General features: G+C 41.1%; 13 protein-coding genes across 34 annotated transcripts; 6 read left to right on the top strand and 7 right to left on the bottom strand.

Moving 5' to 3' along the window:
• The first annotated feature begins 20,003 nt into the window (after positions 1-20,003).
• LOC103700891 (leucoanthocyanidin reductase-like) lies at positions 20,004-25,765 on the top strand. The gene is made up of 5 exons (XM_008782795.4): positions 20,004-20,306; positions 20,398-20,538; positions 20,802-21,039; positions 23,319-23,522; positions 25,008-25,765. Exons 1-5 carry the CDS (start codon positions 20,106-20,108, stop codon positions 25,250-25,252), a joined length of 1,029 nt encoding a protein of 342 aa, XP_008781017.1. The 5' UTR covers positions 20,004-20,105; the 3' UTR covers positions 25,253-25,765.
• Positions 25,766-27,987: 2,222 nt separating this feature from the next.
• Positions 27,988-41,473, top strand: LOC103700933 (ERAD-associated E3 ubiquitin-protein ligase component HRD3). The gene is made up of 6 exons (XM_008782831.4): positions 27,988-28,593; positions 28,695-29,186; positions 33,185-33,400; positions 38,153-38,476; positions 39,813-40,055; positions 40,823-41,473. Exons 1-6 carry the CDS (start codon positions 28,051-28,053, stop codon positions 41,012-41,014), a joined length of 2,010 nt encoding a protein of 669 aa, XP_008781053.1. The 5' UTR covers positions 27,988-28,050; the 3' UTR covers positions 41,015-41,473.
• A 441-nt stretch (positions 41,474-41,914) lies between these two features.
• On the bottom strand, positions 41,915-43,058 carry LOC103700922 (microsomal glutathione S-transferase 3-like). The gene is made up of 4 exons (XM_008782824.4): positions 42,798-43,058; positions 42,610-42,685; positions 42,340-42,512; positions 41,915-42,224 (listed from the first exon to the last, which is right to left on the bottom strand). Exons 1-4 carry the CDS (start codon positions 42,908-42,910, stop codon positions 42,140-42,142), a joined length of 447 nt encoding a protein of 148 aa, XP_008781046.1. The 5' UTR covers positions 42,911-43,058; the 3' UTR covers positions 41,915-42,139.
• Positions 43,059-45,422: 2,364 nt separating this feature from the next.
• On the top strand, positions 45,423-46,519 carry LOC103700911 (microsomal glutathione S-transferase 3-like). The gene is made up of 4 exons (XM_008782813.4): positions 45,423-45,576; positions 45,662-45,737; positions 45,817-45,989; positions 46,094-46,519. Exons 1-4 carry the CDS (start codon positions 45,476-45,478, stop codon positions 46,188-46,190), a joined length of 447 nt encoding a protein of 148 aa, XP_008781035.1. The 5' UTR covers positions 45,423-45,475; the 3' UTR covers positions 46,191-46,519.
• Positions 46,520-48,864: 2,345 nt separating this feature from the next.
• On the bottom strand, positions 48,865-50,092 carry LOC103700900 (basic blue protein-like). The gene is made up of 2 exons (XM_008782803.3): positions 49,621-50,092; positions 48,865-49,196 (listed from the first exon to the last, which is right to left on the bottom strand). Exons 1-2 carry the CDS (start codon positions 49,790-49,792, stop codon positions 48,997-48,999), a joined length of 372 nt encoding a protein of 123 aa, XP_008781025.1. The 5' UTR covers positions 49,793-50,092; the 3' UTR covers positions 48,865-48,996.
• A 2,533-nt stretch (positions 50,093-52,625) lies between these two features.
• Positions 52,626-60,407, bottom strand: LOC103700940 (uncharacterized protein DDB_G0275933). 2 transcript variants are annotated; one of them, XM_008782857.4, is made up of 4 exons: positions 60,258-60,407; positions 56,803-56,950; positions 53,029-53,138; positions 52,626-52,912 (listed from the first exon to the last, which is right to left on the bottom strand). In XM_008782857.4, the coding sequence occupies exons 1-3, from the start codon at positions 60,310-60,312 to the stop codon at positions 53,060-53,062; spliced, it is 282 nt and encodes a 93-aa protein (XP_008781079.1). In that variant the 5' UTR covers positions 60,313-60,407; the 3' UTR covers positions 52,626-52,912; positions 53,029-53,059. The 2 variants fall into 2 exon arrangements, with proteins under 2 accessions (XP_008781079.1, XP_026657995.1); XM_026802194.2 differs by having other exon boundaries at positions 52,666-53,138.
• An 8,188-nt stretch (positions 60,408-68,595) lies between these two features.
• LOC103700966 lies at positions 68,596-70,795 on the top strand. Its single transcript, XM_008782877.4, has 5 exons — positions 68,596-68,897; positions 69,009-69,112; positions 69,220-69,391; positions 69,487-69,609; positions 69,677-70,795. The coding sequence occupies exons 1-5, from the start codon at positions 68,709-68,711 to the stop codon at positions 70,526-70,528; spliced, it is 1,440 nt and encodes a 479-aa protein (XP_008781099.1). The 5' UTR covers positions 68,596-68,708; the 3' UTR covers positions 70,529-70,795.
• A 369-nt stretch (positions 70,796-71,164) lies between these two features.
• LOC103701006 (homologous-pairing protein 2 homolog) lies at positions 71,165-76,150 on the bottom strand. Its single transcript, XM_008782935.4, has 6 exons — positions 75,803-76,150; positions 75,640-75,665; positions 72,161-72,428; positions 71,802-71,872; positions 71,521-71,709; positions 71,165-71,442 (listed from the first exon to the last, which is right to left on the bottom strand). Exons 1-6 carry the CDS (start codon positions 75,828-75,830, stop codon positions 71,347-71,349), a joined length of 678 nt encoding a protein of 225 aa, XP_008781157.1. The 5' UTR covers positions 75,831-76,150; the 3' UTR covers positions 71,165-71,346.
• A 313-nt stretch (positions 76,151-76,463) lies between these two features.
• LOC103700973 (serine/threonine-protein kinase prpf4B) lies at positions 76,464-101,077 on the bottom strand. 21 transcript variants are annotated; one of them, XR_005513361.1, is made up of 17 exons: positions 100,596-101,077; positions 98,903-100,233; positions 98,610-98,788; positions 98,261-98,478; positions 98,011-98,079; positions 96,254-96,326; positions 95,931-96,087; positions 95,528-95,819; positions 95,159-95,273; positions 94,756-94,919; positions 94,355-94,429; positions 93,803-94,217; positions 93,238-93,294; positions 92,700-92,754; positions 92,535-92,562; positions 79,777-79,844; positions 78,248-78,824 (listed from the first exon to the last, which is right to left on the bottom strand). XR_005513361.1 is itself a non-coding variant. In XM_039130172.1 (12 exons), exons 1-12 carry the CDS (start codon positions 100,989-100,991, stop codon positions 94,029-94,031), a joined length of 3,258 nt encoding a protein of 1,085 aa, XP_038986100.1. In that variant the 5' UTR covers positions 100,992-101,077; the 3' UTR covers positions 93,627-94,028. The 21 variants fall into 21 exon arrangements, 1 of the variants encoding a protein (XP_038986100.1); XR_005513367.1 differs by having other exon boundaries at positions 78,248-78,799; XR_005513368.1 differs by lacking the exons at positions 78,248-78,824; positions 79,777-79,844; positions 92,535-92,562 and adding exons at positions 76,464-77,635; positions 77,776-78,173.
• Positions 101,078-104,428: 3,351 nt separating this feature from the next.
• LOC103701892 (luminal-binding protein 3-like) lies at positions 104,429-104,860 on the top strand. The gene has a single exon (XM_008784113.1). It carries the CDS (start codon positions 104,429-104,431, stop codon positions 104,858-104,860), a length of 432 nt encoding a protein of 143 aa, XP_008782335.1.
• Positions 104,861-107,440: 2,580 nt separating this feature from the next.
• LOC120111919 lies at positions 107,441-111,197 on the bottom strand. Its single transcript, XM_039130171.1, has 2 exons — positions 110,652-111,197; positions 107,441-107,901 (listed from the first exon to the last, which is right to left on the bottom strand). Exons 1-2 carry the CDS (start codon positions 111,105-111,107, stop codon positions 107,728-107,730), a joined length of 630 nt encoding a protein of 209 aa, XP_038986099.1. The 5' UTR covers positions 111,108-111,197; the 3' UTR covers positions 107,441-107,727.
• Positions 111,198-113,193: 1,996 nt separating this feature from the next.
• Positions 113,194-118,771, bottom strand: LOC103701016 (ACD11 homolog protein-like). Its single transcript, XM_008782947.3, has 4 exons — positions 118,284-118,771; positions 117,328-117,500; positions 113,711-113,856; positions 113,194-113,591 (listed from the first exon to the last, which is right to left on the bottom strand). The coding sequence occupies exons 1-4, from the start codon at positions 118,548-118,550 to the stop codon at positions 113,437-113,439; spliced, it is 741 nt and encodes a 246-aa protein (XP_008781169.1). The 5' UTR covers positions 118,551-118,771; the 3' UTR covers positions 113,194-113,436.
• A 9,203-nt stretch (positions 118,772-127,974) lies between these two features.
• On the top strand, positions 127,975-129,248 carry LOC103701903 (flavonol sulfotransferase-like). Its single transcript, XM_008784124.4, has one exon. The coding sequence runs from the start codon at positions 128,039-128,041 to the stop codon at positions 129,029-129,031; it is 993 nt and encodes a 330-aa protein (XP_008782346.2). The 5' UTR covers positions 127,975-128,038; the 3' UTR covers positions 129,032-129,248.
• The last annotated feature ends 9,443 nt before the right edge of the window (positions 129,249-138,691 follow it).

Raw genomic sequence — 138,691 nt, 5'->3', positions numbered from 1 at the left:
TAGCATAATATATTCATGCACCAAATCTCCACTAAGATTCACAATCCCCTGGTTGCTGCCATGTGAGTTTGATTATAACTTCAAATCTACTGGCGGCAACGACGAAAGCAAAAACTACTGCTCAACGAACTCAGTCCCACACACCAACCATATTCCATGCAATCGAGCACAAATCTCACAGGATCCGAGACAAGAAATACACAATTCACTTAGATTGCTAAACCGTAACAATGAGTTTCGCACCTGAGTTAGATTGCTTCACTTGTTCTCTTCGATTTCAAGCATGCCTCAGTAAGTTGTTTGTACATGGTAGCTCAACCCTCCTTGCAAGAACGGCCCGATGCCTGAGATGACAAATCCTGCAGTCCCTCTCAATTTAGTCATTCTTCGCCTTAATCTCTAAATTCACAAACACACTCTCACTGAACAGGGAAACATCTGCAGGGCCTGGAATTCCTTCTACAAATATAGTATTTAAGCTCATGGAACTCTTTTCAAATAATTAATCACCATAGATTGGCAGAGCTCATTCATCAGCCAAATAATGTTTTTAAAGGAAAAAGATCTTCTAATGCCACTAGTCACCACCAGGCATTGCATGTCTCGTGATTGGCATGATGGCCATGGTTGAATAGGATCCACCATGGTACATGTGCTATATGCGGAAGACTGGCTCACTTTAATTCATGGGGCTGGAGAGGATGCGAATCTAAAAGCAAAAGAGTTCAGCACACATTCACACAGAGGATAAATAAAACTACAAGATTATATATTTATTCCTTAATAAATCAATAATTAGCTTTTGAGATAGCTAAATCAATCATTAGCTCTTGAGACTATCATGGTTCATTATTCATTGTAAGAATAAGTAGAAGAGAGACAACTAAGATTAATAAAATTTGAAAAAAAAAATTATCAAGAATTAGATCAATCTAAAAGACATACAGTGATGTAACCATTACCCAAAAGTCGATGAAGATGATTTTTTAAAAGAAATACTAGACTATAAGTGCCTTATCTATCTATAAATTATTTTTTTTAAAAAAAAATCACTGTTATTATTATTATCATCATCATCATCATTATTGTTATTATCATCATCATCAATATTATGACTATTATTAGTATTATTACTATCAGTAGTATTATTACTATTAGTACTAGTATTACCATTACTAGTAATATTACTATTATTAGTATCATTGCCATTATCAGCTTTATTACTATTATTAGCACTATTATTAGTGTTACGGGGGAAATAAGCCGCCATGCCCCACGTGACCGGCACGCGCGCCCAGGAAGACTATGGCTGCCCTTTGATCCAGCAATCCGACCCCGAGTCGGATATCCTCGGCTCCGCAGCCCGACCCCGAGTCGGCTGCCCTTTGATCCAGCAATCCGACCCCGAGTCGGATATCCTCGGCTCCGCAGCCCGACCCCGAGTCGGCTGCCCCTTGATCCAGCGCTCCGACCCCGAGTCGGAGATCTCTTGATAACGACAGGCTATTCCCCAGAGGCACGCCGCGGCCTCCTGCTCCACTACTCCCTGCAACGGCTGTATCTGATGCTGCTCCACGATCTCCTGCATCAGCCGTACAAAGCGGAGCCCCACTATGCCCTGACGTGGCCGTACCCGGTGCTGCTCCACGACGCCCTGTAACGGCCATGTCAGTGGCCACACCATCGTGCCCCACGATAACGAACCCCCCTGAGAGACCCCCCAGCCAGGTATATATGCGGCTGGGGGGAGAAAGGGGGGAGGTGAGCAATATCTCCCAGAGCACTCTCTTACTTGCGATTATCACCTCTCCTCCTCCTCCAATCTCCTCTGACTTGACCGTCGGAGGGCCATCACCACCCTGGTGGTGGTGCAAGGCTTGTTTGCAGGTTTCTTGGCGGAAGGTGGAGCGCAGCCAACACCAACCAAGACAACTCAGACGGAACCCCGTTCACACCGCAGTGCCAATCGTTCACGGTTTGGACCACCAGCAACAGTTGGCGCTAGAAGGAGGGCCCGAATCTTAGAACGATCGTAATGGCACGGCGAGGTGGTCGTGGAGCTTCCAATGCTTCCGGTCGCGGAGCCTCTCGCGCCTCCGGCCGAGGGGCTGCTGCGTCCCCAACGCACTCTCAGCAGCACTCCACCGCCCCTTCTCCCATTCAGACGGTCGAAGCTGCTAAGTTCGACCAGCTAGCCCAGCAGGTTCGCACCCTCGCGGAGGCAGTGCAGAATCTGCAGGGTGTGATCTCTCGGGTGCCGCAACGGGCTCAGGAGCCGCTGCCCCCCGAGCACTCGCCTCTTCCTCACAACCCGCGCTCCTTCCTCTCCCACGGAGAGGAGCGCCGGCGCGAGGAGGATTCTCGAATGCGGTCCATTCTGCCAGGACCTTCTCATCGGAGCTGTGCGGGGTACGAGAGGCGGACCCGGGCGCGTTCTCAGACACCCCAGTCCTCGAGGGGCCCGCACTCCAGTCGGTCCCCCTCGCGCCGCTCCTTGTCCCCCACCCACCGGTCGCGCTCCCTGGACCGGCGGGTGGACGATCTCCACAGACAACTCCAGGTCCTGAAGGGCCACTCCAAAGATCCCTTCGCTGACTTGGAGATCTCCTCCCAGCCGGCGCTTGCCTCGAGGATCCTGCGGACCCCGAACCCGCCGGGGTTCAAAATGCCGGCGATCGAACCCTACGACGGGGCGGCGGACCCGCGGGACCACGTGGAGAGTTTCAGGACTCTTATGCTCCTCCATGGAGCATCGGATCCGCTCCTCTGCAAGGCCTTCCCGGCGACCCTCCGTGGCCCGGCAAGGGCATGGTTCGCCGGCCTGGAGGCTAACTCCATCCAGTCCTTCGACCAGTTCACCCGCTTCTTCATCAGCCATTTCGCCGTTAGTAGTAGGCGGCGATTGGTCTCCGACTCCCTCTTTGATGTCCGGCAAAACGAGGGAGAAAGCCTGCGGGATTATCTCACCCGCTTCAACAAGGCTACACTGGAGGTCCGGAACCTGAGCCAGGAAGTGGCTCTCTCAGCCCTGAAGCGCGGCTTCCGGAAGGGCAGACTCACCTTCTCCCTGGACAAACGCCTGCCGCGGAGCTTCCCGGAGCTGTTATCTCGGGCAAACCAGTATGCAGACGCCGAGGAGGCAGCATCCCACCGGAACGAGGAGGCCGCCGAGGCCCCTCTAAAGCCCGGGAAGAAAAGGCGAAAAGAGGCACCCCAGAGGAGGAGCCCGACGCCTCAACGCCGGCGCAGAAGCCCGTCACCAGCAAGGAACCACGGCGCCACACGCCCTCGTTCTCCGCACCGACGCTTCAACCGGTACACCCCACTCCTGGCCCCCCGGGCCCAGATCCTCATGGAGGTCAAGGGGCGGGAGGACCTCCCGGTCCCGAGGCAGATGAAGAAGATCCCTGGGAGGAGGCCTTCTCGGGCGTACTGTGAGTACCACCGAGACCACGGCCACGATACCGAAGACTGCTTCCAGCTTCGGGACGAGATCGAGGCTCTCATTCGCCGAGGGCGTCTCGGTCGATATGTAAACGACCGACGTCCCCCGGCAGGCCCGCGTCCGGTCGACCCGACCCCTCAGGAGCCTCGGGAGCAGAATCGACCCGTTGCGGGAGTGATCCACACCATCACTGGGGGCTGCTCTCGGCCCGTGAGGAACGCAGGGGGCTCGGCGGAAGCATCAGGAGTGGCCGTCGCGAAGAGGCAGCGGGTCGGAAATGTAATCACTTTTTGCGATGAAGATGTAAAGGGGGTTCAGACTCCCCACGATGACGCCATGGTGATCTCTCTCACTATGGCGAACTATGATGTAAGGCGTGTTCTTGTGGATAGTGGAAGCTCAGCTGATATTTTGTATTACGAGGCCTTCCAAAAGATGAGCTTGTCCCGACAATCGTTGCACAAAAAATCCACCCCCCTCATAGGATTCACTGGAGACGCTATCTCGGCCGAAGGTGTCATTGAGCTGCCTGTGACTGCGGGCGTTGCACCCGCAGAAGCCACGGTGCGACTCGGGTTCTTGGTCGTCCGTGTCCCCTCGGCCTACAACGCTATCCTCGGACGACCCGGACTGAACGCCCTTCGCGCGGTGGTTTCTACCTACCATTTGCTCATGCGGTTTCCCACGGCGGCCGGGATTGGAGAGGTCCGAGGTGACCAACCAACCGCACGGCAGTGTTTCCTAGCAACTCTCAAAGGGAAGAAGCCCATGGAGGCCCTAAGCGTCGAGTCCCTTGACGCCAGAGATGAAGTGGCCTTGCGGCACGGGGAGCCGGCCGAGGGCGTAATTGGAGTTCCCCTCGAAGAAGGCCGCCCGGACCGCACGGTCCGGGTCGGTGCCAACCTCGACTTGGAAGCTCGGCTCCGGTTAGTGGAATTCCTCCGAGCCAATGCTGATGTGTTTGCCTGGTCGGCGGCCGATGTACCTGGGATCGACCCGGAGGTCATTTCTCACGCCCTCAACGTCGACCCGACCCACCGACCAGTAAAGCAAAAGAAGAGACACTGTGCCCCGGATCGGATCCGGGTGGTCGACCAGGAGGTAGACAAACTCTTGGAGGCAGGTTTCATAAGGGAAGTGAGCTACCCCGAGTGGCTGGCAAACGTCGTACTTGTCCGGAAGGCGAGCGGAAAGTGGAGGATGTGCGTCGACTACACCGACCTGAACAAGGCGTGCCCCAAGGATAGCTTTCCGCTTCCGCGAATAGACCAACTGGTCGACGCGACTTCCGGATATCAGCTGCTGTCTTTCATGGACGCCTTCTCCGGCTACAACCAAATAATGATGGCTCCACAGGACGAGGAGAAAACGGCCTTCATAACAGACAGGGGGCTGTACTGTTACAAGGTAATGCCCTTCGGTCTGAAGAACGCTGGCGCTACTTACCAGCGCCTCGTCAATAAAATCTTCAAGGAACAGATCGGCCGGAACATGGAGGTGTACGTGGACGATATGCTGGTAAAGAGCCGCCATGCGGATCAGCACATTGCGGATCTGGAGGAGACCTTCGCCACCTTGCGGAAGTTTCGTATGAAGCTAAACCCAGCGAAGTGCGCCTTTGGTGCTTCGGCCGGGAGGTTCCTCGGCTTCATTGTCAACCAGCGGGGGATCGAGGCCAACCCGGACAAAATCAAGGCCATCCAAGATATGTCCCCTCCGACCAAAGTGAAGGAGGTTCAGGAGCTCGCTGGGAGGGTCGCCGCGCTCGGACGATTTGTGGCAAAATCGGCCGAACGCTGCCAACCGTTCTTCAAGGTGTTGAAGCGCCCGAAAGACTTCCTCTGGACGGCTGAATGTCAAGTGGCGTTCGACCAGCTCAAGGAGTACATGGCGTCTCCTCCCCTGCTGTCCAAGCCGCAAGAGGGGGAGATGCTCTACCTTTACCTGGCGGTCTCCCCAACCGCAGTCAGCGCAGTACTGGTTCGGGAAGAGGCAAAACTTCAGAAGCCCGTGTACTACACCAGCCGAGTCCTCCGGGATGCCGAGACGCGGTACACGAAGGCTGAAAAGATCGCCTTCGCGCTGCTGACTGCGACCAGGAGGCTTCGCCCCTATTTCCAGGCTCATTCTGTCACCCTTTTGACCGATCAACCACTGCGGCAGATCCTCAGCAATCCTGAGAATGCGGGACGGCTGGTGAAGTGGGCAGTAGAACTTGGTGAGTTCGACATCCGCTACCAGCCCCGGCCCGCCATCAAGGCCCAGGTGCTCGCGGACTTTCTCGCTGAGTGCACTGTGCAGGAGACGGAACCTAGGCCGCCGGAAACACCCAGCCTCGATCTCCCGATCTGGACGCTCCACATTGACGGGTCGTCGAACCCTGAAGGTGGAGGGGCTGGGCTGGTCCTTACCAATCCCGATGGAGTGATAGCCGAGTATGCCTTGAGGTTCGGATTTCCAGTGACCAACAATGAGGTGGAGTACGAGGCCCTAGTCACGGGACTCAAACTCGCCAAGGAGCTCGGCATCCGGCGTCTGAAGGTCTTCACCGACTCCCAGCTGGTGGTCGGGCAGGTTCGAGGGGAGTTCGAGGCAAGGAGCCCGACCATGCAGAGCTACGTCCGGAAGGTGCAAGCACTCATTCCCGACCTCGGCAGTATTGACATTCAGCAGGTCCCAAGGAGCGAAAATGCTAGGGCCGACAGGTTGTCCCGCTTGGTGGGCGCTGAGGCACACAACTTGTCAAGGGCGATATACCTGAAGACCCTAGATGCCCCGAGCATCGGCGAGGCTGAAGCGGTAATGGCAATTGATCCGGAACCATCTTGGATGGACCCGCTTGTAGCTTACCTCGCCGAAGGGATCCTCCCCGAAGATGAAGATCAAGCTCGGCGACTTGTTATGAAGTCCGCCCACTACGTACTCTACGAAGGGAGGCTGTATCGGACCTCGTTCACCGCCCCCCTCTTAAGGTGCCTCCGCCCTTCGGAAGCGGCTTACGCCCTCAGCGAAGTCCACGAAGGCATCTGCGGATCGCACCTGGGGGCTAGGTCCCTGGCACATAAGATCATGAGGCAAGGCTACTATTGGCCGACCTTATTGGAAGACTCAAAGGATCACGTACGGAAATGCGACGCCTGCCAGCGCCACGCCAACATCCAGAGAGTCCCCTCTGTTCCCTTGGCGCCAATCACCGCCCCCTGGCCCTTTGCACAGTGGGGAATGGATATCCTCGGACCATTCCCCATCGCTTCGGCCCAGCGGAAATTTTTGATTGTCGCCATCGACTACTTCACCAAGTGGGTGGAGGCAGAGCCACTGGCCACCATCACGGAGGCGCAAGTCCGGAAGTTCGTAAAGAAGAACATCATTGTCCGATTTGGGGTACCTCGGGTCCTCATCTCGGATAACGGTCGACAGTTTGATAACAAGCATTTCCGAGACTTCTGCGAGGAGTTCGGGATCGAACATCGGTTCACGTCCGTGTCGCATCCCCAAACCAACGGCGAGGCCGAGGTCACAAATCGGACAATCCTCCAAGGTATCAAAGCGCGGATCGGACGGACGGGGCAAGCTTGGGTCGAGGAACTCGAGAATGTCCTTTGGGCGTATCGGACCACGCATCGGACTCCTACCGGGGAGACGCCTTTCAGCCTAACCTATGGCACGGAAGCCGTTGTCCCCGTAGAGCTCGGACTTCCCTCACCTCGGGTAGCCGCACACCGACCCGAGGCCAACTCGAAGCAACTCCGAGGGAACCTGGATCTCTTGGAAGAAGCAAGGGAAATGGCGCAGGTTCGGATGGCAATGTATCAGCGGAGGGTGGCCCGATATTACAACTCCAAAGTCCGACCGAAGCTTTTCAGAATTGGAGATCTGGTGCTGAGGCGAGCTAAGGCATCTCAACCTACGGAAGGTGGGAAGCTAGCGCCGAATTGGGAAGGCCCGTATAAAGTTCGTTGGGTAAACCGACCTGGCTCCTACCAGTTGGAAGCCCTAGATGGCCGAAAAATTCCAAGGGGCTGGAATTCCGCTAACCTGCGGATGTATTACCAGTAGAACAACAAGGCCAGAAAGACAATTTGAAAAGGACAATCCGGGTGTCATGTACCCCTAGGTCCACATATCTCCGCTCGCGCCCAGGCCGTATCCTCCTCGAAGAACCCGCGTATCGCGGCCGCTCAACTAACACTCCTCGCAAGCAGCAGCTGGTGATCCGATTTCCCAGGTAACGCATTAATTAGCGTTTAATGCCCTTCTCGTGTTCCCCCAGGCAACGCTTAGAGAAAAGGAGAAACATGATCGCGGCTGGCCACGGAGAAACCCCGTCGGGCAGCGAGCGACAAGCGCACGACCAGCGAGCGGAATTTCCCGAGGCTCGGCCCTCGGATGCCTGGCTAGCCCGATGATCATCCCGGGAGCAGACTAGCCGGAAGCCCCGACCGGTCGCCTCGGCTTGCGCCAGCCTTGGCCGACCAACGAGCGGAATTTTCCGAGGCTCGGCCCTCGGATGCCTGGCTAGCCCGATGATCATCCCGGGAGCAGACTAGCCGGAAGCCCCGACCGGTCGCCTCGGCTTGCGCCAGCCTTGGCCGACCAACGAGCGGAATTTCCCGAGGCTCGGCCCTCGGATGCCTGGCTAGCCCGATGATCATCCCGGGAGCAGACTAGCCGGAAGCCCCGACCGGTCGCCTCGGCTTGCGCCAGCCTTGGCCGACCAACGAGCGGAATTTTCCGAGGCTTGACAACCCTCGGATGCCAGGCTAACCCGACGGTCATCCCGGGAGCAGACTAGCCTGAAGCCCCGACCGGTCGCCTCGGCTTGCGCCAGCCTTGGCCGACCAACGAGCGGAATGTCCTGAGGCTCGGCCCTCGGATGCCAGGCTAACCCGATGATCATCCCGGGAGCAGACTAGCCTGAAGCCCCGACCGGTCGCCTCGGCTTGCGCCAGCCTTGGCCGACCAACGAGCGGAATTTCCTGAGGCTTGACAACCCTCGGATGCCAGGCTAACCCGACGGTCATCCCGGGAGCAGACTAGCCTGAAGCCCCGACCGGTCGCCTCGGCTTGCGCCAGCCTTGGCCGACCAACGAGCGGAATTTCCTGAGGCTTGACGGCCCTCGGATGCCTGGCTAGCCCGATGATCATCCCGGGAGCAGACTAGCCGGAAGCCCCGACCGGTCGCCTCGGCTTGCGCCAGCCTTGGCCGACCAACGAGTGGAAGGTCCCGAGGCTCGGCCCTCGGATGCCAGGCTAACCCGATGACCATCCCGGGAGCAGACTAGCCTGAAGCCCCGACCAGTTGCCTCGGCATGCGCCTGCCTTGGTCGACCAACGAGTGGAATTTCCTGAGGCCTAACCCTCGGATGCCTGGCTTGGCGCCGGAAGGATTTCCTGAGGCCTAACCCTCGGATGCCTGGCTTAGCGCCGGAAGAATTTCCTGAGGCCTAACCCTCGGATGCCTGGCTTGGCGCCGGAAGGATTTCCTGAGGCCTAACCCTCGGATGCCTGGCTTAGCGCCGGAAGAATTTCCTGAGGCCTAACCCTCGGATGCCTGGCTTAGCGCCGGAAGAGTTTCCTGAGGCCTAACCCTCGGATGCCTGGCTTAGCGCCGGAAGAATTTCCTGAGGCCTAACCCTCGGATGCCTGGCTTAGCGCCGGAAGAATTTCCTGAGGCCTAACCCTCGGATGCCTGGCTTAGCGCCGGAAGAGTTTCCTGAGGCCTAACCCTCGGATGCCTGGCTTAGCGCCGGAAGAATTTCCCGAGGCCTAACCCTCGGATGCCTGGCTTAGCGCCGGAAGAATTTCCCGAGGCCTAACCCTCGGATGCCTGGCTTAGCGCCGGAAGAGTTTCCTGAGGCCTAACCCTCGGATGCCTGGCTTAGCGCCGGAAGAATTTCCCGAGGCCTAACCCTCGGATGCCTGGCTTAGCGCCGGAAGAATTTCCCGAGGCCCAACCCTCGGATGCCTGGCTTAGCGCCGGAAGAGTTTCCTGAGGCCTAACCCTCGGATGCCTGGCCTAGCGCCGGAAGAATTTCGGGAGCCAGGAGTCAGCAAGACGCTACCGAGAGTTAAAAGAAAAAGAAGGACGAAGGCGAGATGAAGAAACATTCAACTTGCATTAATTTTCATTGTTTCAAGGCCGAGGCCCATACAATTTGGCAAAACCCCGGTATACAAAAAAAAAAAAAGAGAAGACAACGAAAGGTACAAGAGGTCAGCTTGGAGGAACTCCCGAGTCGGGAACGTCGGGCCCGTCCGCAGGAGGTAGGGAAGCAGCAGGAGAACCAGCAGGCAACGGCGCCGGAGAGGAGTCGAGAAGGGAAATCTCGCTCAGGTCAACTTCGGGGTACTTAGCCGACACCCTTGCCAGGCCCTCCTCGAAGCCTAAGATAAAGGCTTCGGCCCCCGCGTCCGACGCGTCACGGACAAACTCGTCGGACTGACGATAGGTCTGTACTGCCTCCGACATATCATGAGCGAACTCGGCGGACTGGCGATAAGCCTCTACCGCCTGACGCCCGATTTCCGCACTCCTCTCGGCCAGTGCCGCCTCTGCCCGCTCCATAATCTGGGCTTTCGCCTCCAAGACCTTCGCCACAATCCGGCCTTCCGCCTCGGTGGAGACCCTCAGCAGCTCAGCCCGAGCCTCCTTGTGCTTCGCTTCGGCAGCAATGCGAGCAGCCTCAGCCTCCGTCAGGCGCGAATGAAGCTCCTAATCGCTCGCACGGGACTTCTCCAAGGCCGACTCCAATTCACCCAGCTTAGCTTCAAGAGACCGAATTCGGTCGCGGGCGTTGTCGGCTGACCGCTGGGCCTTCTCCCACCTCTCCCGGTAGTCGGCAGCCTTCCGGGACTGCTTCTCGGCCCGCTCATCCGCCTTCTTGACCTCGCCCTCGAGACCCGAGGCAAGCTCCTGAGCCTCCAACAGCTGCCTCTCGAGGGCAGCAAAGCCGAGTGCCCGCTCTTCGGCCTCCCGGAGCCTCGCCTCGAAGTCCCCGGTTGTCCTGACTGCCACAGCCTGGCCTCCCTTTTCCACTGCTTTCAGCCGGTCCTCGGCCTTCGCCAGAAGCCCCGCCTGTTCCTTGTAGCACTCCTCCAGACGGATCATGTACTGGGCGAGCTAAGAAATAGGAAAAATAAGGGAGTCAGGCGGAGAACAACAGAGCCAATAAATGGTGAAAAGCGGCCAGAAGAACACTCACCGACATAAGACAGACACAGCTGGCAGCCCCAACGTCAGAGACCTCCAACTCCCGGACCCGCCGACGGTCCTTCTCCAGCAGCACTGTTTCGATGAGATTTCGGGCGCCATCGGTAGTGAAGGCAGACCCCGATTTCTCCCCAGAGCCGGACGGTGGTTCTGCAGCCTTACCCCTATCCATCGCCTGGGGAAGAGTCCGGCCGATCGCGCTCGGGGCGGGGGTCACCCCAGGAATTGATAGGGTCCCGCTCGGTCGGGGCCTCGGCGCGTCCCTCCTCGAGTCATCAGGAGCCGACCGAGTCGAAGGCCGGGTCGGGGACCGATCACGTCCGACCCGTCCGTCTCGGGCAGGCTCGGATGATACCTCCGGAGTAGCGGCAATCTTACCACCGGAGGGCTGATACAGCGTCAGCTGCCGGTCCGTGCCCACGACGTCTCCCTGATCGGTGGGCCCGGACTCGTCGGTCGGCGTCGGAGGCACCTCCTTACGGGACTTCTTCGCCGGTGGGGCCCCGCTCGGAAGAGCTCGTTTCCTCCTCTGGGCTGCTTCCAGCAGGGACGCCCTACCAACAACCTTTGTCTTCACCGACCGCATGACGTCGTCGATCTCTGCAAAAAAGACGGGATAGTCGGAGACGGAGAAACCAAAGGAAAGAACGGGACGAAAGAAGGGAAAAAGTCAAGAAAGAATCGGTGGCGGACTCACGGTCGGTGGGGACCGAGCTCAGACCGACATTCACCAAAGTATCCTCGGAAATAAGGCGGGCCACCGGGGGGAGCTGGCCCTCGGCAACCAACCCCTTCAAGGCGGCCAAGCCATCGGACTCCTCCCTTGACAGTCTCGATAGGCCGATCGGAGACTTCATCGGGGTCTCCCAGGTCGCCCTGATTTCCCAAGAGGGATCTGCATCAACAAAAAAGAAGCGCTCCTTCCATTTGTGAATGGAGGTAGGAGCCTCCTTGACAAGGCCGCATCCTCGCCGCGCTGCAAAGCACCACCACCCTTTGTCCTGGGGGTGGCCGCTCAGGCTGTAGAACTCCCAAAAAACATTCAGGGTGGCGGGGATCTCGTGCATACGGCAGAGAACCTGGAAGACCGTCAGGGCCCGCCACGAGTTCGGCACCAGTTGCGTCGGTGCCACTCTTAAACCCCGTAGCACCTGCATGACCAAGTCCGAAGGGGGAAGCGGAACCCGGCCTGGAGAATGCCCTCATTGATGGCGATCTTCCCTGGAGGAGGATGGGACATCCTCTCCTCAGGCCCCGGGAGCGTGGCGTTGCAGGCCTCGGGAAGGTGGTACCGAGCCACGAGTCTGTCTAAGTCTGTGGCGACCAGCTCCGACTTAATTTGGTCTGCCCTCACTTCGCCCATTCCTAATGGCCAATAAACCTACGGTCAGGACGGGGACAGGAAGGGGGGAAAGACCGGAGCGACTGGAGTACACTAGTATAAGAGGGGAAAGTATGGAGAGCCCTAAGCTGAAGAATGGGGAAAACTCACCGGAAAAGAGGTAAGAGCGGCTCCGAGAGCGCCAGAGGAGAAACGAGCGAACAGTCCGACGGCAGCAACAGCGGCGCAAAGGGGAAACTTGAAAATATCTGTAAAGAAGAAGACGGACGGGGAAAGGCCCCCGATTAAATAGGCGGAAAGGCAAGTGACGCCTCAATGACGCCAGAGGACGCCTGGCTGCCAAAGGGTCGCTCGCGCCCCAAAGGCGAATCGACACCATTAAGGAAGGATGTCCGCCGAAATCCTCAGACTGCCGGGTCAGCAATAACCGCCATACGCCATAAAAAGGGCGGGGAGCTCGAAGCGCGCGCGCCTCTCCGAGGAACGGCGGCAATCCCGAAACATCACTCCCTTCACCTGTTCCCCTTCTGGTTCCAGGCTCGGAAGTGGGGGGCTACTGTTACGGGGGAAATAAGCCGCCATGCCCCACGTGACCGGCACGCGCGCCCAGGAAGACTATGGCTGCCCTTTGATCCAGCAATCCGACCCCGAGTCGGATATCCTCGGCTCCGCAGCCCGACCCCGAGTCGGCTGCCCTTTGATCCAGCAATCCGACCCCGAGTCGGATATCCTCGGCTCCGCAGCCCGACCCCGAGTCGGCTGCCCTTTGATCCAGCTATCCGACCCCGAGTCGGATATCCTCGGCTCCGCAGCCCGACCCCGAGTCGGCTGCCCTTTGATCCAGCAATCCGACCCCGAGTCAGATATCCTCGGCTCCGCAGCCCGACCCCGAGTCGGCTGCCCCTTGATCCAGCGCTCCGACCCCGAGTCGGAGATCTCTTGATAACGACAGGCTATTCCCCAGAGGCACGCCGCGGCCTCCTGCTCCACTACTCCCTGCAACGGCTGTATCTGATGCTGCTCCACGATCTCCTGCATCAGCCGTACAAAGCGGAGCCCCACTATGCCCTGACGTGGCCGTACCCGGTGCTGCTCCACGACGCCCTGTAACGGCCATGTCAGTGGCCACACCATCGTGCCCCACGATAACGAACCCCCCTGAGAGACCCCCCAGCCAGGTATATATGCGGCTGGGGGGAGAAAGGGGGGAGGTGAGCAATATCTCCCAGAGCACTCTCTTACTTGCGATTATCACCTCTCCTCCTCCTCCAATCTCCTCTGACTTGACCGTCGGAGGGCCATCACCACCCTGGTGGTGGTGCAAGGCTTGTTTGCAGGTTTCTTGGCGGAAGGTGGAGCGCAGCCAACACCAACCAAGACAACTCAGACGGAACCCCGTTCACACCGCAGTGCCAATCGTTCACGGTTTGGACCACCAGCAACAATTAGCATTATTATTATTAGAAGCATTGCTATTATTAGCATTATTACTATTATTAGAAGTATTACTATGATTGGCAGTATTACTATAATTAGCATGTTTACTATTATTAATATTATTAGTATTATTACTATAATTAGCAGTATTTGTATTATTAGTATTATTGCTATAATTAGTATTATTATTATTATTGGCATTATTACTATTATTAATATTATTATTATCATTACTATTATTACTATAATTAGTACTTTCCTATAATAGCATTATTACTATAATTAGCTTTATGACTATAATTAGCCGTTTTACTATTAATATTATTATTACTACTACTACTACTATTATTATCATCATCATGAGAATGGATTCTAAAAGCCTTATGCCTTTTTCCAACCATTCCGTGTTTCTTAAGAGTTTGAGGAATTCCAATTAATAAGAGTTTGAAGGCCTGAATGTCTAGATGCGTCTAGAGTTTGAAGACTTTTCACGTTATAAATAAAATATGCCTAGACAAACCAGTTCGGTGAGGATGGTAGTGAGAATATTGAACTTGGCTAAATTTTGGCTGCTGATATGGTGCCTTTTTTGCTTGGTATCTAGGGATGGGAAAATTGCTGTAGACCGGTTAGCTAAATATGCCTAAAGAAACCAGTTTGGCGAGGATGGTAGTAAGAATATTAGACTCAGCTGAATTTTGGCTACTGATGTAGTGAATTTTCTGTTGGATTCTTTCTTTAAGAGCCCAAAAAATCAAATATCCAAAAAAGCAAAACCTGTTTGATTCTGTTTATAGCAGATTATGAATGGATACATTATGTTACTATCCACAACTGTGAAAAGGAATTTTGGAACAGAATTTGTATTTCTCTAAATTGAAATCATGGCATTGGAAAAGGAAATCCAGGATTTGGAGTGGTCTGCCACCTCATAAAAGCAAATATTTTAGAACTGGGCAGAAAATTTACCGAATGGCTCTTACTTTAAACAGGAAGTGAAGCTGTGAGAATATGGCTGAGGGCTTCAGCCAACTTATCCAAAATCTTTAATTGTTGCCAGCGAATTCAATATTAAAGTGTCCTTCTTCAGAAAATAGGCAAGTCTTTTATTTCTTTGTGATTCAATGGACTTTAAGCCGTGTATTAAAATTCTATTTTTATGGGTCTTTTGAGCAATTTGGTAGTTCTTCTACAGCAAAGAAGAAACCTGGAAGGCTTAAGAGGAGACTAGTTAGCAGTGTTTGGAGATTGTTTATCTAAGATTTTTCCTTTAATATAACCATCTTGTCTGAGTGATTTAAACTTAATGATCATTTCTTCAAAAGTTGATTCGGTGGCTAAGTCCTTTGAATTTTTCAGTGCCTGGACTGAGGTCATGAACTTTGTTGATCTATATTGGAATTTGATAGTGTCAGAAAGTTATACCCATGGTATAAAATTGTTCCAAAACTGAAGGTGTGAAGGGGAAACTAAAAGAAAGGAGCAGAAAGAATTTTCAAATCTGTATTGTTAATGTGGAAAAGACTTAAATTTAGATTGAACAGTATATGAATTCTCCAACTGGCTTCTCATGATCAGAAAATGCTGTCAAGAAAAACAAATCTTGATAAATAAGTATATGAGGATATCTAGTTTGAAGAATGATACTTTTTTCACCACAAACAAAGAATGATACTCTGGCTAAATTCAAGGATATCATGGCTGTTTATTGGTGGTTAAAAATTCAGCTTCTATGATCCTGCAAATCTTGTTGGTTGATATAAGTCATGTCTAGGTTTTAAGAATTAAGTGAATTGTTATTTTTGAATATTTGTCCAGCGATACTTGTCTATTTTTCTGGATTATGGTGTGTGTGCATTGAAACCGAAGCTTTCTTACCAAGAACAAGAAGGGTTTTAAGTGATGAGTGAAACCTTTGCATCACCAGAAGACATAGTTTTTTCCGTGCCATATTTTCTGACCTCTTTGAGTTCAACATGTTGTGTAGGCTCAGCATATAATATAAATTGTATCATCTAATTACCTGGTCAAAATCATTGCACAGAAATAGGATTTCTGGAGCTCAGTAGATAGTGCACTGAAAAAGATTTAAGAATCGTTTTGCATGTCCGACTAAGTTTTCTTCATAATTGTTTGTTTAACCGGCATTCCAGTTCTATTTAAGCAATGTCAGCTATTTTTTGAGATAATATAATGCTGCAATTTGTTACTGTAACCAGGCTAACCTTGAAACAATATGCTCGCACTAGTTTTTTGTTTTTTTTCGTTTTTTCCAGTCACAGCAGTCTGGAAGTCGAAGTGCAGACTCAGCAATGGCATGCCAGAAACTGAAGGGAAACCTTCAGATGGTGTTCCATGTCCTTCCCAAGGACATGCAACAGCTCCTGCTCTTCAATCCTAAAAGAGCGGCACTTCTTCAAGGTAGCCCAGAACCCAACAAGGTTCCAGGACATCCTTTTGTACAGGGTAACTTGGTTTCTGAAACAAAGTCATCTTTTTTGCCACTGTGAAATTAGCAGCCTTTCTTAGCATTGAATGGCCCCTAGCAATTCCTTCTCATTTTCAATTGTATATTTTTTGTGTGCTATAATTTCCTTAGGTTCATTACTGAAGCAGTTGAGGTGCAAACTGATTGCTTCAACAATGGCAGGTCACTGCATATTTACCTACATATTTTTATTTAAATGATTTTGTTTGGAGCAGAGGAGAATGCAGGGTTTCCGTTACAGTACATTGAACTTCCTGTGTTAGCTAGCATTCTGTCATTTTTATTATTGACCGCAAGATGATAGCTTTTTCAGCTATATTTTAGGTTAGATTTACTTGTTTATTTATTTTAATAATTTTTATTATTATTATTGTTATTATTATTATTATTATTAGGAGATAAAGATCCTCTGCCCAAGTTACTCTTTTTTATGGTTAAAAGTGGAGGAATATAAGATGCTCTTTTCAGCATCAATTATCCTAAGAAATTTGCTTACATTGGTTTTTTTTTTGGTACATCGGTAGCTCATACACAATAGGTATGAGTACAGCCCACAGAGTCAGACATTAAAAGAAAATGCAAGGAAGACAAAACAGAGACATGGTTCTTCCAGATAAAATCTACAGAATGATGAACTGCACAGGATGCCACCCAATCCGCAACGTTGTTAGCCTCTCTGTAGACATGGGTAGCCCGAAAGACGACACATTCATCTAAAAATTGTCGATTGTCGAAGAGCAACCGCATCCCCCTGACAGTATTTCCAGGACCCATTCATCTAGTAAACCTTGAACTATCTAGGAGTCCCTTAATTTTACAAATCAAAACAGATTTTGCATAAAAAATCTGGCTATGTATAATCTTTACTTTCTTTATAAAAGAAATGTAATGATATAATGGATAAGCTTCTCAAGCTGTAGTATTTGACATGTGTATATGTAGATTTATACTCTTAAGCTTCTATTTTCACTCCGACTTTTGAAGTTTTTAACGAATTACAAACTTATATCCATGCCAAAAATAATAAATAAATAAATAAAATTTGATGGATTAACTCGCTTTTTCTTAGCCCATTATCAGAACAATCCCTTTGAAAAAAGACAGCTATGACCATGAGTATTTTTATAAATGGGAGAGTGCCTGACAACTCTCTCTCTCTCTAGTCTCTCTCTCTCTCTCTCTCTCTCTCTCTCTCTCTCTCTCTCAATATTTTCAGTTAAATGATAAATGGATTTTTTTTTTGTAACAACACATACTCCTTTGGTGATCCATGTTTTCACTTTCCTTACTTAGGGTTATGATAATAGCATACACCAAGATTAATCATTGTTTAATTTTAAAGGCCCAGTAAACTGGTCATTAACTAGGCAATAGGGAGCATTTTGTTTCTATGTACAAAATGGTATATCCTAATTGTGTTTTTGCAAAAAAGGACTGTTGGGATTGGGCTGAAAGATGAGGATTAAGATGTCAAGATCCCCCTATACTAGGAGGAGCTTTTCTTATTTCCTGGAGTAAAACTGTAAAACTTATATTAATAATGGATCTCATGATATTTATTTTTATATCTGTATCCAAAGAATCGTAATATATCTCCACCTGTTTTTCTTTCAGAAGTAGCTTGCGAGCAAATTTTGTTACAAAACTTTCACATTTTAATTCTTATTTTCTAATGAGGTACACCTCAAGTTTTACCATATACGACCAAGATCTAGGTTCAGTCTTGCACTTCTTGCTGGTTAAAGGACATTGGTGGAGGTATACATTCAAACTAATATTTAGATGTTGTTCTTTTACCGGCTTTGGATTTGGATCTGAATCTTCTTTTTTCTTTGTTTTCAAATCTTCCATGTTTTTTTTCTAAAAACCGCTCCATGAAGTGCACGAACATTAAGAGAATATAATAGCAAAAGTGAGGGTATATTTATCAAATAGCTATTATGTTTCTTCTCATATGCACATCTTGATAACATAAATAATAGTTTAAGTAGAAAAATATTTTTCTCTTAATTCAAAACTAAGGTTTGCCGCATTGATTGATTCTCTAACCATCATAACATTATAATTCCATAATATAATTTTTTTTCTAAAGACTGTTAAAACTTTTTTTTTTTTTGGCTAAAACGGAAAGAACCATATAATGTGTATGCATGAATGCTGCCAATAAAATCAAAAAATAAAACATTACGGAGGGCACTAAGTAACTCCGCCTCTCTATAAAGTGGAGTTAATATCCTCCTTCACTATAAAGCGTACATTGTTTTTGCATTATGGCCATTTTACTGTGTGACATGATGAATATCTCATAGCAAAGCTTTTTAAGTTTCTAAATTAAATGAGAAGTTTGATCATGAAATATGTTATATTTGATCCAAGGGTATTGAACGCATTTCGCTGGCTGGAAGTGGCAAAACACGGGTTGGTTAGGTCTGATTTTCTCAAACTGATTTCTGAACTACCTACTATATACCAAATCCTTATTAACCAATTAAAAAAGCATATTCATAATTTCTTAAGGAGACATAACGTAGTTGAATTTAGTTAGGCTACGACTAATGTCAGTTAAGTCAAGCTCAGATGGATTGATTTGGGTCAAGTTGTGCTATAATTGCGTTTTGGGTAGGGGCCGGTTTGAGTTGGCAATAACAAGGGCCAAATTTGGGTTCGATTGGATTGAGAGAACAATATGCTGCTCAAGCCTTCAACTCAACTTGGTCCAACACTCCAACTTTAACTCAAACTGATATTTACCGATCTAAACTCAAAGCTGTGATCGGTATATTGGCCAAAATAATCCAATTTATGGGCTTGGATTAACCCAGTCCAATATGCAACTGCAAAGGAACAAAATCAGGCATTTTGACCATGGCCAAGAGACATTTGCCGCGGGCCCAACCTGGAGACTAGTCTACAATACAAGACTGTATAAAACACTCTTTAATTTCATGTTTTTTCCCTGCATCAACCACCTGGGTATCTTTTTCGCTTAGGTGTTACGGCTGTCGGGAGTAGAAAGGATGGTGTTGGGTGCCAAATGCGGCACGTCGCTGCTGCTGTCGTCCTCTTTCCTTTTCTGTGAAGAGTGCTTGGTCCTCATTCACTAGTTTTCACTGCCGTATGTGGTGGTCTTTTTATTGACTCGTTTGGTTGGTAAAAAATAATTTTTTTTTCTAAAAATATAATTCTTGAGAAGTAGACTTTTCAAAAAAAAATATCTAAAAAAATATTTTTGATATTTTTGGTTAATAATAAAAAAATGACAGATTTACAGAGTGCTTATATTTGGTTGACTATCCACTTTTCTGAGAAAGTTATATGTAATTCTTATTATACTCTTAATAAAAATTAGGTTTTTAATGCCTCTTTAATGCTGAAGGGCTTTTTTAGAAAAAATAAAAATGGAGTGATTTCTGACTCATGAAAAAGTAACTTTCCCATATTTCTTATAGAAAATTTTTTTCATAAAATGTAGGAATCATATTTCCATAGGAATCCAACTTTTTTGTCTCTCTCATTTGAAAACTCTAGCCAAACAAAAGGCATCTCATTACTTTTTCGTTGACTACACTTTTTCTTCTTTTTTTTCTGCGAACCAAATGATCCCTATATCTCTACCGGTCTCACTGTAGCTTTGCATATAAAACCCCCTCATATGACTATAACAATGTAAGAAAATCTTCTCACACTTTTGCTAAAATAATACTGTAAATCAAGAAATAGCTTGCATGCAAGAGTTGAAGTTTCGAATTATTTGGATTCTAAGCAGTATAACTCTCAAAATATTTTGACAGCATTTATTTTTGGGAAAAAAATTGGGTGCACCAACCTGGCCGAGCATCATGTCAGGCAGGTCATCTTATTTTTTCAGGTCAATCATTGAAATGAGCGCATAATGAATAAAATCCAAAGAAATGAGAGAATCTAATTCGCATAGCACATAACTACGTGGTGCATGATATAATTTTTCCACAAAATCTAGAAGCAGCCAGGACTTACAACTCTCATTTCCCAATAAATAAATAAATAAACATTAAAAATTAGATCCCATCGCATCCAGCGGTGGTCCAAAAGCTCCTCCACCCTTCTGGATACCCAAGAGGTGACGCACCTCGTTTCATTGGACAAACCATTTTGGTCCTTCCCTTGAAGACAAACATATCACCTCCGCCTCCCTCCAAAGATGACCGCCACCGCTGAGCTCGGCTGCAGCAGGGGCCCGGCCCTTGTCATCGGCGCCACCGGCTATATCGGCCGCTTCGTGGCGGAGGCATGCCTTGAGAGCGGGTGCGCCACCTACATCCTCGTCCGCCCCGGCTCGGCGTGCCCTGCACGGGCTGCCACCGTCGATGCTCTCCGAGCGAAAGGTGCCATCGTCCTCGAGGTGAAACCCTGCATGCTGTTTTCTTCCAGTTATAACCATGTTACATAGGATATCAGAGACCACACTTGAGCTGATGATACGAAGCTTTCAGGGATCCGCAAATGATAACGACTTCATGGAGAGGAAGCTGAGAGAGGAAGCCATCGAGGTGGTTATTTCAGCGATGGGCGGTCCTCAAATTCTCGACCAGCTCAACCTGCTCGAGGCCATTAAAGCCGTCGGCTCCATCAAGGTAGCATGACCGCATGTCTCCTTGTCTCAGCTACTTATATGTGCCTTCAAATATAACTTCTTTTAAACCAATCCTTATTTGTACCAAAATTAATAACCTGCTATATTTTTATAGTCTTAGAGCTGATGATTCTCCTGTAGTTCTATATTTTTTTTTTCTTTTCACAATTTCCATCTGTATAACATGCGATCTTGTAGCATTCTATTCAAGACGAATTTAGCCTACCTTAATATGTTATAAAAAGCGTGTTTCTTTCCTTCCAGAGGTTTTTGCCTTCAGAGTTTGGTCACGACATCGAGAAGGCTAACCCCGTGGAGCCTGGCCTGAGTTTCTACAGGGAGAAGAGGAAAGTCCGTCGTGCCATTGAGGCTGCAGGGATCCCTTACACCTACATCTGCTGCAACTCCATTGCCGGCTGGCCTTACCACAACAACACCCACCCGTCGGAGATTACTCCACCACTGGACCGGTTCCAGATCTACGGTGACGGCAACGTTAAAGGTATAACTTCTCCTGGGTACTATATCTTTTGCTACGAGGACAAAGAAAAAAAAAAAAATCTTGCGACGTGTTGCTTATCGGTTGCTGCTGTCTCTTTTCTAGTTTTCTAATCATTGCTCATGGTTGGATTTGCAAGTTCATGTATTTAATACTAATGTTATCTGTAAGAATATTCGCGTATCAAAAGCTTCATCTAATTAAAAAAAACAAAGTGATCGTAGGTCTCACGCGTCATTTCATGCATTATTTAGAGGAGAGGACTAGTCCCATCCAAATATTCCGTGCAAGCAAAAAATAATTATTTTACTCTAATAAGAAAAGGGATTCCAGATTTGGTATAATGGAAAACTGATCTTGTATTTTTCACAATTAATTTCTATATTGGAAAACTACCAAATTTGTAATCATAGAAGTATAAAATATACAAGTCTACAAAATTAAAAAAAAATAAATAAGAGATGATCTTGCATGGTTGGAAGTTCGTTGAATAAGACCTTGCATCGTGGAAGTGTGCTGAAGAAAAAAGAATCTTGTGCCTAGGTTTGGTAGGTATCTATCATACTCAAACTCTCATGCTTATAGAGGATGATTTTTTTTTTTTTTTGAGCCAATCTTGGGGTTTAGAAAAAAATCAAAAAATTTTAAAAGATGACTATATATGAGTTGTCACTCTGATAAGAAAAAATCTCAAAAGAAAAATTCTATTATATGCTGCAATTCAGATCACACTACATGTAATTATCTTTTTCTACATATTTATTATATTATTAAAATGTAATTCATTTTTTGGTATTTATTATACTATTAGTGAAAGGCCAAGCTAACTTTTAAAAACATTGTTATTTTATACTATGATTATAATGTCTATCAGAAGGAAATTAGGAGTAACGATACAGTGGATTGAGTGGAGTTTCCGCTATACAAAACTAATTTTTTTAAAAAAATATGTGAAGGTAATTATAAAAAAATAAATATTAGAGAAAATATAAAAATAAATATAGCAAAAGTAATTATTCGTACTTGTGACGGTTCTTTCTCGCCCACCTCCACTTGGAGCCAAGCAACTGAGAGGGACATGGCTCGGAAAGCCATCACAGCTCACGACGTAGTACTTCCGTCTTCGGCCGAATTTTAAAAAAAAGAATTACATAAATATCTTTTAAATATCAAATTATGTATGAATATTTTTTAAAATTAATATTTATATATATATTCTCATAAAATACTGATTTTTTATTCTATTTTTTATCTTTATTTTTGCATATATATCCACGTCACCTAATATTGTTAAAAATTTGATAGTTTCAAATTAAAATTACTAAAATATTTTTAATAGGTACACATGCAAAAAAAATATATTTATAAGACGATCACGATAGAAAACAAAAAAAAATAATTTCAAAATTTTATTTTTTAATAAAAATAAATATAGTTTTTATTAATGGTACTAGAAGAATCATTATATTAGAAATATTTGTGCAAAAACTGTATTTTATGATGGTACAGAAATAAATAAAATTTTAAAAAAGTATTCATACAAATTTAAATTTTTAGAAGAATATTTATAAAAAAATTGAAAAATATATTTACAAATATATTTATAATAAAGTGATATAATAATTCTAAATTTATCAAAAAAATAAAAAATATATATATTATATACCAGAAAAATTTTATGGCCCCGCACCCAACGCCCATCGCCTTCACGAAAGCTAGGCGAGCGGCCATAAAATAATATCATGAGCTCAGCCATTAAGACCAGCCCATGGCTATGAGAGTTCTAATGGCGTTATTAATTTCAACATGCAAACGCTAGCAAATCAGGGGCGTGATGATGCCCAAATCTTGTATCAGGTCTGCCCGCGTTAAAATTAGGCTGTCAAGTGTACGAAAAACAGTCCATACTTTTTATAAAAAAATACTTTTATTTACAAGTGCTTGACTTTATGAGCTTGCATAATTTATTTATCTATTTATTTATTTTGATTGGTTCCACTAGGAAGATTACATCTGGCTTGCACTACTGCAAGGCCACTAAGATAGGGTCTTCTAGCTGTTGGCTTCGGTGGCAATCTCGCATACCTTTCATTCTTCTTCTCAAGGAAAGTAAAAAATATTATTTTGTGGAGAAAATTATTAAAAATTTTCTTACAAATCCATAATATGGACTTACGTAGCCATAATATGAGTTATCATTATAGTTTTAGCTGTGATCGACTTGATATAAGTACAAAAATAAAGCCATTCACCAAACTCCTTTCGTTTTGTTTGTCCTGCAGCTTTCTTTGTTGCTGGGTGTGATATTGGGAAATTCACAATCAAAGCAGCATATGACTCTCGTACTCTCAACAAAACCGTTCATTTCCGCCCAGCTTGCAATCTCCTTAGCTTGAATGAAATGGCTTCGATGTGGGAGAGTAAGATCGGACGGACCCTGCCGAGAGTTTCCTTGACTGAGAAGGACTTGCTTGCCGTGGCAAAAGGTTGGAAACATCTTGGTCTTTTCCATATACTAGATATCCAAAAATTCATAATATTTTTAGGCTTTTGCAGCATGAAGTTAATTTGTTGTAAACTGGTGTCGGTGGACCAAGCACGCCCAATTAGTAATTTATGATTCAACCTGCAACCAACCAGCTTTAAGTAGGTTCATGATTAGCAGAAATAGATTCGAATCACAAATGGATCAACCTGCCTAGATTCTTTAATCTGTCTAGCCGAGTTTTGTTTAATAATTAGATCAAGTCAATAACCCGACATGTTTAAGCGGTTTTAACTCATTTAAAACTTATTTAACTAGTTTTTGTCCAATTTAACATGACCCATTTAACTAGTTTAACCTGTTTAAACTCATGTGACCTATTAAAAATCCACTTAACCACCTATTTAACCCATTTAATCTGAATGGATCTATTTAACAGATGGGCTACATGGCCTAGTTAGGTTACTTATTTAATAAATGGGATGAATTTAGATTTGAATTTTTGACATGTTTAATAAATAGATTGATTCTAGATTGATAATTTTCTTTTATATAACCTACATCTAACCCAACTCATATCAAACTTGACCTAACCCAATTACCACCCCCTAGTTAGCTCGAATAGATCTCTTCGGAAAGATCTAGACTTGGACTACAAAATTAGAACCATACACATTCTGAATTTTCGTTAATGCTGGCTTCCTCAAATAACTATTCCCCTCCAAAAACCACTATTATCAATTACAATATAAATAGAGGCTGCTTCTAATCCCTGTTATTAACTAGGTTTATTTAGAAATGCAATAGTAACATACTCTTATTAATGACAATCACCGACCATTATAATATGAAATAATGGATAGTAACAAATAAATAATAGTGTTATTTAATTATGGCATTTTTCAATGAATAAAATCTTTTCTAACTGGCAGAGTGATTTGGATGTTTTTTAAAAAATATTTTTAAAAAAATTAAAAAGATATTTTCAGTGCAGACAGGCAAGCAAAAATGACAAATACTGACCATTATTCTCCTTATCTGCAATAACAAGAAAGCTAACTAAAACTCCTTATTTAAAATCTTATTATAGAACATAACAGAGGCCTTCATAACAATTATAAAGCCGAGTCTTGGGCACTGAGTCAGGCCACCATCATTCCAAACCCAGCCAGGTCTGTTCTTGGAGAACCAGCTGTTTCCGTTGGTCAAGTTTGGGCATCGATCAGTACAGGCCAAGTCCAGGTCTGGTGGTTTTGTCTTGGCCATTTAGCTAAGCTAGAATCATGTTGCAGACTGTGAGACAACAGAGACAACATCGAGTGAAAGCACTGAAATGGATACTGAATTGTGGAGGCTAACAATTTTCTCAGCAACATGTCTCATATGATAACATCTATAGAATCTCAAGACTAACCAAATCACATTTTGTTTGCATGTTTGACAATGGTGATTCCTTTCTCCTTTTCTTTGTTGGGTTGGTCGACAGAGAATTGCATTCCAGCAAGCATAGTTGCTGCTTTGACACATGACATATTCATCAATGGCTGCCAAATCAATTTCTCAATTGATGGATGCAAGGATGTTGAGATTACCTGCCTCTACCCTGACATCTCATTTCGAACCATCGACGAATGCTTCAATGACTATGCAGCAGAGCTCAAGCAAGGCAATAAGATCACCTCCCCAACTTCTATGGTGTATATGGCGTCCTTTCCACCAACACATGCTTGAAAGCATCTCAGATGATGATCTCTCTTTTCTCTACCTATTATAAGAGCATCAGAGTTCCTTTCTTTTGATAGAATTTTTGCTTGATACTCTTCCATTGTGTTGATTTCGACATGACCGGCGGACCTATTTTGCTGGTGTATCCATGAAGTTTGTAGCATGTCAACGAGTCAATCTATATTGTGTAAGGTTGTTAGGTTCTAAGTTCATGCAGCTGTATTGAATATGCTGGAGTTCATGTTTTTTGTGGTGGTGGACCGCCTGTTATGTGGGGCCATGATCATCGCAGAAGGATGGTCTAGCCACTTTCTTTGTGGCTGGATTGATTTTGTGTTATTTTATTTTGTTTTATTTTATGTTGATTAGGCTTGTTTTCATATTGTTATTTTAGGGCCTTTATGAGAATGTTTTCTTTGTAAGGGTCCTTTTGTTATTTCTTGACCCTATATATATGGGTCCATATACTTGTTTAGTATTATTAAATGATTGAATGAAAATAGCATCATTTTCTCTAAACCCTAGTGTGAAGCCACGGCTAGAGCCAGGTGAGAAGCCTTGTTCTTCTTCTTCCCCCTCCTCTTCTCTTCTTCTTCCTCCTTCCCTCTCCTCCCTGCAGTTGTCCTGCATCAATAGATGTGGCAATTTACTTCATTTCATCGGCACTCAACCAGTCCTGATCTGCAATAGATCCGAGGTGGATACAGATAATGGTAAAACTGATCTCGAATCCAATATATATACATATATATAATTTTTCACAAATCTCTTCTCCAAGATAAAAAAATTGTAGCTTTATCCGGTTTGAACCATCCAACCTGCTCCGTGTAACTCTATTTGCCCTACTCCGCTCATTCCCGACCCATTGCCATCCCCACATGCGGGGTATTTCCCTAGATGCAGCTATCTTAGGATCTAGTTTTGGAACCTGCATCTTCGTGAACAAACCTTTTTCTTTTTATCGTACGCTAGGTCGGGGCCAACTGTTGGAAAAATCTAATTTACATGTTATTAATTGGAGATATCAAGAACATCCTAGCTATAGATCGATGTTGTCTACCAGCTCGATCATCCTCCATCGTGCTCTTGAGGTCCGCTCCTTCCACCTCCACCATTAGTTTAGAAACCAAGAAATTGCCGAGATCACTTGCTTCCTCTTCTCTCATAGGTGGTCTCAAGTATCTCCTCGTCTCCAACCTCAGCAAGAAGAAGATCCCTCTCTATCCCCCTTGCTTTGATGCCTCAAAAATGTTAGAGCTCGGCACTGCTCGCTGACACAACAAATCAAATCAGGGGCTTCCGTTGCCTCGAGACCCTAAACCTGATCTAAAGTTGACATCAACAAAAGTAGTTTAGAAGTACAAGAACCTTCAACTGCCATCCTCGACCTCTTGTTATCCATTCTTCAAGCCCTTGCGATACCACACACGGCTAAAGCTTTGATCAATCCTTAACCCACGCAAGCCTACCTTGTGATCAGCACACCTCTCACCTATCTCAATTAGCAACCATTGTTTAGCCATTAGTCGAACCAAACTATTACCATTAATCAAGCCCAACCTAAAGCTCAAATTAGGCTCATCATGCTCCATCTTATGTCAATCAAGTTTCTGAAAATTAAACTGACCGAACCATTGATGATAGGGGCGGCAATTTATGACCCAAACCACCAATTCAGCTTACATTTATTCGATTATCAGGTTTGGTATAAATGGATTGAGTTTAGGTTTCGAGTTTTGGCCCGTTAAAATAATTTTGATGCATTTAGTAGTTAGGTTCGGTTATAATTAAACCTGTAGAGTCTAACCAATTTATAGCTTGCTTAACCTGAGTAAAATCTGTTTAACTTGTTTAACATAATTCCACCTATTTATTAAATAGGTCATGTGGATGGCTTCGGGGTACATATTTAATAAAAGAAGGCAGGCTTTAGGTTTGAATTTTTGATATGTTTACTAACTGGATCATTTAAGTTGACATAGTTTTGTCTAGAATCATAACCGACCTGTCCCAACCCAATTGCCACCCGATTGGTCATATTTAACCCACCTCATCCAAGCTATTATTCAAATTTTATTTTTTGACCATTTTATATTTTCAAAATAATCATTTTAATTTCAAGTCTAAACTAGCTCCCTGTGTTTAGTAGGTTAAAACTATTCAAGAGCTGGACAGTCAATTGGCCGGAGTTCAATTTTTATATATAATTGATAGATATGTAAGTCTCACACCTATAAAGAAAACATCTACAGTCTACTACACTTTTTCATATAATTTATTTAAGAAGAGGCATCTGCATCAACTCCACTGCTTTAACTCAAAATTTCCATGTACTTTCCTAATTATGACAACTAAAAAGAATTGGGTCAACAGCTGACGGTCAGGGACCATTTGATGGCTCATGATGGTGTCCGCCACAAATCACACATCAAGATGCATGAGCATGCAAATCTTGAAATCTATTTTAATGTGCATCATGCAATGTTGCATGTATGATGTGTGATGAAGGATGGACAATACATTTAACCATCAAATGAGTGAAGGATTTGTATATATATATATGAAGTTTTCCGTACCAGTTCATCCGAGTTAACTCCAGCTGTCCGGGTTTGATTGGCCTCCAAATGGTCTACACGCGGCACTCCCAGTTCTAAGCTGCCACGTCACAGCTAGACAAAATCTGTCTCCTCCAGTTCCATCAAGAAATACGTGTAGGGCCGAAACTCCCCCTCCTCCTCGATTGTTCTTCTTGTCCTGGATTCGTTTCTGCCCACCGACCACCGGTCCTTCTCCAAGAATCCGCGATGCCGCGGCGTCGTACAGTCTCCGCCCTCTCTCTTTTCCTCGTTCTCCTCGTCTGCCTCCCCATCGCCTCCGCCCTCCGTCCCTTGGTCCTCGTCATCACGAGCAACGACCTCAAGGACTCCCCCGACTCCGATCCCCCCGATGATTCCCCGGAATGGGACGAGTTCGGAGACCCCGGCCCCGCCTCCGCCTCCGACGACGACCACGACCCGGGCTCTTGGCGCCCAGCCCTCGATCCTTCCACTTCGTCCAACTCCTCCTCCGATGACCCCCACGAGGACCTCTACCTCTCTGGCATCCGCGCCATGATCTCCGCCGCCTCCTCCGGCGACCCCGCCGCTATGGACTCCGCCGCCTCCGACATCGAGGCCTCCGCCTCCGCCGGCCACCCCAATGCCCAGTCTGCCCTCGCCTTCCTCTTCGGCACCGGCCTCGCCCGCCCACAGAGCCGCCCCAAGTCCTACCTCTACCACCACTTCGCCACCGAGGCCGGAAACATGCAGTCCAAGATGGTCCTGGCCTACAGCTACTTCCGCCAGGACGTGAGCGCCCCGAAAACCTTGTAAAATTCCAATCTTTTTTCTGAATTCCAAACAAAAGCCTAATCTTTACTTCAATGTTGTCCAATCTTGCATGTGTGCAGCTGTACGACAAGGCGGTCGAGCTCTACGCGGAGCTGGCGGAAGCGGCGATGGCGAGCTTCTTGATCTCGAAGGATCCGCCGGTGATGGAGCCCGTTCGGATCCACAGCGGAACCGAGGAGAACAAGGAGGCCCTGAGGAAGTCCCGAGGGGAGGACGATGAGGACTTCCATATCACGGAGTACCAGGCGCACAAGGGTAACGCCGCCGCGATGTTTCGGATGGGGCTGCTATATTACTATGGGCTGAGAGGGGTGAGGCGGGACTATGCCAAGGCTGTTTATTGGTTCTCGAAGGCTGTGGAGAAGGGGGACCCGAGGGTGATGGAGCTACTCGGGGAGATCTATGCAAGAGGTGCTGGAGTGGAGAGGAATTATACCAAGGCTTTTGAATGGCTCACGCTTGCATCCAGGCAGCAGTATTATTCGGCATATAATGGATTGGGATATCTCTATGTCAAAGGATATGGAGTAGAGAAGAAAAACTTAACCAAAGTAAGTTCTTCCAAAACCTATCTCTTATTTATGTATCTAGTTTTTGAATGCAGATTGCTAGGTAGCAAGCTGAAAAAGTTTTGCAGTATAGTATTTTGTGGCCGGTATGATTAAAACAGAATATGCGACGATATAATACTGGGTGTAAAAATGAGAACAAGGCATGGAAAAAAGGTTCCCTTGTGTGATTTTTTTTCACTGACTTAGATTTATCAAACATATAGATAGACAAACAAAATTAACATATTTAAACATGGTTTTCTAAGTAGCGAGTTGCTATAAGATTGGTGTATGTGCCACATGACTTAGAGACTTGATACAGAATTTCTGATTATTCATCGAACACAGAGGATGAAATTAAATTCATTGATTGGAACTATTATTTATAGAGATTCAGAAAATCCCTGATTTTTTTTATCCCTTCTTTTATGCCTTTTGAATGCATTTTTCAAATGAGAGAATGTAATGTGTGTACAGGGGATTGAGAGGAATGTGGTTGATATTTTTTCCTGAGGGAATCTCCAAGACAATGTGCAGAACATTTATAAAGGTTATTAAAAAAAATGATATGAAGAAAAGATGCGTAGACAAATATCAATTACAGGAATTTAATAATTACAAGGGCATTTCAGACATTCAAAGGTGCTATAGTAGGTGTTAGAGATGATTAGAAGAAACTGGTGGAAAAACATCTTGGACCTTGGTGCTTGATGTTGATTTGTTGCTGTCCATGATTCTAATATTTTGGTGGGAAACTTTTAAGAGATTAGAACATGGAATTGTGTCATGGGAATCTACGTCTAGAGAATTGATAGAAAAAAATTCATAAGGTTGATTGCCCATTTAGTTATCTTGCTATGATGATATGGAAGTTAGAAAAACAAAACTTAGGTATCGTTGGAGGAGAATATTTTATTAGCAAAGTACCTTTCTTAGCGAATAAAGTAATAGGGTTGATCTTACGAAATGCTTGCTCTTACTGATGCTCATATATAAGGGTTTTGCTATGGTACTTTCTGTTAGCTTTCGTTCATTACAATATGGGATACTAGGCAACCATGACTGCCATATGTAGTGCTTTTAAATGTGCAAGAAGGAAAAAGGAAGATTTTGCACCATAACTAGGCACTAGCATGGAGATTAAGGTGGTGTAGGTGGTGGCTCTCCAACGAGGAGATGGTGGTGTAGTGGCAGTGGGAAATGGAATAGATTGGTTTCAGTGTAGGGGAGAAATGGAAGGAGGGAATGTGACCTGAGGTGTTGCAATAGTGGTGTGGTGAGGCTATGAGAGATGATGGTTGGAGAGGGGGTGGTGGCCATAGCTCTTCTTCAAATTAGGGCAAAATTCTGAGATGGAAATAAAGAGTCTTTCTCCATGTTACTATAATCAATGTCCCATAATACATTCCTTATTTATGGTACTCATACCTAGAGTGGCTATTTTTGGTTAAATGAAGAATTGTCTTGATTATTCATTTTGTGATGGATGGATGATAATGAAAAGAGCTAAAAATGGGCCACTCAAATCGAAGATCCACATCATTGAGTTTGATCTACACTTTTAAAAATATCTTGAAACCAAAATTCCTTATATTTTGAAAATCTCTAAACTATTAATCAAGTGGGTATAGAAACAAAAATGAACGGCACCATGTATGCTAGCATTCTAAAATTCATGATAAGGCATATGATTTGAAATTCCATTTTGTTTATCATATTTCCCTTATCTTATTACATGTAAAAATTGAAAGGTTTTGCTTCTAGATCATAGCAACATATCGTGTCATACCATTAAAACTGTGATTATAGTTAAGTATCATATTATACAATTAAAACAGTCCATTTTTTTTTACCTTCTTGTTACTTAGATTAGATGCCACAAAAAAAAAATGATTTTTGGTTTCAAGTGGTATAAATCATAGTTAATGACATGAAACTCCAATTTGGAGGATCCACTATTGATTTTTAGTATTTCCATACCTTGGTATGCCAACAATGTGCTTTCAATGTTATATAATACTGAAGCTTTTCTTTTCATATTTCATACTATTAGGAATTTAGTTGTTGAAGATTTGAACTTAGGTTTTCTTTTCATATTTCATTCTATTAGGAATTTAGTTGTTGAAGATTTGTACTTTAGTTCCATATGTTGATGTTGGAAAGTGTGGTTTATGAAGAGATGTCAAGTTTTTCAGTGGTAATTATTAATCTGTGGTAACGGGTGCAGCTAGCATTAGCTAATGGATGGTAGCTGTGGGTTTTCTACTGCATTGTTATTGATTTTTCCTAAATTTATCATATTGTGGTTGGAAATTCTGCCAGGTCACATTTTGGCTTTTCATTTTTTTGTTTCATTTCTATCTTCTCGCCAGATGATTATATATAAAATTGAGCAATATTAAGAGAATCTTTACTGTACCTTTTTCACCTTATAATTTATGACCTTTGGGTTATCTTTAGAAAAGATATTTTTCTGGTTTATCTTTTAGATATAAGCTGATGTTTTGTTGTTACTATAAGTGGCAAACTTTTTGTAATCTATGATGCCCTGTAATTGCTGCTTTGGATTAACCCAAGCATTTAAAAGTTGAGATCTTGGCTGTGTCATTAGGTTGCTAATATGGAGATGAATCGGATGTTGGTTTATCTTTTCCAAGATGGTAAGTTGAGAAAATATGGAAAGGGCTGAGATATTGCAATGCCTTGGCCGATGTTACTGGAACTTGGACATTAGATGATCAGCAGATTTAGTGAAATCAAGATCAGTACAATTTTTAACATTGATTTTTAGTATTTGACCATTGAAAGCACATAGGCTTTTTATGATTGGCCGTATATGAAGCATAGATATGGAAAGGGGATTGATAGTGGTCCCAGTCAAAGAAGGATTATAACAGATAAAAAAAAAGAAATATATATTCTCTTTAAGGCGAGAACATGACCACAATAGTTGAGGAAATTTTCTTGCTTTCTTATTGCTAAACTCTGGTTCCTTAAATAGGCTAAAGCCCAGCGAAACCAACGAGAACATGACCGAAACTTAAGCTACTAAACTTTTACTCAGTAAACAACAACGGGAAGTAATGGAAAAACAGACTCCTAAACTAGCTCCAACGGCTAGTTGACTGGGCAACGCTGCATGTAAACGTTTGAAGCTGTTTTATTCCCTGCGTAATCCATGCAACAACTTTGACAGCTTGTTCTTGACCTCCGCAAGCCATGCAGCTCCTTTCTCACGTGCACTCTTCACCCTTGATACTTGAGGTTCGGTTTTAGGCCCCTCTCTGACCGACGTGGCCTATTAGGGATGCAGATGCAGCATGATACAGAATCACGAAGAAATAGGTCATGAGTGTGGTAGGGATGTTACTACGTACATACATGCATACATATACATATACATACATACATACATAATACATACACACATGTATCTATGTATGTACATATATGTATATGTATATAAACGCACATAGAGAGACATACATATGTAACTATATTTTTATTATAAATATTTCTAGTTTAACAACTTAGATCTTCCTGTTCTCTTTTTGTAAACTCTCCATGGCTCTCCATCAAGGAACACATAATGGTGAAGATCAATGGGGGTTTTACTTATCTTAAATGAGTGTGGATCCAAATGTTGCTTGCTCAGCCATCTTGACCCATGAATGAATAGAACAACATCCAAAAGTATTCGAAGTGGTTGGGAGTTATATGGAATGTAATCCCACTGTATATGAAAATAATTTTCCTTCTTATGAATGGGTACTTGTAGGAAGTATATGACATGTAAGAATGTGCCTGAACATATATTAGGTGTATTAGCATCCATTATATATTGGCTTCAAATACTACTACTCTGAGGAAGTATCCATGCTTCATACTTGCTCAGTTTAATGATATAGTTAGTTTTATCAAAATACTTGTGCAGCAATGAAGGTTGTTGGCCGATTATTTAAAAAAACTCATGGTTTAGCTCTTAATGTCACTTTCAGGCAAGAGAATATTTTGAGAAAGCTGCTGAAAATAAGGAGCCTGGAGGACATTATAACCTAGGTGTTTTGTATCTTAAGGGCATGGGTGTAAAAAGGGATGTGACGCTAGCCCGCAAGTTTTTTCTTACTGCAGCTAATGCTGGTCAGCCAAAGGCCCTCTACCAAGTGGCGAAGATGTTTCAAAAAGGCATCGGTCTTAAGAAGAATCTTCAGATGGTATTTTTTCCTCTAAAACCATACTAATGTTTATTTACTGTTTCATGCATTGGTTGCTTCTACTTTTTATTCCAATATGCTGATCTCACTTTGAAATAGGTATTTGTTCTCATTTTTCAATGTTGTGAAGCGGGGGGCTGCTCTGGTTGTTCATATTTAAGTAGCTTGCTAATGCTTGTAGCCTCGAACCATTCCTAGACCTTCTCTTTTCACATGGTTTTGTCAAGTATGTTCAGCTTCTATCGCACTATACGTGCCAATTTAAATTGAAGCTTCTTTCTTTTTTGTATTATTTAAAATACTGTTATTATTTATTACTGTACTGTGCATTTCATATTTTATGGGTACATATTGGGTTGATTTGCTGCCTAATGTGAAACTAATGTTAGATAATTTGAGAATTAAAGTCAAATTACTTAAAGTCAGTATCTTAGACAATACTTTTAGATATTTTGCATGATCATTCTATTCCATCCGCTTCACCACCCACTTTTATTCCTGCATTTCTTGCATGCTTTGTATTATATATGTATAATATTTACATGCTTTGTCATTAGACCTACATTTTCCTTGCTCTAGCACAAACCTTATTAACTCAAAAGATTATTAAATATACCTGAGACAGCTTATACAGTATGAGGCAGCTTTGCTCTAGTTTTATGCTAAATTTTTTTTGTAGTATAATTATATTATCTTTTTTTCCTTTGTAGATATTTTGCATTCTTACTCTATTTTGCTAGATTATGCATTTTCTTTCATTTCATTTTGTCAATACTCTTTTGGCCTGCTTCTGCCCAATATTTTAAGACCAGGATGGACCAGTTTGGACAAACAAGGTTAGAGCATTGTGTTTGGTCTAGTCTAGCATCAATCCTGATTGGTGGTAAAAACTACTTGCTAGAGTTATCCGAACCAGCCAGATCATGTCTAAACCCATTATTATTTGAAACAAGAAAGTATGGTTGATTTGTAGCGAGACTTAAATTCATGTCTTTAGTTTGCTTATACAATGAGTGATCAGTTTTTGGTGCTGAGGCCATGCCAACCACTGCTGGCAGGACATATGCTGTGTCATGCTGAGAAAAAGTTTAAAAAGCACTTACCACCATTTTTCAATTAAAAATATTAAGATAAAAGTAATTAATAGATGTTGTGCCAACCTGTGCAAGGTTATAGGCCTGGCATGGGCCGGCGCTTGAAACTCTAGAAGTTATTACCCAAGTTTGAGGTGTCTTTTGTTGTAAGCTATTGTTAAAACTTGAATACACAACAATTATATCATGAACTTCATGTGTCAACTGAACAGACCAGTTGGAGGAACCTGTTTGGATCATATGGGCCAGCTTTTCTTTCAACATTTGGTATGATTTGAAACGTTATGCATGCAACGTACATCACATACTTGGAGATTAGTGTAGTAGAGATTTCTCATAGTATAGCATTAGGAGATAGAGTGATGGATACTTGGTGGAATGGCTTTGTCAAAAAAAAAAACAGTTAATTCATCAAGCCTTTAAAATAATTTCTTTATTGTCATGTGCAATCATGACTATGGGTTAATTTTCACTAAAATGAGATATCATCATGGTCCTTCTATTGTGTTGTTGGGTGACAACCAACAAAGTGATCAATTTCTAGCCAGCTTTTCTAGAACTAGTTTCTAGTTTCTCTTGTGATTGAAGTCTTAACACCTGTGTTTCAGATGCGGTATCTAATAGGATTGCCGTATTTATATACTTCAAGGTTTCAAACTCTTGTTTTTGCTTTTTTGCCAAGCCATATGAGTTTTAGTTTCAGCAGCTTCTGCGGGTCCAGTCCAATTGCAGCAATTTCGGCCAAAAATGGATGGATTTCATGACATGATGTAATGCGCTACTATTATGTGTGGTTTACAAGCATCCAGTCTACTATATTTTAATTCATACATTTCTCATCTTGTCTAGCTCGTAGTGATGCAGGACTTCAAGCATATAAGAATTGGCAGGCCAAAAAGAAGAGGATTTATTAAGGCTTGATTAAAAATAAGTGCTTGATGCCTTGAACTGGGAAAAGAACATATCTGAATAGATTCCTAATTTCAAGAGAAAAAGATATTTCGTGTAGCTCTGCTAGGGTTTTATGGTGGAAATAGGAGATTGTCAAAATATGGCAAAGATGACTCTGAGAATGTCAAATTAGGTGAATTTAAGGACAGAAATCAATGTTTAGGTTCAAGGAGATTAGAAGTGAAAAGAGAGGTATTCGAATCAGATCAAACTTGATTGCAACACAGAACTAGCAGAAATTAGAAAAGAAATAACAGCAGTCAATTAACAAATGAAATTGAGAAGGAAGACACTTCAACAGATCTGATTTTATATTCTGCAACGATTTGATCTGACGTGCAAATTAAGCCAGCATTAAGAAGAATTCAAGTAGAAAAGACAAGAATGGAGAAATATAGTTGAAATCAGGAGAAGAACTAAGAGAATAAATGAAGAGCAGGAATAGTAGCCATACCGGGCCTTTAAAAAATAAATAAGAATCTCAATGACATCTTGCATACAATGCTCTGGAAATCTATTTTTTTTCCAACTCCAAAGCCAGCCAACTCCTGTTCTTTCCTATTTTGGAGTCTTAGACTCGAACAATCTTGGGATTCAAATAAAACTAAACTGTTTTGGTAAGCCAAATAAAACTAGACTTTAGTTTGAAAACTAAACAACTGATCCCATTACTAATTGATATAGACTAGGACAACACTAATATAATAAAGAAAAAGCTTTCATTGGACATCATTGTTCACTGAAGTGTAGTGTGAGTAGTGCTGACAGTAAATACCCCTTTTTATTGAGAAGTACTTCTTAAACTGCTGCCACACTCAATTAAATACAAAATCCTCAAGACTAGACTAAATCCAAACTGTTTAAGTGGATTTAGGCTTCAATTTGCACCTTATATGCATCGATTGGATGGATGTGGACCAACTACACTTTCATATAGTGACCGATCATGCATATTCAGCCTTCTATTGCCTGGATTGACCATTGGAAAGCCTTATGCACTGGCTCTTCCATCCATTTCATCCTCTCTTAGTGTGCAACAAGCGATCTTCTATCACTGCTATAACAAAGTCAGCATTAGCACTACTGATAATGTCCATTTATATGCAAATTTGATCAATAGGTAGGAGACCTCCAGAACCAATATGGACATCAATCTATATTTTTTCTATTTTTTCCTCAGTCATTAGACATTTACAAAACATCGAAGCAATACACGTCTTTATCAAAAAAGTAAAGAGCAAATGGGTAAAAGGATACTGGAACAGGGTCTTATATTTGCATTCAACATCAGGCATGACATCGAAATTGATGTTCTGAGATAGCTCCTCGAACGCTTTCCCTTTGCTCTTCGGAATGCAAACTTTTGCATGTACCAATAATAACAAGTCAATCTAGGTTTGTTCATTTTAAAAAAGACTAGTCTCTAGAAATTGAAACCTACTCGTAAGAAATGATCGTTGGTTTTTGATCGGACATAATTATTCACATTGTCTTTTAGCTCTTGCCTAAATTTTTGAATAAATCAAACCAAATGCTTTCTTTTAAACTTGTGTACGCATGACCTGGAACTTTGGTCCCTTGAGTTGTATCAAGGGACCAAAGTTAGAAGAGTCCTTAGGGTTAAAATTTCATTTTTGATTTTTGTCCTCATTTTCAAATTAAATAAAGCTATATGTTTTGGTGTTGTGACTAGCTACATGTCTTCTTCAACTAGATTATATATGACTGGTTGTATCGATGTGATGCATCTTTTAAATGTATCAATACACTAAATAGGCTTGTTTTGGCCAAGTTAAAATAATAAGACAGGATTAGGTATGTAATGTCATTTTCTAAAAGAAATCCATAGTCATAAATTTAGTTTGAGTACTAGGATTTATTTAGTTGAATTAATGGTGCAAATTAAGTCTAGGCTTTATATGATTAAAATATGTTACAAATTCACTCTCTGAAAATTTATTGTTATTATTAATTTTTATATACATGGCTGCCTTTTAGGGTTCACTTTTGTTTTTAAATCTAGGATTAGTTTTGTTAAATATATATCATGAAGGCACCATCCTTTTACATTCATCCCTTTTTAGAAAAGCAAATGTTTGAAATTAGTTTTTGAAATATCTCTGAGAATTTCAAGAAACCTAGTTGCCTTGATATTCCCAGTGCATTCACGGGGAACGCCTGTGGATGAGGAAATGTGTTTCCTGCAGATGTGGTATAACTGTTTTAAATAGAATGTTAAACCAGCTGCTAAATGCCCTGTGCAATGACATCATGATATTATTTTCCAAATGTCAAATTCTGTTGCTGCTGCCATTTGTAGTTGTAGCACTGAAGTAGCATATTTTGAAGAATTATGACGACCTGGAGTCTAATATTGTTTCATGTTTGTTTAAAAAAACAAGAGTAAAAGATTTCATCATGCCATGCATCCAGTACCTTAAATCTAATTTATAAAGCTGTCAATATAAGTAGACAAGAAAAAATTAGATTTAATATATGAAATATTTTCTTATTTATCGACCATTTATTACTCCATTATCTTACTATTCCATTATTCAGGTAGCATTCTTACAATTGATATTGACTTGTTGCAAGATAAAATTATTCCCAACTCCCACCAATCACAGTTGTGGAGATTTCTTCTTGTGGTACATACTCTTGATTTTATGTACTTTATCATTGATTTGTTTCTTTCCTCTGGGTTTAGGCTACACTATTGTACAAAACAGTAGCAGAGAGGGGACCTTGGAGCTCCTTGTCAAGATGGGCCCTAGAGTCCTACTTGAAAGGTGATGTGGGAAAAGCGCTCTTGTTATATTCTAGAATGGCAGAGCTGGGATATGAGGTGGCACAGAGCAACGCTGCTTGGATCCTTGATAAATATGGGGAACAAAGCATGTGCATGGGAGAATCTGGCTTTTGCACAGACACACAGAGGCATCTCCGTGCACATTCTTTGTGGTGGCAGGCATCAGAGCAGGGTAATGAACATGCTGCTTTGTTGATTGGGGATGCTTACTACTATGGCCGGGTATGTATTGCTTGATAAAGGTTATTAAATTATGTACTCAACAGGTGTTAATATATTTTGTTGCTTTCCTAAAATAGTCTCGAGTAAAATGTTCTACCCACTTGACATAGCCTTGTTAGCTCCGATTTCTGAAGTGCTTATTTCAGCTGTGCTTAAATGCCTTTCTAGAGACATGCTCCAAAGCCATGTTACAGATGAATAATTATGAACGCTGGTGTCCATAGTTAACAATATGTCAAACAGGCTTCCTGTCTATTTATCATCTTTTGAATGGGCATTATACCAGAATCACTTTTGTGCAATCAGAATTAGCTGTGGAATAGTGAATACTTTATAATTAAAGTTCATATTATTTTGGCTGGCAGTGGGTAGTGAATCTTGGCTTGTCATGGCCCAAGCTGGGAAGTGTAGTTTTAGCTGTGGGCCATGCTCATGCTTAATTTAATGATTAAGCTCATCGATAAACAATGTAGTATAATGGGACTAAGGTACACCGTACCGATACTGGTAGGCGTACCGGTCGCCTACCGGATCGGTATGGTTCCGGTTCAGAGCGGTTTAAACCGGTACCGAATAGGCCAATTCTTCTCCATGGAAGCGGGTGCGCTTAGCCGGAGCCAGGGAGGAAGAGAAGGAGAGAGCGGGGGAGGGAGGGAGGAGGAGCCTCCGCCGCCCACGGAGGGCCGCGGGGGTGGAGGTGGGGGGGGGGGGGACGGCGGAGCCCGCGGGGCGGCCTCGGCCTCCGCGGGCAGTGGAGGCCTCTCCTTCTCCCTCCCTCCCCCGCTCTCTCTCTCCCCTTCTCTTCTTCTTCCTCGGCTCCGGCTGGGTTCGGCATCTACGGCTCTGTACCGGTTTCCATTGCTCCGCCACCGATACGGTATGTGCTCAACCAGCCGGTACATGCTGGTTCAGCATACCATGGATTGAGATAAGTTTATGAACTAGGTTCAGTCTAGACTCAGCCCTAATTGCTACTTAATAGCCTGCTCTCAGACATGCAGGTAACACCTGACATGCCTGGCTTGGTTGGGTCTGAGCCAGTTTCATCTAGCTCACATTACTATTTTCTAACCACTCCTGCAACTTGCCGTTTGTTATTTAGCCCTAAACTATTGTCATTTCCAAGCAAAACTGATTCTTCTGATAACTATACCAGATCCATTGAAAGCTGTTTGTCGCTGAGCATTCATTCCATCTTTGAATATAAGATATGCACTATAATTATCAATCCCACTATCAGAAGAATCCAGTGGGATATGCAATAGATGTAGTACTGACTTGTTATCAGATTTTCAGTAGACTTTCATCTCTGATTTCTCTGTTTTGGTTGTTGCAGGGCACCGAGAGAGACTATGAACGTGCAGCGGAGGCGTACATGCATGCTCAATCACAATCCAATGCTCAGGCTATGTTCAATCTGGGATACATGCATGAGCATGGACAAGGACTGCCTTTTGATCTTCATTTGGCAAAAAGGTATTACGATCAGGCCCTCGAGGTTGATCCGGCAGCGAAATTGCCTGTTACTTTTGCACTTACAAGCTTGTGGATACGAAAGAACTATGCCGACAGCTTCCTGGTAAGGTTTCTTCTTTTGTTGCATCTTTTCAACCTCACCTGCAAGTTAAGTCAATTGCTGATCATATTGGTCATCCGGATATGACTTTTTAAAATGTTCTTAGGAGCTTATGTTTTTTATTAGCGTATAGGTGTCTTTGTTTCTTGGTTCAATTTAGAAGTAGCACTACATAATTGTCCTTTTTTGGCTACTTAAGGAAAGGATGCTAGGTCTGTCTTTCACCTAAGAAACTGGACTGTAGGTTGGGTTTTGGACATCAGCAGACCAACTATTGCTTATTGGAACTAAAATCTTAATGGTTCTCTGTTATCACCATTAGGTAAAGCTCACGTTGGCTTTAGTTCTATGTGAATCTTGAGAGTTTCCGATTTACTTTGTATCGGCCTTCAGCAAGATAATTGAATTTCAAAGACGTGACTCAACAATGCAACTCTGAGTTGTCATATTGTGCCCATTCATGTACTGACAGAAAAGTAGGTGTCACTCAGAGATTCGTGCTTGAAAAGTGCCACCTGTGTGGTTATGTATGCGAGTATTTTCAGTCATTTTGGTGCTGCTGTTAAAATCATTTGTTTAATGGTTGGGGTTGGCTTCATTTTTCAATAGGAACTAGCAAATATGATTAGAACCAAAAAAGCTGTTCACTTACTAAAATAAAATGCCCTCATATGCTTTCCTTTTTTCTGGAAAGTAAGTGGTGTATCGTGTGATTCGAGTGCCATTCTCTGTTCTTATGGATAATATCAGGAATTTTTATTGTGTTTCAGGTTAGGTTGATTGATTCACTCCCTGAGGTCTATCCAAGAATTGAGGCATGGGTGGAGGAAGTACTCATGGACGAAGGCAATGCAACTATATTGACCCTCTTTGCATGCCTCCTTGCTGTCCTTTACCTCCGCGAACGGCAAAGACGGCATGCTGTGGTGCCGCCTCATCAGCCAGATGGTGTGCCCAACTAATGCAGGAGAGAGAAACACGGAAATCAGCTTCCTCTTGCGCAGCCTGCAGACTTCAATAAGGCCATTATAAATGCCAATTAATCAAGAACTTCATTTCATGGCTAATTCAGTTGGATTCACAGAAAAAAAAGTCGTAATCGCGAAGGCATTGGTTTTGATGGTCCCTTCCCAAAACCTTGTTTAACTTGATGTGTAAATACTCCTTTGTGACATCAACTGGGGGGAGGGGCAACACACTGACTGCAAGCAGAGATATCCGCAGCTCATGGGATGGCATTGGCTGTTCATTCCTTCAAGAAGATATAATATTAATTGAGATTTGTAATATTCTGCTACTAGACTGCTGCTCGAGTACGGGGTTGGTGCATCAGAAGGTTTTTTTTTTAAGCTGCCTTATTCTGCTTTTAATCAGCCGTACTTTATAGATTTACCCCCTTCTTGGAGGTGTTAATTTTTCCATCCATTTTCTTATTAAGCTGAACACGGAGATAACAAATCCAAGAAGTTATGTAAGAGGTATGATAGGCAACCCCTAGACTTGATACCGATTACCGTTCCCCTAAACATATTGATAATTAAGTAATTTTTCTGTAGTTCTTGTGGAACTTTTTTTTCTTGCCAACAGTCTCCGTTTGATCGGGTTGGGGGCTCTCACAACCACCCTCTTCTTCTTTGTTGCTTGCTGACTTGAGCTGTGCGAAGTAATTAGGCTCGCAGCAGCCTATGGATTTGTTCAAAGGTGGTTGGGTTCTAAATAATATTTTATTTATTATTACTATGGTCGAAATGATCGGATTTCATCAAGGATTAAATGTATACCCCTTGCACATAGATTATTTCCATATTTCGAACAAAAAAAAAAAACCATCTGCTGGAATGCCTTCTTAGTTGTGCTAGGAATGCCAATAATATAATCTCCTCTTAAAGAAGACTGCAATTTATTTCCAAACATAAATTCGACACACAGAAAGCAAAGACAAAAGAAGTCTACAGAGTACAGACCTCTGATACTTTTAAGACCGATCGAAACACTATCTCTAGTTTGGCTAAACCTTTATTATTTTTGACCATCGTAGGGCCGCGAACACAAGCAAAAGCACAAGCAAAAGCGCATTGGCACCCACATCACAGCACTTCTCGGATGAGCAGATGGATTCCGAACGAAGCGGTGCAGATTATGAGCCCGAACAGCGCCAAGAAGTTAAATCCCCTGAGAACAAAAGCCAACATGGTGAGGAAACAAAAAGACACGCACACGCACACTAAAATCGAATGACAGCGCGAAAGAACGGGAGAAAAAAACAAAGGCAGGTAAATCTATATACCCAATCTTGAGACGATTCTCTGGGACTCCGCTGGAATAACCCTTGAAGTAGAAGAATCGGGCGACCGTATAAAGGACGCCCAGCCCGGCGGCGATTATAGGGTGCTGAAACCCGCCCACCAACAGCGTCACGAAGAACACCGGCATCGCCTCCAGCGAGTTCTGATGCCCCCTCTGCCAAACATCACATAACCTCACCTCAATCCCTTCAATCACGACATGCATCAATTCTCACAGGGAAAGCCAGCACCAGAGGGAGATGTATACATACCTGGACGCAGTTGAAGAGCTTGGCATCCTTGTTCTCGGATTCAATCGCATACAGGTTGGGATAGAACACCTTGTACCTGACGGGAGTCGAATAACAGCATTAATCATAACAAAATCGAGCATAAAAATTAGAGGATCGCAGGTGTTGTGTGGGGAACTCCCCCTCCCAAAAAAAAGCCAGAGATTTACTTCCTCCGGGCCTTGCCGACTTGGAAGCCCATCCAGAAGTTGAGAAAGGTGTAGAGAACCACCACCAAAACCACGTATCCGTACTCCCTCGGGATCTCTACGCTCACCGCCATCTCTTCCGTTAATGGCGCTGTCGCCGCCCTTCAACCTATTCCTTAACCAAGCCCAGGCCGAGGAAGGGTTCCAAAGGTGGGGAGGATATCTAAAGCCCAGAGGCTTCCAAGCATCGTCGCAGATTCGTCGAAACCGGGGGCTGTTCCGGTGGGGCCAGCGCCACCGCGACAGTTCTCGGAGCTAGGGCTGACCAGGTCCGCCCGTGCCCTATCCGATTAGACTCGGTCCAATCCATATTTCAAGGGCCATGGATCAAATTAGGTTCAAAAATTGGATCCAATCAAACCAAAAAATAAGTCTAACTCGACCTCGATCCATCCTAGGTCTAATCCAACCTCACCAGAAACTCCGAATCGTATGAGCCTGTGGATTAGATTAGGTTCAAAAATTAGATCCGGTTTAAATCTATGGTCAAATCTCATCTCATATTTTAAAAAAACAAAATAAAAGTCTTCCATCTTCTTGACTTTTCCCTTCCATTCCTACTATTTGTTTTAAGGAGTATTATATATAACACAGTAATCTCCTAATAGCACGTCGCTGGATATTTAATACTTCTAATAAGAACTTCCAATCACAGTCATTAGAATAGGTAGTCCGATACTGCAGCAATCTTAATGTACTGTATGAAATTAGGATGCTTGTTAGTGGATCCTTATTCCTAGGAAAAAATGGTGAAACTTCATCACAATTTGATACCGTATACAAGACTGACTTCTTTATATTTTTTTTTAAAGAGAGAGAGAGAGAAGAAAGGAGTAAATTAATTATCCTGATCTAAATGCCTAGTGATGCACTACCCGTGATTCAAACCCCAGAATCTCCATCAAGACAAGGAGGGCCGCAACATCTGTCGCATTGCTAAGTTGATTTCTATTAATGTTTTCCATCGTGCCATTTCAATTATGTCATGCACTGCGTAAGCATGCCACTAGTTTCATTAATTTGCTGCATGTGATGGCATCAGTATGCAGGCCTCGGCATATATTTTTGTATATATGCTGAGCTTGGCTGGGCCAACCCTCTATATGGGATCAAGTAATATTGACCTACAGCTTTTTGAAATCAAGCTGGACTTGAGTTGATAAGTCTTGACAAATTGAATGAAGTCATGAACATGTATAGTTTAAATAAAGCGCCAGTCATAGATGATGAATCTTAAAATTGGTCTCGTCTAGTATATTAGTTGTGATTAGGTATGGTCACGAAGGTTTACTAGTAGTACAGGTGCAGTTTGCATAATGTTTATATGAACTAGCAGTTCACATATTTACTTTAGTTGGTCCCGCCCCATGTCTAGAGATCCCCATGAAAGAATAAGGGCTAGGCAGTTTTTTCCAACATATACTTCTGCTAAGATGTAAGTGATTGTGGAGATGATGCTGCAATTTTTTTTTTTTTGGTGTAATTTAATAGGATATCACTCACCAAGCAATAATAATCTCTACAATCTACTTAAGTAATTAGCAGACAAAATAATCAAAGAATTCAGAAACAAGAGACAACACAATTTTTAACATGGAAAACGAAAAATTATAGGACCTACCTCAGACAAAAACTTTTACTATTTAGAATAATGGAAGTACAATAAATTCTCTCTATTTTAATTAGAGGTTGCACACACATCAATAAGATTTAATTTTGGCTTCCATAACAAGAACATTCATCACCAATAAGATAAATTTTAACAATAAATAGTAAAATAAAAAATAAATTTCATCAAGAGTTGATGCTTAAAATAATCAATAAAGAAGACTTTTCAACAATCCAAACCGTTCAATCTATATCTTTTAATACTAAAAATAATATAATAAAATTTCAGCCAAATCTAGTTATAATCAACTATCCGATCATCCGATAAAGTAAAACACTTTTTTTCTATTTCTCCCTTTTGTTTTTCTTCTCCTGTCTCCGTAGAGTCCCGCGCCCCAAGGTTTCGTTTCAATTACCCTCACCCTGGTTTCCTTCTTATCCGATTTTTTCTTTTATATTTTAAATCAAATGAGGTCGTTCCCACCTGAGGAGGGACCACACCAACCGCGTACAAGTCACCTTCTGTGTCTCCGATTGCATGCCTTCCTTAAAAGGTTTTATCCCCTAAAGGCCGATTTGGAAATGATCAACTATGCTCTAACCTCTCCATGCATGTCATGCTGCTATTGATCCAGTCTTTGTTCCTTCTAACCGGGCAGTCTACAACAGTCCAACTCAAGTATTTGTGTGCACTCAAAATTTTCCCAACTTAACCCATGACAAGTACTTCTACTACAGTAAACTGTACAAATTAAACTGGCCTGTAGCCCTCAAACATCTTCCAGGGTACCCAAGCACTCAAAAATTTCCAATGGAACCGTTGACCAGCAGAAGAAGACCACATGTTACTGGTCAAATTTCCTTCGAGCGTAAGCCAGTTTTCGACCAACCTCAGCTCTCCATCCTGAGCACATAATTTATTCTGAATTCCTTCTCGCTTAAGTATGTGATCCCACTATATAATATAAGAAAGCCATGAGCGTTGGAGCAGCAGCAAACACAGAGGTACAGGCGGAGACCACACGGCGGCCATGGAGTTGCCCAGGGAATATGGATACGTGGTGCTGGTGCTTCTCCTCTATACCTTCCTGAACTCCTGGATGGCCTCCAAAGTTGGCAGAGCCCGGATTAAGTATTCCTCAATTTCCTTCTTGCCGTTGTTAAGCATTCTAGTTTGGCTTTGCTATTAGCTTGTAATCCGGTCGATTGGTTATCAGGTACAAGGTGTCTTATCCGACCCTCTATGCCATCGAGTCCGAGAACAAGGATGCCAAGCTCTTCAACTGTGTTCAGGTTAGCTTTATTTTGTTGCAACTGGGGGAAGTAACTTTGGCTCATTTTTTGATTCGATTGTTCTCGTCTTTTTGGACAGAGGGGACATCAAAACTCGCTGGAGCTGATGCCAGTGTTCTTTGTGATGTTGCTCTTGGGCGGACTTCGGCATCCTCTCGTTGCAGCTGGCTTTGGAATTGATTACACCATCGCTCGCTTCTTCTATTTCAAGGGCTATTCCAGTGGAATTCCTGAGAATCGTTTGAAGATGTTGTGAGTTAATTTTTCCTGGCCGACTTCTTAATTTGGAGATTTCTCTCCCCCAAGGTTACCTAATTATTATTATTTTTTTTTTGGTATGTTTCGTCTTGTATCAGGGGACTCAGAATCGTGCCATTCTTTGGTCTGATGTCACTGTTAGGCCTCACCATTTGCACCGTCTCGTTTGGGGTCAATATTCTTGGTTTACATTAACCAATGGATGTGTGCTGGTTAACGTACGTTCTGGTGGTATTTTAGCCGGTACCATCGACTGAATTGCATCCTTCGCGGCTCATGACTTTGGAAGCTTCATCTGAAGGATTGTAGTTTAGTGCCGGAGCTTTTATGTAGTCTTTTATTTTTTAATTTTATTGGCCGCATCTACATTGGTCGCGTGTGAGCTGTCATTGTATCAAAAAAAACAAAAAAAAAAAAAAAGCTTTAATTGTGTTGCTTTATGGCATATAAACTAAAATTAAGATAGTATTTGATACAGTGTGCAAGGTTTCTTTTAATTTACTTCTCCCTTCCTTTTCGATTTATACATCAATTCGCCAATTTATTGCATTTTAGACCCCTGGTTTTTTCGTTTTTTGCTTTTTTTCTACTTTGGTGGGTGTTTCTTTGGGCAGGTGGGGGTGGTAAAGACGCCTGGTTAGTTAAATCGTGGTGAGTCCTTGATAGCGGAAAATGAAGGAGAGAGTGTTGTCCCTGTTGAAGGTATGGAGCCCACACGTTATTGGACTCATAAAGTCTACGCTCTAACAAAAATGGTCCCAAGTCATTAAGCCCTTCGGACAGGCCCAGGCCTACACAAATTGATTCGTGGAGAAGTTTGAACTTTCAAAAAAAAAAAAAATCCAATATGACACGACCTGGTCCAAGTTTGAGACTATTATGATTAAGCCAGGTTTGGGCCCACAAAACATGCCGATGTTTGACCCGTAGGTCGGAGAAATTATAACCTAAAATTATAACCTACACGGTATGCACCAAGTGTCGGTGCACTATGCGAATCACAGTCCTTCATTTCTACAGCCATATACTGAGATGTGTGCTTGATGAATGAGATTTATGATAACAAGCTGCTGTGGTTGGCGTGATGCATTGCTGCATGGTGCGTGTGGTGTATGGTATAATTTCTCCCTTAGATTGACATCGGGCTTTAGCTCAGGTTGATGCAATTAGATTTTAGATTTGTGTTTTTTTTTGCTAGGAAAACAAAACTGTATTTAAGACAATTTGCATTCCTTTATCCCGAATCCTTCTAATTATTTGTTTTATTTATTTTGTTATATGTTTTTTTGTCTCCCACGTTTCATGTATGAAGAGCTGTTTCATTTAATAGAGAATATATACTGCATCAATGATCTATAAGCTGTTAGGAGTACATTTGAACTGAGTCCAATGTCCCTCCATTCTTTTTTCCTATGAATAATCTAACAGACTATAAACCGATTGATAGTTGACAGAACATAAACTTATTTGAACTTATTATCCTATATGCCAACAAGCTGAAATTTTTGCCCTAAGCAGCTCTTTCAATTACTGGAAGAAGATCATATTGGTAGGTAAGCCAAGAGTGCAGGTTGAGCTATTTTAGACTCTTCTATGGGAGGCTACAGCCACAAGAGTTAATAAGCTTTATATTTTTTTTTTGTTTTTAATTTTGATATGATTTTGCACGACAAAATAAGCTCAGGTTCAATTCTGATACTGGTGTCCTTGTCGTATTTTCCAAAAGTATTATCTTATCATAAAGCTGATTATCGATTAGATACAAAAAAAATATCAAATTCTAAATAAACTTAGATCGGAACCCATCAAAATAAATATAGTTTAGGCTTGATGCCCCTCCGCTATATTTGGTCATTAACTCCTTCATTTTTATTTTTAGATTTATAAGTAGTATCTAAGTTTATAGTCATCATCTGACAAAAGATATTTATATGCTACAAACAAGAGAAGTTCGTGGTTCTGTTGGGTCTTCTGGTGGTCCTGATGCGGTGCTGACGGTCCTACTATAGTTCTCAAAAAGTAATTGATCCTTAGGTCTACCTAAACCATCTTTTTAGCTTTATAATTAGCATCTAATTTTGCAATTATCATCTGACACAGGACATTTGTACTAATGTACTATAAAGTAATGTAAGAGAGAACTCCTTTCAGCTGTTATGAAAGTGAATTAGTACGTTATCAAATCAAAGCCATAATTATATCTCAAACAAAACCGTAGTTTTTTTCCTACAAAAGTGGATGTCAGACAAGTAATTGCAGTTAAACATCGGGATTCTGTAGCAGTGATGCGAGCAATTCCTTGACCCTTCAAGCTTCGAGTCTAGATTCCATAAAACAGAGTCAACAAAGAGACACCCTACTCATCAGGAAACATGGAAACTTTGGTCGTCATATCTACAGCACACGTTAAAGGCATTTTCCCTGCAATTTTTATCACCAACCACCGCATTAACTCTTTCACCATCCCCTGCTCCAGGGAGGAGAAGTCCACTCCACCCTGACCATGACAGTATGACACCCACTGAAAACGCAATCAAGAGATATCAGACCCAAATCAACCCCATCTCACTATTTTCTTTTCTTCATCCGCATTCTCCCAACTTCCAAATTCCCTGCTTTCACTTAGCAAGATAGTTTTACAGAACGGTATTATAATATTAATAATGACCATCATTTTCACTTGCACTTTTTTAAATAAAATAATATGTTTTTCGAATGTCAAAAAATGATTGTTTAGTCCAAAAAAGATATTTTATATAATAAAAAAAAAAGAAAAGATAACATCTAAAGTATTTGCTACCAAAAAATCTTGTCAAGCTTAATCCAATCTCACCAACAGACAGTCAATAAATTTGCATGAAAGGCAAAAAAGAAACAAAGTTGATGAGCCATGCACCAACCATTTTATTTAATTATAACCCACGTAGTCGTCATACAACACGATCCTCATCTTCATACATATTAGCACACTACCAAAGTAGATAAAGCTCGACTAAAATTTTCACACAGCTGTGACTGCAATCTTCATCCCTGCTTGGCAGTGGCCAGGAAAGTTGCAGATGAAGTAGTTCGTCCCCCTGGCAAGCGTGATGCGATCATTCCCTGACCTGAAGACTCTCGACCCCCTCGGCGTCAAGCAGCGATTGTAGGCAGCCGCATTCACCGCGACCACGTTGTGGGCTGATCGACTGTACTTGAAAACTTTACCAACCATGAACAAAGAATATAAAATCGTTAATCATCCAGATGAGAAATTATTAGATGGACCTGGACGTAGGATGAAATTATTCTAGACAGTCGCGTTGCTATTACAGATAAAAAAAAAGAAGAAGGGAGGGGAGTATTTTTTTCCTCTTAAAAAAAAGAGAAAAAAAAAACATGATATTTTTTGATTTTGCATACTTTTTAATATCAATTTTATTATAGTACTTTGGTTCCTGCTTTCGTACGAGCCAAGTATCATGCAAGTGAAAAATCCTGGTTTACTTATGTTATAAATGGTTTTTTTTTTATTTTTCGAGTCCTTAAAATTTCTCTCTCAACATGCAGAAAAGTTTTAAAGTTAAGACGTTATGATTTTGGAATTGAAATTACTTCGGAGCAGCCTTACGGAGTGAGCACTTACCGAGAACATCGCCGGCCCTGAAACGCTTCCCTCTGGGCCAGTTGACGGTATTGAAGGTCCAGCCCCGGCTATCCCCCACTGTGTAAGTGGCCGACTCGGCGATCTCACTGTGGATGAGGAGGCACAGCAGTGCCAACCCGAGAGCCACTGCACTGCCCCTTCCCTGAGCCATCACTACTACAGCGAAGTTATAGCCTAGAGCAAGAGCTTTGAGAAGGGGAACGAGATCAAATGCCTGTGGAGTCACGGAGAGAATGGGGGCTTTTATAAGCGGCCGAGCAAAGTGGCAGGGGCGGACTTGGGGAAGGAATGGGACCCCCAGGGGATCGGAAGGTCAAGAAATATCTACAGCCTTTGGGCGCTGAAACAGAGGTTTTATTGGAACCGGCCAACCACCCATTACGGCCATTATTTTGGACCAGATAGTCTTCGACGAAGTATTTTAATGTGTTTGCATTATTAGGTATAAGCTAGGGGCATGGAATGTGTGAGAAGCGTTGAAATAGGGAAGAGGGAGCGGCTTCAGTGGCATCACATATGGGACTGACATCATCGATACGACTGCATTCCCTGTCCTCCAGCCTAAAAAGTTGCTTATGAGAGTATAGTTTGTTATTAGGGACGCTAAGATGAATCTTGTGACTTGTACCTGTAGGAGGGTCTAATCCAATTATTAGGGACACTGAAATTAATCCGTGGGCTGAAACTGATGAGTCAGGGGCTTCCAAAATCTTGCTTAGGTAGGCGTCTGGTAATGCTACCCTTCGGCTGGATGTCAAACTCACAAACTCCGGGGGAACAATAGATTTAGGGGTTTGGGCGTCGATCATTGCATTCTGTTTACATGAGCAAATAATAGTGTTTGCGGATAAACCCATCATTTCTTGAGGGTGCATTAGGGTCGCGACCGGAATCGAAATCAAAATAAAAATCGAGATAACTATATTCTCCGATGCATAACAGAATTGAAATCGGAATAAGATTTGACTATCAAGAAAGAGTCAGAATTGGATATTGTAAAATTGAAGCATTCCTGCTCTCCTGAAATTAGAATAGGCATGTGTCTTCTCCCGTCTCATTTATTCCTATTCTCATTCGAGAGCCTAACTTTTTCGAGCCAAATATGCCCTAAAAGTAATTGAAAGAGGTAGTGGGACATTTAAATATTTGGAATCTTAATCTCGGACAGAAGTACGTGTGCACCATTTATGCTAAAAATGGAGCATTTGAGAAAGAAATCTGCAACCGGAGAATGGTCACTTTCTTTCTTCTTCTTTGGAAAAAAAATAGAAGAACGCTCTTTTCTAGTAGGAAACTTATGTCTATGGAAGCACAAGAAGTGCATGACGATAGGACTTTGTTCTGGGCTCGATCTCAGGATGTGATGACCCCAACATTACTTTTCCTCAGGAAAATAAAAATCACAATTCGTAACATTGATAGATTGAAGCCTCCCTTCTTGTAGGAGAATTGGGGGTTCAAGTGCTCTAGTGGACGCTTATGGCATGAAGTATTTGGCATGAAATCTCATGCAGATGACGTAGAATGCGAGCCTGTTGATAAGTTTATATGTGGCAATAAATGTTTATCAACTGTCTTAGGATCTGAGGCCATGCATCTTGAAGCTAATTATTAGGTCCCTAAAACTATCGGTGAGTCTGTGTCGAGGGCCTGCCTTCATGGACCCAAAAATTATATCTTTGGTTTATTTTGTGTACTTTAGTTTCTTTGGTGATGCTTCATTTACTTTACTTGCTTCACTTTGAAGAGCACTGAGATATTTAAAATTAAATTTATGAAAAAAAATAAATATTCCTATAATGTGCAGAGAAAAAAGGAAAAAGATTATTTTGTGCATATAATGCAATCAAATCGAAAATAATATAATTGCGGGCAATCATCTTTTGTCATTGCAGCTAACAATGGTCAATATAACAGATATTTATATTGTAATAATAAATTAGGAATTTTTTAGTCTATACCTTTTTACATATACAAAATTGCATAAATATTTTTGTAAAGTTACCATTTTTATATATATCTTTATAAAACACTATTTTTTTCATGTATTTCTTTCATTTTTGTTTTTCTGCATATGTACTTATATCATTTAATGTTGTTAAGAAATGAATAGTTTAAAATTGAAATAGCAGCAATTAGTTAACTGCTATTTCATTTTGATGAACAAAACTTGATCATTGATTGCCCAGCAAAATAAAAAAGCACCCACCGTGCTCCCAGGCAGTCACAGTTGGGAATTTCGGACGCCCTTTCTCGGCCACGAAGCTTGTGTTCTCTTCCAACTGAAAACTTCCCTAGTAATGGTGCCGTAGAAATAGTGGGTATATTATATAAACAAACACATAATATAACAACAAACCATTAAACTTATTATTATGGTTGTTCACCATCATAACAATCCTTGTTTGAAACCATGGTAATACTAGTGCCCCTGCACAAATTATAATCCATTTTATTGTTTAAATACTGAGGACGAGAACCAATATCTCAAGAGGTTAATCCAAAGATTGCTTCCCTAGTGCGCTGGCTGTCTTACCGCAAGGACCTGTAATATTATATTCCATGCCTGTCTTCTATTGACCTTGCTTTTCACGTATCGTAGTGGATGAAAACCAGAATTTAGGCATATTGCATGAATAGCATGGCCAAAAAAGTATCTTATCAAAGATGAGAAAAGTACCCATGCTGTGCTGATGTGACTTTGTTGACTCGTCAAGCGCTGCATGCCGTTTCCTGCACCAAAGTTCACCGTCCGCTATAGATATCCTTGTTCTTTCAACTATACTTTTGCTTGTAATCAACTGCAAGACGCGTAGGTAGAAATAACATTGGGTGCACCAACTTGTCAAACTGCATGCATATGTAAACCGACTGTGGTTTAAGCTGCATCAGTAATTTAGGGCATGCCTCGTGCGGGAGAACATAGCGCAGATCAATAAGATGCAGAACAATCACAGAAATTTTCATCTCAAGCTGACATGTACCATGTTAAATCACCTCCTGTGACTACTGTTCTGGATATGGTTATATGAAAGCATGCAGCAGCAGCATCCATTTGTAAAGTATTGGTGTTCATTCAGTCAAATGCTGTTGGAGATAACTAGAATGACAGAAAATACAGAAATTTTTAATCGAACCATTCACTTTTTCTGTCTTGTTCTCAGTTTCCAAGCACCGTAAATATCACCATGTCCTTCAGCATGTTGTCTTCGCAAACACAGTTTCAATCTCGTTGACTTAGGCATGTCTTGATATATGATACTAGTGATTGCTACCATGAAATCACAATATAAGAAAATTAAAAACACATACGTCTATATTGTCCTTCCAGGCTTCTAACAACATAAATGGACCAGGATATTCAAAGACACCGCACAAAAAGTTAACCTTATAGTGGATGCAAAAATGTAAGAACTGCTCAGAGCTTATTCCTGTCTTTGCTTTCCTGTTCCAGCATGTAATTTTTCTTCATTTCTTCCAAGACACTGTCATTGGTACTGCCAAGAACAAGGGGAAAAAGTATTCACAATCCTTTAAAAACAAAAGATAATTGAAAGTTTTTGCAATATTTCACATCTGAGGAGGAGTAGACTTGTACACTTAGTCATACTAAGAATGTATTTACTGCATGAAAGAGCAGAAAGCCAAGAGGGAACAGCAAGAAGCATGACTAGTCATGTTCAAGGACTGTACAAGGACAATCCAACTCCAATTTAATGGAGAAGAGATATCTCTCAAAGCAACTAACTGAATGATTCCACATCTCTGATCATTCAGTTAAGCTAAACATAAAGTAGGGTAGATAAGCTAAACGTTTATCCTGGAGTAGGGTAGATAAGCTAAACGTTTGTTCAAACCTGCATAGACATGGATGAAGAAGCCTGGTTTATGTGTTCTGCATAAACCTGGAAAGGAAATGTTTAGAGAATTCTGGGACCCATCTCAGAAAATTGAAATATCTGTGATTTAAAAATGTGATAACTAATAAAAAAAGGATAAATGCAAAATACTTGGATGAGTTCTCCCCATCAACTGGTTGAAAGACTCATTAACCAGACAAACATGTCTGGCATTTCAATTCACATACCACTTGTGAACATCCATGGATCCATGGAAATAGTAGTAATAGATGTCACTTCTAGGTGCCTAGGTATTTTGGACTTTTAAAACACACCTAATGCTCAAAAAATCCACTTAGGCGGGTCTTCAAATGCATAAAACGCCAAATGACTTGGGCGCATTTCTCACACATACAACCCTTCAGCTCATTTAAAACTTGAACTATACATGCCTCTTTGTAAAAATATCTGTTATACATAATTTTACTGGTTAAAATTTGAGCCAAATCATGTAAAACTCATGGTGATCCATCTAAATTGAGAATCCACACAATTAACCATGAGACAATAGCTAAAGCCTACATAAACCAAAACGATCAACACATAGTGATCATAGGTGGTACTATTAGTGTTAGGGTATGAAAATGCAAGCTGCCAAGCTGTACCATATAAATCAAGTATCCATATCACTAATCATCATAAACACATCTTAGAAAACATGCAGACCAAAGTTCAGTAGGCTCGGATAACATAAATTGCATTAAACTGTTTAATCTTAATATTAAATTTATTCTATTTTTTGACCTATTGGTTCATGTGCAAGAAGACTCCCTCCCTCTTACGCTTCCTCTCTGTGTTTGTAGCTTCTTAGCATACTAGATGCTGGAAATCATGATTAACATAATGAACTCTCAATTTTAGATGGCATCTTTTCACCAGCATGATCCGGGCTGAGATCCTAAAGGTAAAATTGTGTGTTTAATAAGTCCTTGCAACTTGCTAGTCAAATTGAATCGAGCATTTTTTATTGTAAAGATTTCAATTTTAGTCAGGATACCAATGATTAAGTGGTTTTCGGATTCAAATGACACATTCCAAACCAAATCAAGTCAGTTCTCCATTTGGTCCCAAAACAAATTCATTTTTTTCGTTGGCTAGGATCTGATACCTGTCAGATTTGAGCATTACAAGCTATACCTAGAAATTTAAACTTTCTTTTGTCAAGTCTAGTCAGGTTGGTGTGAGGCCAAAATCCAAGCAGGTTCACTTCTGCCAAACCCCTTGATGCAGGAAATTCATAAAGATGAAGATTTGAAGTCCAATCTGATGTACGAAAAATGAATTCTTTATTTTTCACCCCCAGCAGAACATTATCCAGCTAATCTTCTTAAGAAAGTCTGTGCATCATGTATCAGCTCCAATTAAGGAGCTCAGCTCTGCAGGAAGATCTCTTGACTCACCAGACTACCTGGTGTTAAGACAATAAAGGAAGACTTTTTGATTAGCTAATCTAGCAACTAACTAGTTAGAGCTAGCCTCTTTAAAAGTACAACTAAAGATACAAACTTGGATTCTTTTACAAGTACCTCTAATATACTAATAGCACTAGTCTCAGCTACCACCTTGCCTTCCAAACCTAACATGTTTATCAACAACAAGGAGTCCACTTTCACACAAAGCTTTGATACTCCACACCTTCGTTTAATAGTTTTACGTCTTGTAAAAGATCTTGAATATCTGCATCAAGAGGATTAATTTCATGATCCATCAAAGAGCAAAATAGAATTTCAACAAGCACCTCTAACCATGCCACCTAGGCCGACAAGACCAGACCTACCTTGAAAGGACTCACCTAAGTTAATTTTAATCATGGTTCTTGAAGAGACAGACTTCCATACCAAACTTCCTTCTTCCTTGCCCAATAAAAACGGAACATAATCCCAGCTCCCTAAGCTCTTCCTTATGTGAAGCAATATGCTTCTCACTGACCAATTATTTGATCCCATTGACTCTTTTCAAGGCATCTAGCAAGCATATGCCATGCTGTTCACTTATATCCTACAACGGAAATGTTTACAAAGTGCTTTCCCCGACAGTTTCAGCAAGCAAGTCTTCCATCATCTTAGCATTTGCTATCCTCAACCATCTTGAGATAAATCCTAGATTCCTTGGTGTATGAGCATTTCCCTAGGATATGTGATATGCTCTGCATCTGGAACAGTAGGTAATGTAAGAAACTTCCTATCATATAACAAAGTCATTGTGTGTAATCTTCCCACCAACATTATCCAAGGGGAGATTCCAAAAAACCCTCCTAAATTCCTTCATTTGGAGTACAATCTGGATCAACAATGTAATTATACTGATTTTGTTGAAAGTTTTCTATCCCAAGTATAGAGCTAAATCAGGTACAGCATGTGACAGCCTAATCCTTTGAGAAAACCAAAAATAAGCTACTGACATCGTCACCAGACATTCTAATGCACATAAATTTTCCTCGAGTTTAGGTCTTTCATGAGCAAATTTCTTCCATGTTTGGATAATGTATGCCCATCCATGAACATCTGGAGCTTTTGTCAATTGCAGATGTAAAAACTTTGAAAACATCTTTGCTCACATGAAGTACACCAACCAATAGTTCAATCCCTGCATACTGCAGGTAATAAATAAATTTAATAAGAAGGAAAGCAAAGTCCTGATATGATTGTGACAAGTGTGCATCATGATATTCTTCGAAAGTAAAATTTTGCAACAATGGCGGACTTATATAAAAAGACTTTTTTAATTTTTAGTGCTTTCTGCGTAATTCTTTGATATAAACTTCTCTAGGAAGACATTCATCCTTAGATGGATATGGCACATGTACCTATCTTCTTAAATCTATCATTATCATAAGATTTCTGATATTAATGACTTTGTCCTCTTATCCTTCCTCCAATAAGAAGCAAAGAACCATAGAATAGATCAGTCTACAATTAGCATGAAAGAAACTCAGAATCTTATATGGGCAGCAAATCAAAAGGAGAAAAGATGAAGCCTGCTCTAGCTTAAACTAGTATAAGCAGGCAGCATAACTAACAGCAAGAGCAGACGCATAGGAGCACACCTTGTCTCAACAAAGGTATATTTTACAAAAAGACCATCTGACATGTAAAAGAACCAGGAAGCCTCATCAATGATAAAAGTGTAATTTTGCTCCTCTAAGGCATGCATTTAAAGATAACCACATATATACTTATGTGAAATCAACCAAAATTAGTATCCGCGAGACAACTCAAATGTAAAATTCTGGTGCTATAGACTTAAAGGTGTATGAACTTACTATTGATGAAGGCATTCATTTAGCACTTTTGCTTGTTTACGACAATGCCAAATTACAGATAAAGTTCTTCCCATGGCACATTCAGCATACTTTGCAGAGTAATGGTCACATTCTTTGAGTGCTTTTTGCTTCATTTTGCTGCGCAAAGCTGGAAAAACATCATATTAGTCAATGACCACAGAAACCATTTGCAAACGACAGCAAAGAGGACACTACAGCTAACTTGTATCTTCTTTTTTGTTTTTTCTTTTTGAGAAAAAGTTAACTTGTATCTTCTCTTGCATCACTGACAAAAAACATGAAAACAATGACAGGACCTTTAACAGACTGAATTGTGTTCCTTTTCATATCTCAATGGAAAATGTAAGGTCTACTGCATATCTACGCATTTTATTTTACCAAAAGAAACCTACTGCCTTAAGCTGTTTCACCATGAGCACAACATGGTATAGTTGATCATTCGATGCATTAGCAGTAGGCCAGTAGGAGTTAAATCTAGACATACAACAATCAAGCAAACATAAATGATCTTTCTCTTTATGATATTAGGTCTACTTAGCTTCACACCAACCGATGATAATTTACCATTAAAAAGATTTTAACGATTGGTAAGGTTTTCCATTTATTTGGAGCTGTATTTAGGGACCTGGCCCTTTGTTTCAGTCAGGGTTCAAATCCACCAACTTAGCTATATGGTGGAATATATATAATGGATGGAATATATGATGACCGTAGACAATAATCAACAAAACAGAAATTAATAGTTGATGAAATAAAATGGTGAAGTAGGATATTAGTCAAATAGCCACCTGGAAACTAATAGAAAAATAGTGGGGAAAATCATCTAAAGCTCCATGCTAGGACCTATTATCACTTTTATGCCTACTGACCCTGTGGACTCAAATATGTCTTAATCAGGCACCCTAGAGTATGTACATTCCTTTTTTCAAAGGTAGTGTATACTAGTGACCATAAATTGAGGTTGAACTTCAGTTCAACAAAAAAATTGTCCCCATATTGATAATGAAACTAAAGTATGAACCAATCAACATGTTAGCCAAATAATGTTGATTATCTAGCATGTAAAAAAATAAAAAATATGCACTGAAGTCTGAAACTAAATTTCTGCATAAAATAATAATAATCTAACATGGAAACTTCAGTAAAGATAAACCAAAGAGAAGCACAGAAATGGGGCAAAGACCAACCCAACCTTACCTGAGCTGATCCTATCGAGCCAAGATTGTGCCCAAAATTTTTTTTTCCAGTTTGATTTGAATTAGATTATTTTGGCCTAAATTTTAAATGGTCATGTATGATATGGAGTTTTGAGACCTCTGTAGTCACAAGGGTAGGGTAATTTGGGGTCAAGTCAGATTACTTAAATGGGGTTAATAGACTATCTGCTTTTTAATGTTCTTCTTTTTTAAGATGTCACCCAAACTGCTATACATTGAGCATATCATCACATGGGTTTTGTTTAGAGATGCCCCTTTCTCCCTCCTTTTTTACTGTTTCATGGGAACTCGGCATTGGTTTGAGTCAGGTGAAGGTAAAGCATGGTGTGTCACGTAAGCCAGGTCATACCAAGATTGGTCAAGTTGGCTAAGGAGGTAAGATCAAGAAGGGTTAGGTCAAGTCAGGTCATGCTAGGTTATGTGTAGTAGGCTACCGGATGGCCAGGCTCGGTTGATCACATCTTGGGGTGGTTTTGGATTGTGCAATCTTGACCTTGTGTCAAGTCCAGTTGGATAAGAGAAACTTTTATATAATGTCTTTCCAGCTTGACCCTACCTAAGCTAAGCTCAACCCAACCTATTGGCCCTATTAGGGACGATGTACAAAGGATAGGGCAATTATGGATGGGAGGTATTTGACGTGAGTGCCCATGAAAGAAGATATAAACTGAAGGTGTAAATGTGATAACAGATGAATAAGCAAAAGAAGGTCTAGGATGATGAACAATAATAAGCGGAAGCAAAATAGTAAGTGAAGGAGGTCCCCAGATCAAGGGATCCGCCACCAAGGAGGGGTTTTCTGCAGTCTCTCACACCTCATAGAGAAAGGATGAAACTGGAGATGCATTGGCCTTCCAACCAAATACTACGAATAGAAGAAAACAGCAAAGAATAGAAGAGTGCAGAAGCCTCTGAACTCAACCAGTCTGAATCAAACTCTTCTTTTTCAGCCTAGGAGTCTTCTTGTATATGGCTCTAGTTTTCTTGTGGTTTTAGGAAAGGAAAGGCGAGAGCAGACGTGATGTGAGAGAGAGGAGAAAGAAGAGAAAAGTTAAGATAGAGCATTACAACAGATGAAATGTTCCTAAAAACTCTGTCCATCAACTATTACTAATAAAAAACTTATCAACAAGGCAATGTGGCATTAAAGGGGCATTTATTTATAAATGCAGTAATGAAATTGTCATCACATCCATTCAGTAGCAACAATGATAGTCTCCCCAGTTGTAAAAAGCTCTATGGTTTATTAGTTTGACTTTTCACACAAATCATGCCTCCACCTTGTACCAACATGTCATCTTTCACATTTTTCCTACCAGTGCAACTGATTTGCAATCATGCCCCAGAAGTTTTCTAGCATGGAGAAACCAAGCTGAACGAGCTTCCCACACATTCCCCGGGATATTTAATGGACATGAAAACATTTTTCTTGATAACTATGACTAAGGAATGCAATAACCCCTTGAAACCTGCACTAGGCCATTAAAAACATCGCCCAACTCTAACTTAGCTGCTTGCCCATCCAACTTTGTTTGCCTCAGAGGGTTATGTGTCCCAATGCCTGGTCTACTCTCTTCACTGCCAACAATGATCTAATCTTTAAGCAACCAAATAGGGCTCCCAATGCCCAACCAAATTCACCTTCTGTAATTTAAAATCAACTTCACAAAGTCCACAATATCAGAAAACATGACCACCACCAACGGTAATCAGTATTCATACATAACAAGATGCAAACGAGGACAAAAAAATTCTCAACAACCAGTGCTGTAGCTCTTCCTCCTTAGGTAGCCAACACTGGGAACACCAACAAAATTGACTCAAAACCATCATACCAAAATCATCTGCAGTTCATTAATCCACATCGAGAAACTCTATAAGATTTATATTTTTCCCTTTTTCCTCAATCTAACATCCAAGCCATAAAAGAAGGAAAATAAAAATCACAGAAAGATATGCTCGGTCAGGCTTGCAATTGCAAGCATTTAGACACATGCAGTTTCACCAAATTTTTGCATTCCTTCCATTGTAAAACAAACTAAGAGTTTCAGGATAAAAATTAGGAGTAATAGCAGATAAGTTCAAGGGCGGGAGGTCCTCCTCTCAGATTCTAGCTCCCATCCTTAAAATAAAATGAAATAAAATAAAATGGTGGAGGGTTTTAGGGGGGAGAGAGAGACAGAGAAAGGGAGGGAGGGGAGGGGTGAGCTTAATGACCTTCTTCCACCTTCTTCTTGACATGGTTTTCTCTGGCCTCTTGGATGTATCCCATCGAGTGCGAAGACGAGACGGGCACTACAGCGCGGAAGGAGGAAGCGACGGCGTTCCTCGGTAGCCGTGCGCTTCGCCTCAGGAGTTCGGTCTCTTTTTACGCCTTGCATCGGTTGGGTCAGAGTGGGTTGGGTCCCCCGGTTGGGAAAGGGCCCAATAAAAGGCCGAAATGGGCCGAGATGGTGTGTTCTTGTCTAGGAAAGTCGCCGTCACAGCAACCATGGCGATTTGTCTAAAGACGGCGCTTTGGATGGTAATTTGAACGCTATGTGACAATAAGCAGCCGACCAAGCTGATTCCGGTGAAAATACAAAGAAGAACCCTGTTTTGTACCGCATAAGATATATTGCGAAGCATTTAGTCTTTTCGTAGGTTATCAGTGCAAACGTAAAACATCTATATTAAGGCTTCATTTCGCAGAGCTTTTGGTGGGCCAAAAAGTACTTTCTGACCCTCTAAAAATACTTTTGAATAGAATAAAAATATTTAGTAAAAAAATCAGAAAGTTATTTTAGTTTTACTACAAAGCTAAAACAGCTTCTTGAACGAAAAAACAATTTTAGCATGTGTCCGAAAGCTGTTTTGATTTATAATTTTTTTTCTTTTTGAACCAAAATACTCACGATAAAATATTATAATTACAGAAAACTGTCCCTTTTATATTACAGAAATTTGCATAAGTCCCAATAAAGAAAATAAAGAACCAAAAAATTAGTTCCTAAAAATATTATATTAATAAAAATTAATATATGATGATAATAATTATAATATTTTATATCTTTATTATTGTATTATACTACAAATATAATATTATATTATATTATATCATAATGCATTGATATGTTATGTTATATAATATCAAATTATATTATATTATTATACTATATTATAATAATATTATATTACTATATTATAATAATATTATATTGCATTACAATAATATTATACTATATCATATATTTATATATTAATACATATTATATTTTATTATGCTCCATTGTATAATACTATGAAATATCCTTTATGGTAATTTTGTCATATAAATATAATTTTCTAGTTTATTTACCAAATATATATTAAAGTTTCATAATATTTTAGAAATATAGTTACGAAATAGCAATTAACTTTTTATGAAAGCTCTACTTCAAAAAATTCTACTTCCAAATGCTCTACTACCAATGGTTTTGCCAAATGAAGCCTAAGTGTAATTGTCATTCTAAATAACGGAGTAACACCGAACCAAAGTTGAGTGAAGGTATAAATCGCTCATGTCTATCTCCAATCTACCATCTTAAACTAAGAGGCGGTCAGCTTACCAGGCTCGGGAAATGCATAAGATACTTGAGGGTAGTTGCTAGTTGGTTCATTGGTCCACCAATCTCCAAAGAAGGGATATTTTACTGAAACCGTGCGAGCCGAAAGACAAATTAGAATTCCAGGCGTAAAATTGGATAATGCCTTAACCAAAGGCTACCAATTTCGTTTTTGTTGCAATCCCACGTAGTCATGCCATTACATACAGTCTTCCTTTTGTTCTAAGGTAACGTTGCAGGTGGCGGGCCCGACCTTGTAATATTTGGGCCGGAGGCAAAGGCTTAAGGTTGTTAAAATCTCATAGTACGTGCACTTGACCTTGACCTAGCTTGCTGCATCTTAACGTAATGTTTAACTTTTAGAGACCACGATCATATATAAGCTTATTGATATATATACCTGCAGGCTAACTCTTTTTGATTAAGAAAGCAATTTGCACTAATATATAAGTGGCCATAAAAGCTCTCTCTCTCTCTCCTTACATGGCTGAACATAATCAATTGTTGGATTGAAATGCACCTAAAGCTTGGAAAGCTCACATGAGGATGATTATGTTTGTATTTTCCACAGTTATAAATCCAACTTTATTGCCTTTCTTCTTGGACTACACAATTTGCAAACGCAACCAGTGATGTCAATGATGGAAAACTAGGATAAAATGAAGCTGCTCATGGTGCATGAACTTCTGCCGAGGAACACGTGGGAAGCTTAGATGAAACTAACAATAGCTCAATGTTCATAGATTCTGAAGTCACCGACGTAAACTTTTTCTGCCATGTTTTGTTACTTTAAAATTCAAATATATTTCTGTTTTATCTCTTTTCTTGAAAAAGAAAAGAGAAAAATCAGAAAAGAAATAAAAGATATTGCTAAAGTTACCATGCTCAGCAAACAGAGATTGCAGCACCTATAAGTGCACAATTGAATAAGAAGTATCCACCTTTGCAAACAAATGAAGGAATGAATGCCAGTATAAACCTCAGAACAAGTGTTCTTCAATATATTCCCAAAAATCTTTTAGTATATATAAAGAGCCTGAAAACTTACACTAATTCTCAAGAGCCATGGTAAACTTAAGCTAGTATAACAAATAACTACATCACTAAGAAAATTACCAACACTCCAAAATAAATTAATCAAATAAATGTCTTTGCATATCTCAAATAACTTTCCCATCTGGTTTGACTCAGCGGACCTGTCGGGTTGGGAGATAAAATTGAACTTATCCCTTCATAAATAAGTAGGTTTCAGGTTGACCTAAATCTAACCTGAATTTAAAAAGGATTTTTTGCGCACATACCCACCTAAATATTAGAATTTGTGTGAATACCCTTCCAAAATTGATATTTGCATGTATACCCTTATCAAATACTTGATTTGTATGTATATTCATACCATTTAACGCCGTTAAGAAGTTAACAGTTTAAAATTAAAATGACAAAAATATCATTAATGAGTAAACATGTAAAAAGAAATGTTTGTAAGGATATACATGAAAATAGCAATTTTGGAGGATATTCATGCAATTTCATATATTGAGGAGCGTATACATACAAAAAAATTACAAAATACTATTTTTGATGAATACTTTTGACATAATGATTCAGCTAACGTAATTAGTCAAACTTATATTTATTTAAATTAAAAATTAATTAAAATTTTGAAAGTATCTTTTTATTTCTAAAGTGGGTAACAAGTTAACAGATCTCATTGAAAACTAAAACAGGTTGAAATAGAAAAAATAAGATTAGATTTTTTTTGCACATAAACCCTCATAAATATGTAAAATTACATGAATACCTTCACAAAGTATTATTTGCATATATATCCTTATCAAATATTTATTTTTACATATTTACCTATTAAGGATATTTCAGTTATTTTTAATTTTAAACCGATAATTTCTTAACGACGTCAGATGGGATAAACATATATGCAAGAAAAAAGAAAAATGGAGGGCATACACGCAAAACAAGTATTTTATAAGGATATACATGCAAATATCAATTTTGAAAGGGTATTCATATAAATTTTAATATTTAGAAGGATATGTACGTAAAAAAATTATTTAAAAATAGCCAACATGAATCTAATTATTTTGGATAGGTTTGTGCATGTTGGTGGGACCCGTCAGGTTTCGCCACCCTAAGTGTGGACCACTTTGAATCTTTTCTTTTTTTCCACACCTAAAACCTCCCTGAATTTAAAATTGGTCGACATGAACTTGTTAATTTTGGCTGCTGGACCACTTTGAACCTTTTTTTTTTTATCCACTCCAAAAATTTGACATTTCAAAGGTGGGAATGGTAACAAAGGTCTTCCTTGCTCTCTGTGGCAAATTGGACTTGAACCCTGCATTTTATTGATACAACAAAATGAGACAAGATCAGCAAGCAGTTAAAGAGTAAAAAATAAAATAAAATAAAATAAAAATTAAAAAGAAAAAGAAAAGAAAAGAAAATTAAGAAAGCAGAGAACTAGAGGAATAGCATGAAAATCTAAGCCCTTCAAGCCACATGTGTAACGGATTTTAACTCAGAGATGGTCCTTAACATATACTGATTGATATCAAGAAGAAGAATTGACTAGTATCAAGACACAGTCGTTGTACCTTCTAGTACTTGAACACTATATTTTCTAAGGCTGGGAATGATCCCTCAATTGACCAGCAAAAATGGAGCTTGTTATGTCCGAACTGCAAAGTCTAGGTCATGGTTACATCAAGCTCTAAAAGATGACTCTTTGCAACGGCCATAAAGACTGCTGCCGTGATGGTTTCAAGGGTCATCTCTTGTCATGTATATACGAGGTGGATGTTGAAAAATATCATTATTGGGTCATAATCCAGCAACAATGACAGTGATATAACAAAAATCGAGGGTATTATTTGACCATCTAGTATCAGCCTTAGAGCTCTTTAGCCAGAATGGAGAAAGGATTCTCTTTCTGTTACAAGGATATATACACAGATATCTCATAAATTGTAACAACTCAGGACCTCATCCAAGATCTACCCAGTGAATAACCGATGTGGGACTAAACACACGCCCGCACGAGTCATCACATAAATAATGACCATCTTACATGCTTTATGACCATTAATTTATGTTGTATGATGATAATTTCAGAATCTTAAGAGAAATTTGAAATGTTATTATTGATATGAGAGTATATTAGATTATATTGTCTAATAACAACTGTGCAATACAACATTATATGATATTAAAACGGTCTGCATATATATTTTATTTTATTTCAAGAAGAACTGCTGTGAAAGAAATATTAAGAATGGTATTATTATAGCCAAGTCCAGCCTCTTTGTTATCCTATTAGCATTACTAAAACCATGATTTTTTTTTCTTCTTAAAAAGAAGAGGGGGCAAAAAACCAAAAGAAAAGATAACATGCCAAGCCATGGATTTAAAGCACTCAGCTATTCCCAAGTGGTGAATATTCTGATGGATTTTGGAAGGTGGCCGAAGCATAATTACATTTCTTCTTTCTGTCATTTTCTAGACAGCGTGGACGAGACGGGTTTGTGATAATAACTTCTCTTACGAGCAACTTCCTGGAACGCGAGCATGTTGACAAATTCCGAGCAGCCAAATCCCACCCAAAAGTAATATTAACTTCCAGTCCCTCTCCTTGAAAGACGAAGAAGAAAGAGACGTTACGACTTACAACCTCCTGATTCCTTCCCTTTCTGCACTCAACTGTACTCCATTGGTCATTTGGTCTCCTTGTCTCGTTTCAAATGATTAAAAGAGCAATTTACTGGCCTTTCAGCTAAAACAAAAGCTTGGAAGTGCACGACAGCGGCAGGGAAAGGGAAAGCCAGGAATTTCAAATCCTCCACTACATTTTCTTGGGTGCTCAAACAAACGCCAAACATACATTGCCACTAGCTTGCAATGTTAATTGTTCAAACCTATCCATAACTGACGTGAGTCTTCGTGTGGAGAGTCGTGCTTCTTAGATAGAGCTTAATAAGGGGGTTTTGTATAAAACTGATTTTATTGTTTAATAAAAATCATAGACCAGCAGCCATGATGCCTAATACAAGACATAGGATGTATTCATGTGCACTTTCTTTTTGTATCATACTAGAATGCACACAAGTCATGTACTTTTTTTTTTCAAACAAAAGAAAAAACTACTTGGATAAACATTAGATAAAGGACTTGGACAGGGTAACGCAGACTGATAGAGATTCGGATGGAATACAAGATTGAAAAATGTGGAAGAGGAAATATAGATTATTGGACGCACCTTGCATATATAACTGACAGAGGAGTTGGTGTTACATAGTAGATATGGTAGATTAGAAACGTGTCCAAGTTCATTCATCATGATTTTATTAAGTAGTGCGGTTGGACTTACCAAGCTCGCAGGCCAAACATGTCCTTAATGTGCAAGAAACTGGAGCAATTCTACTAGAAGGATAAGTGTGCCACTGGAATATGTTGGATCCTCTCCTCTTTTCTCTCCTAGATTTCGGTTCATGGTCAAGCTGAGGAGAGATCCTGAGGTTATCCTCCCCTCTCTGTTTCTTGCAAGCAACTTCGCACGAATCGGAAAAATAAGCGGTGGCGTGCGAGGGGCAGCCGGACACAACCAGAATTAAGCGAGGGTGCGCGCGTCAGGGCAGACGCAGCGGCCGTGAGTTTCCAACCGAAATCACGACCCAACGAGTGACGCCTCTTTTAAAATATAGTTTACTTTACCTACTCCCATAGGAAGAAAACCGCTAACATGTAAGAGTGGCGAGTGGCGATTTATGTTTAGATCCATCAATTCAATGCGAACGATCCATTTTAATAAAATTTAAATTTGATATAAATAAATCTCGATTATAAGCAGATCAATAACTAGTCTAAATCTATGTATCAAATAGGTTAGATTCAGGTTTAAATTCTCGACTCATTTAACTCATTTTAATTTATTTGACAATTGAGTCGGTCATCATTCGATCTATTTAACTTACTTAAAGTTTATTTAATTTATTTGAAACCTGCTTAATCTATTTCTAATCTGTTTAATCCGATATGCTTAGTCTATTTAATCTGTTTAAATTCATTCAACTTGTTAAAAGTATTTTTAACCCATTTAATATAGCTTGACCTGTTTAATAAATGGGTTATATGGGTTGGACCAGATTATCTATTAAATAAATAAATTATATTTATATCTAAAATTTTAATCTGTTTAATAAATAGGTCAGATTTTGGTTGATTTTTTTTTTCATCTAAGCCCCATTCTATCCGACTCGTATCTAATCCGACCTGATCTGATCTGATTGCCACCCTTATTAATATGTGCCCTGTTTTGTTACCCATGGGCAGCACCATTGCCTAAAATGCAAGGGGAAGACAAACCAAAAAGGGGATTTAATTTTAGTCCCCATGTATATGTTTTGGTTCTCTAAACAAACGATTCTTCCAATGTGAGCGGTTACATGTACACAAGCACACAGACAGGCAGGCAATGAGACTTTATACGCACATTTGGCCTCGGACAAACAATAAATTTTATTGCTTCTGCACGTGGCACGATTTAACGAATTAATCATAAAAGTTATATGCAGGGACACATTCCGGAATTTGCAATCCATAATTTATCTCATGACCTGGCTTCTAGATGATTATGTGGCTGGGATGCTTTCTGATAGGTTGATGGCCCCATGTCAACTTGCACCGTCTCCATAAAGTAGAATAAGTTCCCTTTCTATTCCAAAATGAATTTTATTAAATGGCTTGTAGTCTACAGAGAAAGCCGTAGCATGACTAACATTGGAAGCAATAGCATCCTGGCTTGATCACATCTATCTATCCAGCTTGCATGCGCTTGTCATAGACATATATGACTTATAGGTTTGTATTTAGTCTCACAACAGTTATTTACTGGATAGATTTTGGATACTTATATATAATTAAGTAATCTAAATAATATTTTTTGGTCTTTTTGAGTGAGATTTTGAGTTGTAACAAAATAGTATCAAAATAGATCCGACTTGTGACCTAAACAGATTAGGCGAGAAAGCCAGAGCTTAAATTTATGGGCAAATATTTAGTTCCACATCGGTTATTCGTGGAATACATTTTGGATACTGATACATGATTAAAAAATTTAAATAATATCTTTTGGGTCGTTTTTTGCCTGGGATTCGGCAATGTTGTATCTTTTGATCTTATCCCCTCGACATTATAGTCATTTTTTAATAAATGGGGCAAGAGAATTCCGGCCGGTATCAAGGTAATGGCGAGATTTCAACCAGGTCCTTACCCCCAATTAAAGTACCGATCAATACCCTCTAAAAATGTTACCAACGGCGGCGCCCTCAATATTATGGGCTAATGAAATTATTGAAGAATAATTAAGTTATGGGCACGCATAGCTATACTTTTTTATTTGGTAACTGCATAGCTACACCTTTTAATAAACAGTGAGAGCGTTAGTTTAGCTTGGCCTATACAGAGTAGAGGTTTGTCAGAAAAAAATTAGTTTAGTCGTTTCTCTATAAAATACATCAGATGATGAATATCTAATGTGGAACAAGAATTTTCACTAAAATAATGACTATGTTTAATTAAGATGTATGTGGTCATCTCTATGTCGAAATCTGAAGCTACATCAGCCAGTGCTTTTGGTGTCTAATTCTTAGTAAAATATTCTGAAGAAGAAAGAGTCCTAATGTAAAACTCCAAAATGCTAATTGCCTATTCTAAGAATGATTAGCTACTTGGCCAGAAAATATTTACTAATGCGAGTAGGAAACTACCATCCAAATTTCTCCTTTCGGGTAGAGAGATTGTTCATGGGATATTGGGATAATAACTTCGCACTCCGTGATGTACTGTTTTTTGATTTTTTTTTTTGAATGTATCCGTACATGTTATGTATGATATCAGGGGAAAAAAAAAAAAAAAAAGAAAAAAAAGGAGGAAGGAAGCGGATAAACATATAAGTCACCGGTGGTAGACTGGTAGCGCACAACCAAAAACCAGCTCCTTTGACCTCCCACACTGCTCCCAAGCCTCTGCAGCCGGCGGCGAGCAATTCAGAGGGAGAAGAGAGGAGGAGCAGATGGGAAAGACACTGGACTTCCTGTTGGGAAGGGGCTCAAGGAAGACGTCCAAGCTTAAGACCCTCCTGGGCCTCACCGTGTACCGCCTCGCCATCCTCCGCAACTGCCGCCGGGTCCGGTATGCCCAGGCCCGCGGCGACGTCGCCCAGATCCTTCAACTCGGCGATATCGACCGCGCTCTCCTTCGGGTCAAGACCCACGAATCAATCACCCATCTATCTATCTTTCATACCAAAATTGATTCGATTGCGTCCTAATTGTCTTCTTCTTCTCTGTTTTTTCCGGTGCATGTATTGCAGGTGGAGCTTGTGATCAAGGAGCAGAACATGTTGGAAGCGTTTGTGATGATAGAAGGCTGCTGCCATCTCATCACGGAGAGGCTTGTCCTCTTGGAGCACCAAAGGTGTGTCTTTCTCTTTTCCTTTTCATCGGTTGGTCTAATGGAGCGGCACCTCCTCTGCTCTTGTGCTTCTTCTCAAAACATCTTTGGTATGGTTGCCGCAAACGCAGGGAGTGCCCGGAGGAGCTCCGGGAGGCGATCTCCAGCCTCATCTTTGCCGGGTCGAGGTGCGGGGACCTGCCCGAGCTGCAGAGCGCTCGATGCATCTTTGCGTCCAAGTTTGGGAAGGAATTCGCTACTGCTGCAGCGGAGTTGCGGAACAACTGTGGTGTGAATCCCAAGGTAGTATTGCTTCCGATGTTCTCACCTTCTGGATTTCTTCACCCGCTTGCCGCTCGTTTTCTTGAAAGGAGTGCTGCGTTTCGCATCCTCTGCAGATGGTGCAGAAGCTGTCAACCAGACAGCCAAGCCTGGAAAACAGAGAGAAGGTGATGAAGGAGATCGCCGCCGAGAAAGGGATCAAACTGGATTTCGGCGAACCATCTTCTGAGGTTCCAGAGGTTGGTTGGCGATGTTGGATTACCGATCTTTGAACATATCGCTTATCTTTTGGCTTTGTTGATGCAGGAGGATCCAAGCCTGAACCAGAGAAGGAACCAAAGCCAGCCCATGGTGAACTTGCCATCGGATACCACCCACAAGCTGTCTGAATTGGATCGGGGAGAGAATTTGTCATTGGGAGGAAGGCGGCAGTACGAAGATGTGGTGAGCGCAGCACAGGCCGCATTTGAGTCTGCCGCATATGCTGCAGTAGCCGCCAGGGCTGCAGTCGAGCTCTCCCGATCAGAGACGCAAGGGAAAGTCCCTGGCGAGCCGGATAGCGAAACTTTGGCCGGAGTTGGAGACGATGCGAAGATCCATCCTGTCCGAAGATACAGTTCGGATCCTGTCCGAAGATACAGTTCGGAGTCGGAAGAGGAAACACCGACGAAGATTCCAAGAGAGAAGTCCAAGACATGGCTAGAGAGATCTTCATCTTCTTCGAGCTCTGATTCCGCCGAGGCTCCTTCTCCTTTGCAGGATATAAACAAGGCTTCAAATGAACTGGGCTCGCCAAGGCCGAAGGGGAAGGAAATTTTGTTGGATAAGAGTGGCAGCGAGACAGAGGAGGATCGGAATTTTGGGGCGAAACCATTACCGATGAGTGATTTAGATACAGATGAAGGTTTGTCTGACAAGCAACCAGTCTCTAACCTTCGGCCTGCCTACCGAAGAAAGCCAAGAAGAAATAATGTGAATGACTCTTTGCATGAGGAGATGGATAATCTGGGATTAAGATCAAGAAATGAACATAATACTGCGATGCATTATTCCGACGCAGGATCTGAAACTGAGATGGATCCTGCAGGTAAATTGCCCATGCGACACTCGTTTGTATGGAAGAAAGCGGTCTCCATGAGGACCCGAAGAGGATTTTAGCTGCAATTTTCAAGGCGTCGAAGAAGATAAATTAAGTTTAGGTAAGATCCGGTATGCTGTTTCATAGGTGGATCATTAGTTATTTTCGTTCTTCACCCGGTGTGAGTTTTGTAAATTCAATGTGTTGATGTTGTTGTATTGACAGAGGTAGTGCAAATTTGCTCCGTAGTGATGTCTGCTTCATGAGCTTGGATGAGTGGAGGGGGAAATAAAAAACCATTTTAGCCTTGTAGTAACGAAGTTTGTGCTCATTTCTGTCTTGAATCATGTCAGTAGAAAATAGAGTTGTCTGAACATGGTTTGGCCGGTCTACAAGGACCATAGCTTGCCCTTCTAACCAATATACTGCTTTATTTAACTTCTGAAAGCTTAGCTGAGGTAATGAAACGGCAGTCTTGGAGAGCCCCGAGAAGAATGGCACCTGACGACGGTGGTCAGCTGGATTTACAGTTAGACTATTTAAACTATACTCGATGCTGCCCGTCCATTTGGAGTGCGAGAGGCGAATTATTTTGTTTGTGACAGAGCCCTCGAAAGGTGTTCCTTGGACCAACTCTCTAGTTGTTTTCTGAGTTTACGGAATGTATTCATACTAGGCATGCATGAACCATCCAGTTTATCCAAAAAAAGTGATGCATTAATCTACAGCACTATCACAATGGTTAAAACTAGATGGGAGAACTGCAGATCATTATCTCCTTTCTCTTTAGAATACACGAAGGATCAATTTGCTCCAACATATTTACTTAGGGGAGGGAAAAAAAGGGGGGTAAAAGAACAAAGCCCAATCCCCAGGAAACATAGTAGAAGATATATTACTAGGCCGTTCTTCTCTTCTTGCTGAGATTGAACAATTCACAATAGGACTGCAAGCTAACTCCAACATCTTCATCATACTCAATACCAAGCTCCTCCTGCCAACAAACACGTCCCGTGAAAAAAATGAAGGGAATATGGCAAACCATAAAAAAGGGATGACCCATCTGAAAAACCTTAAATTCTTTGATATCCTTGGGTGAGTTTTCAGTTATAGCATCCCATAGCTCTTTGAACATCCTCTTGCGCTTTCTCCACTGACCGATCTTCTCAGAATATGTTTCTTCAATAACTTTTTTGTCTTCTGGTTTCACCAAAACAACCCCACTACGCAATTTCTTCAATTTTTCTTCCATTTCATGGACCTGGATATAATAGTTTCAGAATTTATTATTGGTAACAAGGTATGTATTTCAATCTATTACCAGTGAAGAGTATCAAACGTGTTCATGTGTACCTCAATCTGGAGTTTAGCCTCTTTAGCATGTATCTCTTCCAATGTCAAGTTTGACTGCAGAGCTCGAATTTCTGCAAGGAGAAACATATATTGGATAGTTGATAATATTTACTGGAAACTGCTTTTCAGAATGCAAGAATTGCAGACTCGTGATTAAGCAGATATATGCAACTAAAATTAAGTTTTGTGAGAATTAGGACAGGAGGAAACCCGGCCAAAATTGAGATGAGGGCAGGATTTAAATCCAGGTCACCAGAATCCAACACCCCAAAACTTAATTAACCGAGCCAGTTGGCACCCTCCAACTAAAATTAGGTTATTACATTCACTATCATCACAAAAATGCCATAGAAGCATACCAGCCTCAACATCACTTATCGCTTTCTTTTGGACTTTCTGCTCTTCTTGTAGCTTGCTATTTTCCTCCTTCATCTGATCAAGCTCTTGTCCATTAGGTATCTTAAACTGATCTTGCCGAGCAAGGTAAATCTTCTGTTTGCCATACTCCTTGAATGAAATTTGTCCACTATCGGCTAATGTGTCCAATGCTTTCTGGACTGCAGTCTTTTTGAGATTATACTTTTGAAGGGCATCAGCAACATTCTGAGAATTTAGTGGCCTATTTTGCTGACAAAAATAATTTTGTTGATGGGTTAAAACATGTATGTAAATCTATGAGTTGTCACATGATGTTGACTTCTCCACATGAATAGCACTTCTACAGAATTTGGGAACAAAGAAGAAGTTAAAAAGCAAAATCAGATTAAAGAAAATACACAAATAAAACCAAGATAATATGAGTTTCATTTCAATTTTGAACATTTATTTATGAGAACCAAGTAATCCACTATTATCAAATATTAAACGCTAAGCAATACAGTTGAAACTAAGGAACCATAATTTTCTTTACACCATTTTGTGACTTTTTCCACAATAATGCAGGGTAATGATACCAGCAGTTAGGCAAAGAGACCATTTGCATATCTGAGGGAGTGTTGGTTCTCAACCGAAGTCCATCAAGAGCAAAAGGATGTTAAACAGAGGCAACCTTAAGAAGGGATTTATGCCCATGTACATTAAAAGTAAATTTACGCAGCAATAAGAGCTTGACTACCATACTGAGCGACATGTATTATAAATTTACAAGCTGATAAATCAAGATATAATAAAAATAAGATACAACAATCTTCATTCTATAATATAGACAAAAGATATAGATTAAGGCATGTTAGTATAGACATGCATGCTTGCAGTATATATGCACAATACATATATACACATAATAAAATAGTTGTAATATAGTTTTCTTTCTCCAGATTTAATCTATTTCTATTTTATAAAACTTCTTGACATTTTTATTTTTATTTTTTAATAGATTTGGACATAACCAATAAAAATAAAGCCAAAAACACCAACGAGTTAAGCATGAACCATAGACTACAACCAAGTTTTTAAATGATGGTGCTTAATGTCTTATGACAATACAGGAGTCATAGATCTCAACGAATGTACACTATTTGAAACCAAATGTGCACATCAGATGTCTAAAGGTTTGCAGTGGAGATTTAACATTTTTCTCTATTGTGTCATTCTCATATGCTGACAAGATCTTTGTTTTGATTAATTAAACAATCCTTTGGCAAAAGTAGACCAATAATCACAACAAAAATGAGAAAATAGAATCCCTCACAGTATTCACCAGACTAAAACAATATATATTTAACTGACCCCTTGCATGTCTGCTAGATGTATGCTGAAAACTACAGATTCCATCATCAAAACCTCAACCTCAGTCATCTATGAGAACATATATTGTTTAGGATAAACACAGTTTAAGCTTTTTGATATTTTATGCAGGAAAATTTAGATCTAATGATGGTTTTACAATAAATGCCTCATTAAAAACTTCCACAAGAATAAGCCTCGCTTTCTGAATCACAGGTCCATATTCACCCAACTGATGCCACAAATGTCTCTGTAATAAAGAACGACAAAGAAGAGATTTTCACATTAGACTATAGCGATGTAGATCTGTAATTGAATTGGAAATAAGACACTCTTCAACCAATGATGTATTCTTTCATATGCCTCTTTGGCAGCAATAAGAACATCCTCACTTTATTATTCCTTCTTCCAAGATAACAGCAATAACTCGCATCAGGTTGTCTTTCTTGTAGCTTCTAATTGACATATTTATACCTCTTTGCTTTGAGATAAACTTCTTATGTGCCCAGTTCACTTAAACACCTTCAATAGCAAGGCTTCCTCATCCACAGGCTTTAGCAAGCATCATCTTCACAATAGATAAAAGAGTTTTTTTTTTTTTTTTTGAGGTAAACAAAAGATAAAAGAGTTAAAAGTGCATTATCCCATGCAATGGCATCTATTGAGCTATGCGCTATTATAATTGCTTCATCTGCATAGCATCTACAATGAGATGACAACCTTTCACTGCCTAACACAACAGCTCAGAAGGTTCTGAGACATGTTTGGTGATGCAATATGATGTTTCCTTAATGTTTCCACAATCTGGAGTTATCTGAGCACTAAGTCGTAGTTCAAAAAGAAGAAATATAACACACAATAGAACTTTCATTGAAGAGCATTTTTTTTCATAGAACACAAATAGAATATTTCAACAGGGATTTACAACAGAGAACTCTTCCATTATTAGCCCATTGCATGAATTCATATAGAGTATCTCAGACAGTTTTAGTGATCACAGTACTGGAGGCCAACAGCTGTTAGCTGGTTTGCACCCTTCTCTCATTAGGAGAGGTCCCAAGTTCAATCCTATGGGGTGGCAAACAACTATCATATTCCTCAAAAGATCACAGTATCCTGTAGATTGTAGTCAGTACAGAAGGAAAAACCAAAAGGCAATAAAAGCCACCAAACAACAGGTGGGTTCATATACTTTTACTAATAGACTCATGAATAACTTACGACCAAGCTATATAATGAGCATAGTATAATATATGAATGATCAAAAAATTACAAAATTGTTAGGATGAGTAAATCAGTTGCATGAGCTTCATTCCAAATCAACATTACACTTAACATATATGAGTACATGAATACATGAGAAACAGGGAATTTTTTCTTGATTTTCCATAAGATTAAGAACGTTTCATAGTGTTCAAAAATTTGGCTATATACATAGCACAAATCCCCTTGCCGTGATGTTTCAGCATGCTCTTTCATCTAAGATAGTTTGATATAAAACTAAAAAAATGATGTGCTTAAATAAGGTATTGGAAGAAGAACTGGAAAAATTTCCAAAATATGAGAAAAATATAACAATAGGAAAGAATATAAGATATTTTATGGCAATTTCTGTGACAAACTCTATGTTACAACCAAGTAACATGCTCTAAACTAGCATTGGGTGAACAATAACGATAGATGCAGACAAAGAATAAAAAACTCATAGTCAGTATTGATAAAAAAAACTCATGGTCATTATTGCAGATGAAACTGACGTGATTCTATCCAAATCAAGTGAAAACAGATACATAACAATTCTGGCATCCCAGTTCAGTCTTGTAGGCCCATAAACCAATACATTTCAAGAAATATTTTATAGAATTTCTTTGCGAGAAGAATGAATAGAATATCGGATCCCAGTGGATGAAAGCAGAAATTTCCCTTCCACCATTCCGAATAATTAACTAAACGGCAACACGAATACTCGTATATCGCACAAAATCCGTACATTGTTATTCATAAAGGAAGAAAATCAGATCAATGACAGTCGAGCAGCATGAGCAACGAATGGAGCCAACTCTTGATTCAGAAGAAAGACAACTTTTGAAGGGAGGGAGGGAAGGGGGATTACCTCATTGACGAAGCTCAGAACGATGCCTGGAGATGAGAAGAGGAAAGGGAGGTCATAAACCACACTGGAAATAGAAGAGGGCTTGCGAAAGCATCGAATCGGAGTAGATTAATGAGCAAATTTTGGGATGAGGAAAGGATTGATGGTTGGATTTGTTGGGTACCTTCGACGCTGTCGGCCTTGGGCGCCATCTTTCGTTACCGCTGTAGGCCGTCCGAGGACGAAGGGGATGGTAAGCGCCGCGTCTCTCTCTCTCTCTCTCTCTCTCTCTCAATGATTTCTGGGCTCCCTCCAAAAGGGCAGCCGGGAAGAGAGAGAGAGATGTACCTTTGAGTCCAGCGAACACCACGGTAGCCTCAAATAGGCACGGATTTACAACATTGCCACTGAGGGACCCTAATTTGGCTATGCACGGTGCGTAGAGCAGCACTTCACGTGGCGCAAGTAGATGGACCTAATTGCTGTACCGAGTATTGCAACCCATTGCGGCTCCGTTTTCCCCTCAATTCACGGATCGTTTGCCGCAGTCCAGGATCGGTGGGTATCCATTAAGCGGTTGAACCGGTTTCACTTGCATCTTTCGTTGCTCAAGAAGGTGACGACCACCTCTTGGCTCTTTTCACGACAATGTTTCACCGCTCGATGATATCGCACATCATTTACAGTAAGGGAAGAGTGCAAGAAACTTGTCTTAGCCAACATGGTTACCTTGGCTTGTTGTATAAATAATCAACATGGAATCATAGCCGTAGCTCCTTGAGCTTTGATACATTATTTTTGGAGCTAATTAGCTAATTAACATGGTAACAAAGCTTTCATGAAGATGACAATAAAAACTCTAGATCCACAGATCCATATAGTTAATCAGTAGTGCTAAAAACAAATTTTTCTCTGGTTACCCTCAAGCAGGATCCAACAAATGTAGCAATATAGAAAAAGGGTTCAGATGATCAGAATCCTGTCAACCAATTTAGTTAAGATTCCCATCGCGACTCCTCTCCAACCGGCTGCCGCTTCTTGATGCCTTTGCCCCATCCCCTAGAGCATCAAACAGCATCAAGTAGCAATGCAGTGCCTCCATGAGCCTCCCCAGAAAATCTATACCATGGCTCAAATCTTGCGTGATGATGATGACGAGCTTCAATCGAAGGGCATTTAGAAGCTGAATGGTGCCGAGATTGGAGCCCATAACGTCATAAAGGCAGTGGTGCCCTAAACCCTAAACCCACAGTGATCCATCAAGAGGGGTGAAATCATCAGGGTACTTGAAGGGAGCTTGAGGCCAATGGCAAAATGGGAGATCCAGTAGCCGGTAGTCTCCACGAGATCAAGAGAAGACCCAAGGCAGATGATGCAGATCTTGACGAAGCACAGGGCACGGATGCAAGAAAGGCCAAGTCACTAAAGGACCTGCATGATGTCGACATTGATGACACGGACATAAACACATCAACTTTGAAGAACTTGAAGATGGCCTGGCTGGCGATGAAGTGGGAGAATTTAACTAGGGGGCCAATGGCATGCATGCCTAAGGCTTGAAAGATTCATTGGTTCTGCACAAAGTTCAAGGGATTCAATGACCGAAAGGGAGAAAGCACCAAGCAAGATCTCAGAAAAGTAGGAGGGCGACACAGGACGTCGAAGGAAGGGGGAGTAGAGGAAGTAGCAGCCGGTTGTGGGCCTCTACCAGGTCGTCCATTGCGACCACACCTGCAAAATGGGGCAGCAAACCTAGTTGTTCAAACCACCAACGGTGGGCGAGTCGGACTGGTGCTGCCTCTTGCATGTGTAGTCCTCACAACATGCTAAGCGTTCAGCATCACCAACAATGTCGTAAGAACCATCACTCTCGCCCACCGCTTGGCACGTTGTGATCAACCCCTGCTTGGGTCTCATGGGAGCAGGTGTAATTTCAACCCCTGCTTTACAATGATCCCACCAAGCGCTGAAGAAAACGGCCATCCACCCATCTACCAGGGTTAACCGCAAGAGTTTGCTGCAAATACAATTATATTTATCTGCATCAATTTATTAATAAAAATAAAAAACAGGCGTCATGCAATACATATTGAGGATATATATATATATATATATATATGTTCATTGAAAAACAGACAGGATAATCGAGGCTTGCACCTTTGAACGACCCGCATCAAGAGCGATGCGGCACGGTAGCCCACGTAACGTGGGCCGCTGGCATGCACGTGATCCCTCCCACGCTCCAGCCGGGCACACAGGCAGTGCAGACGATAGCGCACAACACAGAACCAGAAGTACAAAAATCATCACACTAACCGCGGGATACACGTTTGGGACACATGGCGCGGGGGAATAAGTCGATCCCCAGCTTGAACGAGTTACGACGTCTACGGATGTCTCAAACCCCACACCACAATGAGAACTGGAATCAGGAAACCACCAAAAGAATTCAAAGGCTTCCGGTTCGCATCCTCTCGCACAAGGATTTCCGCAAGGAATCCGTTAGTCTGAAAGCCTTTGGCAATAACCGAGACATCCATGTCCATACTCCACCCCTGAAAAAATCTTTGCTCTCTATCGGTTGCAGGGTTAAAATCCAAGAAAGACACTCAAAATGGTTCTAAGAAGCAACATAAACGTCGGCAGCTCCATGCCGCCGAACGGATAACCTACAGTATAAGTTAACCAATCAAACAATCCCATGGCGCTGCGATGCAAAGTAAAACTACACATAAAATTCCCTATAAGTCAAGAAAATACATGACTTTATTTTTTCATATCCACTGCGTGAACTCTTGAGGTGAGACTGCAGCTAAATTCCCTACAACCCATAAAAGAATGCAAATAAATGTAACGTTACTAAAGCCCGAGAGAGATAATATTCTTGTCCTGCAGAACACAGGGAACCCCCCCGATTTTGGGGGAAGAACAGAATAACAAGAACAGGTAACATTACTGCACGAATTGCCAAATAATTTCAACGTGTTCTGGTGCTTAAGGCGGAAAAAGCACGCTCCAGAGGCTTTTTGTTTGGTCATGTATGGCCAAATGCATGCTTTCATGGAGGATGACAGCACAAATACACTCCATTTCTGTATAACCTTAAAAGAAATTTTACCATTCAGACCTGTCAGAGCTCTCAGCTTGAGTGCTCTTTGAGTACACCAAAGTATTGTTTGCCCTGAAGGTATTAGAGCATATAATAACTGCATAAAGCAGAATTAAAAGAGAGATAATAGAGGTTTACAATCAGAGACAAATTTGAAAAGAAGGAATTCCAATCATCATCTCAGCATATCTAAAAATAAACAACTACTATTGAAGATTGGGTAAATTATGTGAACAACAATTCCACAGTTCACCAGATCAGTACGATAAGAAACATAACAAAGAGCCCAGTTGTTTGTTAATTAAGGGCATTTTCTTCGTCTTTGCCACCTACATCATCAACTATAATACAAAAGTTGCTAATTAAGAACATTAGCTATTAATACAAACTTTACTAAATGCCCCAAAAATACTAAGCGCCTTAATGGAACAATTCCACAAGACCGAGCCCAATAGATGGAAAGAAGCTTATTATTCAAAAATATCACCACTAAACATAGGGATTTGATTTTCATATGCTGAATCATGATGATATCGCAAGAAATAACAAAATAACAAAGCTGTATGGTCATTATTGACGTGATTAATCATATTTTTCCATAACCTATTGTCTGTATGAAGGCCAAATCCATTTACAAGTCATGTACTTCATAGAAAAAAAAAATTCCATTCCCCAAAAGCAAGCACCAGAATCTACAACAAGTGCTAAAGATCATCTATGTCATATAAGGTCTTAACTTGTGCATTGTTTACAAACTTTTATAGCAGTATTATGGACAATATCTTCATCATCTACAAAAGAGAAACTAAAAAGTTGTTCCACATTATGTTTTGTTCTAGTGTATAGAGACTCATCATGTGGTTTGAGAAAAGTCAAAATTTAGAAGAAACAATTATTAAACCCCCCACTGGAAGTTAATAAAGAGTTATACTCCACATGCTAGAGTCACTGTAAGAAATTTAAAGGTGAAAGGTTACCTAAAATCATCAATAACATTATCTGCAACACATTTACACTCATATCAGACACCCAAGCATCAAATGATTCACCTAGATGCATACATGCAGAGAACAGAATGTAGCTTGTTGATCTTGCGGCTGATGTCCCCCACCTTGCCCTAATAGCTACTAGGGTGAAATTATTATTATGATGCCATTTTTTCAGTCCACAAACTATACAAGAATTAGAAATGTGGGAATTGGATCTAAGCGCTCAACGGTTGGGAAGAGGACCATAGCTAAACATATTAATGAGATGGAACTGATTTCAAGTGACAATGCTGTTTCCCAGAGACTTGAGGATTAGAGTCTAACGTACTTGTTCATGAATGATCATGTCTGCCATCATTTTGCCTGCGGTGACCATGACTAGACTTGTTATATTGGCTAAGGCTACATGCTTTGCTTATGATTTTTGTCTTTTTCTTGCACAACTTGCATGAAGGACAGCTAACAAATGCTAAACGTAGATGATACTGCAAATGTCCCTCAAGTTGGTCACAAAGACACACTGTTGTAACAGATGCAATCATTAAAAATTGAACTCGTGCTATATGAGACATTATAAGCACCAAGACATCAGATGCTCTCATTCTGCATGCATTTGGACCATTGCATACGACAAATGTAATCAAGAAGGAAAAAATTTGGCAAATTTGTAATGGGAGCGCAGTTTGGCACCCATGAGCAGAATCGGCAAAATGAAACAGAAGGCAATCTGACAATCATTCTTAGCATAGTTTTGTTGCTTCAAATCTGATCAGTTGGTCCTAAACTGCAAGTTCCCCCAAAGATAGTCTAGAAGCCTGGAAGAATTAAAAGAAACTATGGAGGTGAAAACAAACTGAAACAACTTGCCAACCGTCCAGAATTTTCACCTTGGCACATAGTAAAAACCCTTGCTATATTGAGCATCATGGGACAGAACAAAATAAAGAGTGGCTACTCAATCATGCTAGGGCCTCCTTTCCCACCCTTCATACTTGACGTCTGTTCACACTTTAACACTTTAAGGAGCCATATAAATAATTCAATTAGCTGAAACCGTTGTTTATTCCATAAACGTTTGTTCTCATTAGGGATAATTTCACTACAATATATGATAAAACCATGTGTATGAATTACTAGAAAAATGAAAAACCACAAGACGTGTCATTGGGCCAGCCTAAATTTGGGCCAGAATTAAAAATTTCAGGCCCAAGCTTGGCATGGACCAAAACAAGCTCATACCACTCCCAAGCTCCCACCAGGTATAGGTAATTTCAACTTGGGCTACGCCAAATAGGGCCATAATGTAAATCTCCCAGAAATTCAAGCTGAGGCACAGCCTTAAAAATACCAGACTTCTTATCGTCCCCATCATGCTTCACGGCTGAAAATATGAGCCCAGGCCCTTCTCTCTGGTCAAGTCTTAACACCACTTAGGCCAGCCAAGATTATTTTTGACAGCCCTACATAGGAATCTAAGGTGCTATAGAAGCCTTAGAACCAGTCATATAACCTACAGATAATCAATTTTATCTAGGAACTTCATAATTAAAATGGAAAAGAAAAGAAAAACCCAATCACCCAAAAGTTTATCCAAATCTGGTGAAAATACTAGGACAGAACCCTCAAGCACCAAGAAGTCGTGATAATGGCAATTCCCACCAAAACAAGAAAACAAGCGAACCAAACGCTTAATCACCAAGTTGAATCTCAACAATTTTAACAAGCACAATTTCATGATCAAAAACATTTTTGTGGTTAAAAAATTATGATCCAGTTTAGCAGCTAATATATGGTTTCCATTTGGCATGTCTATTTCCACTCAAATAATTCCCATATCACCAAATGTGTTCCAACAATGGATTCTGCTATTTTCCTGATCCCTACATCTTAGGATTTTGAGGATTATCAGTAAAGAGGCCATAGCAAGCAAAAAGATCAGGTAATGGGCTATAAACAAAAGAAGGTGGCCTGCTATCCTGCAAAACTTAGTTCTAAGCATTAAAATCAGGTAAATTTGTGTGTATGTGATTCTGTAAATACCACAAGTAGGGTTGATGGAGGACTGGATTCGTATTGATATTATGGAAAAGAAAGAACTTTAAGTCATTTTGCAGGGTTCTGCCTCTTGCATTCAGATCTAGGCACAGATTAAAAAGATGGAATACGATTGATGGCCAATAAGGTCTTGCTATGGGAGGGTATAGGAGTAAGAACTTAATGTTCAAGAAAAAAGACTTCAGGAAAAAGATCTTGAATGTGGTTTAATCTCTGTAAACACTGTCATGAATACCTTGAAGTTAGATGGCAGTCAACATCAGAAAAAGAAACAACTTTTCAAATGAAATAATATACGGAAAAAGAAGAAAAAGAAAAAGAGAGATGGGAGAAAGAAGAGGGAAGGAAGAATTCTCCATCCTTGCCTCCCTATATTCTAAATGGGCACAATTTAGGTCTGCATTGCAGCAGAAGGAAAGGCATATATAGGAGCAGCATGCTGTCAACAGTGAGCCTTGAGATTCATGAAGAGAAGATGATTGCCACAACAACTATACTTACATCATCTGATGTGCGCAAATCTCAAGGAAAACTATTGATGGCATCTTAGAACAGTCAACCTGCTGGGCAGTGGAGCTGAGCTTCAGTTATTTTAGAAAAGAAAAAAAAAAATGCAAATCTACTTAGTATAAGTAAAGAGGGGCTGGGCTTGATATATCAAGAGCTTGAGTTCTCTCAAGACTGAAGTTGCACTCAAGAGCTTGAGTCCTCTTAAGACTCTTGTTGCATGCAAGGGAAGAAAGAAAAAGTACTATGCAAAATCTGCAACCAAATCTTAGTTCCAATTAATTATAGCAAAAAGAAATAGAATTCCCAATAGTTTATCATTTTAGGTCTTCTCTGACATGCAGATAAGGCCCAACCAAGAACCATTGTTCACTAAAGCCCCAAACTCCTGGATGAATCCGTTTCTCTCCTATCCTTTCACAACCTAAGTAGGATAGAACAATAACAGCTTTATACCCACCTAAAAGACCTGATGCAAACCATGAACAACTTGATCCATACATAGAACAATGAGAAACTACCGAAGTGGCACATAAAATGGACTTTCAGCATGACTTGCACCAATGCATCAGGGTACAAAGTCTCCCTCTCCTGGTGAGTTAAAAATAAAGGTGGCAGCCACATACCCTAGAAAATGGCATACTACTCAAAAAGACTTGATTATTTTGATAATACAACCTATATGACATGGTGTTTCAAATTTTTGAAATGCCAGCAATTAGTGGACGCATGTAAAGAAACACAGGAATTTTGAATTCTGAAATATTACATAAAAAGATTGCATCTGTTGATTTTGCTTCACAAAATACCCATGTCCTTCTTTCCTATTGTTTTATTTATTGCAGTTAGAATCTTTTCTACTATAAATGGTAATTAATAATGCATCTCTCCCTCTCTCTATCTTGCCCCTCTTCATTAGACATTCAATTTCCATATCTAAAATTTTCCTTCACTATCTCTGTTATACACCGAGCTGCAAATGAACCGACATCATGAGCAGCTCGAGCTCGACTCGCTAAGAGCTCATTCGAGCATGCCTCGGCTTGTAAACGAGCCTAGCTCAAGCACATTTCAAAGCTCGGTTCCTTTAAGAAACAAGCCAAGCTCAAGTACATTTCAAAGCTCGGCTCGTTGACGAGCCAAGCCTGAACACCTGTGCTGTTTGAATATAGTGGGAAAGCTCAGCTAAAAACTTAGCTGAGCTGAGCTTGAGCAAGTTATGTTGAGTTCAGCTCAAGTTCGACCCAAGCTCGAGTAGCTTGTTTAGATGCCAAGCCAAGCCCAAGCAACTTGATACTCGGCTCAGCTTGGCTCATTTGCACCCCTACCTATACAATACTTAGGTGCCTTTTTTTGGTACTTAGATTTACATAATACATACCATTTAATAAGATGAATTCCTACTATATATGATGCATTTTTGCCAAAAAATTTACCCTTTACGACAATCATTCATATTTAAAATGTGCTTTACTCTTATCAAGGTCTCTTAGGGAGAGGGGGAAAACCTTATCAAGGTTTCTTCCACACTACAGAGCCTTATTTTTTTAGGAGGGGGCAAAAATAACAAGCTAACGAAGTCTATTCAAGGAGTCAAATTTTATGATTAATACACCCACACACACATACTGAATTTGTGCAATACATTCATGACAGGAGCTTAATAACACATTATTTCTTTTCAAATTAGACATTTAGGTAATAAAAATTGGAGTTTCCATGGATAGACATATGAGAAAAAAAACGACGAAATCGAAGAAAACAGACCGCCCGTAGTCCAACATGATGAAAAAACTTCAACATATGCTGATGTGCATACAAGCAATTGAATGTTTCATAGAAAAGAGCAATGAAGTTAAACAAAAATATAAGCAAATGGTGCATTAAAAGAATAATTCTAACCGCAGCATAGTCATTCTTGATCCTAGATCTGTTTTTTGCCTCCTGTCCACGGTACCACCTGATTCTTATACAAAACATAGCATCTGCCCAAACCGCCGCCGCCGCCGCCGCCCACACAAAAGGCACTCCACTCTTTCTTTATGCAGACTAATCTTTGGGAAGTTTTTAATATGTAACCTAATATTTGAATAATTTCTAATCTAATCTAACCATAGTTAGAATTGATGTACTATTATAGAAAGGTGATGAGAACTTTATTTTGTTTGGTAAGGGAAGAGACTTACTTTACTACTGGAGAAAGAAAAGGTATAAATTCCAAAGATTCTTCACTATTTGTTCATTATTTACCGCTGGTAAGACCTCTGCGCTCTTCCTTGTTAGCAGCCATGTTCCTTTCTCTTCCTCGATCACCCATCTTAATTACTGCACACCATCCCCTAATCTCTAAACTCTACATCTCTCACCTTTCTATTTAAAGAAATTTAAGAGAGTCCTAGTTGCAAAAGAAGTGGATGTAAGCACAACACTCAGGTGGCGTTTGGTGACCCAGATGGGATCACCGAAGTGATCTTAGATCACTGGTGATCCTTATCCCCAGGTAATCTAATCTTCGATGATTTATGATCACTACATTTGGTATACTATGTTCCAGTGATTAAAGATTTCTAGTTATCCACAAGTAATCTGTTTGGTATTCCATGAATATCCAAGATCACTCACCATATAATACCAAAATTATCCTTGATATATTCCACAAAAATATATTTATTAGTTCTATAAATTATTAATCCTATAAAGATATATTAATTGTTATTATAGAATTAATATATTTATTCATATTTATAATATATTATTTTTAATGCTAATAATTATTTTATTTAAAAAATAAGGCAAATAGAAGTAATATATTAAATACTTTCATTATATAAATATAAAGTACAATGATGTATTTCTACTATAATTAAAATTATCGTTGAATAGTAATATGACAATAATATGATTAATAATATATTATAATATAATATATAATATGAATATACTATAATATTATATATAATATTGATATAATATATTAACAGTATATTGATATACCCATTTTTTTGCTGGACTTGGGGGCATTTTTGTTCTCAACTTTCAGCCTAAGACAGGCATCCCATCACTAGGTTGGACGATGATTTAAGGAATGAGGGTAAATTGGGATCACTACCATGTAGGATCACCATGGAGCAACCAAATGATGTGAACTCATCACCCCCCATCTACATCACCCTTGATCTTGCGATGATCACCACATGCCAAACACCCCCTCAGGTTGGTTATTTAGCACTTGGATTAATCTCATTATTGAGAGGACCGCATAATTGAACAGGAACCAAAAGGCGGGGACACAATCATGAACTCTCAAAGATTTTTCACGTCTTACGGAGGCCCTGCCCCTCCCCCCCCCCCCCCCCACCCACAAAAGCCCCCTTGGCTCCACCCATGCACCCACATAAGTTTTATATGAAAGTATTTAAAATAATTGTAATTGTTAATTTCATTTTAATTGCTGAAACATTAACTAGAAGTACAGATTTGTTGGATAAGAAAAGGGAGGCGAACCCCTTTCCCCATTCTATAAACGTTCACAAGAAATGCCCGCAGCACCTGTCAGTGCTTGATACAGCAGCTTAGGTGGGAAGTTGGACACCCAGTCTACTCTCATTAATGGTGATGGCTATTTAGCCAGTCAAATACCTGATTACCCTGCCCATAGCTATGAGATAACTGAAACTAAGCTATGCCCAACTTGGGGTCCAGACTCCAGAGGTCCCTCAAACATGGATGATCATGTAGAGTCACCCTCCAACCACACAATCCATGCTTGAACAGTAAGACCACCAGCCCAATACTTCCCATGCAGCTGGAAGCTCAGCCAGAGGAACAGTGTAATCATCCAGACATATAACCCCAGTTCAATGATCAGCCCATGATGATCTTGCATGACATAACCGGTCCCACTGCCCCTGGCTTCTTTAAAAGCTGGCCCTCACCCAGCCTAGATGAGGAGGTACCTATTAACAAGTAGGAAAATAGGATGCTAGGTGGTCATAAAGTTTTTGTACTTTAATTGATTTATACCATAACTGGATAATGGTCTTTTTAACAAGCCGGCCTTGCATTGTACATGCCCATATGCTGGTGCATATCAATGTTCAATAACGATTACATGGCTTCAGGTCATACATCTAATATAATAATGTGTATTCATACTCCAAGTTTCGGCAATGATCACGAAGAAGAGACAAGTTTATACAAAAAAAGAGTTCGTTAAAGAGGTGCACTTTTATGTCCAAAGAACGAAGCAAGCACATGAAAGATTCGTATATTGCTGTCATTACTGATTAGCAGAACTCGGATCTAGGCAACCACAATTCACAACAGGTAACAGTGGTTAGTCAAGCCTGAAATTTCAGGAGCCTCGACAGAATAATTTTCACTATAGTAACATCTACCAAATATCTTGCTCGCAACATGGGCTGAAAGGTTGCGCAGAAAGCGGAGAGACAGTCAATGTCAGCTTCACTGAGACATGATCTCACATTTTTTAGCGAACCAGTAATTTTATTCATTTATGGAAAAAATATGTAATCATGATACAGCAATTTTTCCCCGGGATGTAAAGCAAAAAAGTGGTTCTTGACAATAAACTTAATGCATTAATTTAAAAGAACTTACACATGTCCTGTGCTCAAAAAAACATTACCAATATTGATCACAAGCACAAATCAGTTTGCATCAGTATAGGTTTCCAAATTTTTCAAGTGAGTGAAGATGTGAACAAGTTTTATTTCTGCATACGCTCATTTGCATCAGTAAGCAATGCCACGGAAAGTAAAAAAGGTTTTATCACAATTCTGTATATTGTTTAATTGAGTGAAGGTGGTAGGCATCTCTAGCACTATATTGTCTTGCATATTCAGTGACAAAAGTAAAAAAGGTTTTATCACAATTCTGTATATTGTTTAATTGAGTGAAGGTGGTAGGCATCTCTAGCACTATGTTGTCTTGCATATTCAGTGACAAAATCAGGTATAAGCTATAATAGTGGTCCTATCCTCTGCAACATTAACATTTTTCCGTCAGCAATATATTGATCTAGCTATCTAACTTGCACTGCAACTTAAATACATTGCACATCTTCGTGTCCCTCCAACAAATATTGCTACTCCACTTTAATATCCCATTTCAGCTGAACTTTCCTGCCTTAGTGCTGCAACAATACAACCATCCTGATCAAAACCTTAGTAATCAATCTACTAATGCAGAAACATTAGCACTAAAAAGTGATATCATTTTCAACACCCATAGCAATTTTGGCTGCTCTCATGTGGTCAATAAGCCACTGAATCCCTGATATCATTTCGGCCCTCACATAGATCTCAAAAGAGGCATTGAACAAGAGATTTCGTAAAAGATGAATTATATTGGAGCATGGATTCAAGAAGGCTTAAGAAGAAGCCAACTGAGGTAATGCTCACAAGGCCAAAGGCACATTCTAAAATTTGGAAAAATGTTTCAGCATGTTTTATAATGTTTAAGAATTCCTAACTTATCAGAACCGAAAAAAAGAAACAAAACAAAAAAAAACCCAACATCAGAGTTACTGTTTTCATAGTAGTCCTGTACCATTGGGTAGCCTTCTAGTTAGCTCAAAGCAAAATCTTCTTTCAATAAGTCAACCTAAAAGGAACCCATTTTTATTGTAAAACTTGAAAAGATTATTTTAGGCAGTGTTTTGAACCTATTGACCCAGCCCTGTGTTTTGAACCCATTGACCCAGCCCTGTGTTTTCAACCCGTTAACCCAGCCCAACCCAATGCCGGTCGGGTTACAAGTCAAGGTTCAACCAGAAGTGAACTCAGAGTCAATCGCTATTGCCCATTTTCTTTCACCCGATTCCCCTATTGATAACATCTTTTTTTCCCTCATTGAAGCTCCTATCATACCACCATTTATGATCTCTTAGCAACCACCAATGATAACTGCCCTCCAATGGCCACCAACAAGATCTGCAACAAAAAGGGGCTTCAAGCTTCCATAGAGACAGAGAGGATGGTTCTTAAAAAGCAAAGGAGAAATCCTAATGTTTCCTGAATTAGGAGCTAAATTTGGAGTTTTCTCCTTTTGCCTGAAGGAGACAAGGGAGCTCAAAGTGGAAGAGAGGCTACAGCGTGGTCTCATAGAAGCGGTGGTTTATGGTGGGATCTAGTGGGAGGAAGATCAAGGTGATTCATAATAGGCAACTAAGTGTTCACCACCAAGTTAACATCAACATTGAATCCCATGTTGTCAAAGCCATCTTTCTGATTGAGAATGTTGTCCCGCTCTATGTTTCAATAACTGCTCCATCAACCAAAACGGAGGTAAGGAATCAAGAGTTAAGAAAGAAGACATGGAGCAAGGTCGCTTCTCTCTTCGTGGCCCAATGCTTAACAAGAATGATTCTGACTGAACAGTTCCAATAACAAAATACAGGTCCACATCTGGCCCACTAAACTTTCCTATCAAGCGACGGATTTAATGGATCGACAGCCAAAATTCAAAAGAAAGAAGCAAAAAGAAGAGAGAATAAAAAGCTCTTGCTAGCCAAAAGCAATGTAAAAGAAAGTTAAGAAACCCAAAACCCCCTAAAGTTCATCTTTTGTCTTTTCATGTATTAACTGATTAAATATCAAGCTATTTCCGACGTGATAGTGCATAACCTACATAAAATTTCCAGCATCTTTAATCATTTTATATCTTACATAAAAGGGAAAAAGTAGACCTTCTGTCTTGAAATCTGATTATTTTGATTACAATGCTAAATGTTAAATATTTTTTAAATTGTTAATGAGAAGCACCAATTGAGGCTGACATTAACCTAAATGCTTCTAAAGATCAGAGTCCAGCAAGAAAACATTCTAGTTTCAAGTAAAGCCAATGCGGCAATTTTGAAAAGTTCAGCTGAAATTAAATTTTAGAGGCCAAATTATGGATACGTACCTCTTTACTTATTTTTGGGCATCTATTTGTTTCTCTGATGTCAGAAAGTATTTTCTTTAGTTTAAACATAAGACCTATAACATTTGGAATAGTTTGGAAGAATTGCAACATTAGTTTTAAGAAATATAGATGAAGCTAACTTTTTAAACACAAGCAGGGCTATCAGAGAACTCACATCTCATAGAATGTCGCACATTAATTGCCGTCAAACATTATTTTTGCATTTTATTTTGGAAAAATATCTTTTACCCGTTTCTATTGTTCTGTAAAACAAGCCATTGCCTGTATTAGGACAAGTCAGGCCTAGGGCTCCTCGTCTGAGTCTAGGTGGCCCATGACTAGAAAGTTGCCAGGACATGCATCCCTTTTTAAGCCTGGCACGCGCACCAGGTGACCTAGTGCTGGTTCATGTTGGGGTTCAAGTTAAATGGGTCAGGGACCATAAGCCTGATGCCTAAGAAACACCCAACTCCCATCCAAAGCCCCAAAATTTTGTTGAATGAGCTCTAGACTCCTATCACAGCAAGAAGGCGACAAGGGAGTGATGGTTCGATGGCGGGGAACAGCAATCAATGGCGGCGTTTGATGCCAGCAGTTACAATGGTGATTTTCAGTAGTTGCTGTTTTTTTCTTTTCCCCTTTCCTCCTCCCCAAAATCTCCTTATTCATTAATGCCCTTGACATGGTAGTCCATGGAAGCATTTGGTAGTCTTGGTGCCAGCAGTTACAATGGCTACTGATGGGGTAAGGTTGCTGCCAGCAAGAGCCATTATGTTTAATGAGGCTCTTGCTATTGCGAACAGTAGTGGATGCAACTGATGTTGGAGCAGAATTAGATAGTAAGAGCTAAAGCTGCTTGTGGCGATGATCCAAAATAAGAAGCAAAAACCTCCCATCACCAGGAGTTCTGAAGTCCCTGAGGACATTTCCTCCAATAAGATTTTTTTCATTTTTGATTAAATGTGTGCACTGCTTTTATTCTAGATGCCCACCTAGCACTTAGCCACTGGGCAGCCCCTTGATCACCCCTCTCCTGCCTAAAATCTTTCCAAACAATGATTGTTTTAGCGCAAAACCACTAAAGGAATAAATCGGAAGGTCGCAAAACAAATATAATATGCGTTGAAACATGCCTAGCTTATTGTCCTTGTCCTTTTATTTGTAATGTTTGCCCTCACTATAGTTGATATTTTTCTCAATTTCTACAATTTTCAGCCGAAACAGCCAAATTGCATCCAGACCCAATGAAACCAATAAAATTACTAATAACAACTAGACGAGACATAAACCGGAACAAAAATCAGACTATGGCTAAAGTTCAAATGAAGGAACGAATATTAGAGCTTAGGTGTTAAACACCAGAGTAGGTGAAGTGCTGAACCATACAAGGTTTGGTAAGTAGGTATCTTTTAGTGAAGAATGATTTGATAACTACAAGATAACCATGGAGCTTGTTTAAAAAACAAGCCCCCTCGACTGCTTTCTTGCCTTCAGTATTTGGACAATTGTTCTAGCCATACCGATAGCAGAAATAAGGGAATATAAGCATATATGGCAAAAGGAAGGACGATAATCGAAGTTTTATGGAATAAAAAACTCAGCTCAGATGGCTTGATAAAAAATATAAATAAAATAAAATAGAAGAGGAAGAATCGAGAAACTCAACCACGATTAAGCCACAACCAAACCATGATCAACCATGACGCTTAGGAGCAATTCCAATGCATCAAAGAAAATGCAACTAAGGGGTGTATATGGAAGAACTGAAAACAAGAAAAAAGAAATTGAAAAGGCAAATTTAGTCTTCAGATAACCGACCAGCAATTGCTAAAATGGTAAAAATCAACCAAATCGCAGTTTCAGAATTTGAAAAGGAAGCAATTGGGTTCTCTTTCAACGAATTTCGAAATGGCAAAGGCATAGTTACACGGAAAAAAAATGCATACCTAAAGTCTAGGCTTATTAGGTATTAAAGATCATGACTCGTTTTTGTTCATTATATCAATGTTCCCACAGTAGATGGGCTGCAGTTATATTTTGATCTATCCAATTAAATCTATGCAACCGAAAAGCAACAACTTCTAAAAAGCAATGTCCGAAGAGTTTTTGGATTTTTCAGCTCCATTCATGAAATAATTTGCAAAAACACAAATTCCATTTTATGCGAAAAACAGTTTGTCCAACCCTTAAAAGTGAGAGATACATGCATCAATAATGATTTATACAAAGAGAAAATCTGATGAAACAGTGGAAGCTACTAATCACAAATATGACTGACCTAGAATAAGGGGAAGGGGCTACATGACAACAAGAAAGAGGGAGTTGATATAAGCAGGGAAAATGTAGCATCACTTAAAGTGAATTGATAAATGAGGAATTTATGAGAATATGGCTGGAGCGTATTGAAAAGTAGTGTCAAAGATCTTTGAAGGTCTTGGCACAAGAAAAGTTATAACGGCAGTCAAACTCCAAGTCCTAAAAATAAACAAAAATATAGAAATTAATTCGCAATTAAATCCCCATCTTTAATTGCATTGGCTTTTGTTTGGATTTTAAACTCCCTAAACCTTCCTCAATGTTCTCTTATCCAAATCTATTCCTTCATTTCTTTGTAGAGAGAGAGAGAGAGGGAGGGAAGGAAGGAGACCCACCTGCACTACAATTATCCAAGCTCAAATATGTGTGAATGCACCACCCAGAACTGAACCCCAAACCTCTGGTTACCAAGCAGAGGGGTGTGACCACTGACGCAAGACTCGGTCTAAATTCCACCAAAGTTTAATCCACATCCACCTTAGCATAACATTTAAAAATTCAAACGGACCTAGTTTGAGTTAGCTTGAAAACATTAAACTAAATCTTTAAGGTCCAAGTTGATTAAAACTAGCCAAATCCCTTTTTAATAAAAAACCTTTCTAAAGATCAAGCCCAGAAACCGTCAAAACAACCCCAAAAAATAGAATGAATGAATCTTATTTCGCACTTGAAACACCCAAAACAACTTCAGAATGAGTCAGAATCACTCACAATCCAAAACATGTTGACCAGAATTATGAAACATGTTCTAAACTGTCACTGGAAGCAGACATACCAAATGATGAAACTAAAGAACCACTGATTTTTATCAAATCAAAGAGCAAGTAAAACTTCAACCATCCTCAATCCCTCAACCCAAAAAACAATACAAGCACACAATGCAAAGAGGTTTCCATATCTACAGCATAACCAGTCAAAAGAATATAATAAAATTAAAGTTGTTTCTTTTCCCACATTCTGACAGAAATTGCTCAAAGCATAGTGAGAATTAATAAGAAAAAAGGGAAACTTACTGAGTCTCCAAAAAATTAGCAACTACACCTAAAAAAAATTGCCACGTTAGTAAGGCTCATACTGGAAAGGAGTTCAGCTCATTGATGATAATCAACCTTAAAATTTGAAAATAATTACTAACAAATCAGAATAACTAGAAGAAATCCAAGCGCTGGAAGATTTACCATGAAAACTTTTCACAGCACCGGCCCTGCATCCAGCAGTCTCCTATGCAAAGGCCTCCAGAACACCAAAGCAAAGATCAGTTTTGACAGACTTTTGTCAAGGATATGCACAGAAAAAAAGAAAAGAGCAGACATTTACTACTATCATAAAGCAGAGTAACTGATTGGATGATCCATATACCTTATTAGTATGTCAAATTATTAAAATTCATGAGAATAAAAGATAACTTATAACATAATTTGACATTCCAAAAGAACTTATAGGCTTGCAACTCTGAAAAGGGAAGAAAAAGAACAAGGAGAACGGCATAGCGCACATGAAATCCTACACAACACATTGATACCTAAAGAGGTTCCAGAGAAATGGAAATTTTGGTCAAGTAAATAAAGATATATAGGATTACTCAATATGATATGCTACACCCTTCCTATTGTCCAATTAAATTTCAAGACTAGTATAAAGAGAGTCTTATAGTCACAAAACGTCAGTTTCAAGGTTTCAAACACATTAAGATTCCCAGCAATCAAACAAGGGTACCTTCTTTTGGTTGCCCATATTAAACATTGTTGCTAGCCTCATAGCCTGGCAGAAACCCTGAATGAAAGACAGAATTAGACTCTCCAAGGACCAAACAATTTTGATAAATGAAATAACTATGCAAATAATAACAAATGATTGATGATAAGAATAAGCATGATAATTCCAAGATTAAGATGCCAAAATGTGCAAACCAATCAGCCCAGTTACATTTACAACTGGGTTAACAACATTATGTCTGATATAAGGAAATAACATACAAATTCCAAAAGCCAAGTGACAAACTTATAAAGTAGCATAAAACTTAGTATCCAAAACATGGAAAAGGTCTAGGTGCAGCCACCATTTCCAAAGGTCACAAGAAGAAATATTTTCATCCTCACAAGAACTTCAATCACTAAAAATAGAAAGCATTTCTAATTCTCAGTTTTGCTGAATAGCTCAATTTGAAGTTCAAGTAACTGATAGAGGAAAGGAACAAGTAATTTTTTAATAGATGTTCAGAAACACATGATCATAAGTATGAATTACAAGAGATGAAAACGCCTTTGACAAGTTGTCTTACAAGAAACAGAACACATCCCACTGATAAGAACTGCCATGCAGGAAGGTCTTTTTTTTTCAACCAGCATCTCTTCCATGCTTCATCCACGCACTCCAAACTTAGAGCTCCCATGCAGCAGGGAAAAGACATAAATGCCGAAAAATTAGATGACTAAATAGAAAGTTAGATCACAGGGAAGGGGCATGCTCAACAGCATATTTGCAGTCAGAAAAATCAGCATCTTAGTTCACTTGCCCGTGGTAAATGGATGACTCAATGCTTGCGATACCGTCAACCTCTTTTCTGGATCCAAGACAAATATTCTTTCTAGAAGATCTTTAAAATTCAATAACATTTTGGGATCCTCCCCAGGAGAGCTTGATATGAAGGCACCAATGTCCTTTGGCTTGATATTGAGAACCAGTCTATTAACAGTCTGTAGGAAAGAAAACGAAACACAAAAAAAGGGTGAGCACTTGTAAATTTTGGATCGCACTGCTTTTTTAATTGGACAATACCTAAACGTAACACCACACTGTGACTTTAAGAAGATCTGAATAGAAGAGTAGTAACCTTCTTTGTAACTGGATCCTCCTCTGTAGCATGAAAACTCAAATCCTGATCAAAATGGTGATCAGCAAAGGCACCCTGTATCAAGTTAACATATCAGCACACACAATCAATAGCACAACTAAAAGAGTAAAGACCATTTATATAGTTCAATGTTACGAAGCCACTAAAAGGTTTTCTAGATCAAAAATAAAATAATTATAAAACATTATGACTTCAAGTTGCAATGCATGAAATAAGTCACAATATGCAATAGTGTGCAACAACTAAATTTGCACTAAAAAAATGAGGAATTTCTGAGCATTTAAACCCAAGGTCTCCACGAGGTGCTCAATTATACAAGATGGAAACAACCTCTCCTATTAAAAGGGTAAACATCATGGGAACTGTCCTCAAAACCTCACCTTTCGGAGCATCTTCTTTGGGAAAGAACCCTTTAACTCCATGTGGAGTCGAAGCATGTCATTGTTTGATGGACCAGGAAAAAGGACTTTCCCTGTATAAAGCTCATATAAACAGCAACCAACGGACCAAATGTCTATCGGATGATCATATGGCAATCCAAGAACTGCAAAAGAAAATTCAAGCCATCACAGGACATATAGTCAGTCTAACTAACCAAAAGCATATCCGTGGTAACAGAAAAAAAAAACAAAACAAAAACATGCACACTGCACATATGCATGGCTACAATATAACAGACAGGCACATGAACATGTACCAGAACATGCAATACAATAAAACCATAGCTAATGAAAGACCCAAAAGAAAATGCCAAGCATGAAGAGTGTAAAATGAGGTACTCACTTATTTCTGGGGCACGGTAGAAGCGGCTAACCAGGTATGGTGTTATTTCATTCTTACCAGCAAACATAGCATTGCCAAAATCACAGAGCTTTAGCACATTTTTAGCCTCATTCACCTACACATAACCATATCACAAGAGCAAAGAGTATATGTTAAGACAACAAGTATTATTTAGTCAAGACAATCCAAACAGAAATTGGCACCATTTAGTCAAGACAACCCAAACAGAAATTGGTATGATTTCAAAACAAACATGGTGTTCACATAGCATATGCACATATTAATGAGAAAAAAGAAACATGCTTCTCGATATGTGAGTGGTGCACCATATAAAACTGCAAAATTATGACACAGGATGAGAAGATGTACCAGCATGTTATCCGGCTTTATATCACAGTGCAGAACGCCACAGTTTTTTAGATGTTTCAGCGCAATGAAAAGCTGCTTAGCATATGCCCTGACAGCAGTCAGCTTAAGACCAATATTACGCCCAAATTTCTTCAGAACCTCACGTAGGTTCATATGAAGAGATTCAAAAACTAAACAAAGATGATTCCGATACTTGAAACTTGAAAGAAACCTAACGCAGTGGCGTTTGTCCTCAGGATCTGCACCTGCCAATTTCTTCAGTATGACTAATTCCCCTTGACCTGCCTTGTACCTTACATATTTACATCATAAGACAACATTCCAATGATATAAAGAGTAAGTATCGTGATGAGCAGAACTAAAACTACCTGATTCAAAATTAAGCATTTTGATGTCTACTCACATGGTATCATTGTTGCGTATGATTTTTATGGCTACTTCTTCAGGATCACCTTTCCCAGCTTTAAGATCCTTCACACGAACGACAGTTGAAAAAACACCTTTTCCATGAGCTGCAATAATTTCATAACGACCATCAAGCACTTCACCAAACCTGTAACCTGCATGAAAAGAAATTAAAAAAAAAAAAAACGCAAACTTCCAATGTAATAAAGCCCGACATGTAAAACATGTGTACCTAAAATGTGATATTCATTAAAAGAAGCACGAAACATTAAACAAAATATGATTTCTCAATGTAAATATGAGTAACATATCAAAACTTACTATAGTATCCCTCTGCATCATCCCAATTGTCATGAAGACCATTTCTATCAATTTGAAGGTCATCTCCTTTGCCCTACATGAGATATACATAATATAATCAACAATAGCGGTACAGCTTAGCAATATCACCTATCACATTCAATCTGTGGTAATCAAAGAAATTAAGAAATTCCATGATATTGGATATGTGAAACAGAATTAAAAGCATCAACATTCCAAATCACAAGCTAAAACATGTTAGAAGGGAAGAATTAAGAACGAGTATCAGGGGTTGACAAACCAGCCAGTTCACGACATACCGAACCAGACCGGTCGGTTACAGGCACGATTCACTAGTTTGAAACGAGATATAAAGCCAACCAGTCAAAACGATCTTCACATGGCTACCTCTACTTTGAAACCCTCGACCAAAGGCTCTATTTGCTAGTTCACCCTGTTTGCCCTATTCGAAGGCCAGAGAAATGTAAGGCCCGAACTCTCTGGCCTTCATCCCCTTCAAAACCCGACAGCAATTGGAGGAAAGTTTCTCTCTCTCCCTCCCCCTTTCTTTCTCTCTCGGTCTTTGTCACCAGCCTCCATCCCCCTTCAAAGCTCCTCCAAGGCCTTAGCCCCTCTCTCTCTCTCTCTTTCCCTCTCTCTCCTCCCGTTCTCTCTCTCTCTTTCTCCCTCTCCTTCTCCCTCTCCCTTCCTAGAGAAATAATTAAATATATTTGATCTCAAGTTTAATGTTTTCGACCAACCAGGTTGTCATATGAATTGAGATTCAATTTACAAGCAGCTTTTGTTCAATTATTAACAATTATGGCTGGAAATGGGTCTGCCCTATCGGGACAGGCCATCTAAGGGTTGGGCCATGGGCTACGCCCAAGGCAATTCAATTCGGGCTTGGACCTCAAAGTAAGGCCTGAAGATATTTCAGGCCAGGCTCATGTTGATCCTTAGCCCAGCCTAGACCACACCCAAAAACCAAGCCTGGATTCACGCCTGAAATCAGCCTCAAACAAGGCCTAAACCTAGCATGAGGCCCAATCCAACCCTATATCCAACGGCTTCTCTCTAGGGATGATAGCAACCTGCTTCTTTTGGTTGCAAACCTGGAGGCGATTCCTCAAAGAGAGGGAAGCAATTCAAATCAACAATTTGGCGTAAGCAAGGGTGAGGTTTGAGGAGCCACAAAGGGTTTTTTTTTTTTTTTTTTTTTTTGGGGGGGGGGGGGGGCATTTACGGTGAGAGCAGATGGCCAAAAGGAAGGTGGACGACAAAATTGCTGCTGCCATTTACGAATAGGAGGAGAAGAGAGGCGGGTGGTGGCAATGAGTAAGGGAGGGGCAAGGAGGAGCGCAAGGAAGCAGAGGAAGGCAAGGACAAGGAGAACCAAAGTGGCGACTTCGGAGGCGAAGGTGGTGGGCACCACCGGGATTAAGCAGCGTTCATGGTCACGCTGCTGGTGGGGAGCCATCGACAATTGCGACAGGGGCCCCCCTCTCTCTCTCTCTCTCTCTCTCTCTCTCTCTCTCTCTCTCTCTCTCTCTTCACAGCCTCGTGGCAGAGAGGAGGAAGTCAGCAACAGCAATTAGGTTATCAGCCCAATTGGGTTTTGGACAGGCCCGGTATAGGGGGCATGCTTAGGCTCCAACTCGATTCCAGCCCTATTAACAATGGAGCAAAAAATCAAGGGTAGAAATAAAGGATTGCAACAGACAAGTACTGCAACTAGATTGACAATAAAGGGTAAAAATATATGCATAATATGTTACCGATTTACGAACTCCAGCAGGTGATTCTCCAAAGATATCATCACAAAACATATCAGTTGATCTCTCACTCTGGGGTAAAAAATGTTCAGAACAAAACAATGAGCATCTTTTACTCAATTCTGAGTAAAGTAAATAAAAAAGGAATGAGAGAAAACATTAAGCAAGTACTTAACAAGCATCAGAACTTGCTCTGAATAAACGGACTCAGATGTATTAAGATTGAAGATATATCACAGATTGGGTAACAAACCTTGGGAGTACCCTCCCCAAGCCCCCTAGCACCAGTTGTTTTCTCGTCAATGGATTGTCCATTTTGCACAGGTGATTTGCCCACAATAAATGATGGATCAGCAACATACATGTCCAAAGTATCATGCCTAGTTTCAAGCTCTTCATTTGGGGCTTGTTTATCAGCTCTAGTAAATTTTACCTCCTGCAGCTTGTCCTTATCTGTAGATGCATTTTCCTCTGATCCACAGACATATTAATAAGGATATATGAGATTAATTTGATTTATAGGGAAAACAAAGATCAATATTGGAACAGAATTTATATCCACTAGAAATGTAATATAACAATTTGATGGCAAAGAAACTTACCTTTCTCATTATCATTAGATGAGGATTCCACATGTTGCTTCAGTTGTTGCTGTTTGTACTTTTCTAGGATAGCTTGTCTCCTTTTTCTACTTTCCTCCTTGATTTTGTCAACATCTTCCTCATCCTGTTTTGCAAGCTGTTGTTCAACTCTCTCTTTATAGTCTTCTTCATCTTCCTCCCTACAATTAAAAACAATTGTATGAACATGTCAAATGAAGCATGATAATATCAATAAATAAAAATAAGGTATTGCATTTAATTTCATTGACAAATATAAGATCTAACAAATGTACCTGATAGATTCCACTTTTTCTTCTTTGGGATTGTGTCTATTATACCTACTTTCCTTGGCGGCGTCCTTAGATCTTGTTTTCTCCTTGCAATGTTCCACTTCATCATATTTTGAATGCCTAGAATACCTATGCCTGTCTTGACCGGTAACCTTATCCCTTTCCATCAGTCCATTTTCTCTTTCTGTATGCATATGTATGTCCCTATCGCTAACCTGATTCCTATTCCTATGTTCACCATCTCTGTCCCTTTTGCGCTCACTGTCGATATCCCTTACCTTCTCCCTCTCTCTATACCTCTCCCAACTCATGTCCCGCAGGTTCTCGCTACCTCTTTCTTTACTACTACTGTATCTTTTTCTTTCCCTCTCTCTGCCCCTACTTAGATGCCTGTACTCCCGCCTGTCATGTCTGCTATAGCTACTGCTCCTCTCAATTTCTCTACGAGCATCCTTATCCACCTCCTTACTACCTCTGTCTCTAAGACTGTTGCTGTACCTTTCTTTATCCCTATCTCTTTCCCAATTGCCATGCCTATCCTCCCGGTCATCATATCTGCAATAACTATTACTACTCTCTCGTTCCCTGTGCACCCCTCTTTCACTTGTTCTACTTCTGGTTGCATATTTGTCCAACTCATTCCTAACATTACCTTGCAACTCAAACTGGCCAGATTGAGCACCACCATCTGCATAATAATCTGAACCCCTTTCATATGATCTCTCCCTCATATGGTCACGGGACCTTGACCGATCCCTATGATCAGCTTCAGCAATGCGCCTGCTGTAAGATGGAGATCGTCTGGTGTCTTTGTATCTCTCCCGCAAATTCTTGGGTGGTATAGATCTATCCTTCTTATCTGATACTTTACTGTCAGCATACCCTAGATCCATGTGCTGCCTCGATTCAAGCCTCTCCAAGTTATGCTCAGAATCTTTGATATCACAATTATCCTTTTTCCTGTGCTTTGCTGCATGCAAACTTTCTCCAGACACAGGAGACCTTGATCTTGACCAACTTTTTCTATCATGTGTAGTGATAGTCTTGCGCTTCTTTTCCTTCTCAGCTCCTTTCCGAGGTGAATTTGATCGTCGTTGTCTTGCTTCACCAACAGTGGCTCCTTCATTCTCCCCATCACTCGCTGATATATTACCAGTCTCCCAAACACGTGTTTCTCTGTTTGCCTCGTATCCCTTCACTTGATCTTCATCCTTACCACTGAAGTTCTCGAAAAGATGAGTGTCCAACATGCATTCATCTGTCCATGTATTCTGATTAGAATTAAGCACCTTTAAACTATCGCCGGACAAAGCATCCTTCTCCCCAGAAGCTGCCTGTGATTAACCCAAAAACTAACTGGTAAATCGTGTGCTTTCGAAAAACCATCAAGAAGGATTAAGGTCATCAATAAATACTTATCAAGCCTACCAAAATTCGGAAAGAAACGAAAAATAAGAGAGATTCTTTATTTTGGGATAAAAAAGAACCTTTCAACTATGGACTTCAGCAGCCGATCTTCTTACTTGATATACAGGTCATGTTATGCCTCTTTCTTTATTCTTGATGTAATTTCTACTAATTCTATGAAATTCTACGGAATACTGAGATAAATCCTTATCAAGAAGACAATTTGATAACAAGAAAGGGAAGCAATCGAACACGCAATTTAAAAGAATCAAGAGATCTCGAAACAGACCCGTTTGGAATAAGCATCGGCACCGTCCACCTTGATCTCGCCCGATTCAACATCAGAACCCCCTCCCACCTCCAAGCTGACGCCTTTCTCTCCATTGATCCCTCCACCTCCCTCTTCTTCTTCAAGAATCTCCCCCTCCTCCCGGTCGTCATCACCAGGCTCAGGCACGGCAGAGGATTCCGCATCCGCATCCGCATCCGCCACGGTAAGGGCGGTTTCCTTATCGTCCCTCTCCCGGCTGTGCTCGCTGTGATGGCGGTGGCGGCGGTGGCGGTGGTGACGGTGGTGGTGACGGTGGTGCTTCCGGCGCGTCGACAACTCCTCCGGTCCTTGCCCGTCCGCCGACCTCCGGTGCTTGCCGGCGGAAGAAGGAGACGATGGCTCGTCGCTGGCCATGGGGATGAATGATGTGGAGGTTAGGGTTAGGACTTCGAACGCGAAGAGAGAGAGGAATTTTATGGGAGAAGAGCTGTTATGAAACCCGATATCCCTTCTCGAATCTTTATCCCCTCGCCCTCCCCTCGCCCCTCGGTGTCTTCCGAATGAACGGTGATAAAGAGACACTGAGATTAATTTCACATCACCCCCTAACGAATGTCATTATTATAATAAACGCCTATCGTCTGAAAATTGGAGACTCATGCATTAGTTTGCGTTGAAAAATCTCTTGTTTTGATAATCCCTTAATAAGTTGAGTGGGAGAACTTTTTTAAGGCAACAATTAGGTCGATAAGGATGTATGTGGAACATATTGTTTCATAAGATGTTAGATGTAGGCTTCCAACGTGGTTTTTACAAAAGTGATCTTCTATGCATCTTCCTGTGGTCATATAATATGACAAACTTTTCAAAATATACATGCATTTATATCCATGTCCATGTGCACTTCTGGTAATTCCTCTCAAACTTATGATGCATCATAATAACACCGGGAGTTCATATGGAAGGATATAAACTGACATTCAAGGAGATAAGAACTCAGTATTTTACGTAAGTTGATGGAGAATGAAAGATCAAGGATAAAAATTATGCGTCTCATATACTCTTACTCTTTGTCCATCTCCTTGTAATTTGTATTATTTCTTTTTTATCTTGCTTTCTTCCTTAATGTCAGGTCTCATCATGCAATTGCTAGTCATCATATTTTACCATAATCAGTTGTCACCATGCCTATGAAAACATCATCAACTCCATATAAGCAAACTTTATTAGCCTTCAAAATTCTCCCCTGGCTTGCCAATATATCTCAACATGTCATTATTGTCACTTCTATTGCCAAACCATTACCATAAGCTCAAGTCATCTTCAAAACCGCATTGTAAAAGGAAGCAATTGTGAGATAATTGAGTAGGAAATGAGAGGGTCTGCTAAATTCTGTTAATTTTCATGATTGTTTAGTCTTTTTCAACTTGTGAACATATTAATTTGCTTTCATGCCAATACTATACTTGATATTTTTGGTTGATCATCATCATGGCAAACAACAATCTTTATCTCAACATAAGATTTCGTTAATTGCTTTATCCAACATTTCTATACATCTATTCTATTATATAATGAGAACTCAGATATTTGCATTGCATGAGGCTTTTATATTGTCAGCATCTCCATGTTTCCGAGGTATACAACGTTTCCCACTCTTCCCAGTTAAAATTGCTACACCAACTATCCTGCAAGTGCTTTTGTTGAAGATGTTAGAGAATGGTGAGGCAAGAGATCAGAGTAGCCTCCTAGCTTTTTTCATGCCATAAAAGGTGTAATTACACTACAATCTATTGGTGGTTGTATTGATATTTGGGATTATTAGACCTGGAAGGGGTCAAGATTTCCAAGGGATGGCTACCCATTTTTTAAAACCCAGAGCTGCACTGGAATTAAATATGGGCCTCATCTGTAAAACAAATAAGCAGATAAACAGAAGCATTTCACTATTTCTTTTCATTTGTTTTAGTAACCATAGTCCGTCCAAAGAAACATTCTATATCTTACGTAATGAAACTTCGCTCGCTGCACCATCAAGTTGTGTTGTCCCTGCTTCATATTAGTACCAACTTGTTCAGAATCATGCAAGTCCAGGGTCTTTGCTTTGTATCGGAGTAAAATACATCGTTTCTATGCTGGCAAATAGCTTGCCACCAACATATGTTCATTTTTTATCAACTTCACAAGCTATCAACTGAGATGCATCACCTACCCGCTCCTATATTTCTCATCATTTGTTCACCATAGAAAGAAGCAAATCACCTCCTTATCTTTAGCATTTGCAACAACTTTGTAACCTTATCGATCATCTTCAGCAAGCTTCAAATTACTTCATCTCTGTTGCTGGAAATTGGACCCGGGGGCCACCGTGAAGCCGGGGAAGGAGGAGCTCCGCTGCTGCAGGGGGCGGACGGCGGTGCGCCGGCTGGCTGCGTCCTCCGCTGCGGGGGGGTGTGCAAGTCCTGCAAAGAAAACCGGTGGCCGGGCTCCCCGGCGCCGGCCCTCCGATGCCTAAGTCAGAGGGGGCAAGTATGTGGAGAGAGCAGGGGAGAGAGTATGTGGAGAAGACAAAGAGAATCTCGTGTTCAATTGTGTCTGTGCTGTTTTCTTCCTTTTTCCCCCGGTCTAGGAGGGTTCTCCCCAGCTCCGGGTTTTTTCTCTGGTTTTTGGTCCTCTCTCCCTTTTCCCTCCAGGTTTCCTTTTATAGGAGGATTTTTGTTACCTGGGAGGTGACAGGAGGTTTGTCCTGTTTTGTAATAATTGGGCACGATTTGGCCCATTAATGGCGTAATGGAGAACGGGACCGGATCAGACCGGAATCAGGGAGTTGTCACGGTCGATCGGACCTGTTGGAGTGGTTGAACCGCCGGCTGTGGTGGGCCTGGGGTCCGTGGATGGTAAGTGCATTTATTACCGAATGAACCGGCGGTCAGGGAGAGCCATACGTTCTGATGGTTCAGTGATCCGGAGATCGTCTTGGGCCGTGTTCATTAAATGCCTGAGTGCATCGGAGACTTGAGGGAGTCTCATGCATTAATGGCAGGTCGCGCCGAACGCCTGAGGAGATCTTATGCCTTGATGGCTTGGAGATAGTGGCAGGTCGCAAGCCGTAGGAGTTGTCAAGTCCCTTGGACTTTAGGCGGAGGTTGAACATTTGGTTAAGGTATCGGCTCGGCAAGGGTGCCGAGCCGAGCTGATCGCTCAATGGGGCGCCCTGTGGCGGGGCTGCTTTGAGTACTCCGGGTCGGCGCCCTTTAGGCGAGCACCTTCTAGCAGAGCGCCTCGGCGCTGTCTTTGGTCGGCACTTTCTAACCGAGCAGCTTATTTTGGTTGGGCACCTCTTGGCGCGCACTCTGGTCGGCGCCTTCTAGTCGAGCGCCTTCCTGGTCGGCATCCTTTGGCCGAGCAGCTCTCCGTTCGGCACTCTTTGGCCGAGCAACTTTCCGGCTGGCGCTCTTCGGCCGAGCAGCTCTCTGGTCGGCACTCTCTGACCGAGCAGCTTTTCGGTCGGCGCTCTTTGGCTGAGCGCCTCCGTGGATGTATGACTTGGGGTTTTTCCCCCAACAATCTCCATATTAATTTCTCTCAATAGCTGATCTTTTCTTGAATTCGGACTAGTTTCTTTGAGAGTAGGCATTGTATGACAAGCTCTAAATCGAGGGAAGCGCCCAAAAGCAACCATAGCCGAGGAAAATTAGTGAACAAACTGAAAATAATTAAAACAGTGCAGGTTAGACGACAACTAGTAGAATATTGGCAGGCATGCTGCATGGGTTAGCGGCCACTTGAGGCTTGAGGGTGAATGGTAGTTTGCTGTCATGGGAGACGTCGACCGGAATCAAATCGCTGAGATGGATGAGAAGAGTGAGAGAAGATGGCTCAATCGAGGCCGTTCTAAAAACAACACAGCCGAGGACAAAGATGCCAAGAAGTCTCAATCCATCACCATCACGAACGACAAGGGGCGTCGAAGCCAAGAGGAGATTGACAGGATGGTGAGAGAAGCCGAAATGTTCACACAAGAGGATGAGAAGATCAAGGAGAGGATCGGCGCAAAGAACAGATTCGAAAATTATGTTCATAACATGAAAAGCACGATCGATGATAAGGACGAGCTCGCTGACGGGATTGAATCGGATGACAAGGAGACAATGGAGAGCGCATTGAAGGAAGCCATGGAGTGGTTAGATGACAATCAGAAAGCAGAAAAGGAAGACTATGATGATGAGAAGCTGAAGGAGTTGGAGCAGGTCTGCAATCCTATCATTAAGGAAGGTGTATGAGAAGAGTTGGCAGAGGTCCTTCTGAGTCAGATGATGATGATAACAATGTTCATGAATTATAAGTAGTACATTGTGCTTATGAGCTTGTTTTAACTCAAATTGGGTGACGTTTTAGTACCATGCAGTAGACCCAAATGAGTCCCATTGTAAGTTCTTTTGTCCATCCTGCTAGTTTGCTCAAGTTCTTTGTTTGTTACCAAATCATTTCTTGATGAAGCAAAGACTGTCTGCCCACTTTTAAAGTTGATTTCCCAATTGTCATTTGTGTATCTTGTAAAGAAACTAAACATCTTCTAGCCACTAGTCCATGCATTCTCCGTCTCATTCTAGATTATCTGAGCAGCACAAGATAAGAAAGTTTGCCTTGTTTACATTAAGACAGCGACATAGCTCAGAGGACAGAATCAGTGTTCTTTATCCTTCAATTTTGTTGATTGTGGACAAAAAAATCCTCATCGTCCATCCTTTTCATTAAAACGGGGAAAAGAAATTGTTTGTCTCCTTCTCCTCTAAATTTGCCACTTTGGCCTGTTTTAAGCGGATGAAAAGGCCTAGTTTTTAAGTGGACCCATTTGGTGATCCTGTGTGTAATTGCACAGGCAAGTATACTACTAGTTATCGCCTAGATAAAACAAATGCAGCCAAGTCCATTTTATTTCACATTTGCTTCTTCTTTTTCTTTTTAAAGAACTAAGACTGGAGAAATCCTGGCTGAAATCAGAGTGAAGGCAGGACAAGAACCCAGAATATCCGCCAAGTTTAGCAGGGCATCAAGTTTGATAGCTCTTGCAACTCTCTCTATCATCTCAATATTCATTAGCTTCCCAGGTTTTGGCATTGTTCCAAGCCACCTTAATAAACCACTATTAAAAAGCATGGCTTGAAACCAAAAAACTTCACTTAATTCAACATCAATAGGTAATTCATAGAAAGAAATATTGATAGGAAAGTAGTAACAACAAATTAGATAACAATTGATTCATTCTATGAAAACCAACTTCCTGAGCACATAATATCCGCTCATGATGGTACTGGCAGGGGAAAACAAAAAATGGAGAAGCCCAGAGGCCTTTGTAAGTTATCCATGATCAGCTTCTTGGATGGGAGGCGGTCCTGCAGGGACAGCCAATTCAGCTGCATGGTACGTGAATAGCAAGTCAGCCGCATTTGCCACTTGGTCATTTACTTGTTGCTCGAACGCTTGAGGCTCAAATCCCCAACGAGCTACCGCCAGAATTGCTGCCACAGAGAGCAGGAGGGGAGCAAAGAAGGCCAGAAGTTTTGCCAGAAAACACAAGACGAACATTTTTTAATCCTAGAAAGCTGCCTGAAGAGCAGAAGTTTGGAGAGGACTAGGCTTGCTGGTTGGGTATTTGTAAGGGAGAGGGAGGAGGCGCTTTTTTGTGCCTTTTCTCGTGGGTGCAGCCATGCATTACGTGAGCCCACGAGACGCACTCGGGTTATCTTCCTTGTCTATTGGGGAGCTCAAAAAGTACAGCTGACAAGAATTAATCTACCCCCAGCTATACGCTTCCTCTTAGCTCTCACTTTTAAGGAAGAGCCAATGGCGAGATCCGTGTGCCATGGCATCTTGGCTGTTGTACTGGCTGCGGAAATAAAAAGCTCCACAGATTGGTCCTCATTTCATAATCCAACAGATGATTACTCGGTGAATCTCTTAATGTTAAACGACGGTCCTGGTAACAAAAATTCTTTGGATGATTCACGTTTTTACTCTCCCTGTTTAGGATAATCATAATAACATAAAAATTAAGATTTATACTTATTTAATAAAAAAAAATTACTAGAGTCCACACACAAAAAAAAAAACTTGCTTTTATAAGGAAAAGGATAGCTGGTTTGAGTCTTTGAGACTGGACCGAAAACAAGCACCAATATTTACTATGAGAAAAACCATGATGATGAAATGACCACAGGGATTCAGTTGGTGGATGCAAGTGGATGGACCTGGAAGCACAAAAAAGTTCTTCAATGGTGGTTGAATAGAATTTATGTCGCCCCTCTTCACATGTATCAGAAGATATGACATCAAGAGAAACAATCCTGTTGATTAAAAGGAGATGGTAGCCTATCCATGGAAGGCAGAAAAACCTAGCACAGTTTTGATATGCAAAGCAGAAATATTCCTTGTGCTTAGTAATGGCAAAGCAGAACTCAAATCTCAAAGTTACAACTCCTTCACTTCTGCTCAGATGCTATAATGGTCTACTGCATAATATGTTCCTATTACAAATATGATCGCATCAAATTTGCAGAGATTCAAAATAAAAGCAGTATCAGATGCTGAGGAGATGGACCACATGTGACTGATATACTCTAAACCTTGTGCTCTCATTATTTCCAATATATGAATATAGCTACCTGTGATTGTCTTCAAAAGCCTGAAAAAATGTCCAAAATTACTTAATAATTGTCGTCAAAAACCTGAAAGAAATGTCTAAGCTACTTGAGTAATTTCGCAGCTCGTCAACAACTACTTGCGATGCTCGCACATCCAATGTCTGGGTGCACATAGACTAAAGCCACATCTTTCTTAAAGAAACAATACAACCACATGGCCAACAAGTCAAGGAAATAGAATTTTATACTGTTTAAGATTAGTTCTGCCCCATGGAGAAAATATAGAATATCGATCTTGAGGGCATTTTAAGAGCTCATTCTTTATTACGCTCACAGCCACTAATTTACAAACTCATCGAAGAAATGAGTATCACACAGTACACAAGCGATATTGCATACTGTTGATGGCAAATGCTTCACGGAATTCCAGCTGTGTCTTGGATTGCATAATCCTAGGTTTCCAACAAAATGATCGGATGGCATGAGCCCTACCCACTACGACAATGCTAGTCCAAACTTGGGGCCACCTCAGTTGGATTTCCCTCAAACACATCAGAGTTTGATGCCTCTGGCTCCTCTAAGAGCTCTTGCGACTGAATTGACTCCTTATAAACAGGGGTTTGCCTGAAATCTGTTGCCCCCTCATTGTATGTAGCAACAGAAATCCCGCAAGCAATCAGCTGTTAAAGCAGACAATTGCATTAGTTTGGCCATCTGTGCACAATAACCGAAAAGAAATCATGGCAAAAGAGCATAGAGAAACAAAAATCAATTTTATGCGAAAAAAGTCAGCTCGGTGAAAGGCACCATACTAAAACAAAGATGTTCTCCGCTAAAAACTAGAGTATATCGCTAAATATCACAACAAACTAATTTTGATAAAATATAGATGAAAACACCTTAGATGTACATTATATATTCTAGTTACTTCAAAATCACATGATACAATAAATAAAAAATCGCAGACTAGAAATTTTCAAAACCAAAATAACTACAACTCAGCAATAGCAAACCACCTTATAGCAAAAAAATGAGGCCTATTAGGTATTAGGATAAGATAGCACTATTAGGTATTGGATAGGAAAGGAAACCATAACACTCAATCCTTATTCTAACTATGTGGGATGCTTTTACGACCTTAATTCGTCAACTGTTCCTTTCAGTGGTTACTTCTTTATATTACTGCAAGCTTTATCAAATTCTTTATCAGCCAATCCATGCAAACTTAGGCCGACTCCTTCCGAATACTCAAATAAATTTGAACTCTCTTCTTCAAAAAAACCTCCCCAAATCATCACTGCCTATGCGCATACTATCTCATTCAGTTCTACATCACTTCTTCCTAAACTGGTGTAACTCTAACTCTCACATATATTCCAACCCATTATCCTTACCAGATATATATCTCAATATATTTATGTCTTCCATGTTCACTATTGTTCACTTGGACCCTTTTTTTAATTTATAATATTTTGAACTACACTATAACATGATATATTATATCCAATTAACAGAATTAAAATGGCTTGAATAAGTGGCCAGTGGAAGTCGAGTGATTTGACCAGGGACATAAAATTGCCTAATCCGACCTGTTCAACATGAACCAGTAAATATTCAAACATAACAAGGAAGTAGTTCAAACCTATACATTATTTCGTTAATAACTTTAGGCAGAATTCTCACTCCTTACTTTTGCTGGACATCCCATTTTATCTTTTATAGAATTACCAAAATTTTTAATCATAATGATCGCATCTAACAAAACTGATTGTTTTGTATTTTTCTTGTCGAGACTACTACATGTGCAGATTCAAGATGCTTTCTGTCGCTAGAATATTCGCGATATAACTTCCTGTTATTGATAGCATTTAGTTCTTACAGGAAAGAGGCCATTCCTTTTATATTCAACCCTTCCAGGGCAAAAATGTAATCCAAATAGAAAGCAAAAGTAATTTAAATTATTGCAACATCTTGTGATGTTGCATGATAAGATAGACAAAGTCAAAGTGTTGTCATCTGCATGTTTGTTAGCTTCATTTTTTCCCAATGGCAGCATATGATGTGTTAAACAACAAAGTTTTAGGTACTGAGGTTTAGACATCGACTTAAACATAGTCCTTTATCCCATTTTAAGTGCAACAACCGCCCTAAGAGAGTCTATAGATTTGGCAAAATTGCTAATTTTATCATTTAACCTACAATTTAGCTTTGGAATACCTCCTTGAATAACACTAACCAATGTGGGCTGCTGAACAAAGTTACATAAGCGCACAACTTTCATAACTATGTCTAAATCAAAGTGAAGAAACTAATAGCATATCTAATTTGTCAGATCTGTCCTGATTCTACCCTTCTCCCAGAAACTACAGCAATCAACCAGAAGCTTTTCTGAAATTGCCCCGAAAAGGATCCAGCATCAAATGTGACCCATTAGCTAGTCGGGCGAAGAGCTTTATCAACTCAATTGAATGCAACAGATCCCTGAATATAGGAAAGTGCAGTTTCAAAGTCAACAAGTTCTTTGATAGACTGGATAAAATTTTCATCCGAACCGGATAACTTAGAAAAAAAGAAAAGAAAGCATCAAACTCTCTTAGAGAATTATCTTCCATATCAGTAGATGATATGAGACAGTAGCCAGCTGCTGGACTGTGAATCATTTATATCGGAAGTTTGGTCCTCTTTGAATAATCTCATCTGATAATATGGAATGTCCTGGCTTTAGTTTCGCCCATTTAAGGTACACCCCAGCAACCTTGAAAAATCCACCTCACATCAAGTAGCAACAGAAAAAAATAACATGAATTTAAACCACTTCCCCATGTTAAATCAAACTCAATTAAAGTAAATTTTCATTATCAGAAATATCACAGCCCAAAATATATACAGCAGCTCACGTCAATGTAAACCATATGTTCCATTCCCACATTAAAATGACAACAGAATGCTATCCATCTATGATTTGAATCCTAAGACTTACATGTAAACCTCCGAGGCTCGGTAGTCATCCGCCATAACCTCCCCTTTGATATTAAATATTATCAATTGCCCCATTCTCCGCTGTTCCATATTCGAATTAACTACTAAAAAATGTTGTGCTTTATCATTCAATCCTCAGGATTACAAATTAGTGAACTTACAACGCCTTTTCAAAACTTAAATTCTTCTCTATAATATTCAAGTTAACTCATTTCCATCCAATTCCATGCATGTCTTCTCCATACAGCACAAATAATCAAAAATAAAAGGGCGAGAGAGAGAGAGAGAGAGAGAGAGAGAGAGAGAGAGAGAAGATAACAGGAAGTAAACATAAGAGCGAATTAGCACGAAGAAATCACTCGACAAAAATTAGGTAAAGCAATAAAGGAAACGGTTAAAGAAGCTCGTCTCCATCAAAGGTTCCATTTTGGCAGAGGGGGACGGAGAATACCGCAAAAACGATGCCAAAGGCCCACTGGTATTGGATGAAGAAGCCGAAGGCGTTCCACTGCGGCCCCTCCCAGAAGTCCGGCTCCTCCCCCGGCAGCTCCGGCATGGGCAGCGACGGCGTGGCAAGCCCCTCAGCCCCTCCTCCGCCGACCTCCAGAAAAGCAGCAGCAGAAGAAGCCCCCTCTCCAGCGGCCACCCCCTCCAACTCCGCCGCCGCCTCCTCCTCCATGGTGGTGGTGGTTGCAGCGCCTTTTTTGCGTCGATTCTCGAGCCGGCGGGTGCGGGACGAGAGGCCCTTCCTCGCCCGCGCGACGTGAATACTTCTTCGAGGAGAAGGGAAGGAGAGGGGGTTCGAAAGGGCGGAGGAGGAAGAGAGGGAGGGCGGGGGGATGGGAAGGTGATGGTGCCGGGCGGTGAACAGACCGCTCCCGGCCATTTTAGAGATGAAGAGAGGCATTGGAGGAGGCTTAGGTGGGAGGGGTGCTGAAGAAGGAGCGGCAGCGATGGAGAGGATAAGAGGGTAGTGCGTACCCCGGAGTACGGTGACGCGGTGTGGATTTTATATATATATATATATATATATATATATATATATATATATATATATATATATATATATATATATATATATATATATTTATGAGAACCGTCCAGGTTTTTCGGAGATTTTGAACACTTGTAAAAAAATAAAAAATCCAAAAAATTATCCTTAGCCTTCTTGAGTAAAGTTACGAAGTTGTGACAGGTAATATTAAAGCAAACGAGTAGATAACATGGATTAATAGAAACTGACCACCAGTTAATCATGATGGTTGTAATTAGATTTAAATGAATTTTCGAGTTCGTCAAAAAAAAATTTTAAAAAAATAGCTTTCGATTAGTCATTTTGGATGAGGCTGAAAAACATAATCTGAATTTTGTGGAAAGAGAGAAAATAGCACTAGTTTGTTATATCACCAACATTTTCTTACCAAAAATTAAGGACTGTGATAATATTACATCGTTTTGGACTTTCCAAGTGTTACCAGTATATACATATAACATCATGAGCTTTAAACAATACTTTTATTTTTAATTCAATTTTTTGAGCAGAGGGCTGTTAGTTTTATTATAGTGGAAGATTATGGCTTCATAGATTTATATATATAAAAAATAAATGACTGTTCAGAGCAAGTTTATGCAGAATTATTACTTTTTAACACAATGTTAAGGCATATTGCCAACTGCCAGGTGACAAAGACTTCGTATATAACTCAGCCCACAATTTATCAGGCTCAAGTCCCCGATTCAAAACCTGCTGGATGAAAAAGTTTTTTAACCCTTGAACAAAACATGAAAAGGGGGGGACCATAGAATAAGAAATCTCCTGATCTGAAAATTCTGAAAAAATCATGAACTATCCCAATTTTCTCGGGATTTTTTGATTCCAGGTTTCCTTGATAAAAACTCAAAGAGAAGAATTAGAAGCATACACAAGCAGCCTGATAATTTTAGATGCATGATTTCGGAATATTATTTTTGTTGAAACCGTTGGGCAATGCTCTTCAAGTAGAACTCATGTACAGCAATCTTGAAGGCCAGAACCCACATTAATTGTGAACTAACCACACTTAGCAGTTCCATTGTGTTTGAACATTGCTGTTGAATAGATATTACCTATGAGACCAGCATCTGTAATTGACAAGATAAATATGAGAAGAATCCAGTAGAAAATACAAGCTATACCAACCATGAAACAAAATGAGGAATATCCTTGACAATCTACCATGTGCAAGGCAAGCACAAGCATTACAGGAGTTTTGAAATATAAAATTTCTAGAAGGAAGTCAGGAAGCATACATTGGTCAGTAAAATCTATTTTAATATTTACTCAAACCTGGGAGATGTTTGGTTGATTAGTTTTACCATAAAAGGGTTTATTAAAATCGAAATGAATGAATTCTACCAGAACTTTTGTTTGGTTGCTTTCCATAAAATCTGTTTTGCCATGACTGAAAGGTCATATAACCTGAAACATGAGTTCTACGAAAAACGAATCTCTCCTTTTTCATAAGACATAATTCACAAAAAGCATATTTTATAAATATTTCTTTAAATAAAGCTTACAAGCAATCAAACAGCTCCATACTGAAGGTTCATGTACTATCATATGCTCCTAAATTGAATCTCTGACATTTTCTTTAAAAAGAAAGAATGAATTCCATTTGAATGGAAAGAAACATATTCCATACTTCGCAATGAAGGGTTTCTCTGCGCACTGACCACCTAGTTTAGCAAAGCAGACTCGCAAAAGATCGCACCTTCAAATTAACTGACATAAATCAAGGAAGAAGGGATTTATGGAGAGTGTTAATCCTTCTGGCGATGTGGTCAATCAATATTGAACTAGTCGAGCTCAATCTAATTCTGCCATTGATGCTGCTGAATTCAGATATGACGTAAATTTCAATATAATATTATATACTCTTCCATACAAAGGGGAAAAGAGGAAAAGAAATCTAAGAACTTTTCTGCTAGTTACTCCTTTGGGACTCCCCACATGCTATCTATAACAAAATCATTGGCATCATTTATCACTGAAGAAACAAGCAGCAGCAATGATTCAGTGGCAGTAGTACAATAATAGTACAACTTTTAACAATAAATTAGGGATCTAAGGAAAAAAATAGGTAAATTAGGGAAAATAGTAAAGCAGCTTCCCCAGTTAGAAAATTATTGGATTTGAGGAGCCTGAATAGAAGATGAATTGCTATCAGCGCCATTAAAAAAAGCATGTTTGAGTCATGTCACCAATCTAGGCTAATATTCCTTGAAAGGAACAGATTGTCAATGTATTCTATAATGGGACTACAAGCATCGATATATCTCCTCATTTCCTTCTGTACAGAGTTTTCTGCAGCAACAGTGGAAGCCCGTGACGTGCCTAATGGACAGCCAAAATCTGGAATTTGTATAAAAAGAAATTAGCTGGCACAACAACTACTTAGATATTGAACTTCAGTACAGAATGAATCAAATGTCAAAATGATTTATAACCATGGACAAGTGAAGTAAGCTAACCAGTTTCATTTAACCTCAATAATAGCTGTTCTCTCGTCGGAAGAGTACACATCCCGGCACCAACTGCTGTCCTGACAGCCCAGGTGTGAAATGGTGCACAAACTTGTCCATATGCAGTTAAAGCAGCCTCTTTTAATGAGCATTCACTGAGAGATATAAACATAATGTATGCACCAGATCAAATCTGAACTAACCACAGATAAACTGAGAAACAAGAAGAATTGGTGTTGCAAAAAGCTATTTGCAATGGAGTGCTTAAATATACATGTGATTCATCATTCCTTGTATGTAGGCAAGTTTCATGTCAATCAGGAGGAACAGTCTGATGTATTAGAGCTGCCTACATGCAAACAAACATAATGCTTACATTTACAGCTTAAAAACAGTCAAGATTCAGAACATAGAAAGTGCGGAGAGTCAGAAAGTGCGGAGACTCCTTTGATAGTCATGTAGTTATAAGTACACACATTTTTTTTAAAAAAAGAAACACTATTTTTGTGCCTGTCTTGAAACAGAGTAAAGATAAAACCTGAAACAAATTGCATGATAGAACAAAAGGAGTGGATCATCAATCCTCAAGACCATAGTGGAGACATCCACCTAAAGGCATGTGGACATAACCACATGTTATCATTCTATATAGAGAAGTGTATATTTGGGATCCATGCCCCCTTATCCTCCTTAGGTGAAGGGGCTCAAGACACCCTCTCATTCCCAATACATCTAGGGAATGAGAACCTACATCTTAATTATCACTCAGTACTGACATCAGCTGTCCTACTTCTTGATAGATTAAATCTAATGGAAAAAAAAAAACAGTGCCTTGCTGCATCTCTGGAAAGCTTCTTTTCATTTGTGTGGTCCAATGATTAGATCAATTAATAAAATGTCCGAGTACTCCAATCCCATGCCCTTCTTTCCCAGAAAATAAATAGTGCTAAAAATTGATCGTTTCATCAAATCTCCATACATAAGACTAAAACTTTGAATAGGAGCTCCATTGTTTTCCTATCAAGCATCCCCTTAAGCTTCAGTCCACCTTTGTTAGTTGTCTGGAGATTTATAGCGCCAATAATTTGGTAAAACTGAACCTGAACCTATTTCTTCCTTGTCATCTGCCCTCTGGTGTTCATTTTCAAAATAATTTAGGAATCACCCTTTTTCATGTTACTTTTCATCTGAACTATATTCTGTCCTATTAATTGAGATTCGAGAGTAGTCTACTCTAGATGGACTGACTGATGACCCTTTTCTCTCGAGCTTGTTACATGCTTAGTACAATTTGGCAGATGAGAACCAAATAAGATTTTATTACCATATTGAATGATAACAATAAAAAGAGTAACTTTTTGTGCTTTGTCATTTGTTTTGTGACTTCCTAACAGCTCAAACTGCAAGTATTTATGTTCCATGTGCCTTTTCCTCATTTTCGGACAAAAAATTTAAACTACCAACTCTCCATTCTTGCTGATCTAAAGTTTTTGGGGTCCCATTGATTTAGCAGATTTAGTATCTCCCACTAACCAACACTTGCACCATTGCATTGAAGTTCATATGCTCGAAATATATCCATCCACCAATCACTCAAGCCACCAATTTAACATGTTTTCCCAATCAACTTCCTTTTATTATTTCTTTTTTTTCAATTTTCTCATCATATTCAGATTCCCATTTTGTATCAGCTTGTGAATCTAGAAATATTTTGAGTAAACTCGGATTTTTTTTTTATGGTTCAAGATAACCAGCTGAACAATGAGCTACATTCTGACTACAAAGTAACCCTTCAAAAATTCTTTACTTTTATGTTTAGCATCTAGGATGTGCTTCCTCTTATGGAGCATTTCCAGCTATCTTTCTTCTCATTGTATCATATTTGCAACTTGAAGACAGTACCAATTCCAAATGTGGTTGCATCCTAACTATTTACAAAGTCATCCCTTGCATATTGATTTGTCTACTCATTGCTGCCTCTTATGATTCCAAAGGGGACTTTGCAACTATGAACTGTCAAGCCTGCCCAACCAAAACTGTTCTAGTAGATAAACCTTGTTCAAGCATTGGTTCCTGAGAGCCCTTCCAGTCATTCTATTTTTCATCCATGAAATGAAAAATAACATGCTCGGCATTTATGGATAAACCCTGCTGGCATGAAGAAGAGGTTTGCGAAAATGGCTACAAAAAGCAGGATCCTTTTCTTCATGCATTAAGTGCAAAATTACATCCTCACTCTGCCCATGAGCCAAAAAGCAGCCATAGCAAGTCCTTCATAATATGACAAGTGTCTCCACTAGTGACTTGCCATTGATATCTAATATGTTCTGCAGCCCACATGGACATTGGAGTATTGGATCCCATGCATTACTACTAAGGAATTATCCCTCCTTATGAAACTCACATGTTTCTTGTTATCATTCGATCCAGTATCCTGCAGATTGCCTTAAGCATTTTAATGTGGTCAATATATCACAAGTGTTCAAACTACAGTGGCCAGCTGATCTAAAATGATTTGCAATCTATTCACTCCATAGTGATTTGTTTCCATTTGTTGGCATACATGCTCATTTGGAACCTCTCATTTTTTTACATAACATGAAGGTATCAACACTGGCAATTCTTATACCATGACTGATTCATGCAGATCACATTAGTTATCTAATCTAGCATATATATATATATATATATATATATATATATATATATATATATATATATTCGGTTGACTCTGCTACACTTTGTAGCATTAAACACCACCTTCGAAGGGTATATTATAACAAAACTCCAGATCTATAGATCTAGCAGCATATAACCCCTATTTATATTTTTGCCGCATGGAAGTACAAAGTGTCATCACAAGCATAACCCTCATATCATGATTGGTCCCTACTTCTATGCACTCGATTTCATAACTAGCATGATGGTTGTTCACTTTGACACCTGGACGTATTAAGTGTATTCAAGTTTTCATCACATCTTTGTTTGAACTCAAGCATACACCATGATATGTTTACATCAAGCTTGGAACAGAAAGATTAATGAGTCATATTATTGCATTTATTCAACTCATACACTTCTTGTTAAGTCCAGACCAATATATTGTTTCATTTTCCAAATATATAAAGGTGGTCCTTACCTTCCCTTCCAGTCTCATTAATGCTCTACCTCATTTTTTTTCCCTGGATCAACATTGCATGGTGTGTTTTTTTCTCTTTTTTTTTCTTTTTTGTTTTTTTGGTGGGTGGGGGGGGGGGGGGGGGGGGGGGGGGTTATTTTTAGAAATCAATATATTATAATGTGTTGCAGTATGCACATGCACATATATTATCTCAGACAACTTCCGACATTTAATTACATTCACATACTATTTGAGAAGGGCATCGCCTAATGAGTTTTATAAATTGATTTATTCCTCTTAACCGCCAAATAGACTAAGCCAGGTAAAGTATATGGGTGGGTTGACATCATGTTGCAGCTATTCACAAAACCCAAACAAAAGATTAAGAAGTATTCACACCGCCCAAAAAAAAAGATGAAGGTTAGCATTTACAATAATAAATAAAATAAAGATAAGTAGATAGAGATGGAAAAGGAAAAAAATGTGAAAAAGGAGTAAGACATACTTAGATGATAGAAATCTCTCAAACAAAGCTTTGATGAGGTCAAGACCTAGTCTGACTCTACGCAAATTACGCGAGTGGCTTCCATGCTTTGTAACCGTATCATGTTCGACATCATGGTCTAGGATATTGTTCAATGTATCATAAGTCTTTGATGCTTCAATTAGGTCATTTACCTGAAGAAATTAATCAGAACAAAATTTATCAGTTTGAATATCTGATCTCAAAATTGAATATTATTGAATACATTAGCGAGAATGAAAAACAAATTTCACAGATAACAGTAGGATTATAGATTTATGGCCATGTTCAAATCAATAGTGGATCTCATAAATGCAAAGCGTATGCAAAAGGATGACTTGCTTCTCAATTATTACCAAATCTTTACATGGACATACTCTTAAGTAATTTTGATAAAACAATTCAAAAATTTAATGAAACTGAAACAAGTGATTATTGGTGCTTATACAATGAATCAATGCTCATATTCATAAATATTTGGAAAAAAATGGGAGCGGTCTCGTATCTGCCATTATTATGTTTTAAGTTGCAGGCAAGTGTGGTATTGAGAATCAGGGTAATATATCGATAAATTGATTTTTTTTCTTAAAAAATAGTCGAACCCAAGGTTTACAATGCACCAATAGTCAATTCCCATATTGCGTCTCAAATCAGTATGCCATTCTTGATGGAGAGATGAAGGCTATAACTGCTCCTCAATCAATTCATCATCATTCTGTCCTCTATCAATGCAACTCCTATACTACTCTGAGATGCACATTACCAAAAAACATTCACTCTGCCATTTGTAATTTAACATTCCAACCACGACAGAATTTTTGCAGGTTAATTAACTTATGTTCCACAATAGCTTACACTCTCTAGTGCATCTCCTGTCAAAAAATTATGGAGGAAAGAAAAGGAGGGAAAAAAGAAAGAGAGAGCAGGAAAGAGCCGACCTTGGACACGTACTCCATCTCGGCGAACTTGAAGGCGAAGCCGAGGCAATTGAATAGGACGGAGACGAGCGAGCACGCGTCGGAGAAAGCGGCAACCTTGAGGTCCTCGGAGCTGGACTCCCGCGATCTCGCCAGCTCCTCGAAGGCCTCCGCCACGGCCGCGAGGGGCGTTCCCGACTCAGACTCCTTGAAGGAGGAATCGGTGTTGGTCTCGGTGAACGAGCCGAAGGGCGTCGACGAACAAGACTTCATCTCCTCCCCCATCATCGTATCTCGCCGGAATCTTCTTAGATGAACGGTGAGAAGGCCGAACTCAGACTCTGTGGGATGGGAGGAGTGGGGATTAGATTAAAATTCCCCTTCCGAAGTTTTCGGAAATGGAGGGAAGAGAAGAGGAAAGGAGTCCATCGGCCGAAAAACGAGAAGGGTTGGTGGAAACTGGAGTCCATCGTGCGTTCCCCTCAAAGAAGCCAAACGCAAGCCTCGGCTTTTCCTACGGAGGCGGTTTACCTCAGAAACTTCCCGTTACGTACTTTATATTTCCCTTTGGACGAGTTAAATTTAGACCCAAAAACGTAAAAAATGATGAGAGGCACAGGTTTTGTCATACGGACCGCATGCTAGCATGGTGGCTATAGGTGGTTAGATTCGCCATTTCGATTTCTAGTGCGAAGCTGAAAGCTGCTTGAACGGATTTTCGTCATGCCCGATGTAATTTATGAGCTAGCTCTATTATTTTGGATGGTGACTCGACCATGGTCATCAGTTGGATCCGGAGGGGCCAAGGGGTGATGGCCGTGACCACCTATTGCTTCGAGATATCTGGACAATACTGAGCGACGGAGGGGCCTTCCAGGCCAAACATGTTTTTCGAGAAACCAATAGGGCTGCAGATTGGGTGGCTACTTATGTAGTCAGTCATTCCGGTAGTACCTTGTGGGTTGGAGACAAGAGTTGCCCTGGGCGCTCCGAGGCATTTTGTTTTCTAACTTTCTTGGGTGCATCCGTACTCGTCAGGTATGATCTATCCGCTTTAGCAAAAAAAAAACATAAAAAGTTTTAATTAGTCATCAAAATTTTATTTTCATTGTAATAGAATTCACTCGCCTATCTAAATTCTAACATTATTAATAAAATAAAATATAAAAATAAAAATCCAAATTATGACTTTCATGCGATCCCAAAATGCTTTGTCCTCCACGATTCATCCACTTGCACAAATCTTAAAGGGCTCCATACTCTTTCATTTATCCATATGTATAAATTTTAAAGCGCTCCATTCTCGATCACTTAAAGAACTTCATCCTCTATCATCCATATGCTTACACATATCTCAAAATGGTACATTCCCTAACATTTATCCGCTTGCACAGATCTCAAAGCACTTTATTTGTCATTTATTCATCTGCACACATCTCAAAGCGCCTCATCCTCAATCATCCATCTACTAACATAGATATTAAAGTACTCTATCATCTATCATTCATCTACCAACATAGATCTTAAGGCACTTTGCCCTCTATCATCCAACCATCTACATAGATCTCAAAGTGTTCTATTCTCTCTTATCTATCCACCTACATAGATCTCAAAGTACTCTGTCCTTTCTTCTTTACCAATATACACAGATCTTAAAGCACTATATCCCTATCATTTATCTGCATGCATAGATCTTAAAGCACTTTGTCCTTTGTCATCCATCCAATGCACATATCTCAAAGCCCTCATCTTCTATTATCCATCAATCTGTATGGATCTCAAAGCACTCTATCCACTATCATTCATTTGTCTGCCCAGATCTCAAAGCACCCCATCCCACCTACATAGATGTCAAATGCTCTATTTTTTATCATTCATCTGCCTGCACTAATCTCAAAGCACTCCATCTTTTATCAGTTGTCCACCTAAATAGATGTCAAAGCATTCCATCCTCTATCATCATCCGCCGCATAGATCTCAAAGCCTCCACCTAAATAGCGCATATTATTATTAGCAAAGGAGTAGGAAAGCTAAACTAAAGAACGACATACAGTGTCTCCAAACGCATCAGCAACCAGTAAATAGGCTGATGCCCAATTTGGGTGGTAACAATGCACCCTTTTCCCAGCTCCCATCAGCTTCAAGACTTCAAGTGCTTTGGAGGCCCACCAATCTGCAACACGATTGCCTTGATGGTAGAAATGTGAAACTTTGAAAGCCCAATAACCCGCTTCAGCTGCACTATATCATCGAGAAGAGGTTTCATATGTTGCATATTATAATTAGTACCCTGCGTTCGGGGTATGACAGTAGTTGAGTCCTCTTATGAGTCCTCTTATTAAGCCGCTGCTAACTCAGCCTAAGGGACAAGGGAAGTCGAAGTTTTCCTTCCCCCTACATATATTAAGGACCCATAAGAATCCCTAACAATGTATCTGGCTTCCGCTAGCTTACGGCTGACCGAGCTATGGAAGTTAACCCTCAAAAAGGTTACTTTAGACTAAAGCTAATCATGGGCTTAGTCTGGGTACAGAAAATATCAAATACTATATATACATCCAGCCCAAAGTCTGATTAAAAATAAATAGAGTTTAGATCCGAAGTCCAGCCCATGAACAGCTCTACTCCAAAGCTTCGGACCAGAATCCAAAGTTTTAAGATCTTGGCTCTGCCTAACATCTTAATACCAACTATTAAACTGTCGGGTTATACTTTCTGGTGGGAATATAGGATTTGAAAAAATCCTCAGATTTCTACTTTAGCCAAGCTGTATAGGGCAAAATTGCTTTGATCCCCTACTCCAACTGGGAATTGGATTAGTATTCAACCAATTCCAGCGGAGAATTAGGGATTAGTTTCAAAAGAAAAGACAACAAAGATATGGCTAAAATATGACAAGCTGGAAACCATAGTATCTCTCTCTCTCTCTCTCTCTCTGAGATCCATTAGAATGAATGGTGTTGCGGTGATGGCCTTTGGCCGGAGCCTCACACAACAGCATAACCCACATTAAGCTAGCAGAGAAAGAGGACTGCATTCCTCCCGAGGTATTGTCTGCTTTGGGCGCTCCGGCCCGCGCGTCCAGCGCAGACGGAGGGAGACCACTGCCCTCATGGTTTTGCCCTTCAAAAGGCGCCTCGAGAGGAAAGGATTTCCATCTCCCATTTAAGGCACATAACCTTTCTGCTACTAGCTGATGTGGGACTAAATTCAAGGCCCCCTCCCCCCGCAACATAGCCCCCCAAGCGGGAAAGTTCTTGAGCCTCTGCAGTCCCGAGGGGTAGTCAACAGTGGGAGGAGGCGCCCCCAACCTGGCGCGCCATCTGTTGCGGGGACGGACGTTTTGACCGGAGCCTCGCGCAACAGCATAGCCCACATTAAGCTAGCAGAGAAAGAGGATTGCGTTCCTTCTGAGGTATTGTCCGCTTTGGGCGCTCCGGCCCGCGTGTCCAGCGCAGACGGGGGGAGACCACTGCCCTCACGGTTTTGCCCTTCAAAAGGCGCCTCGAGAGGAAAGGATTTCCATCCCCCATTTAAGGCACAGAACCTTTCCGCTACTAGCCGATGTGGGACTAAATTCAAGGCCCCCTCCCCCCCGGCAACATAGCCCCCCCAGCGGGAAGGTTCTTGAGCCTCTGCAGTCCCGAGGGGTAGTCAACAGTAGGAGGAGGCGCCCCCTACCTGGCGCGCCATCTGTTGCGGGGACGGACGTTTTGACCGGAGCCTCGCGCAACAGCATAGTCCATATTAAGCTAGCAGAGAAAGAGGACTGCGTTCCTTCCGAGGTATTGTCCGCTTTGGGCGCTCCGGACCGCGCCTCCAGCGCAGACGGGGGGAGACCACTGCCCTTTGGGCGCTCCGGCCCGCGCGTCCAGCAGACGGGGGGAGACCACTGCCCTCACGGTTTTGCCCTTCAAAAGGCGCCTCGATTTAACGAGAGAGTGCTGGAACAGCTCAGCTCGGTAGAGCAAGGTATTGTCCGCCCACATTAAGCTAGCAGAGAAAGAGGACTGCGTTCCTTCCGAGGTATTGTCCGCTTTGGGCGCTCCGGCCAGCGCGTCCAGCGCAGACGGGGGGAGACCACTGCCCTCACGGTTTTGCCCTTCAAAAGGCGCCTCGAGAGGAAAGGATTTCCATCCCCCATTTAAGGCACAGAACCTTTCCGCTACTAGCCGATGTGGGACTAAATTCAAGGCCCACTCCCCCCCCACAACATAGCCCCCCCAGCAGGAAGGTTCTTGAGCCTCCGCAGTCCTGAGGGGTAGTAAACGGTGGGAGGAGGCGCCCCCTACCTGGCGCACCATCTGTTGTGGGGACGGACGCTTTGGCCGGAGCCTCGCGCAACAGCATAGCCCACATTAAGCTAATAGAGAAAGAGAATTGCGTTCCTCCCGAGGTATTGTCCGCTTTGGGCGCTCCGGCCCGCGCGTCCAGCGCAGATGGGGGGAGACCACTGCCCTCACGGTTTCGCCCTTCAAAAGGCGCATCGAGAGGAAAGAATTTCCATCCCCCATTTTAAGGCATAGAACCTTTCCGCTACTAGCCGGTGTGGAACTAAATTCAAGGCCCCCTCCCCCCGCAACAAATGGCAGTTTGAGATTCGACTAATTGATGAGGAGTAAACGGAAAATAGGTTTGATTTGAATTGAAATATATTTTTTGACAATTATATATAGGCATGACAACAACTCTTTCATCACTGTACATTTCACATATTTATTTTTTAATTTTGTATGGCACAATAATATAAATTTTTAATTGATAAAAAAGAAAAAAAAAAGTTTGGCCGACCCTATCTACTGACGAAAGAAAAAAATAATTTAATTTTTTACAGAACTAATCCAACCAAAAAATGGGTATACATTTCAAAAAAATATTTTTTTTTAAACAAAAATTATAACAACGCTTTAAAGCGCCGTTATAAAAAGTTAAACTCGGATTTCAGCGACGCTTTTAAGCATCACTAAAAAGCATTTCTAGAAATCAACCCTTTTGTGACGCTTTTAAAAGCATCGGCAAATTTTTTTCTCTCACACATTTCTGGCACTTTTGCAACGTTTTGAAAAACATCGGCAGAGAAATTATCGATGCTTATAAGTGTCGGTATAGACTCTAAAAGGCGTCAGAAAAATTCATTCATTTTTGTTGTAGCGAGGGGAGATAACTCTCCAGCATGAGTCGTTTTTCAGAAAAAGCAAGGTTGGAGATTGGGCAAATCATTTGGGTCGTGAAATGGGGGAGAAGTTGGACCGAATTGTCCAAGAGAAGCTGGCTGGATCCGGTCTGACCTTGCAAGAGTCGTGACTTCTTAGAGACGCTTGGCTGTGCCCACCATGCATGCCTCCAAAAAAGTTCTCCAGCCTCCTGATGATGATGATGGGGTGGCAGCTCAATATTCATCTCTTTTTCATGTATCGCATCTAATCCCATAAAGCATTAAAGCTGTGCTTCCCTTCTGTACGCGTGCGACCGTCTTCTCACTTATTCAAGATGCCTTTTCATGCAGCAAGGATCGATCCTCTAGTTTGAGATTAATATTTAAACATATGAATCTTAAAATAAGTTATAAAACTAGCTAGTTCTCAAACTGATGAGGTGAAAGGTTGCTATGATTTGTTGGGGGTGGGCATGAGCGACGGACAATATGTTGTGCCATTCATGGGTGCAGTACGATCGGAAATCTGTTAGGATAACTAGTTTGAGCTATTCATGAAACGGATGTAAGGTAGAACCATCATCAAATTTTTTGCCTCTGTTTTCATATTTTATTTGGTGACTCTTTACCTTAATTTTAGTTAAATTTCAACTTTCTTGGATCAAGAATTCTCGTCTTCTTCCTCCTCTAAACATGCAGAGGAGCATTAGGCTGCAAGCTAAGGATTGCCATGTCTCCCTTCTCAGATGGGGCCCATGCCCGTGGACTTTTGTGAGATTGTCCAAAACTCTCTCCACCTTTGAATTGAAGGAGACTACAGGAATGGTGCAGTAACCTTTTGTGACGAAAATTGGTGCGGTAAGGAGGTGGTTGAATGTCAGACTTGCATAGCCTATAATATACAAAACATGCAATAAATGTTTGCCGGGTCACGAAATCTTTCACGAGGGATGCATTATTTGCCATGCCGTGTTGTTATTTGTCCGAAACTGGAACATACTGCAGATCGAGTTGACAGAATTCCACAGGAATGGCTCAAGATATTAAGGGTTTGTTTGAAAAATTTAGCAGGATTGGACGGAATTTTTTATAGAATTATGTATTACACAGCCTACTTAAGTAACGCCCATATCAACTAATTTTTTTTAGAGCCCAAATTCTATGGAAAGAAAAAAGAATCTTTATAGATTAATTTTTTTAATTCTCGAGTCCATCAGACCTATAGATGGGATACAGGCTAAAACTAGGACATTCTTCTACGCAGACTAATATGCCCGATTTCTATAGAAAATTCAGCCCAGCACTACAGAATTTTTTAAGTAAATCCTAAAAAAAATCCGCAATGTCAAGATGGTATGTTAAATGAAAATGGCGGACATCAGATGAAAACTCAACATGTGGTTAATCTAAAGGAAAAAAAGGAGGGCAAGGGTACCCTACCAAAGGAGCCGACGATCTCATACCCTCATTTCCGAATGGGAAGGATGCTATCTCCCGGCAGGAATATAACAATAATGGCTTTTGTATCCTTCCATATGTCATGGCCATCCATGACCATAGAAGGATGTTTACTTCTTGCCCGAGCCCCAAGGAAGGATTCATACAGCTGAATCGTAAATAAACAAGCTGACTAGAAACAAGTTCACATCTTCCCCCTTACTCGTTGCCTATCCCATCATCCACGAGATTAAATAACATAACAAGGCCATCCATTTGATGAGCTTACCTTCAAATATGGAAAAACACGCCAATGGTTGGTCATGGATACTTATTATCATGCCGACTCTTTTCAATATGATGCTTTGCATATTTTATAAAAAAAGCATCCACTTATTAGCTATATTCTCTTTCCAATGTAGTTAATTAGTCAATCCCCTGGCAACCAACTTCTTATCTCAATGCTTTCTTAGGCAGCAAGAATTATCAAGTTGGAGTATCTTTTAAGTCTTTTGACTAATTCCACCCCAGAATAAATATAACATGATATAACATGCACCACAATAGGCAGCCTGGCCCATGTAGCATAATTTAATTAAGTGGCAAAAAAATAGTAGATCATTTTCATTTCAAATAAAAAAAATGATTGAAATGCTAAGATAAGAAGCCGATTATTTTCATTTTTGAAACTTTCAGCACTAAGTTTCTCAAAATTTGGAAAAACTCACACTTTTGGAGAACAGAATAGTAAAAATTTCGTTCACAAAACATATTATTGCCACAATTAGTTGATTTCGTTCACAAAACATATTATTATTTATTTATTAGTTATATTTTTTTTTTCAATGTAGTTAGGTAGCCAATCTCCTTCAATATGCAGGAACGAGCTTCTTATTTAAAGGCTTTCTTAGACGGCAATGATTATACGCTTGGGTTTCGCTGCTAGAATAGAAATAATATTTTGTAATATGCACCACAATAAATAACTCGGCCCGTGCTGCAGACTTTAATTAAATAGTCAAAAAAAGAAGAAGTAGATCATCTTCTTATGAGTATCGAGTAAATAAATACATAAAAGATTAAAAGAGACACCAAACAAATAAAGCCGTCTTCCGCCATCATCGGCCCTCCGGTCCACCGCTTTCTCCTCCATTCCCGCGACTTTCTAGAGGTCGCCTTCCCGTTCTTCTAAGCAGCCTTCGTCTGCTCCCCGCCGACCAGATAAAACAGAAAATATTAAATCAAAATAAAAGAAATGATTCAAACGTGAGGATAATAAGCTGATCGTCTTCGTTTTTGAAACTTCTAGCACTCAATTTTTCGAAATTCAGGAAAAATCACGTCTTTTGGAGAACGGAATGGTAAAAATTCGATCGTTTTGATTTGGATACTGTTAGGGGAAAAACCCCAAGTCATACATCCACGGAGGCGCTCGGCCGAAGTACACCGACCGGAAAGCCGCTCGGCCGAAGAGCGCCGACCGGAAAGCTGCTCGGCCAAGGAGTGCCGACCGGAAAGCTGCTCGGCCAAAGGATGCCGACCAGGAAGGCGCTCGACTAGAGGGCGCCGACCAGAGCGCGCGCCAAGAGGTGCCCCACCCAAAATAAGCTGCTCGGTTAGAAAGTGCCGACCAAAGACAGCGCCAAGGCGCTCTGCTAGAAGGTGCTCGCCTAAAGGGCGCCGATCAGGAGTACTCAAAGCAGCCCCGCCACAGGGCGCCCCATTGGGCGACCAGCTCGGCTCGGCACCCTTGCCGAGCCGATGCCTTTACCAAATGTTCAACCCCCGCCTAAAGTCCAAGGGACTTGACAACTCATACGGCTTGCGACCTGCCACTATCTCCAAGCCATCAAGGCATAAGATCTCCGCAGGCGTTCGGCACGACCTGCCATTAATGCATGAGACTCCCTCAAGTCTCCGATGCACTCAGGCATTTAATGAACACGGCCCAAGACGATCTCCGGATCACTGAACCATCAGAGCGTATGGCTCTACTTGGCCGCCGGTTCATTCGGTAATAAATGCACTTACCATCCACAGACCCCAGGCCCGCTACGGCCGGCGGTTCAACCACTCCAACAGGTCCGATCGACCGTGACAACTCCCTGGTTCCGGTCTGATTCGGCCCCGTTCTCCACTACGCCATAAATGGGCCAAATCGTGCCCAATTATCACAGACAGGGACAAATCCCCCGGTTACCTCCCAGGTAACGTAATCTCCTCCTATAAAAGGGAACCTGGGAGAACCAAGGGGGGGACAAAAACGGAAACAAATCCCCGGGACTGAACCCGCCGGGAAGCACAGACGCAATTGAGGACATCATCCTCTTCGTCTTCTTTATCTTATCCAAATGTTCTTGCTGTCTTCTCCATATACTCTCTTCCCTGCTCTCTCCACATACTTGTCCCCTCTGACTTAGGCATCGGAGGGCCGGCGTCGGGGAGCCCGGCCACCGGTTTTCCTTGCAGGACTTGCACACCCCCCCCGCAGCGGAGGACGCAGCCAGCCGGCGCACCGCCGTCCGCCCCCTGTAGCAGCGGAGCTCCTCCTTCCCCGGCTTCGCGGCGGCCCCCGGGTCTAATTTCCAGCAACAGATACCATGGGCAAAGGAAGTTTTAGCTGGAAAGGGGAAGGGCTTGACGTCGCGCGACGATCATCCTCCTCCTTAAACTTTGATTACTTGTTCTTGAACTTCTGAAAGTCAGCCTCCAAGACGTCGCAATCTCTACCATGGGCTGGTACGTATGTCTCATAGCTCTTCTTCGCCGCTCCGTTCTTTCTGAAATCCGACCACAATCCGACCACAAGTAGCCGACAATCATCCATCGAGACCACCGAGAGTGAGAAAGAGAAGACGAGGGAGAGATCCCATCGAAGGAGGGATGCTTTACCCAAAAAATAAAAAATAAGGGTGAAAAATTCTGAAACGGGATTACATGCCACGCAAAAAAAAAAAAAAAAAAAGGCCCGGGGACAGGCCGTGCGTCTCCCTCCACCATACTCAAAAAAAAAAAACGATCAATTCCATCAAATCAGACCCCACCTGATGGCGCAAGTAATAATATTCTGTCCCATTCTTTAACTTCATATATAGAGCCGTATCGCTGGCATTGTAGCTGCAGAGAGGGCGTCCGATTGGATATCCAGTGTCTCGACCAAGAAAACCAACAGCCCCAGAGTCTAATGGATTTTTCTCTTCCTTCCAATCCTCAAGGGAATCCTCAAGAGGGGAGAGGCGAAGTCTCCACCAAGGAGCACAACGATCACCTATCCTCGCTGCCAAGGCAAAGAGGATTGCTACGTCCCATCAGAATGTACAAAGGGTTTTGGGTCGCTGAAAGTTTACTTCCACGCGTGATGGACCTCCAAGATCATTTCAAGCCCCGTCCCTCCGACCTCATCCTCGTCACCCCGCCCAAATCCGGCACCACATGGCATAAAGCACTCCTGTTCGCTATCATGAACCGCACCAACTACACCTTCGCTCAACACCCTCTGCTCACCCGCAACCCCCATGAGTGTGTACCCTTCTTAGAGGTCCCCTTTCGCCATCGATTCCCCGATCTGGAGGCGATCCCTCCGCCGAGGCTCCTCGCCACGCACTTACCTTACTCCATATTGCCGACCTCTGTGGCTGACTGCGGTTGCCGGCTAGTTTATCTATGTCGAGACCCCAAGGATGTGGTGGTCTCGCTGTGGCACTTCGCGCGTAAGGGCAGGCCCGACATGGGTCTGAGCGAAGCCTTCGAGTTGTTTTGCGACGGGGTCTCGTTGTCCGGGCCGATCTGGAATCATATTCTCGAGTACTGGAGGGAGAGCCTGAGGAGGTCTGAGAAGGTGCTGTTCTTGAAGTACGAGGAGATGATGGCCGAGCCGGTGGGGAACGTGAGAAGGCTAGCGGAATTCGTGGGGCGTCCCTTCTCGGAGGAGGAGGAGAAAGATGGGGTGGTGGAGGAGATTGTACAACTGTGCAGTTTTGAGAAGCTCAGCAGTTCGGAGGTGAATAAAAAAGGTATATACGAAGCAGGGGAGCTAACTGTGCCGCATGAGTCGTTTTTCAGAAAAGGCCAGGTTGGAGATTGGACAAATCATTTGAGTCGTGAAATGGGGGAGAAGTTGGACCGAATTGTCCAGGAGAAGCTGGCTGGATCCGGTCCGACCTTCCAAGCATCGTGAATTCTCAGAGACACTTAGCTGTGCCCACTATGCATGCATGCAAAAAAATTCTCCAGCCCACTGATGATGGGGTGGCAGCTCAATATTTATCTCTTTTTCATGTATCCCATCTAAAGCAAGCTGTGCTTCCCTTCTGTACGTGTGCAGCCATCTTCTTACTTATTCAAGATGCCTTTTCATGCAGCAAGGATCATCTAGTTTGAGATTAATATTTAAATATGAATCTTAAAATAAGTTATTAAACTAGCTAGTTCTCAAACTGATGTGGTGAATGGTTGCAATGATTTGTTTGGGGTAGGCATGAGTGACGGACGTACAGGAGCACTACAACAAATGTTGGTTTTGCCGACTGACTTTTTCCGACGCTAGGGGAAAGCGTCGGTAAAGTTTGGCTCAACGCCAACCTTTTCCGACGCTTTGGGTTAGAGTTGGAAAAGCGAAACAAACAACGACGCTCTAAAGCGTCGTTATAAGTTTAAGAAACAACGACGCTTATAAGCGTCGTTAGAAAACTTAAAACCCCAACCCCTCGCTCGATCGGCCCCCTCTCCTCATTTCCTATCTGCGAGCCCTAGCTGCGAGCGCGCCGACTTCCCCGCTACCGTCGACCTCTCCTTCTAAGGTAAGCCACCTCCTTCTCCTCCTCCTCCTCCTCCTCCTCAAACTAATCTCGCCTCCATCCCTAGCCCCGATCGGCGATCGAAGACTCCGCTACTCCGCCGCCGTCGACCTTGCCGTCGTCTGAGGTAAGCCTCCTACTCCTCCTTCTATTCCTTCTCCTCCTCCTCCTCCTTGTTTTCTTCTTGTCTTTAACTCTCGCCCGGCCCCGTCTCCTCATCCTCTGCCGGTCGATGCCCTAGCTGCGCGCCGACATCTCACCTCCATCCCGAGCGAACCGTAGCTACTCCGCCGCCGTCGACATCGCCGTCGTCTGAGGTAAGTGATCCTCATACTCTCCGTAAAGAAATTTTTGGGTAAATAATTCCAGTTTTCATGTTACTAGCAGAAATTCATTGCTATTTGTATGGTATTTCTAATGATTCTGTCATAATAATGGAGTCTATTTCATTCCTTAGCATCAGGTGGTCTATTTTATCTAATTATTTCATTGACAGTCTGATTTGGGTCCTGACATAAAATTAAAATATGTGGGAGAATAGATGGTGTTTTCTTCGAGAGGTAGATTTCTGCATGTCTGATTGACATGATCTTTTAATTCTTTGGGTTAGTTTTATGAAAAACAACTTATGTCGGGTTTACGAGTCTAGAGATAGGATCTTGATGTTAGGATCCCACATATGCCATGAAAATTCGAAATAATTTTCAGATTGCAGCGGAAAAACATATGCGGAATCCGTTCATCGCATGAACGTGTTTTAAAACCTTTCATTTGTAGATAGATTAGAATTAAATTATTTTAAACCATTTTAAAATCATTAAGAAGATCAGATCTTCACCTTGTGCGGGTAGATGGTCTCCGCAAATCTGATTTACGTGGTATTTGATCAAGGCTCAGTGGAAGCCGCACATGCGTCCGGCCTCTACAGGTATCCACACGAAGTACTGACTCGATCGAAGCCTTTGGATCTCACCGGGGTGCTAGCTCCCTTGCAGAGATGGCTATGGATGGCTGAAGTCCTCTCCTTTGAATCAACTTTTGATTGGCTTGAGAGGAGGAAGAAGAAGGAAGAACCAAAGGAACAAGAACAAAGCCCTGCAGCCTTTTTCTTTTTCTTCCTTTTGGAACCAAGATGAAGAAGGAAGAGGGCGTCTTAGGCTTTTCTTTTTCTTCTCTTGATTGTGGCTCAAAGGAGGAAGATGGAGGAGGGTGCTCACGTTTGGAATGAGGAGAAAAACTATTTTCTTGGCCGAAATCTCATGCTCCTTTTGAAGTATTAAGGGATAAAGATGAGTTCCTATTTTTTAGGAACTCATTCTTATCCCTTTAGATGGCAAGCAAGGAGGGGCGTAGCCCCTTCCTTTTCTTCTCACGCAAGCACCAAGGGGAGGGGCGTGGGCCCCTCCCTCAAGTCCAATTAAATCCACCATTTAATCAAATTAAAGGGTGATTTAATTTGGGTTCATTTCATGAGTCCAATCCTATTCAAAATAGGATTTTTATGAACCCATTTCAATTTCCTCCTTATCCTAATCTAATTAGGATTTAATTGAACCATGACTCTATTGAACTCTTCAATCCTAATCCAATTAGGAGTCATTTAATTAATTAGATTAAAATTAGAATTAATTAGGACTTAAGAAAATCCTAATCTAATTAGGACTTGTTCAAATTTCAGCCCTAAGACAATTAGAACTTTAGAAATCCTATTCCAAATAGGATTCTAATTTAATTTGAAATCCTAATCCAATTAGGACTCCATGATTCCCACTCCAAGTAGGACTCATGATCAAGTCCAATTAATTAAATCCAATTAATTAAATTAAATTGCAATCCGATTGCAATTATTCCTTCTTCTAGCCACTAACTCTTAGCAGGTTTTCATTTATCAATCTAATTGATTATTTGTGATTTCTAATCACATTCAACCATCGGATCGGTCATTACCTCTAATGTGTGTGACCCCATAGGTTCTATTCTGACTGGTAGTAAGATATATTGCGATCTCTATCACAATATCATTGAATACTCCTTTCAATGGGTTGAAACAATTTCAACTCAACTCATCAGGGTTTATCGACCATCAAGATGATCCCTGTGAGTCTCACCATCCACCAGTGACACCTAGCAGTATGTAGTGGCCACCCAGCAGAATAGAATGATGAACCTCTAGGTGCAGTTATCGTATGATACAGTCCTTCTATCGTGGATCCCTACAGACCGGAGGTCATGGATAACTCGTCAAACCCCGTCGTCTGTAATATGTCTAGATTTATTTGACTTGAGTTCGATAGTGGAAAACTCTTTCTCCACTTTATATTACTGCCCTGGCCAAGGTCTTAGAACTCAGTCTAATAAATCACATAGGATCACTCCTCTTCTATCAAGGTCGATAGATTCCATATAAGTGCATACCCTACTCCTACAGTGAACTTACTGCAGCCAATCTACACTACAAGGACCCATATGGCTAGAGACCATGTATACGTGTAGTCAAACTACAATAACCTCACTGTGAGTAGCCGAAGCACCGCAGGTCAAAGGACCAGTCATACTACTGCAACATCAAGCAAGTCACTGACGAGTGGATAGACATCCAGGTGACTTCTTGTCTTGGTCATGCTCAGTACCCTTGTTCTCTAACAAGCACCTGTACTATCACTTCAGTGTCCCTACACTGTGGACTCGAGTCTCGTCTATCCATAAGAAAAGTGATCTGTGCACTGATCAGATCGATCACCGTCCTCGTGATGATCCATTGATCAGGAGCATTTAGAAATTAATCACCAATGATACATGGCTCAAATTCTCAACTCTTGAGAATATGTATCATCATCTTATTAATTCCTTGGACGATTCATAGACACATAAACAATATGAATGAAAAAGATGCCCATTTATTATTCAATAATAATAAAGTCAAGTACAAATTTATGTCCTAGAATTAATAATGTGTCCGCCAGATTGGCTTCTAGGGCATACATCTAACAATCTCCCACTTGCACTAAAGCCAATCAGCCATATATCTAAGTCCCATCTTCTCAAGGTGGGCTTCAGTCTTCTGCTGACTTAGCTGTTTAGTGAGCGGGTCTGCCACGTTGTCCGCTGTCACGACCCCCGCCCCGTTCCCGGCGGGCCGTCGCGACGGTCCTAGGGTGCGGGTAGGCATAAGGCCACCAGCCACCACGTAGAACCCTACTACCTATCAATCATCCATAAATTCTGAAAAATTTTGGCATGATGCATGCACAAAATGATCACCTTTCCTATGGTGACCTGTCAGGATTATCTCAATACATATAACACACTACCTGTCAGAGCAGTAATCACATAATCTGTCACATAATAAACCTGGACAATATATAGCAATACATTATCACAGGCACACAACTGATCTGCACACACATATATATATACATGCTTCCCAATCCATCCATGGTCAAACCCATATCCACAACAGGATCTATGACTGTAACTATACACTATATACAATAGAAGGTTTATAATACACCAAAAGGGTATAAACCTCTATCTACATTATACTATACTATACTATGGAGCGGCACAGCTAGCAGGCAACCACTAATCTTGCTCTTCTCTATACAATACCTGCCCTGCAATCAAAAACACCAAACTGGGGAGTGAGTATATAAATACTCAGTGAGTGGAGTAGAGAGTACTATGCACATGAGACAAGATATAATTATGGCTCGAGGTAAAATCTCAAGATCAATAACAAGATGAACATGAACTCAACATAAAGAATATGGAGTAAATCATCAATATCACCACAATCAATATCAACTCATCTGAAGCATATATGGAATAATCAAGTCAACATATATGCTACTCATAAATATGTTCAACAGGTCATAGTACTGAATCATATAAATCAGGTGTCAATAGGCTGAATCATCAACAAGACAGCTATCGGGAGGTGGGTTTTACGCCCCAGGCGAACCAGCAACAACTCCCTACTGCCATATGCATACATCGAATATGACACCACACCAATATGTAAATCATCACTAGACAGCTGTCGGAAGGTGGGTTTTACGCCCCAGGCGAACCAGCAACAACTCCCTACTGTCACATGCATATGCAGGATAAGACACCATACCGATAACATAAATGCTAGACAGCTATCGGGAGGTGGGTTTTACGCCCCAGGCGAACCAGCACAACTCCCTACTGTCACATGTATATGCAGGATAAGACACCACACTGATAACATAAATGCTAGACAGCTATCGGGAGGTGGGTTTTACGCCCCAGGCGAACCAGCAACAACTCCCTACTGTCACATGCATATGCAGGATAAGACACCACACTGATCATATAAATGCTGGCCAGTATCCAGAACAGAAATCCATCTCACATCTACATACTAAACGGCACCTCGCGGGAATTCTACATCCGCGGAAAGCCATACTGCACCTCGCGGGGTCTTACTATGCCCGGCGGCAAGCAGAATATAAGTCGTAGGACCGGCCGATCCTACGCCTAGGGCCGTGTCCCCCCCTAGGAAGGGACTGGGCTCCGCCCACCCAGAAGGCTACTATGTGCACAAAGGCCGATGTTCAACCCCCATCGACTATAGGTGTCCTGCAGATACTGCCAAGCCATGCATAAATGCCATAATGCACCCTCCCAATACTCTACTAAAAAGGAGTATAATCAAGATTACCACTCACTCGATCATGACCCAATCATAAACTAACATCAGGGTTGGGAGTGAGGAATCACGGGAGTACAATGCAACTCAATATACCATGAGAAGGGCTGTACAAGTCTTTGAAATAGAGGAAATGAAATCAATTTACAAAAGAAATCATTTCACAATTCAGATCCAATTTCATTACTCATAAAGGAGTATAATCAAGCTACGACTCACAAGTCTTTAAAATAGAGGAAATGAAATCAATTTACAAAAGAAATCATTTCACAATTCGGAATCAATTTGATTACTCATCAACCCCTCGTAATTTCTCTCAATGTTCCCTCAAATGCGTGCACAAGATAATCAAGTATGGAGAAACAAAATTATAGAGGAATCTACTACAATATCAATCAATATGCTCAAGTGGAATCAATTCACACTTGGCGACATTCATGAAAATGAATTAAGGATGCTCATGGTGCAAAGTACATGACTCCCACTCACCTGTCAATCTGGCACAGCCCTGATACGCCTCCAAAAATCTACAGCTGGCAGTGGGGAACTTCTTCCTCTTGTTTCCTAGCTTCTTGCCCAACTGTGACATGCATTTACAATACATTTAGTCTTGTATCAAGGGCTATAATCTACGTGCCAATTATAATATAGGGAACTTTAATTGATTCAACTCCCCCGTTTCCTAAATCTTTTCTTTTCTTTCTCTTTTTCTTTTTCTATTAATTAACTCATCATTTATGTGTATTAGGGACTCCCTTGCACGAGTACAAGGTCTCCCTTAGCCTAATCTAGGCTTAATACCCTATTATGGCATGAAATCCCTTATTTTCCACCCGGATGAACAGTAACCCGAACTGACAGTGGGTTACTTCATCCCGGTTTTGATCCACTTTCAGGACTCCAAATTTGATGAAATTTTTACCTAACATTCTATACTCACAGAGGATTCCAAAGAGATAACATGCATCATCATCGGAGGCCGTTTGACCCCCTAAATAATTTGCCGAAGTTGGGACTTCGACACAGTTTTTCCGTAGTGCCGGAAAAATTTGTCAAAATCCGATTCTTCTTCTTTTAACCACCTCTACAACCCTTATCCGACCCCTCTAGACTATATCCACCCTTTGTATAGCCTAATGTCATCAAAAGACTAGATAGGGATGGATATTTACCTTTTTCTTTTTGGAAATCGAGGTCCTTGCGTAGAGGGGAAGGAGATCTACGTTTTTCCCTTCAGCTGGAAGTGCAACCGGGATCCCTTTCCTCCTTGAATCCCCTTTCTCTTCTTCTTTCTTCTTCTTCTTCTTCTCTTTTTCTTTCTTTCTTTCCTCTGTTTCACGCCTGAGAACCCCCTCCCTCTTTCTCTCGGTTTCACCAGCTCAAACCCTCCAATTAAATCACATCAAAACACTATTCACCCTTTGTTTAATATTATTAAATTCCCATTTTGCCCCTAACACTTCAACATATCTACCGTTATGCCATTAACTTTTGATTCCTTCCAATTTTACCCTTACCACTTCAATGCATCTACAACTATGCCATTATCTTTTGATTCCTTCCAATTTTACCCCTTATATCAATTTTAAAGGACTATTCTATCCCTTTTTATATATAAAAAAAAAATTTGGGGTTATTACATCCTTCCCTCCTTATATAAAATTCGTCCTCGAATTTAAAAGAGTAAATTACCTGTCATAGCTGCATTCGATGTCTGTGCCTCCTGTGGATTTACCGTGAACACCCTTCCTTGCCCTCTGCCTACTGGAGCTGACAGTTGAGATGGTCCAGCACTCTGCTGTGATGTTTGTGCTTGACCTCTACCTCTGCCTACAGGCTCCCTACTACTAGGCCTGTCCATCTGCACAGAAGGATAGGATGCCAAAGGCACAAACTGCTGGGTGGCACCCTGCGGGCATTCTCTGACAAAATGACCCGGCTGTCCACATCTGTAGCACACTCCCTGACCCATTCTGCATCTGCCAGGGTGCTGCTTCCCACATATGCCACATACTGGCCATGATTGGAACCTAGATTCAGTTCTGGCCATAGTGACTGGAGGACGAGGTACTGATGGTAGAAAAGTATCTTGTGATTGACCTCTTTTCCTCCATTTCCTCTTACGTGGGACAGGTGGAGCTAAGCGTACAGACTGCTCCATCGGGCCCTCCGAGAGATCTACTCCCTCAGATCTATCTCTACTGCTTTGCCCTTTCCCCATACTCATTTTCCTCTGTTCTCTTTCAGCTCTTTCCTCTTTGTTTCTGGTCTCCCACTGTTTTGCTTTATCAATCAGCCTAGATAAGGTGGGGACCTCTACTGCCAGTACTGCATTATAAAGCGGGGAAATCAGACCCCGCCTGAATCTTTCTATCCTGGCAGCTTCAGTGGGGATGATGTAAGGAGCATACTTCCCCAATCTAGTGAACTCACGAGCGTACTCAGATACGCTCATTCCGGGCATCTGCTTCAGCCTCTCAAACTGAAGAGCCCGATTCTGCCTCTCAACCGGAGACAAAAACTCATCCATCACTGCTTGCCTGAACTCTTCCCAGGTTGGAGGATTCCTACTGTACAATTTGTCCTCCACTTGTCTCTGGTACCAGCCCCAGGCATCTTCTTTCATTGTGAGCCCTACAAGTTCTATTGCCCTTGCATCAGAACAGGGCAGTCTCCGTATCATCTTTTCAGTCTCCTCCAGGAATCTCTGAGGATCTTCACCTTCTTCCCCCTTAAACTCTGGGGTTCTGAGCCTCAGAAATTTCTGTACAGTAATTCCCTCATCATCTAGAGCTCGCCTGGCCAAACTTCTTGGCACAGGTACAGGAGGTGGAATGGATACTACTGACGGGGCAGAAGATTTCCCCCGAGCAATCTGCTCCCTCAGAGCCTGATTCTCCGCCAGTAACTGTTCCATCAATGCATCTCTACTTCCTACATCTCCTTGATCATCAACCCTCCGTCTATCAGCAGGAGGAGGTTTTTCTCTTTAGGGCTCGACATGTGCGGAACCCGCATCCAATGCTATATCTGGCTCCATCCTCTTTCCAGGACGAGCAGGTCCTCTCCTTGGAGGTATTCTTTATATCTCTCTAAAAAAGTCAAAAAGAGAGGATGGTCGTTACACACTGAGTCATGATATATTTTACTGAGTTGTAAATGACTCATAAAATAACATACAGAAAAATCCTATACTTAATCCTGACTCATCCTATTGCTCTGACAAGACTCTTCTTAACCTTTGCTCTGATACCAAGCTTTGTCACGACCCCCGCCCCGTTCCCGGCGGGCCGTCGCGACGGTCCTAGGGTGCGGGTAGGCATAAGGCCACCAGCCACCACGTAGAACCCTACTACCTATCAATCATCCATAAATTCTGAAAAATTTTGGCATGATGCATGCACAAAATGATCACCTTTCCTATGGTGACCTGTCAGGATTATCTCAATACATATAACACACTACCTGTCAGAGCAGTAATCACATAATCTGTCACATAATAAACCTGGACAATATATAGCAATACATTATCACAGGCACACAACTGATCTGCACACACATATATATATACATGCTTCCCAATCCATCCATGGTCAAACCCATATCCACAACAGGATCTATGACTGTAACTATACACTATATACAATAGAAGGTTTATAATACACCAAAAGGGTATAAACCTCTATCTACATTATACTATACTATACTATGGAGCGGCACAGCTAGCAGGCAACCACTAATCTTGCTCTTCTCTATACAATACCTGCCCTGCAATCAAAAACACCAAACTGGGGAGTGAGTATATAAATACTCAGTGAGTGGAGTAGAGAGTACTATGCACATGAGACAAGATATAATTATGGCTCGAGGTAAAATCTCAAGATCAATAACAAGATGAACATGAACTCAACATAAAGAATATGGAGTAAATCATCAATATCACCACAATCAATATCAACTCATCTGAAGCATATATGGAATAATCAAGTCAACATATATGCTACTCATAAATATGTTCAACAGGTCATAGTACTGAATCATATAAATCAGGTGTCAATAGGCTGAATCATCAACAAGACAGCTATCGGGAGGTGGGTTTTACGCCCCAGGCGAACCAGCAACAACTCCCTACTGCCATATGCATACATCGAATATGACACCACACCAATATGTAAATCATCACTAGACAGCTGTCGGAAGGTGGGTTTTACGCCCCAGGCGAACCAGCAACAACTCCCTACTGTCACATGCATATGCAGGATAAGACACCATACCGATAACATAAATGCTAGACAGCTATCGGGAGGTGGGTTTTACGCCCCAGGCGAACCAGCAACAACTCCCTACTGTCACATGCATATGCAGG

This window comes from Phoenix dactylifera, chromosome 9 (assembly GCF_009389715.1).
Source record: "Phoenix dactylifera cultivar Barhee BC4 chromosome 9, palm_55x_up_171113_PBpolish2nd_filt_p, whole genome shotgun sequence".
Taxonomy (NCBI): domain Eukaryota; kingdom Viridiplantae; phylum Streptophyta; class Magnoliopsida; order Arecales; family Arecaceae; genus Phoenix; species Phoenix dactylifera.
Note: the sequence above shows the minus strand (reverse complement) of the source record. Positions and strands in the feature narration are given on the sequence as shown.

Excerpts from the sequence above, each read along its gene's own strand:
- LOC103700922 (XM_008782824.4), bottom strand. The coding sequence starts at position 42,910 with ATGGCGGTGAGCGTAGAGATCCCGAGGGAGTACGGATACGTGGTTTTG. Across the intron at positions 42,513-42,609 it reads AGCTCTTCAACTGCGTCCAG|AGGGGGCATCAGAACTCGCT; the intron begins GTATGTATACAT and ends GATGTTTGGCAG. Across the intron at positions 42,225-42,339 it reads GAGAATCGTCTCAAGATTGG|GGGATTTAACTTCTTGGCGC; the intron begins GTATATAGATTT and ends TTTTGTTCTCAG.
- LOC103701006 (XM_008782935.4), bottom strand. The coding sequence starts at position 75,830 with ATGGCGCCCAAGGCCGACAGCGTCGAAG. Across the intron at positions 71,873-72,160 it reads GATAAGTGATGTTGAGGCTG|AAATTCGAGCTCTGCAGTCA; the intron begins GTATGCTTCTAT and ends TTCTCCTTGCAG. Across the intron at positions 71,710-71,801 it reads AGGCTAAACTCCAGATTGAG|GTCCATGAAATGGAAGAAAA; the intron begins GTACACATGAAC and ends TATTATATCCAG.
- LOC120111919 (XM_039130171.1), bottom strand. The coding sequence starts at position 111,107 with ATGCCTCTCTTCATCTCTAAAATGGCCGGGAGCGGTCTGTTCACCGCC. Across the intron at positions 107,902-110,651 it reads CCTTTGGCATCGTTTTTGCG|CTGATTGCTTGCGGGATTTC; the intron begins GTATTCTCCGTC and ends CTGCTTTAACAG.
- LOC103701016 (XM_008782947.3), bottom strand. The coding sequence starts at position 118,550 with ATGATGGGGGAGGAGATGAAGTCTTGTTCGTCGACGCCCTTCGGCTCG. Across the intron at positions 113,857-117,327 it reads GAGAGATTTCTATCATCTAA|TGAATGCTCATTAAAAGAGG; the intron begins GTATGTCTTACT and ends TATATCTCTCAG. Across the intron at positions 113,592-113,710 it reads ATTGAGGTTAAATGAAACTG|ATTTTGGCTGTCCATTAGGC; the intron begins GTTAGCTTACTT and ends TACAAATTCCAG.
- LOC103700911 (XM_008782813.4), top strand. The coding sequence starts at position 45,476 with ATGGAGTTGCCCAGGGAATATGGATACGTGGTGCTGGTGCTTCTCCTC. Across the intron at positions 45,577-45,661 it reads GTTGGCAGAGCCCGGATTAA|GTACAAGGTGTCTTATCCGA; the intron begins GTATTCCTCAAT and ends ATTGGTTATCAG. Across the intron at positions 45,738-45,816 it reads AGCTCTTCAACTGTGTTCAG|AGGGGACATCAAAACTCGCT; the intron begins GTTAGCTTTATT and ends CTTTTTGGACAG.
- LOC103701903 (XM_008784124.4), top strand. The coding sequence starts at position 128,039 with ATGGATTTTTCTCTTCCTTCCAATCCTCAAGGGAATCCTCAAGAGGGG.
- LOC103700966 (XM_008782877.4), top strand. The coding sequence starts at position 68,709 with ATGGGAAAGACACTGGACTTCCTGTTGGGAAGGGGCTCAAGGAAGACG. Across the intron at positions 68,898-69,008 it reads TCGACCGCGCTCTCCTTCGG|GTGGAGCTTGTGATCAAGGA; the intron begins GTCAAGACCCAC and ends CATGTATTGCAG. Across the intron at positions 69,610-69,676 it reads CATCTTCTGAGGTTCCAGAG|GAGGATCCAAGCCTGAACCA; the intron begins GTTGGTTGGCGA and ends TTGTTGATGCAG.
- LOC103701892 (XM_008784113.1), top strand. The coding sequence starts at position 104,429 with ATGGATGAGAAGAGTGAGAGAAGATGGCTCAATCGAGGCCGTTCTAAA.
- LOC103700940 (XM_008782857.4), bottom strand. The coding sequence starts at position 60,312 with ATGGGATACATCCAAGAGGCCAGAGAAAACCATGTCAAGAAGAAGGTG. Across the intron at positions 56,951-60,257 it reads CAAGAAGAAGGTGGAAGAAG|CTTTGCGCAGCAAAATGAAG; the intron begins GTCATTAAGCTC and ends ATGTTTTTCCAG. Across the intron at positions 53,139-56,802 it reads AATGAATGCCTTCATCAATA|TACCAATGACAGTGTCTTGG; the intron begins GTAAGTTCATAC and ends TGTTCTTGGCAG.
- LOC103700891 (XM_008782795.4), top strand. The coding sequence starts at position 20,106 with ATGACCGCCACCGCTGAGCTCGGCTGCAGCAGGGGCCCGGCCCTTGTC. Across the intron at positions 20,539-20,801 it reads AAGCCGTCGGCTCCATCAAG|AGGTTTTTGCCTTCAGAGTT; the intron begins GTAGCATGACCG and ends CTTTCCTTCCAG. Across the intron at positions 21,040-23,318 it reads CGGTGACGGCAACGTTAAAG|CTTTCTTTGTTGCTGGGTGT; the intron begins GTATAACTTCTC and ends TTTGTCCTGCAG.
- LOC103700933 (XM_008782831.4), top strand. The coding sequence starts at position 28,051 with ATGCCGCGGCGTCGTACAGTCTCCGCCCTCTCTCTTTTCCTCGTTCTC. Across the intron at positions 33,401-38,152 it reads TTAAGAAGAATCTTCAGATG|GCTACACTATTGTACAAAAC; the intron begins GTATTTTTTCCT and ends CTCTGGGTTTAG. Across the intron at positions 40,056-40,822 it reads ACTATGCCGACAGCTTCCTG|GTTAGGTTGATTGATTCACT; the intron begins GTAAGGTTTCTT and ends ATTGTGTTTCAG.
- LOC103700973 (XM_039130172.1), bottom strand. The coding sequence starts at position 100,991 with ATGGCCAGCGACGAGCCATCGTCTCCTTCTTCCGCCGGCAAGCACCGG. Across the intron at positions 98,789-98,902 it reads GAAAAAGTGGAATCTATCAG|GGAGGAAGATGAAGAAGACT; the intron begins GTACATTTGTTA and ends TTTTAATTGTAG. Across the intron at positions 94,920-95,158 it reads CTACCGTGCCCCAGAAATAA|TTCTTGGATTGCCATATGAT; the intron begins GTGAGTACCTCA and ends TTTCTTTTGCAG.
- LOC103700900 (XM_008782803.3), bottom strand. The coding sequence starts at position 49,792 with ATGGCTCAGGGAAGGGGCAGTGCAGTGGCTCTCGGGTTGGCACTGCTG. Across the intron at positions 49,197-49,620 it reads CAGGGCCGGCGATGTTCTCG|TTTTCAAGTACAGTCGATCA; the intron begins GTAAGTGCTCAC and ends TGGTTGGTAAAG.